The sequence below is a fragment of the Phymastichus coffea genome, unplaced genomic scaffold (assembly GCF_024137745.1).
Source record: "Phymastichus coffea isolate CEN01 unplaced genomic scaffold, Cenicafe_Pcof_1.1 PCOF00132, whole genome shotgun sequence".
Classification (NCBI taxonomy): Eukaryota; Metazoa; Arthropoda; class Insecta; order Hymenoptera; family Eulophidae; genus Phymastichus; species Phymastichus coffea.
In genome coordinates this window covers 175,520-298,584 of record NW_026706943.1, presented here as the reverse complement: position 1 = coordinate 298,584, position 123,065 = coordinate 175,520, and the positions used below count along the sequence as shown (strand labels likewise).

The 123,065-nt window shown below is 43.4% G+C and overlaps 5 protein-coding genes across 13 annotated transcripts; 2 read left to right on the top strand and 3 right to left on the bottom strand.

Annotated features, from left to right (window-relative positions):
* Positions 1-1,541: 1,541 nt before the first annotated feature.
* LOC131671656 (collagen alpha-1(XVIII) chain) lies at positions 1,542-82,666 on the top strand. 7 transcript variants are annotated; one of them, XM_058948256.1, is made up of 26 exons: positions 1,542-2,475; positions 8,758-8,855; positions 31,742-32,013; positions 32,299-32,574; positions 66,124-66,195; positions 67,321-67,383; positions 69,798-69,867; positions 69,954-70,057; positions 70,184-70,360; positions 70,535-70,732; positions 74,859-74,888; positions 75,125-75,200; positions 75,278-75,550; positions 75,879-76,037; positions 76,223-76,455; positions 76,814-76,825; positions 77,057-77,152; positions 77,260-77,497; positions 77,635-77,712; positions 77,953-78,047; positions 78,130-78,222; positions 78,456-78,578; positions 78,912-78,926; positions 80,191-80,385; positions 81,032-81,147; positions 81,236-82,666. In XM_058948256.1, exons 1-26 carry the CDS (start codon positions 2,465-2,467, stop codon positions 81,582-81,584), a joined length of 3,522 nt encoding a protein of 1,173 aa, XP_058804239.1. In that variant the 5' UTR covers positions 1,542-2,464; the 3' UTR covers positions 81,585-82,666. The 7 variants fall into 7 exon arrangements, with proteins under 7 accessions (XP_058804239.1, XP_058804243.1, XP_058804242.1 ...); XM_058948260.1 differs by lacking the exon at positions 67,321-67,383; XM_058948259.1 differs by lacking the exon at positions 74,859-74,888.
* A 4,635-nt stretch (positions 82,667-87,301) lies between these two features.
* Positions 87,302-90,398, bottom strand: LOC131671665 (THO complex subunit 1). Of its 3 annotated transcripts, none has more exons than XM_058948275.1 (8): positions 90,216-90,398; positions 89,397-90,089; positions 89,065-89,312; positions 88,680-88,979; positions 88,448-88,597; positions 88,195-88,357; positions 87,825-88,046; positions 87,302-87,750 (listed from the first exon to the last, which is right to left on the bottom strand). In XM_058948275.1, exons 1-8 carry the CDS (start codon positions 90,249-90,251, stop codon positions 87,586-87,588), a joined length of 1,977 nt encoding a protein of 658 aa, XP_058804258.1. In that variant the 5' UTR covers positions 90,252-90,398; the 3' UTR covers positions 87,302-87,585. The 3 variants fall into 3 exon arrangements, with proteins under 3 accessions (XP_058804258.1, XP_058804259.1, XP_058804257.1); XM_058948276.1 differs by having other exon boundaries at positions 87,305-87,732; positions 88,210-88,357; XM_058948274.1 differs by having other exon boundaries at positions 87,307-87,750; positions 88,210-88,357.
* A 194-nt stretch (positions 90,399-90,592) lies between these two features.
* On the top strand, positions 90,593-93,506 carry LOC131671664 (uncharacterized). Its single transcript, XM_058948273.1, has 6 exons — positions 90,593-90,685; positions 91,041-91,288; positions 91,352-91,536; positions 91,653-92,061; positions 92,124-92,308; positions 92,398-93,506. Exons 2-6 carry the CDS (start codon positions 91,041-91,043, stop codon positions 92,661-92,663), a joined length of 1,293 nt encoding a protein of 430 aa, XP_058804256.1. The 5' UTR covers positions 90,593-90,685; the 3' UTR covers positions 92,664-93,506.
* A 6,769-nt stretch (positions 93,507-100,275) lies between these two features.
* LOC131671661 (serine/threonine-protein kinase meng-po-like) lies at positions 100,276-105,432 on the bottom strand. Its single transcript, XM_058948270.1, has 2 exons — positions 104,983-105,432; positions 100,276-103,167 (listed from the first exon to the last, which is right to left on the bottom strand). Exons 1-2 carry the CDS (start codon positions 105,049-105,051, stop codon positions 101,956-101,958), a joined length of 1,281 nt encoding a protein of 426 aa, XP_058804253.1. The 5' UTR covers positions 105,052-105,432; the 3' UTR covers positions 100,276-101,955.
* A 1,658-nt stretch (positions 105,433-107,090) lies between these two features.
* On the bottom strand, positions 107,091-109,043 carry LOC131671667 (osteocalcin 2-like). The gene is made up of 2 exons (XM_058948277.1): positions 108,425-109,043; positions 107,091-108,168 (listed from the first exon to the last, which is right to left on the bottom strand). Exons 1-2 carry the CDS (start codon positions 108,576-108,578, stop codon positions 107,927-107,929), a joined length of 396 nt encoding a protein of 131 aa, XP_058804260.1. The 5' UTR covers positions 108,579-109,043; the 3' UTR covers positions 107,091-107,926.
* Between the last annotated feature and the right edge of the window lie 14,022 nt (positions 109,044-123,065).

Sequence of the window (123,065 nt, the reverse complement as noted above, 5' to 3'; positions counted from 1 at the left end):
CGCGCGCCCGCTTTTTTTCAATAAAAGCGCCACAACGTTGCAGCCACCGTCCAGTTATTTATATTTGTTGAGATTCCAATTAATTTGGTAATATGGGAGCGCGCCGGGCTGCATTTTTTCCCGTTCTCGTTTTGGCGCATTTTATGGACTTTCGATAAACGCGTGTCGCTGCGCCAAGATGAAATTCGTTAATTATATTCCGTTGGAATGCCTTTGAAAAATGGAAATTTGATTGCGTGCGCGCGGTCGATATTAATGGCCTTCGGTTAGCCTAGAAACGGTTGGGCGCTGTGTGTGAAAAATTGCATTTCATTATTGCCCGACCCAATTGAGCACTATTTATTGTGCAACAGTGCCATTTCGAAATATCGGATAATCTATACACGGCGCTCGCACTCGCCAATTTCCGCGCGTAACCCAATCAATCTTCGTTCTTTCCAACGGAATTTTGCGCTCTCCGCTCCCTTTATTTTTTCGGCCGCTCGTCGTTAAAAATAAATGCCGCGAGCCGTAATGATGTCTCTTTGGCGAAGCCGACGCCAGCAAGTCGGCGATCGACAAACAACTGTAATTTGGAGGGCTTAATTGGAAGGGTGGGGTGGGGGCGAACGGGAGGCGCGGCAGCGAGCAGCGTAAGAGTATCGAGCGTAAAATGCCGAAGGGCCTTCTCGCTATCTGCGCGGAATAGTCGAGCGCTCGCGGGGAGGCGAGAGGGCCGATAAGGAGCCGCTAGCGGCGCAGTTCCGAGCGACGCGCCCTGGGAAGAGCGATCGCTGCCGCGAAGCCGATAGCGCCGCCGGCGGCGATTATTACGCGCGCGTCCTCTCTCGCGCCCGATAAAGGAAGCGCCCTCCTCTTATCCCTGATCGTCGCGCGGGACGATCGCTCTCCCGCGAGCTCGCGCGCGACGCGATTGCCCGAACGGCTGCCGGATCGAGTCGCGCCCACGAGTCGACTCGTCGGCTTTATCCGGGCGAATTATCCCGAGAAACGCGCGCCTCGAGGACCCGGTCGGCCCCGCTCCCGGGCAAACTTATCGTCGCTCGAGGATCTGCTATCGGCGCGAGGAGAAAAGTTGCGGGCATCGGGAAGTAAGTTTCGCCCAGGGGTCGGAGCATATCGCGAACGCGTAACTCGCCGGCGCCCCGGCGCCCCGGCGCCCCGGCGCTCGATCTCGGTTGGCTGATCGTTCGGACGACGCGCGGCTGTGTGTGCGCGCGCGCGCGTGCGTGTCCTTGCGGCGCGCGTGACTCGCGATTGATTGGGAAAGGCGGAAGGACGAGGCGGCCGGGCAAAGTTGGCCGAGTCCCGCGCGAAGGGAGCAGGGCTGAGGCGCGGCCCGCGGCAGGCGAGCAGCGGCAGCGATGCCGCGGCCTCCGCCTCGTGCTCCAGCGCGAGAGCGCGCGAGCGTGAGCGGGAGCGCGCGAGAGCGAGCGTTGGTGGGACTGGGAGAGCTGGAGAATAGCAGCGCGGCGGCGTTGGCGTTGGCGGGGTATACGAGCGAATAGCCGGCAGTCGCTAGCGCGACACGGTGTCGCCGCCACGTGCTTTCACCATCACACACGACGACCTGCCTCGTACGCCGTCCCGGCCAGCCAGCGCCCACGCACGCGCAGCCACCTCCGAATTCGAATCCAGCGGCCGCTCCGGCGTCCCATTGGCCGACGGAGCCAGCCGGCGCTCTCCCGGCCGACGTCGAACCTCTTCGCGCACCGCCACGCCGGCCGCGACCGAGCTTGCGGCGCCCGCTCTCCCACCCTTGTTTACTCTCTCTCGCCGCCCGATCGCGTTATCGCCTGATATCGCCCGCTGCCCTTCGCCCACATTCGTCACGCACTCTTTCCCAATTTCCCGGCTGCCGTTTGCCAGTGCCGGCAGGTCCAGCGAACCTCGTTGTGATTGTGCTCAGTGTTCTCGAGTAGCTTCCGTTCGTTTATGCAAACGACCTGTTTCGCAAGGACTAGGCCCGAAGCGTCGCGAGCGCAGGTTCGACTTGTATGCTTCCCGTCTCTGTCTCTCTCTCGCTCTTTCTCTGTACGCGTACGCGTAGGCGTGTTGCAGCTGGTATCCCGTCGGCGTTCGTGGCCAGAGATAATTGGGAGCGTCCAGGGCGCCGGACACAGTGTGAAGTGTTGACAGTTTACCGGCAGCAGTGACAAAAAGCCTCCTAAGTGTCGGCAGCAAACGATTGACGATTGGGTTGGCGAGGCGCCACCTATGTGCCCGCCGTGATTCCATCGATTTCGAATCGAAACTCTTTCTCGCTCGCTCGGCCGAAACGCGCTTCCCCGCCGCCCTCGATCGTCCCGCCGAGTTTTCGCGCGTTTATCGCTCCTCGGCCTCGGCGCAGCCACGATTTCGCAGTCAATAAGGATCACCTCGAGTTTGCCAAGCTACAGCGACCTCAACGACCGGAGCAATTTGCAGTTCGCCAGCGGCCCGAGTCCTCATGGAATGACTCAATATGTCAGCTAAGTAAGTCAATTCGCGGGGACAATAGTAGCGTATAGACAACGTATAAACTCCGCGAGACGGCCGTCCGCGTTTCTATTTCGATGCTCGATTGTTGCGCGTCGGACGGACTCGTCGCAAATGAATTCGGCTTAGCCGCGCCGCCGACTCCGCTTGGGCGGACCCGCTATCAAAATAAATCTGCGCTTCGGCTGCTCTAGCGGCGCAGTCTGCGCCGTCGAGTGTGCACGCGCCGTTTGCCGTTCTTCCTTTGCGCCGAGGAACGTTACTGCCGGCGCTCTCGCGCGCCTTGGAATGCTTTCTGAATAAATCGCTCGTTTTTATCTAGATTCATACGACTTTTTCATTGGTTTTTTTCTTTTCGAGCCACCCGCGCGACGTATTATTAATGTCGCCTGCGCGAAGGAACTAGTTTGTTGTTTGTCTTCGCGCTCGTTCAGCGGCAAACGTCAAAACGACCCAATTTCACGTCGGCACGAGCGGCAGTTTCACATGATCATCGGGAAAAAAAACTACGAGCACTCTTTCTCGTTGAACGCTGGCACACATACTGCGCCGAGAGATTAAAATTTATTAGACCTCGGGAGCGAACGAGTGAGGTCGCGCGGAGGCTCTCCTCTTCTCTCAATGGTTTCGTGCGAAGCGAAATAGTGGTCGGCGGATAGAAGGCAGCGCGCGTGGAGCGAGCATCGACTGAGCCAGCGCAAACGGTTCGGGTTCACTGGAGCCGGAGATGATTTGTACGTCGGCGGCGCTCAATGAAAGGCGATACGGCGGCCGCGCGGTGGTCGGCTGAATATATGCATTCGCGAGGCTCGCGCGTTATTTTGGGAGTCGATGGGTCGTGGCTGGCGGCGCTAGCCCAGAGGTCCGAGTCGACGGGGGTCGACGGTTCGGAACCGCTGGCGTCGCCGCGGCATCTCGGGGCCCAAAGCCGACAGGTCGATTATCGGCGAGCGGAGAGGACGTCAGCGCGTTGCGAAGGCTTCTTTTCGCGTGGAATAATTACATTGTCGGGCCGCGGCTGCCGACTGCATCGATTTGCGTGGCGCGCTCTAGCAGCATTGACGAGCAATTAATGAAAGTTGATCTCGAGTCAATTGCGCCGGGCGTAAACGACTTTATTAGAAATTTCATTAACGGCCCCTCGTTACGAGCTGTTTGCGAGATTCATTTTTGTTTCGCTTTTTTTCGCGCGCGTTTTCCTGCGGCGCCTCATTATCGTTGCGTTAATTAACGCCTTTTCCTTCGATTCGCGTGGCGCCCAGCGCCCGGCTCGGCGCCATCCGCACGAGCGAGCTAATTTTCCTCGGCGAGAGAGAGAGAGAGAGAGAGAGAGGGCGGCCAGGCGTTACGTTCTCAGGCAAATGAATTTATACAATCAATAACGAGGCAAACACTCGTTAGCGCGCGCGCGCGATAGCCCCCTGCGCTCGCTGCGGGCTCACGGTTATCGAGGCTGCGTTGGTCGCGCGCCCCCGACGACGGCTCGCTTTTTCACGGCCGCGCGCCTATTCGCGATGCGCGCCCAGGCGCAGCGGAGCTTTATTCGGCGCGGACGGCACGTGGCGCTGGACGCGCGTTCGCGCGCGTTAATCCGCGTCTGGCGCTTTATTTACGAGGCTCGGCGTCCGCGGCGACACGTGCGGCTCTTCTCATTGGTCGGCCTCGTCCGCTCGTCCGCCTCGGTCTCGCTCCCGGCCCTTTATTTATCGGACAGCTCTAACGAGCCACTTCTCAAGATTTCTCGGCGTCCGGCGCACACTGCATCTGCTCGGTCGCCAGTCGTAAATAAGAGTCCGCGAAAATCGCTTTACTGTTGGTTTTCAAAGCCACTCGCAGTTGCGAGCGAGCGCGGCCCGACAGGTCCGGGAAGCCATAAAGCTCGCCGGCGCGAATGAGCTAAGACTTGGCAGTCGCGCTAAAAGCTCCGCGGCCGTTTTGGCCTCGCTATCGGCGGATCGTTGCATTGCCGGCGGGCCGTTCGGAAGGAAGCTATCGCGGAGCCGTCCGCACGGAAGTGCAGCCGTCGAGGGCCGCTGATTTCGCTCGTTATAGCTGTCTCTCGGGAGACTATATTTATGCCGATGCTCCCTCGTCGCGGACATCGACAGCTCATTAGTCTCGGCGACGCGCTTGCGCGGCTATTATTGTGCATACGTGCGCTGGAGCTTGCACTCCGTCGCAGATATTCTATACGTGCAGCTCTTCCTCTTCGGGCTTTTCATTAGACAGCTGGCTTTGTTGTTCGACGTACTCGCAACGAAAAACACTTTTCTCATTTCCAAAACTTTGATTCGCGCGCGCTGGCTTTTTGCACTTTCCAACAAAGTGCGGGTCGAAGTTTGCTCTCTCTCTCTCTCTCGCTCTCGAGTCTGAGACGAGTTTCTCTGATGAAAATAACATGGCTTTTACGGCGCAGCGATTAGAAAATAGAGCTGTTTGAACTTTCTTTTCCGCTTCTACGATTGTTGTGAATTGCTCTTCCGAGAATTTCCATTTTTCTGCAGCCAGCCATATAACTTGGGCCGGCGCCGATCAGCTCTCTCAACTAGGTCAAACGTGCTGATTTTACAAGTTGATCAAGTTCGTTGCGATGTACTCTGCCGGTTATCGATCATTTAATCAGGCTCGCGTCAATATAAAGAAAGGCAATCCGGACAATGCGAAAAAAAGAACGCTTTAACAGGCTTTTTTGGTACATCTCTTTGACTCGGTAAGCCAGACGAAGATGTTTCTCTATCCAATCGTCCGGCGGTACTGTCGATCGCAGACACGCGAATTCCGTGGATCGGATACGTTACGCGAACGTAAAACTGATTTTACAGAACAATAAGCTCTCCTCGAGCGAGTCAGCGGCTAATGAATATTAATCGGAAACCCGTTAGCGAGCGAAAAAATTGGTCGGCGGTGTACGGACAGGTGCTAACGCGTGCTTACGCTGCAGTTATCGCGGCCAGTTGGTTTAATCAATTAATTCAGCGGTACGCGCGGCGCGCCCGGCCTTTCTATTCGATTGCCGCCGATATAAATGAATATGTAAATCGAAAGCTCGGGCAGGCGCCGTGGCAGGGTCGAGCGAGCGAAGAGGCCACAAACAATTTACGCCGGAGCGAGCCAGTTGGCCGGATCCGACGAAGATTTTGAATGCGAATCGATGCGAAACCAAGTCCCCGATCCTCCTGCGCGCCGCGGTTCCCTCCCTGTCCGGGCCAACTCCGACGCGGACAAGTTCCTTGCTTGTTCACCGCATTCGCGACCAGGCAGCCGGCCGAGTTGACCTGTCGAACCCACCTTTCGTTCATTCCGGCATTGGCTCGCTCCCTTACTGCATTATGTCCGAAACTGCGAGCCAAACTTTTACCGCTGAAAATTACCAGCGGAAATCCGACGAATTCCAAGCCGCGCGGGGGCCCAGCTCGTCGGCGCTTTCCACGTTCGACGTTCTACGTAAAAATAATAACGCACAGCAGTTGCTTCCTTCGCTTCACTTACGTGCGCGGCTACTTCTTCGTATTCCGAAAACGAGTCGAGTTACGTCAGCTTTAAGCAAATCAGCTTGCGCTACGAGTTTTTGGCGTTTCGGACGCAGTGGTCAGAGTCGGAGGAACGAGGCCGATTCTACAGACGGACGCGGAAAGGAGCGCGAACCGCTGTGGAAGAGGCAGCGCGGAGAAAGTCAATGATTAGCGAGGCGTCGACACTGTGCGGTCGCAATTGTGCGCGACGGAGGCCGCGTTTGAAGCCTCGCCCTTTCACGCTGTCGAGACACGTCTTACGTTTCGTTCTTCGCCGCGCTACGGCTCGAAGATGAATCCGCGCGCGCGCTTTCTCTACGACTCGCGCTTTTCCTCGTTATTATGCCTCCGACGCGCGACTATCACCGCGCGTGCGTGATTTTCTCTGCTCGTTGCGCCTGCTATCTGTGGATTCCGCTTCGCGCGCGAGATACTCCCGTGCACCCGAGTCGCTCTTACTTACGACTCCATTGTTCCGCAATCAGTCACGGATGCTGTGTGTATTGCTAGTGATATTTATAGGCCGACTAACTTTACTTTTCTACTCGATCGCGAAAGTTTCGCTTTAACTGCATTATTTTTGATGGATATTTGATTGCCAACGTCTGGGTAGATTCCGCCAATGTAAACTGGATAGTACCGTTATCGGAGCGTAAACCGAGTATCATAATTCGTTTCTTAATTGATGACTACTTTCTTGAAATATGTCCACAAATATAACCAACGTGCATCTTTAAATATACCTGTCGACATGCTGATCCATGGCTCAGCATAATTCAGCCATTTATACGATTTACCGCGTACAACTTCAACTCAGAAGTTTGTCTTTTTCCCAGAATTTGAAGTTCATTGAATCAAGAGAATAAAGCGAGTGACCGGGCATGCTTTACGAATACATTCAGAACTGGTTGCTCCCAGGAGGAAGTAATTTTATTACCCAGTTTACTCTCACACCACATCGGATATGCCCTTGCAAGCTTACGGGTGTCGGCATGATTATGTAGACTATTCGAAAAGGCTGAGCAGGTGCCGCTTATCGTTTGGAAAGACCTATCGCTACCGGGACAAGACTACACACGGCAATTTCGTACGATAACAAATTTAGAGATCGATATATCTTAAATAATTAGCTGATTACGGAATATCGAGATTCTAGCTGAAAGCTGTGGCCCCTAAATTATTCCGAAATAGCGCCACTTTTCAGCTGCCCGACAAACCAGTGGAAACCGGTCTTTCTCACGTTATTTCTATATAATTTTCCTATCTAGAGAGCATTCCATTTCCTCCGTGGTAATGGTTGATCTTTCTAACGATTTTTCTTTACTCGCACGCGAGTAGACGGTAGAGGCAGAAAAACGCATGTAAGTCTGAAACGTAGATTTGCGAATCCTGAAATAACGCATAATAGGAAGTTTGTAGAAGAGGAAAAGTGCGGAAGGAGACCCTCGAGTATCATTCTTCAAGTGTACGCGGGAGCGTGAAGACGAGAGAAAACGGCAGTCGGGATCGCGGCTGCTGTATGCATACGTAAATACGTGCCCGCTGCTGCCGCTCTCATCTTTGCGCATTGTCGTCTTTTGGGAGTCGCGCATCGCACCGCATTATCTCGCTGCACCCTCTCGCATCACTCTTCTCTCGTTCTTTTTTGTTTTTTCGAAAAAGAGCGGAGCACACCCCGAAAGACTCTTTGTCGTCGCCAAATTTGGCATCGATTGGACGTTGGACTGTCTCAAGTGGCGCGGTACACGATTCATTCCAACTTTTTGCTAAAATTAATCGCCCTAATGATTCACAATTTTTCCTGCTCATTACTTGACCCTTTGCTCTAACAGCAGTTTGCTAAATGAAAATCCGGTTCAGTGTTTTCAGCTCAAATGCTTGCAAGTGCTTTGGGCATTGATTGGATCCTTTTGTCTCTAACGAGATGCTTAAACATCGCAAAAAAACTTTTATAGCGGCACTATGGAATTTCAATAAAAAAATAATACTCGATCATGTTAGCGCAAAATAAACTATGATTGCAAGTTCTAAACAAATTCGTATCTATTTCGTACCGAGAAGCTTGTCATTATTCAAAATTATTGATTGTTTGAAAAGTACACGCATGTGAATCGAGTCGGAAAGCAGATCGACAGAAGCGTGCAGCGTAAGAGGACTGGACAGCCGTGCACGGTTATTCACGGCCAACCGGCGACCCTCGACTCTCCTTTAATTGTGTCGCAACGGCATTAAGCAGCTCCGTATATGCATACGTGTACATGTATTTATATATAGATATACATAAATCTTTGTTCGTGCGGCGATTGTCTCGTGTACGCGTGTCTGCGCCACGCTGCGACGCGGCGGGTCAACGATCTGGTTATCGATCGGCACCACACGCGACCACGTGCGACTCGCTTTATCAGCCTCGCCGATTTTTCGCACAGCCTAGGCCACATATTTAATCGGGATACGGTTGCTCGACAAGCAGTTGCCGAGGGCAGTCTACATAGCGGAGCTTATCTCGCCGCGCGTTCCGATTTTTATCGCAGACCCACGGCGAATTGCAAATCATTATGCCAATTGATAATCTAACGTAGGTAATTACCGAACACTCGGAAAGATACGCTGCCGGTATTTCGAGTCTAAGTTAATTCTCAATTACGATTCCGCGTCTAGCGGAGCTTATTTGCTTAGACGGGGTCTGGGTGAAAACTCAATGAGATTCGACGACTGATTGCGAGCAAAGAATCGTATAACGCGGTGAATCATTGAACAACTGTTACAGTTTCAGAGCTTCGTCGAGGAGAATGCTGGGCTGGCTGTACTGGTGCGCCGTGCTCGTCGGCGCGACCGCATCCCAGGATTTCTTTGGAGATAAGAGGGGTAAGTATAACCGAGCTCGTCTCGGAATAGCAGCCAATTGTTGATCGTAGCACCGCCAGACCGGAATGATCGCTTATCCGCGATCGTCGGGGCCGCGCGTAAACGCAATTTGCGTTTCTTATTTCGGAGCTTAGCTTTGGCCGTAAATCGAATCGACGGGCGCGCTTCGGTCGGGCTGGCCGAGCTGATCGTCGCGAGCGCGGCGGTCGTTGGCGGGGCGGCGGCGGCGGCGGCGGAGGCGGGGGCCAAGACTCGCCCCGGAGCCCTTTTCCAACTGCGATGCGCGCCGGGCCGCGCTCCAGCGCCGTTAGCGCGCTTATCAAGCAGTAGCAGAGAGCTCTCGGCTGTAGGATTAATGGGCCCCGCGGGATGCCCGCGCGATAACTGCACTCCGCACACGCGACCTACCTCTTTGCAGTTATGATTTGTGAGCGATTATTGCTTCGGATACGGTGGTTTTTGCGCCGCTGGAGTGCCGCTGCCGGTTTTCTCTCGCTTAACGAGCGAGAACCAATTGCGATCCTCGAATTCGCATGGCTAATTAAATCGTCGCTGAGAGCTGGAATATTTCCCATGGCTGCCGTTGCCGGCTATGCTTCGAGCCGAGGGAGTCGGCGCGACACTGTCCTCCTCCGAGGGCCCTGTCCGTTGCTGCTTCTGCATTACATAGGGTAGTTCTATTGCATTTGTTCGATTGCTCTGGGGCGTCGTTGCTCGCCGCTCGGTATCTCTCTTTTGCTGCTTTTAATTATCAAAACTCGAGCGCCGCCCTCGAAAGTCGAGTGGGCCGACGCGCGTCTGTCCGGGCGGGAAGCCATAAATGTAAGTCTGAGCGAAGAATTATGGCTCGCGTGCCCTCTTCCGCGCCTTCTCGCGCTCAGCCATACGAGCCCTGACGTGATCGGGCTTTGACTCTTGCGAGTATATGGGCGAAGTTTCGTCGAGGCGAGCCGAGGCAGGTTTTCTCGTCCGTCGCGCGGAAAGTCTCGGGCAAACTTGGCCGCGACGCTACACGTCCTCGAGGCATCCGCCTGTACAAACTGCGAGAGCTGCGCGCACGTGTGTACGCGTACGCTGGCGAGAGGCAGCGACAGCGGCAGCAGTAGCGGCGCGGAACAAGGTAAATAATGGAGCATTTCCTTTGTTTGCTCAGGAGATGACGCCCGGCACTCCTAATTGCGATCCACTACGCGAGCTGCTACTGTCAACACTCGTCAGCCGCCCATTTCTTGTTTTTCTTTCGTACTCCCCGTCCCGACCTTCCCGTGGTCTTCTTCTTCTCCGGCTTCTCGCGAAAGCGCTCGACGGCCGACGGCAGTCAGTCAGATTTTTCGCCATGACCGCGCGCGTCGCGTCGCCCGTGTGCCCGCTGGCCGCAAGCCGAACGAACCAACAAATCGGAGCAAGACGACGCGCTGCCCGCCTCGCTCTGCCCCCTCTGCGCCAACGCGGATTGCGTGCGCGCCGCGTTGCGTAAACTCCACGCGGAGACGTAGAGCGTTTTGGGGCTTTGGTGAATGCGCCGAGATAACAAATTCGACCCGCGGGGGACCGGTTCGACGCGCGCGTATGCGCACGCTCGGCGTGGACTATTTAATATTTAGAGCTGGCGAGATATTAAAAACAAATCGTCCGCTGTCTGCGGACGATCGTTAGATTTAACGAGTATAGCGCTGACGCGGAGCTTGGCACTTGCGTCACCTGAGAGTCGAAACGAAGCCAAGGTGGATGCGTAATGCCGATCATACTCGGGCGACTTTGAATAATCTATCGCTTTGTCGTCGCTCCGGCTCTGCGTCCTCGTAGCTCCAATTATTACGAGTGCTCGTAAATCACGAGCTCCTCCATATCAATGCTGGACTGGGCACGCGAGTGCGTCTGGTAAGTCGGCTCTTGATCATCGATAATCCAACGTCGAAGATGATATTGCGACGCAACAGCGACATCCTACTCGGCGATGCGCGTCGGGGGGGAAAAACAACGACCGCCAGTGAGAATTCTCACGCTGAGCCAGACGATCGGGTCGTTCGGAAATCAATGACCGAAGCTCATCGTCGATTCCAGTTGCGCAAAACGCAAGACACAACGGCACCGCGCGCCAGCTCGCGAGAGGCCAGGGTGTCGAGCGGCGAAAACGCGAAGAGCGTAAGCGGCTTACGTATACGAGCGCCAGGCCGCGCCGCGCGGTGAATCACGCGATAAATGCGCCCGTAGCCGCCGCGGCGGAGGCAACGTCAGCGGGCGTGCATCTATGCGGCGGCCCCCTGCTCCGTTCCCCGGATCGCGAATGCGAAAAACATACGAAATCGCGAGCACGCGATAACGAGTGGTTCGCCGGCGGCGCGGGCTCGCGACTTATTGGGCGCCGAGCGCGCGTGCCCCGAAACTTTAACCAGGCACTCGACGCGCTCGCGTCCCGAACGACATCTTGAGCCGTCGGGCCGCGATTGCTTCGCCTGCGTTGTGCTCGGTTCTAATTGATATTCTCGTGGGGGCCGATCAGCCGCTCGTCTTGCGGACGCCCGGGCGACTTCGCCGGAGGAGCGAGGGCGCGTGCCGAGGCGCCGAGGGGGAAGCGAAAGGAGCAGCGAGCGCGGGATCGAGACGGAGGCGCGCCGACGATAGAAGCCGAGTTCGTTTTGTCTTCCTCTTCTCCTTGACACTGCTCTCGTGCGATCGCCGTGAAAGCTACGCAGTCCGCGACTTCGGCGTCGGCTTACCCGCGTGCGCATGCAGCTGCTGTTATTCAGCCTCGCGCGAATGGAAATCGATTTTCGAAGGAAACAAGCGGAGCACGCGAGGAGCTTCTCGGAAACGCGATCCGCCGAAAGTATTTCGACCTGGCGGGGAGGCGGGAAAAAATTGGGCCGCCGAGGTAATTCTCCGAGGTCTGCCGGATCGCAGCGACGGCGGCCGTACCGAAATTCCCGAGCTTGCGAGCGCCTGGCAGGTATAAGTTCCGCGGTTGCAGTTGATGCGATCTACAGGTATACGCGCAGGTAGCCGACGGCGGGCCGCTTAAAAAACCGCGCGCGCTATTCCCGCAGGACGTCGACGCCCCGAGCAGCTCCGGTGAGTTAACTTTATTAGCGCTTGCACGCCGGCGAAAAACAAAACGGCACCACCTCGAAATTGCGTATGTATGGCGGAGCGGCTGTAGGAGGGAAGAGCGCGAGAACGGCGATGGGCGGGAGGGGGTGGGGCGCAGGGACCGGGGAACAAAAAGGAAAGGAAAAAAATCACGGCGCGCAAGTGCGCGCGGCGGCGGCGGCGGCGGCGGCGGCGGCGGCGGTCATGAATAATGCACGCGCACGTCGAGAGGATTTGATTTTAGTGCGCTGCTGCTCTTTTTGCAGGCTGCTTGCCGCGCGAGCAGCAAGCCCTCTTTGCCATCTCCTTCCCCTTCCCGGCGGAATTGCACTCGACTAATGGAGTGCACCGCGTAAGCTTTGATCAAGCCTGTATTAGAGTTTAAGCGGCCGCAGCTACGACGTCCCTCTCACGTAGCACAACAGCCGATCGCCTAAACCTGACTTACGTGGAGCGCTCTAATCGAACGATCAGCCTCGACAGCTTTGATTTTCATCCGGCAAACATCGACTTTCCTTTCGAACCCGGGATCGAATAAGAGTTTGATTGGGACGTCCTTAGGACAATGCAAGAATATCAAGGGAAACAAAGCTCTCATCAAGTCGCCTGCGGGGACAAAAGCCCGTTAAACGATCGTACAGCCTCGCACTATTGTGCGAGCCGGGCGCGCCAATGTCGAGCTCTCGATTGGTTTTACGCGGAAGAGCCAGCTCTGCAGGCCCCGCCGAGTGGCCGCGGAGGGGACGAGAAAAGACCGTGGATACGAGAGAGAAAGAGGCGCACGACAATGCAGTCCGAGTATTAGTCGCGGGATCTCGACGCGCCTCGGTCGTCGTGCCGCTGGCGTCTCTCATCGCGCGCTCGCCCCGGTATATTTCGCGCCGCCACGTACGACTCGACGCTCGCTCTCTCCTTTATCACGTCTGCCCTCTACACGTCTCCCTCGCTTCTGGTTGTCGCTGCAAGTGCTCCCACTGCCCCGGCTAATTTTCTGCCCGCCGCAATTATGCTCGCGAGTCGTGCGCTTCCGCGCGCGGCACGAGTGAGCCATTGTTTCCTTTTTCCCGCGGCTCTCGCGGAGCTTTTTACTCGGGCTCTCCGCCGACGCGCGCCGACGCGCGCCAACGCGGGACCGATGCCGATTCGCACCGTGCGGCCGACTCCCGTGCCATCGATCGATTTTTAATCGCGGCTAATTGACGCTCGCAGCGATCGCGCTAATTCGGCTGTCCGATTACGCGCATCTAGCGTCGCATAAATCATGGAGGCGCGCTCACGCGCACGTCGAGCTGCGTTTACGATCGGCGCGCGCAATACGCGGACGACGCATTAACGGCCGAGGGCGTGAATAATTACGCGCGCTCGCCGTTATTTTCGAACTCCGGGGCGCCGCTTTTCCTCGCTCTCCTGCGGCGAGCTCCAACTTTCCGTTTCTCAAGATTCGCCAGCCGCGAGTGTTCGGCAAAGGCGCGATTGCTCGCTTTCCTCGTAGCTCTCTCGCGGTAAACGAGTGGCGAAACTACTCTTCGCTCGCTCGCGCGACACTTTACGCTGAATGCACTTTTCGCCGGGCGCTCTTCAATTTAAATATTTGCCGGAGGTTGCGCTCTTTGGACGTTTACGATGATGGCCTCGCTCGCTCGCCGCCTCGCCAAATACACGCCCACGGCAAACTCTCGCCGGGTGGCCACCCGCTTCGCCGAGAGAACTTTTGCCGCGCGCGCGCTCCTCTGCCCCTCGACCGCGCGCCTTCTTTTTGTCGCCTTCTCGTGACTCTCGCCGCGCGCCACCGACCGCCGTTTATTTCGGTCCTTTTCGAGCGCACGCTTACGGCTTTTCGCTCGCGAGGGGGGAGGGCGCCGCCGCGGTCATAACTCGGCGCTCGCGCGCGCACCCGATCGACCGTTAGTTTCCAAGCGGCCGCGGTGGAAATGAGGATTTCCACGGCGCCTGGCCATCGGGCGTCTGTTGCTCGCGCGCCGCCGTCCACTAAAAGTTTTGGCCCAATGTAAGAAAAAGAGCAGAGGTCAGCCCGCGCGACCCGGGCGCGTTTACGATGCTGACCGTGCAGACACGCTCACGGCGAAATGAAGCAAAACCCGCGATCTCGCTGGAATTTTTACCTCGATCTCGCTCGCGGCGCAGCTCGACTTAACGTTATGGAAACTTTTTAATATTCCCCGAGATTCTTTTTCGGCGGTATAGTGCCCGAATCCCAGTCAAATATCACGCCATTTAACGAATTCGATTATTGCCGGCCTTTCCGATTCGCAACGCCAGGCTCGCTCGGGGAAAGGCTCTCTCGTTTGTATCGCGGCCCAATAATATAATCCGCCATCGCCAGCGAGCTTTCGACCGGAGTCTTCGCGCGACTGCGGAACGGAAAGGATGCGGACCGAGGCAGCGGCGGCGAAGATCGCAAGCCAGTCGATAACGAGATAACGTCTCGTCGGTTTAACATCAATTTGCATGAGCCGGCAGCTGATGCCGGCGCTGCTGAGTCAAGGACGACTCGAGAAGCTCGATGCGATTTAACGGTGGCTCGGCAGCGTCGAAAATGATACGCGCACTGCCGCATATAGCTCGCGGCGTCTGTGCGTCAGGCTCGATTATGAATATTAATGGGCCGCGTGTATACTTTGTGCCGGCGAAGATTCGCGCCAATCGTTAGCACTCGAGCCTTGCAAGGCGCCACTACTTCTCGATGCGATTTATTCGCAAGCGCGCACTTTGCAATGTCATCCGCTAGCCAAGGCACATTACTATTATTGTTCGAGGAGAAGTGATGTAAGTGGATCGCGCTCAGCGTTGACGCACTGCCGTCAAAGTGTCGGCAAGTGTATTTGCGACGCGCAACCAAATGAATTCTGAAGGCTTGGTAAAACAGCTCAGGGCGCGTTGGATGATAGAACAAATTTAATAATCGCACGAGGAGAGAGGCGCTGGCAACGGTGAATAGGAGCGAACGCAAAGACAAACATTCTCAAACTAATTACGGCATTAAATGTGCGCGAGCGCACGTCGTCGTCGAACTCGGAACAGTACGGGCGCGTAAGAGGGCGGGACGGACGGGGTCGGGGGGGGGGCTGTCTCGTCGCAATGAACTGCCGACAATCTTTGTGTGTGTGCATTTCTCACGCTAACAGACGGAATGAAGCTGAAAGTCCCGCGCCAGTCGGGCGAAACGCCGGCAGTCTTACTTTGCGCGATGTTATACGTCCTCGCGACAACTTTTGTTGGAAAATCGTGCTTGTGTTTGTCTCCCCCGTAAACTTATATCAAAGTAATTAACGCTGAGCTTCACTGATCCGTAAGCACTCGCAAAAATGTCCTCTCGCCCCGTGAAGAAAGTCCTCTCATAATCTTGTCGCAAGAGGCTTTTCTCTTGTTATCTAAAGTGAACTTTTTCATTTCCAATTGACATGCTTCACAAGACACATTCTGCTAGCGTATGATAAAGTAATTTTGCGCATAAACTCGTAAGTCTAAGCCTCTTCTATCTGATATTTCTATATTCTATTCTGCCTTGTTAAGTTCCGAAATTAATTAAAAGCTAGTTGTAAAATCCAGTTTGTTCTGCTGAGAGCAGAACAGCTTTGCGACAAGAGGACACCTCTTGTGGCGAGAGAATTCGCTCCATGGAATAATCCTCTAACAGCAGTAGAACTTGTTTTATGAGTGCATCTATTACCCATGCTATATTTCTATTTTGAATCTTGGTCGCGTCTTTAATGGATCTTGATAGAATGATGATTTGATTAGCATAAAATACAGATGTGCGAGATATGCAATATGGTTAATCCAATGAAATTTTCACCGCCCGGTATTTTTCCCTTTGTATAAGGGATTTGAATAGATCGGTTTCGAGACTGCTATAGAGGACGAATTAAAGAATTGAATTGATCGATAGCGAAGCAGAGCAAAACTAATATTAAACGAGCACTTGTCGAGTACTTTAGTTTGCTTCGTGTACAAACACCCGGTAGGTTTTTGTAGTAAGTGCACAGGTACTCTTCCCGTCTATATCAGTGAAATTTCGATTTTAAATGTCAGCAAATTGCGAAAAGCTCCTTTCTATCTATCTATCTATCTATCTCTCTACCTTTCTCTCTCTCTCTCTCTCTCTCTCTCTCTCTCTCTCTCTCTCTCTCTCTCTCTCTCTCTCTCTCTCTCTCTACGTACTTTGACTTTCAACGTCGAGCTTCTCTTATCGAGTCAATTTTTCAAAATCATATCGACTTGAAAATTCTATGAATATGTAGAGCAGCTCACAAGTGATCTAGCTGCTCGTTCTCGTTGCATGTCCTTTGCGCCAAATCTCCGATAAAGGCTATCAACTGGCAAGGCCGGGGGACAATATAGTATCGCGCATGTAGCGGCGGCGATTCCTTGAGTTTCTTATTTGTGCGTCTCCTCGCAGGCAGCGCTCGGGCGGGCACTTAGCTCTCCTTATTTGCTTTCTGCAGCGATATACAACCATCGCCACGTGCACCCGCGCCTAATATCGCCGGCTTAACGCTACGGAGGCAGGCGCGCGCTGTTGCCGCTGCTGCTAACGCGCACCTGCAACTTCATGCTGATAAAAGCGCGTAAATTATGATCTGCTTTAATAGCCGGTCGTCCGCTGAGCTGTTCCGGCTTTGTACTTGCCAACTGTGCTGCGCGTCGATACGCCATTCGAGAATGCGGATCTCTCTCGAGCCAGTCTTTAAACCTACTATACGTACATCTGACGCGACACCGTATTGTTTCGCAAGCGAGGGTGCGTCGGCAAGATTTGAGCTTCGGCGCATTACAACCGCTACGACGATAATGCGCCGATCGATCGTCGCGCGACTTGTCCTTGGAGAGAGATTTGCACGCCTCGGACACTACTGGAAAAATGGAAAAAGAGCGAGTGCGGTTGCGTACCGAGCGTGTCACTTTGTTGGTACGCAGCGTAAATGACGGGGAACGAAACGCGCCTGTCGGCTCGGAATATAGCGCGCACGTCGGGTGTTGACCGTTCCGCTGGCTCGAGTCGTCCGATAAATCCAGATCACTTCTCGAGAGGTGAATTGAGCCTGTCGCATGGCAAGATATTTCTTTCTTACGAGATTTGCAATTATATCTCATCGATGGCATTAAAATTCGATCGATCTGCAGCAGTCGGATTGCGAACGCTTTTGCCGGCGCTTGCCTGGACATAATAAAGATGGAAATGCCATAATTCCATTGAGCCGCACACTTGCAGGCGAAACACTTGAAAACGGAATATGATTTGCCGGCGAGAGGTAGGCGACACGGCTCGGCTAACGGAATTAAGAAGTTGGAATAAACCGTCGAGCCAAGTTGCGCGTGTGGCAGCCGGTGGCCGCGATCGCGCGGCTCGCTGCGTCCGCTTGGAGGCCGGCCAAGGCGAAAAATTACGAGGGAATTCAGCGATCCGCTGCAAACTGGCGAGCCACGCACTCGCGGAGCAGTCGACAGCGGCGCTCGCAGCGAGGACGGCTGCCCACCAATTTGCGGCTTGGCCGCTGCCGTCTTGCTCTCCTCGGTCGGATTTTTTCTCCCCCTTGTCCGCGAGATGTGACGCTCGAGTTCGACACCAGTCCTCTCCTTCCGCGTACGAGAGCGTTTCGGCCAAATCCCACTCGAAAAGTCGAAGTTGGTCGCTGCTCTGCGCCGCGACCGAGGAATCGAGCTCACTTGGACGGGTCCTCGAGGCCGCGAGTGCAGCACTTTGAGCAGCCGAGCGGACGCGCGGCACCGAAACCCAACGAAATCGAGTTGTTCCGACGGCGATGGCCGGCGCGATTGCCTCGACAAATCGAAGATCCGTGACTCGCCGCGCAAAGCCGAGCGCGATCGAGCTGGCGCGAATGACTGATTGGGTCGTTTTATCGCGCGCCCCAGCGCGACGTCGTAGCAGCCAAACGGCCAGATATAATCGACAAGTTTGAATCGCGCTCGACGCGAATATCCAGCGCCGTGAGATATTTCCGCGTCATTTGTTTTAGGGCTTGACTCTCCGTCCTCCTTTGGCTCGCTTCTTTCTCTCGGCGCGGTCGCGGTGCAGCTGTGTCTCATTCGGTTTTATTAGCATCGTTCGCTTTCACGCCCATCTCTTTTTTCGGGGACCACGGTGATCGCGCGCAATTTAGCTTTATACTTTCGCGGGCCGCAGTCGCCCTCTCTCGCCGCGAAGAGGAGCACAGCTGATATTTTCCGAGCGCGCGGCGTGTGTCCGACCAAAGCCGACACTTTCCACTGAGAACAGCTTTTGTTATCGCGAACGCGGGCACAAGAGACGAGACTCGCGAGAGAGGGGTATTTTTTTCCTCGCGCGCGACAATCACTGGATCTTTAAATCTTTTTCTCATGAGGCATAAACTTAAAAGTGTTTGCCCTCGAGGCATTGGCCGCGGGCTCTCGCTCGCTCTCTCTCTCTCTCTCTCTCTCTATTAGTTTTATCGGCTCTCGTTCTGGCGACGGAGCCGGCTAGAGCGACTTTCTATCGCGACATAAAACATGCGCGCGGAAAGAAGAAGACTTTAAAGAGAGCGAGCGCAAATGCCTGCCTCCGCTCTGCCAGCCATTAATTTAAGATTTAGCGAAAACACGCGCCGAGTGCGAGTGAGAGCTTCTTCGTTACTCACAGTTCACGACTTTACGTCCCCAGCGTAAAATCCCATCTTTTGTCCCGTCCGTCCCTCTCTCTTGCTCTTATCCTTTCTTATTTCTCGCCCGCCTGGCCCCCGAAAAACTTCACCGCGGTCGTTCCCACTGCCTCGCAGTGGCTGCGTTCTTTTTCACGTCGATTCGCTAATTACCCTTTAAACTTTTAAGCGCGGCTCGTAATTCAGTGGGGCTGCGAGCCCGTGCCCAAATCCCACTGTAATCGTGGTTTTTATACTTTGTCCCGGCTCCGACCAGCGCGGATCAAGGGCTTATTTACTTGGCAGCGCGGCTCCAATTTGCCTTGGATCGCGACTCGGACCGCGGGGGAGCGGATAGAAATGACAATTCAATTGTCCTTCGCAGCCGCGTGGCCATGGACGGCCGGAAAGAAATTCAGCAGAGCGCCACATCGCATACGCCGACGCGCGCTACATTCCGAATACGTTTGTTTCGCCGAGGATTCGATTTGTTATCCGCGCCATCCGTCCGAATAGTGCAAAGCGAGAGCGAGATGTGTGCGTTCCGGATAAAGTTGCGCGAATATCCCCCCCCCCCCCCTCCCTCGCTCTTCCTCTCTCCGGCCTTCCTTTTATTGCCTTCCGCATCTGTATCTTTGTTGCGGCCGTCGTCGTTGTTTTACGTCGCGGGCACGCCAGCCTCGGACGTTCTGTAATTTAATCGTATGCCTCTGTCGCGAAAAAGAGAGAGACGACGGGCGCGGAAACGTCATATCGCGGAAATGGAATTAATATGCATGGGCAATAGAGCACGAATGGAGCTCGAGATTTTGTAGTATTCGTATAACTTGGAGAGTAATGCAAATTTAAAAAAATAAAATGATCAATTTACATTTTACATAAACGGCGTGCCGGGACGGCAGCCGCGAGCGAGATGGGCTCGGTAAAATCTGCCACGGCGGCGTACAGGATTTTCGAGATATTTCTGGCAAAGCGAGGACGAAGCGCGTCGATTTTCGTGATAAATGCGCGCGGGCGAGCTATCGTTGGTCCGGTCTCGTGCGAGCCGAGCCGTTGAGCGTACGTAGAGAGAGAGAGAGAGAGAGAGCAGCTGGCGCGACGCGCTTTACCGCGCCCAGACGGACGAACTGCGTGCGCGTGGCTATGCACCGTAAATGTATAATAAAATAGATGCATAGGAAACGGGCGCGTCGGGGCCGTCTCGGGCTCTTAGTATTTGCATATGGATTCGGGGCAACAAATGGATTTGGTTGGCAGGAGGGCTGCGGGAAAGCTTTCTGCAGATCTGCTATCAAATATTAGCCAGCGCGCTACCCCTGAGCCACTCTATGTTTTTCTCGCTCTCTCGAGCTTAGCTCTCGCTTTCGCTTTCTCCGTCTCTTTTCTTTCCTCTTGTTTCGCCACTCTCTCTCTCTCTCTCTCTCTCTCGAGCTATTTTAATGAAATCTTCCTTTCTTTCTTTCCTTCCTTTCTTTCTCTGTTACTGCCTTCTGGGATTGCTCGCCAGTTTATATTGCGCGCCCACGCTCGGAAAATTCGTTTTTAATTTTAAGCTTCTCAATTTTATCTGAGGATATTCATCCGGTGCAATCCCCAGACAGCAACAATACGTTCGATGCAAGATGCACTGCCAAGGATACACCGGAAGCAGGAAATAAATTGAGAGTTCGCAGTCATTCTCTCTCTCCCTCGCAATCGATTATTTATTCATCTCCGTTATACAAAGCGGCGACTTTATTATCCAGGCAGCGGCTCTGGCGGAGGCCCACTCGCTTATATAATAGACTTGGTCTTTGGCTCCGTTCTTCTCATCCACCTCCTCCTCCGTTTTCTCGGATCTCTCAGCGGGGTTTATGAAATGCAGCTTTAATTTTCAACGGATGCTCATCGTCCGTCATCATTGCGCTTGCCCTCCCTTACTCAACTCGCTCCAATCAGTTCGATTTCCCGAGTGCCATTCAACGGCCAAGTGTTTCGAGCGCTCGAGCAGCTGCGAAGCGGTTTTTCGGCCGCCCCGTGCAACCGTTATTTGACGATAATTTTTCAGCGCGAGCGAGCGATTATGAAAACGTAATGTGCATAAGTAAATTTATCATTTGACTGCCGAGATATTCAAATTAATCCTCGCTCGTTCGCGGAAGGCAACCGATTCGACGGCATGCGCCTGGAAAATTTGAATTTCCGTCATTTCCGCTTGCGCTTGAAAGCTCATGCCTGCATTTTATTCATACGCCAGCTTGCGAATATTTCATAATGCATACACGTGTCACTGATTTCGCTTAATTTGCTACCAACTGCGCGCCTTTATCCTGCCCCCCCCCCCCTCCCCCCATCTCTTATGCCGCGATTATTTTGTTCCAACTTTCGACGTTGTTAGCCACATACCGCTAACGTTAATTCGCAATTTGGATTATTTCGCTGCCGAAAGTGCGTCGTAATCGTTAGCTCTAGTGCCGATTGTTTTTTCTTCTCGAGTTTCAAGCAGATTGCGCGGCATATCGGTTCACAAAGATATTCGATTGTTTCCAATTCTACTTAAGACTTGCGCCGCGACTTAGAAGCTAAAGAGACTTTCCGCGGGATAGAAGAAACCGTAGAGTTTCGGGCAAGCTTGCAAGCGCACGAACTCTCCTTTGTAGTTGGAGAGCGAGGAAGAAACATAAAAAAAAAAATAGAAAAACTAGGTGTGCGAGAAACGAGATAGCGCTCCGATATTTCGCGACGTGAAAGCGCGCGGTATCAAAGGGAAACGCGTAGTGCGAGCTATTCGCAGCTGCCCATAGACGCATGCTCGCGCGTCGCGTCTTGCGCGCTCGCGAGCGCGGAATTTCTACGCGTAATGAACGTTATAGACGAATCCTTTGTCGTGACGGCTCCTTTGAGCCCTTCCGCGCGAACCGAAAAAATAATCGCGGCGAGAAACCCTCCAGCGTGCTGTTTTTTCAGCGTTTAACGAAGCTTTGTTCGTATTTAAATTAAATGCACGTTATGCTACATGAGGTACCTCGCAATGAATGCGCAGTTTCAAAGTCCCTTTTATACTTTGGCCAGCTCCTTTTATGAGTCGTACAATATGTTACTATTCAAAATTAGTCAAAGCCAAATCGCAGAAAAGTGGAACAAAACAGCCATGGCTTATCCCTTGCAGCGCTCTAACGAATACAATTTCCCGGGATGTTGATCTCTGTAAAACGAATATTGCTCGAGTTTGCCCGCTTACCAAATGCTCTACTCCTCGGAATTCTGCGAAAGGTATTTCGAATTTTGAGCATTGTATTTGACGTGGGTCGATGTCATTCAGCGAGCTCGAGAAGCGTCACTTAAAAGGGAAAAATTATAGCCTGACTTTTCCAGACAAATATGCCAGCGACTTGCAACTTTTGAAACGCTCGAAAGGATTCTCGATTCAAGTGTCGGTCGGGAGCTCGGTGCATTTGTTTAATGAGCTTTGAGGAGCTCGCGAAAAAGTAAGAGCTAGCGCGCGTCACTTTTTCTTTCCCGCAATTCAATTATCAAGGTTTGCTCCAGGCGCCGAGCCCGACTCGGCAAGGATGAAAGAGGGCTCGAGCCAAGTGTATGAGCGTTAAGTTCTAATGAACGACCGAGAGGTTTGTCGGCTTTACGGCAAATGCAGCCGTGTATGCGCGTGTCATAACAATGAAAGAGGAGGCAAATAAAGCTCGCGCATGGAAACAATGCGTTATCGCCCGGAACGATTGTAATTTTCCGGCGCTTCAGCAATTTCACCGGCAACGCCAGCAACAGCGCGAGTGGCCGACGAGCAAAAGGATTTGCAGGCGGCTTTAGCTCGCTCCGGCCGTGTATCTCTCTCTCTCACTCTCTCGGGGGTAATGCGGCTTTTAGTCGCACTTTTATCTCGTGACTCGAGCGCGCGATCCTTATTTCGGATAATTTGGGCGGCCCGCCTTTACCATTGCTCCTCGGGCCGCGAAATCTTGATGGCCGTCGCGGACACCCGCGCAAGTTGCTCGCGCTGCCGCGAATAGCGAGAGACGCACGACGCTTCTCACGGGCCACGAGCCTTCCATTTTTTCGTCTCTGTCTCTCTCTCTCTCTCTCTCTCTCTCTCTCTCTCTTCGTTTCCGCCGAGAGCAGGAGAGAAAGCTTGCGACTCTCCAAATTGAGTTTGGAGGGGGAGGGCTTGCAGCAGTGCACGCGGTGTCGGGCCATTTGCCGCGCGCCGGAAAGAAACAAAGAGCGAGATCGTGCCCCGGCAAGTTGGCGCGAGTTGCCCGCGCCGGGTAATACGTCGCGCGCCGGAAAGGAAAATTTAAGAGGGCTCGGAAAAATGGCTCTCTCTTTCTCGCTTACTCGAGTCGCACAAAGGACAACTCGATTTAATAGCGCTCCTCAGCGGCTTTTCCCGGAAATGAAAACTAGCTCACAAAGCCAACGACGTATTACGTCTCGCTTCTCCCCGCGATCTTTGCGCGCGCTCGCCGCTCCGCTCGAAAGCTCCCTCGCAAAACATAATATCGTCATTTGTCGTCGTCGTCGTCGTCGTCGCCGCCATCGTCGTCGCCAAATTTACGAAAATTCGCAGCGGCACAAGGAAGATATTGCAAAGGATAAACAACGGCGCGCGCTGCCGCGGAATATCGGGATTCGGCAAAACGCGAGTCACGTCGAAAATGGAACGCGGTGACCTGACAATCCCGTCCCGCTGCTCGCTGCGCCCGAGGCTATTTTGTTGCGGCGTCTCGGTCTACGTGTTATCGCTTAATCGCCCCATTGAAGTCGCTTCCGCGCGCGATCCCGCGGCGCAGATTTCACTTTGTATTTAAATCGCGCGCGTGCGCACGCGGCCCGCTCGCCTCGATTAATATGGCCGTTCGACCGGACAGCGCCGGCAGCCCGAGCGCGCCGAGGGACGATCGCTGCCTCTCGCGCCGACGAAAGGCTCGCCGATCTGCTCTCGAGTGTCTCGTGCGGCGTGGCATTAAGACGTAAGACGCTTGCAAACAGGAGCTTTGTCGATGCACCGATGCGGCTTTATGCTGGCGCTGCGGGATCGGGTTACGATCGCTGGCGCGCGAGAGAGAGGCAACCCTTGTTAACAAGCGACGAGTCTCTCTATCTCTCGGTTGGCAGTCGCGGCGGGCGTTAAGCTTTTGCACGCGCCAGCCGAGCAGATGCGATCAACTCCGGCGCGCGCTCCAGATCCGAGCCCCGGGAGTCACTCGGCGCTAAGCCGAGCCGAGCCCCGCGCCCGTCGCTCGGCGCACCAATTATTCTTTGCGATATTCGCAGCCTTCGCGCCCGAACGGACGTGCGTGCTCGCGAGAAATCCTCGGCGTAATCCGGACACTCGGCGGCAGGGCTGAGAGCTCGATTCTTCAGCTGGGAGCGCCATTCAGCGCCGGTTATTAGCGGATCTCGGTAATCTCCATTGCGTAATCTCCCGAGACAAAGGCAGCCGCGCCGATCGCTCGACGCAGTCGACGAATTTGCCCGGGGCTATTCGCGAGTCGGCGCTACGAGTCCTTCTCGCCCCCCGCCTCCTCTCTCCTCGTCGTAAAGCGCTGCGTCGCGCGCGGCTGACGTTCTTTGAAGGATTGCATTTTCGTCGGGAGCGCGCCGCAGCCATCAAGGCCTCGAGCTCGTAATTAGAGGCGCGCGTGCGTCGTCAAATCGAAGCGACGCTCCGGTCGGCGCGCCGACGACCGAAGAAGGCAGTTTGATAAGCAATCGGTGCCGAGGGAATTCCCGTCGTGGCGCTTCTCCACGGAGCAGCCACGAACAGTCGCGCGGCAATATTGCGTACAAAGTGTAGCAGACGCTCGCGAGTGGAGCCCCAGTTCGCCCCAGCGAATTCCTGCTTTTAGGGCGCGCCGCGCGAGCTCCGACGGAAGCGCTGCCTTTTCGCACGTACACCTCTCCGATCCGCTATTTTGTATACAGCCACGCGTGTCCGATATTGCTTTTTGCAAGAGCTCCTTGGCTGGCGCTCGCGCACATTTTCCTCATTAAAAACCAAACGACGATCCGTATCTCGCATATATTTGCCCGATAGGATCTTTGCTCGTGGCAGGGCCACTGGCTATTTCAAGACTAGCGCTATCATTTTAATGCCTCTTCTGCCGTCTCACAGTCTCGTACTCTCCAACGAACCGTTCGGCTTCTTTTATTCGCCAACTCGCGATACCGCATCTACGGCAATTCTAGCCGTTCCATCCACAAACATAATTACTTTCGCGTCCAGCGGCCCGAAAGTAGCATTTCCCGGCCGCGGCTCGCTCGACGAGTCATCGAGGCAAAGTCTCGGTTGCCAATTGTCACGTGCCACGGATTTGATAACCCAATACATTCCCGGTCTAGCTACGTAATCTACTATTTAGTAGTAATTTACTTCGACTAACTCTCGATGTCCTTCGATTGCGTACTATTCCCCGGCGACCCGCAATTGTCGACCGTTCAACGATCGATAAGCCGTCGCTCGCTCGATTCTTTATCTCTGAAACAGACCCAACGAGCTCTTCTCTGACGGGCCTATTACACGGGCATTGAAACGCGCGCATCAACGCCGCTCGAGTAAAGTGCGCGCCGAGTGTCTAAAGCCAGATTATGTGCAATGAGTTTCACTCGGCCTAATTAACGCAAGTTTCGCATAACTATGAGCCACTGAATGCGTGCGCCTCGTCTCACATCTCATCTCGGCATTCAACTCTTCTCGACGAGCTTCGCAGCTCACCCTTTCAAAGAATCAACCCGACAATGTGTATCTTGCTAATGCCGCGGAATCCTTCGAGTTAAACGTGTGCTTCGCACCTTCAACTTTTCTATTTCTCTTCGCTTGTCGTATCACACAGTTCGTTAAAAACAAGTTTTCCTCTTTGCTTTATATTTATAAGCAGGATAAACTCGTCGGTAAAGCTCTATCAACTATTTATTACTATTATTTCACCAAATTTTTACTGAACAGTACAACTTTCATCAGCGCTTTTTTTTAAGGATAAACATGAAGAAGCATACAGTATTGAGTATTTTATATCTAATGCCTGACTAAGATGAATGGTAAATAAAGTTTATTCTGAGTAAATGCTTATCCGTTAATTAATAAAACGAAAGTGTAAATTACGGAGGGGAGTATAATCTACTCACACTCTCACGTTATCGATGGTAAGTTATAATATTTGACAAACGTCGTAGAAGAACTGAATTAAGTAATATTATGTCTTATTGAAGTCGTCTCAACCGATAGCTCGGGTTAAAAAATGATAATCACGTATATATATATACATATTAGAGAATTATGCCTGTTAATAATATTTTTTATAGGCAAAACATGAGTTAAATTATAATCTTTTCGAGCCAAATTTTTCGCGCTCAATCAAATCTCCTATTATTTCGTAATTAAATCGAGTCGAGATGCTGTATACTAGTGAAAATTACGTTAAAGCAGATATTAATTCATGTTATCGCAATTGGAACTGCGCTACTGAATAATTGAAAACCAAAGACATAACAAAAATCAACCAATTAATATTCGTTGATAATGACTATGCAAACTTAAACATTCGAGTGACAGCTTGAAATCTAAAGCGTGTTATCAATTTACAAATATAATGATAATCTTCATTTGGCAGTTATATGATAAATTTAACCAGATTAAAGTTGTCATAAAACTTCTTACTCGAACCGCGGAAGCTACACTAGGATTTCGAAGAGTTATAGCAAGAAGTTGAATCAAAAGCGTATATTATCTGATCAAATAGCATAAATATTCGTTTTACTGTATGTAAAACAATGATTTTAAATTAGATAGAATTCTTAAATATCAAGATTGAGCTTTTATCTTGAAATCACAAGTACAGAAAATGATCAAAACTCAGGATTATTTATTGACATACAAATTATTTCATGATTTCAAATAAATTTACAAGAGTGAAATGATTCCATAATATTACCTATTTTTATTAAATGTAGAAAAAATATGAATAAAGTATTCCATCTTTTTACTCTAAGAAAATTTCTATACTCAGAAATACTTTATCATGTAACTGCATGATATTGAAGGCGTAAGAAAATTTATTGGAAATACTCAATTATTTTACTCTACTTTTATTAAATCTAGGGAAAATTCTAATCGAAATATTCCATCACAGAATAAGAGAAATCCAAATGAGAATATGCTACGAGTATAATTTCATTCTACTGATTTGCGTGATAATCAAAGGACAATATTTTATCGTTTCATTAAGTAAAAAACTTAGAATCTACAGTGAAATTGCGATTTCTTTCCAAGAAATTGAATTTCACTCAATTTGATTTCAAGATAATCAACCAAAATAGGACTAAATCAGATAAGGTGGAAGTCTTAGGTACACTTTTTGCCCAGGAAAGACTTAATCCTCAAGTGTTGAGACTTTAAGATTTCTTAGGGACAGGAGTTTACGGAGTAAAGGTCACTCAATCAAAACATAATCGCAGGAATGAAGCTGAGTTTATTAATTTTTCGGTGCTTTGCCGAGCGGCAGAAAGGCTCTTCAGTGATAGATGTATACTAAAATTACAACTTCGTTTTCTGCAGCCGGTGAGGCGTATTTACACATGATTTCTTGGCTACACTACGCTTAACCGCCCTTGTCATGTTATTTTCGAAGCGATCGCGAACTTAAACATAATTTTTACTACTTATTTTCGATGTATAAATAAATAATTTATAGTATTTTTCACGTTGATACATTTTGTACATCTCGCTATAGGTCCAAAAATAATTATTTATTAGTATACAACAAATTATTTGATAATTAATATTCGTTTTCAAAACCAGAGTACACAAATAGTTGGTTGATTAAATAAAAAGCTAAATTCTTACCCGATGTTAACATATTAAGTATATAATAAAGTTGGTATACCATAAAAACAAATACAATCAATAAATAAAGCATTTTTACATACGATATATCAAAATTTAACGATATTTGTGACGTTAAGTTCGATATGTGATAATAGATTTAATCACCAACAATAATATATGTAGATATATTAATCTATTGGCACCTGATCTTTGATTACTCTAATCTAAAATGATCATGTGTGCGACGGGTTGCCGCATGCAGGTGCTTCAAAAATACTATTGACCATTACACGCTTGATTGCATGAAACATTGTGTGAAAGTTTGAAATCCGGGTATTGTACGAATAGATGAAACTGATACAAAAACAAAAGCAGACAACTCGAATGAATGAATAAGAAAAAGCTGTGGACTTTGGTACTCGAGACTGACACTCAGACTTGGCTCGAGGCACGAGAGAGTGCTAATAAACAATATAACTTTATCTTACATTCTGTGCACGCACTGCGTCTTCTTTAAATGTAAGCATTACGAATGCTGAGTATGTATTTTGCGTTCGAATTACGCAATAATTGCAAGTTTTTTCTTGTACAAAGACTAGAATTACGTATCGTTGAATCAATTAATGAGCTACAATGCTCAAATATCTTATTTTTTTTGACACAATATTTAGCATTTAAAATATCGAAACTATTTACGTTTTGGTGCACTGTAGTTATTTACTGTTTTTAAACAATTTCCTTCATAACAAATAATTACAGTTTAAAATTCACAAGTCATTCAATCATAATTTAAATCAACATTAATAATTAAATACTACACGTAACACATTGTTGTTACACTATATTTGTGAAAGTAATTATAAAGCTTAAAATACATACACATACACGTATATGGAATTAGCCTGATTACGTTGTACTTTATATAGAACAAACCTTTTATCGCTCTAACGATTTACGACACGAAATCGCTTTTATCCGTGATTGACTGATTTACAGGCGAATTTGGCGAAAAGCCAATTTCTTCACGTTGAAACAGTAGAAAAGTAACAAGCAGACAATTCATGCATTTACTCAGAGATATTTGGTTTTTAAAATGAAGCCAGAATAAATACGTTGCTTCCTATATATATAAGAAAAATAAAATACTCAAATTACAACATATTGAAATACATGGAAGTTTTACATAGTACTTGTATAACATTTTTTTTAATATATACACCGAAGTTTACTTATCGATCTCTCAAAATCCCTACATTGGATGATTTCAACTTTATAAATATCCCAAATCCAAAATAAAAAAAGTTATGAATTGTAAACTTTATAAAAAGTACAATGGAGCCAATTGGAATTTTTGTTAGAAACTTCAACTTCTTAGGAGCTTTCCTTTTTTTCATCAGATTTTTTTAAAATGAAACGTATTTTTTACAATATCATTATAAATTATCAATTAACAAGTTAGCTGGCTGCAAAGAAAAAACACGACTATAATTATAGTAACAATTGAATAAATAAATTAAGTTGTTCATAATATTTTTAAAAGTTCTTTTGTGTTTCGAATATTTGTTTTCAATGGTATTGAAGTGATCAGTGCTCGAAAAAGATATAATTTCGAATTATTCGAGTCAATAATAAATAATGTATTTACATGTATTTTACTTGTACGCAATATACAATTGGTGTTATTAAACAAAGTTGTCTGGTGAGAGGAAAACAGATAAGCCATGAAAAGAATTGCTTGAAGTGAGCAGGTCGTGGAGATTGATAATGCATACACGAGCCTCCTAGTAATAGGTATCTATGCATGCAAATGAATGCAAATGGGCAACGCACAAATTGATTCTCGAATATTGGGCGCAGTGGAAAATTTACGCGGACGGTCAACTGGTACGACGATTATTGGGGAGGCATGCTGAGATTTACATACATATGTGTAATTTTATTATGGTAACGACTTGTGGCGAGGGCTCGAGCTGTTATCTGATGATTGTGTGGCTCACTTTTCAAACGTGCATCCGCAGTGTTGTTACCAGATTTATGATTCCGATTTGTCTCGCTACTATTTGTACGAATCCGCGGAACAATATTAGAAATAAATTTAAGCTTCGCAGAATAAAGGGTACCTAATGAACAGTGAGTATTGCTGATTATCCAAAGTACGACAAATCAGCGGAATTCGCATTGGCAAATTGAAAAATGCCAAAGTTGTAATTGGACGGAGGAATGGAGGCTGGAACAATTAAGGGGTATATTGCGCCCGCATGGGCTTTGATTTGGAAGGCGTTAAATTAGTGGCAGTACAATCAGTTCAGGGGGTTCACACACCGAAGGGGAAGGGCGGGGATACGGGGTGGAGATGAGCAGTGGCGGCTGCACAAGCTGCAACCGTAGCGTCAACCAAGTTGAACGGCACTTAGTAGTTTGGACTGAAGTTTCTCGGTAAATAAAACTGGCAGCGTTCCTTGAAACTGTCTGCGGGCGCTTCGGCGCTCAAATAGACCGAATTACTTTTTTGCCATCTTTACTCTTTCTAGGCTGGGAGTTTAATGAAACCGATTATACCAGTCGCAAAACGACCAATTAAACTTTGCTCGCGCTAAGCAGACATTAAAAGGCTTTTATCAAATGTGAACGTTCACTTCGCGCTCGTATTCAGCCGAAAAAGAATGCGCCTTCGACTTGCTCTTTACAGTTCTGACAGAGCGGAACAAACAAATAGTTGCTCAATTTTAAGTTTCGCGAGCATGCTCTCCCTTTCTCCCTCCCTCTCTCGCTCTTTTTCTCTCTCTCTACCTCTTCCTCTGTCCCGAATTAAAGTTTACGATTGAAAAACTACTTGCGGGGGCAGAAAAGCGAAAAAAAAAGTCTATTGAAACATCGTAGAAGGGTGCGATCGTGGCGGCTAAGTGACGAACCACTTAACGCAAACGCGCGCTAGGCAGGTGAGAACTTGTGTGACAAATGCGCGTTCTCAACTTTTTCAATTTGCCTTCGCGCTCGCGCCGAGCGGCGTTGTGGCTGCTTTGGCTGTAAAGTAGGCAGTGACTGTAACGAGCTGTTGCACCGACCCGCGCCGCCTCTACAGCTGGCGCCATCCGTTTAACGAGTTATGAACTAAACAGGCCATACAATGCGCGATTAAATTTTCACCGCGTAAATATCACTCCGCGCTCCCTTTATCCTTCGTCCCAAATATAAAACACGCGTCTCTAAAATATTTGATTCCGGCCCCCCCTCGACTAACTTCACTTTAAATCATAATCGATTGTGTCCGATATGTTTTTCATGATACAACAGCCATTTGCGACGATGACGTTCAATATTAAGTGCGAAAGTGACTTCACGCTCAATAATAAAGTTGGTCAAATATGTAAATGGCAGCTCGTACTTCACAGTATACTTTCGCAAGACGTCAGCAGGAATAAACTGCACGTGAATGTAAGCCAATTTAGTCGATGCATCGATAAATGACGAGAGTAGCTATGCCAATAGAGATTCAGCGTAGCAGGGACTAGCCAAGTCAATGTAACAGGTGGAGCGCGTTTAACTACTTGAATTCGTACATCGGCTTTCAATCGATTCAATAGTCTTTCATTTGAGACTGTACGCTTCGTGCAGTCGAGCGATTAATCATTTGATTGAGAGGCCGGCGTATATAGACGGATGAAAGCATTTTAGATAAAACGAGCTACTCGGTCTGATCGAATCCGTAACTTTGTTGAAATTGGCGCACTCGCGATGATGTATACGAGTGGGCGCTGCTTTGCGAACTTGTGCTTGTTTTATATTTGAAGCCCGCGAACAAACTGTACGAGCGGCTTGCAATGGAATTACCGGACGTGTAAACTATTTATCCCGAGCGCGGGCAGATTTGGTAAGTTCGGCGCTGCAGCAGTTTTCGCCGAGGCGGCACGGGAGCGGCACGCTGCTGACAGTATCGATGCCGGCCCAGCGAATTATATCGGAGCTTGGGTCTCTGAAAAATGGCAAGCTTTAAATGCGATTGGCAGCTGACGGCATTTCTCAGCAATAAATATTGATTAGAAGAGGCGGCTTTTCCAGAGAGTGAGGAGAGGAGAGGAGAGAGAGAGAGAGGGCGAGCTCGAGGGCTCTTGTCGCGAGTAATGTGCGTCGATTTATGAGGCATAGCTGCAGCGCGACGAGCTGCTGCTGCTGCTGCTGCCGTTAATGTGTACTATATTACAGGTCGCTCGGCACCGCGGTTGCACGGTAAGAGTGATGGATAACGTCGCGGACGAGAGTAATGGGTTTTCTGTGTCGCTAAAACGCCAAAATATTTGATGTCACGTTGACTCTCGATTGGTTGGCTTTTGTCGCAGAGACCCAGTACGACTTGTTGGAGGCGGTGGTGTCGCAGATCGACGACAACGACAAGACCCTCTACATCGCCGACGGCCTGGACAACTTCCCGTCGTTCGGCTTTCGACTGGGCTCGGAGATCAAACAGCCTTATCGGATGTACCTGCCTGAGAAACTGCCGGCCGAATTCACCCTCGTCGCCACCTTCAAGCCGCTCGCCATCAAGAACACCTACCTATTCGCCGTGCTCAATCCCTTCGAGACCGTGGTCCAGCTTGGCATCCGCATATCCGTAAGTCGCACGCGCAGCTAGTTATTCCTTTGGAAGCCTGCCCTCGGCGCCTCTCGCCTGATACATAGCATTTCCTTCGAGATATCAACTGCAAACCCATTTTGTTTTATCTTTCGCGCTACGTGCCGTCCATTCCCGAGGAGCCGCCGCCGTTGCCTTCGCGCCTGCCCCAGTGCTCCTCCTGCCGCACCCCCCCCCCCGTTCATCCACGCCCGATACGAATCTCTCGGTGCTCTTTTGGCCCGTACACGCTGAATTCCATCCAGCAAATGAAATTTCAAACAGGACGGACCATCGTCCAACCAAAACATCTCGCTGGTCTACACCAACTCGGACATGCACTCTTTCTCGGACGAGGTGGCCAAGTTCACGGTACCCAAGCTGACCAAGCGCTGGTCGAAGGTCGTCATACGGGTGACCGGCAACGACGTAATCCTCTACTTGAATTGCCACGAAATGGCGAGGCAGCGGGTCACGCGGATTCCGCCCGAGCTCGTCTTTGACACCGCCAGCACGCTCTACATCGCACAGGCTGGACCGCACATACAGGAGAAATACGAGGTCAGTCGTTGCTACCTTATCGATATGCACTACGAGCCCTTTCAAGCCTCCTCCGTGATATTCCACATTGAATACGTATCGATAATCTGTCGATAGCATCTTATTCTGCGTAATCTGCGCCCTTATTTGTTCGTCACTCGCGGCCGGCGGACACACGTACGTATTCAATATGAGATATCGAGCGCGCGAGTGCACTTTTCTCGATGGACACGCCGGCACGACAGTTGCGACCAAGCAAAGATACTGCACTCGCGCGTCTGCCCTCCGAAGCCCAAGTTCGGTGTCTCGTGAAACGATGATGCGCCAGTCAATGAATTATGAATCGACTGGACTGAGGTCCATTCTAAGCTCCTAGTGGCGAATCTCGCTGGGGGCGACACAACAGATTGCGCCCGGTCAGTCGGACAAGCCGATGTCTGCGCGAATAAAGGCTGACCCCCATTCGCCTTCTTTTGCGAGAGCAAACTTGCTCCAAACTCGGATCGCGCGCTATCGGCTTTTGTTGGTATTCTTCCCCCGGCGGACTGCATTCTAATCTAATTTCTGTCTCGCAAGCCATACATCGCCCTTGTCCCGACGGAACATCGCCGTAGGCTTCTACCGGTGAAAAATTGTCCTACTTTCAGTTTCACGCGACAGATCTTGCCCGAGTCCAAGATCCGCAAATCTACCTACGTATATCTACACTCGCAGTCGAGCACGCGTAAGCATGTTTTGCCATCCAGGAGTCGCTCGTGCGCGCTAATGGATTAGTTAATGGAGTTAGCTCAGTGCAAAAAAAACATGCCTCGTCAAATGTAACTTGTAAGAATGGAAGAGAGTAAATAAAAAAAACGAGAGGAGGTCATTTTTTCGTTTGGTTTCGTTGCCGTATAAAGTCCAAAAAACGTGTGACGCATTTAAAATTTATGGGCGGACATATTTTGGTCTGGTTGTCAGCTGCTTTGATTTCGGTGGTATGCGACCGCTGCTAACGCCACTGCTGTTTCAGCAAAAATACGCGATGTCCGCAATTTTCTGATTGTTCATCATGTCCTACGTCACTCTTATTTAATTTCTTCATTTTTTCAAAGTGACAGTCTTGATTTTTGCTTTTTTTTAGATACTGCATGTTCAATAGCTTGTATATGATGGATATGTCCGAAAAAGACCTATTTTTTTCTTCAGACGCATCCGTCCTATGATTGCAGTATTCTAATAGCGAATAAAGTCATCAAAGCAGCCTCATTCCCTCAACCACCTGCAAATACATAATGAAAAATACATATTAAATGTTATTCGTTGTCTATTACAAGGTATTATTATGGATATTGCGATGTCCGTTAAAATAGTACACTACAATAAACTTCCAATGTTCCGGATAATACTCGTTAGCAGTGATAGTACTTAGAGAAATCAAATAATGATGACAAATCAAATATCGACATATCAGCGTAAAACTTTTTCTTTTTTATTTTACGGCGTAATTATGTGGGAAAGCCGGTACTTCGCAATTATTCTAATGGTAAAATAAATAAATCTGTTGTCATACTGCGTTTTAAACTTTTTAAATTGACGTAACAGTTTCATATTTGGCCTCATGAATGAATGTGAGGCTAACAAATAATGAAGGCGCTGCGGCTAACGTTAAAACTGTCTACCGAATTGTTGGCACGTGTAAGTTTTCGAAAAAACAAAAATAAGCCGAGTGAGAGAAGCAGGAATCTCGAGTAAAGGATCGAATTTGAAAAATAGCACTTGCTAGAGAGCTAAGAGGAATGACCTACGATTTGTCGCGCCCTCCGCGTACTTATTCGCTCCTCTTCGAGATCTCGTTTTCACCAAGAGACGTTGAGCCCGGAGAAACGTCTTACTCCAGGGAGCTTGCTTGGCCTCCTTTTTACCTTTCCCTGATCGTATTTTTGTGCAACGCCCGAATCGGCCTCGCTTCGTTTCCAATCGCTTTATCCCGATGGGCTGTAACATTAACTTTTTTTTTTGAATGCCGGCTCGCAGTTCCTTTTTGTGTATTGTATGTCACTCGTAACTAGACATTAGCGAATATTCACTCAAGAGCGATATAGCGTACTTCTGTTGTCGGTTCAACCTGACATGCAACGGCCTCGTATAATATTGAATGTGCTCTTAAAATTTAACGAGCTAATAAAGTATTGAGGGATTTGAATTTGGTGATAACACTTCGAAACAATATTGATTTATGATTAAATTACCTTAAATCAGACATCTTATTTTGATTCTAATGGAAAATGTATTCAGAACAATCTATATATATATATATATATATATATATATATATATATATATATATATATATATTAATATCTAAATAACTAGTAAAAGGCAGAACGTTGTTTTTGTTAGTTTTTGATGATTTGAATTTACAGTGGCGTATTTGATTTAACAAATTTAAAAGGAAATAATACAAGTATTGTATGACATAATTAAATTTGTCATAAATTGACAGTTGAATTGTAGTTACAATTTAGAGTTTCTTCTTTCTGTTATATGGAAATGATGTCAACAGAATGTTTCGATTTGAAGAAAAATGAGCGCTTCAAATGATTGACGTTTGTTCGCTCATTCATCACGGCAAGGTATCTCATTTTCTTGCCAGAAGAGCTGCAAACCAATTCTTCGTTTGACTTTAAGAAAAAGTAGTAGTCGCTTTAACGTCTTAGTCGACCGAGAAGATATTGAAATAGCAGAAAACGTTTTGGTAGTCGGATGAAGAGGAAGAACAAGAAAGCAATAATACGATCTCGGAATACGACGGGAAGAAGTAGGCAAGAAGGAGGTATAGCGCAGGGCCTGAGGCCGCAGATAAAATAAGCCCGCGCGTCCATTAACAAGCTCGCTGAATGAATAAGAAGAAAGAAGCACTGTGGAACTCTCTCTCTCTCTCTCTCTTTCTGCCTTCTCTTTGGCGAATATTGGCTTCCCCGAGCGAGCAAACTCTTTGGCCTGGTATTATAACTCGGCAAACTGTGCGCCCGGGAAATCGCAAGAAGCCACGGCACGGCGCGGCGCGCTATTGTTCCTGCCTCCTCAAACGAAATCGTTTTAGCCGCGAGTCGTGCACAATAAACTCGCTAGATTTTCTGCCGTTGGCCGCCACCGCCGTGAAGCCCCTCCATTCAGCGAATTCGTTTTTCCCGAAGCTTTCAAACTTTTCAATTGATGCTCGAACGGCTAACCAAAATATCCGCGGATGCTCGACATTTCCTATGTTTTAATGAAATCTGCCGGCTGCGGTCGATTTCGTCAAATTGAACGCACGAGCGATCGGAGTGACGAGCGTTTCTTATCGTTTCTGCTCCTTCGACGCTCACGCGTTATTTGCCAGCTTCGTTATTTTCATCGACTGTTGCTACATCGTTAGGTCGTTCCGTGCTTTCGGCGCGAGGCTTCTTTCGATGCAGCGAGCGGAATTTTCCAGGGAATTTTCAGGGCGTAGCATTTATTCCGACTATTCCGACGGATGGGCTGGCCAGACTCCATCACGCTGTAATACGGAAAATTAATTACCGAAGAGCTACAAGCCCGCACGCTACGCATAATTATGCGCGAGACGAGCGAGCTTCTGCCCTCCAATTCGCAGAAGCATTCCACCGGTATTATTCTTCGCGTAATTGCACTTCTCTATGATCCTCGCATTCCTATACTGCCTTTCGCATTGCTTTGGCTCTTGATGGAATCGCCTTATCGATTGATGTTTGCTCGGCAAATTTTCTCTTACGGTGATTTCGAAAGCACGTTTGGCGCTTATATTTGAAAAGTAAAATAATTGTTCTATTCGCAACGCAGTAGATCGAGTTGACGTGGACGATTATCCAAGAAATCGTTCACTCTATCGAATATTAAATTAATCATGACTGTATCTGGGTTTTAAACGAGTCAAGGAAATGAAAGTTGTAGTAATAACGCTCTGAGATAACGATTATACGATGTTGCATGTCAGTTAAGTATGGCAAATTACATTGCTTGAGCGGTAGTATTTATAGCTAATAATTAAGTTTTTTTTTTTTTATTTTAACGTCGCTCTATTTATGCTCCATCAGTGCTAATTAGCGACGGAGGCTTGCAATGTGTTTGAGAACAAAGCACATGAAACTTTTTTCAGAGGTGCTTGTATCAGCAGGAACTGGGAATCGAACCCGGGCCTACCGGGTACGAGTCCGTCGCCCTACCGACCGAGCCATTGCAGGCCTCAATTATAATTAAGTTAATAATTATATAATTCTCTAGCCAAGTAGAATAACCAGCGTATAGTCAGACAGTGTTTTCGTTATCTTGATCACATGAGAGACGGCTTGTATTTTTGAATTGATATATAATTTAGGCCAAATAGTCAATTATAAAATTGTAACAGTGCCAAGTGACAATTTAATCCAGTTTGCAATGAAAATTCCCTTGATATTTCTCTGTATTTGGACAGTATGCAAATGCGTATAATCGTAAATTGCGCCCTTTGGATAGTTGCTTCGAGAGAAGCAAGCTGAACAATAAAAGGTTCGCTTCTATTTAAAACGAAGAGTCGCGTACGTGCTGGAGCAAGTTGATGTCGTCGGCACGTAGCTACGATCAATGTATTCACTTCGATTAAGCGAACGACCATCTCTCGATTTGTGTATATTCGCGCACAGCGTTCGTCGGCCTCATCGAATAATTTAACTTTATTTACAAGTCCACGTGAATTTTCAACCAATATGTGCTTGACAAATGCTCGCCGGAATTATCGCTTTTTTTTGCCACGCCTTCCACGGCGCTTCGTCCTTCAGAATTATCAATTCGATTTCAGTTGCAAATCAAATTTTGCTCAATCATTAATGGAGCGCTCTCTGTGGACGCCACTCGTTATCGTCGCGCACTTTTCTGGCCGGCACGCGCGCCTCGTACACTTTCAATGAGCACGCGCTAGCGATCAATTTGTCAGTTTTCCCGATGGAACCTGCATACATTAGAATGCATGCCCTTTTGACTACAATGCACCTCAAATTTTCAATATGTAGATCACTAGGGGTTTGTATGTCAGGACGCGGGGAACACTAATAGAATGGTTTTAACGTATGCTTTCATTTGCGAACGTTATATTTGTGGCAGTATGGGATTTTCTCTTTTCTTCGGTAAATAATTTCTAATGAATGTATTTTCAATGTGGATCGTATAGAATGAAATACAAATATGTTCTTTACAACATTCGAGTCACTTTAATAGAACCAGATGACAAAAGATTATCTAAAAAGGTTTTCCAATACGCCCAACTAACTAATAAGCAAAAATTAGTAATTTTATCTATCGCGTGAACGATATGAAAACAAAACAATTATAGACCTCATTAGGAACGTCTCATAGGGAAAAGTGCTCTGTGGGCTGGAGTCAGTTCTTTGCAGAGTGAGAATGCTTAGTCATCAGGACAGGCAGCTCGGCAAACTTTCAGAATACAGTCGAATGGGCTGTCAACAACTGAAATTGAAAAAAATTTGAGCAGTGTAAAATAGAGCTTCGTGCAAGCGCACTATTATCCTCATTATTAGAAGTTACAAATTTGCGACGCGTAATTGATAACTACAGACTCGCGATAGCCCCGCAAATTACTGATGAACTTTCAGCCGTTAGCACGGTAAAGAAATGGAGGTTCGCGAAAAGCACGGGAAAGGTTTCTGGCAGTGGGTGTTTCGCCGTCGGTTTCTTTCTGCAAGGGTCGACTTTCGCTGAGCTCGAGTGTAGCCGACGCCATCGCAGCGATTGCATGTGGGTATGAGAGGACGAAACGGCCTGTTCGCCGTTGCTTTGGCAAGTAGACGGAGAGTGGGGCTTAGCGGGCCACTCGTTCGAGCAGGAGTCACGTGCGACTATCTGCGACGAGGCACAAAGCTCGTACACATGTTCGTCCATAAAGCCGTCGTGCGCGCGTGCGACGATACATCGTTCCGACTCGCTTCCTAGCACCGTCTCCTGCGAGTCGCGCGATATACGACTGACGCTCTAAAGGAGTAGCCAGCGCACTGCCAGCCCCGTGCGTATCCTTAATAACCGAGGAGCTCGCCGACGTTTATTATCAAGCGGTGGCCGAGTTAACGGCGAAAGAGTGAGCGCCAGCACCGCACCTAGCAAGATATTGCATTTTATCAACGGGTCCTAGTGCTCGACGTGACTCGCTCTCCCGGCTCTGCCTTGAATGTCTTTACGCAATTCAATTAGTCCGATTGCGCGGCCAGCCAGTCTCGTATATTTCGCTTGCCGATCGATCCGCAGACAGCTGATTAAGTGGCTGAACGTGCAAGCTCCGATGCTGCTGTAGTTGCAAAAGAAGAAAAAATCGCACCAAGGGAAGAAGAGTCTCAGCCCCGGGCAACGCAGCATAAATTGGAACGAAAGCCTTCGAACGCGTACACCGAGACACAAACAGTAAAGTAAAAAGAAGTTTGTTTCCGCGTAGTAGAGGAGCTATAGTAGTGGGTGTGTACATAAGCAGTGTATACACATACCTACACATGCATGTACAGTCGTGGAAGCGCAGCCAGCCGCGGGCTGATAAATTCAACAGCGTCTTTCTAGCAGCAGCACCACCAGCAGCAGCCATCGTGTTTCCCGAAATTTTAAGCGAACGCGAAGCGCTTGTTCAATTAGACAATATACAAAACGTCTGTCATAGACTCTGGCCAAGAATAACACGCTACCGAGGTCAAAGTTTTATCGGGATATGGAAATGACAGTCAACGCGCAGAATGTTAAAAAGAGGAGCAGCGGCGACCGCGGAGAGGCAAATATCGGAATGAACGACGGAAGGGCGGAGGGGAAAAATGGATAGCGAACGGCGAATTGACCGCAAATCGAGCTCTCTCGCGCTCTCTCTCTCTCTCTCTCTCTCTCTCTCTCTCTCTCTCTCTCTCTTCCGTCGTGCACGGAGGTAGGGGTTTAATTGTCCAAAAAGCTGGATTTGCGGTGCATGGCGGCCGAGGGCGAGAGAAAGAGGTGGGTGCCGATTTATCGTCGGCGGAGTAGGAGAGAGGCCAGGAAAAAAAAGCTCCCACTATTCGCTACTCGAAGCGATAAAGTCCATCGGCTCTTCTCCATCTTTGTACATTCGCGCATTCTCCCTTTGTTCGCTCGTCAGTATAAATATCTGCGGCCGCGCTCGCGCGCGCAACCTCTTTTTTCTCGTTTATCTTTCTAGATTCGATCCTCCGCTCGAGCCACTCTAATCTTACGAAAATATGCGTGCGATCCGTTGCTTTCTCTCGTAGGCTCATTACGTAATGTATATCTAGATTCAGCCGCGGTATTGAATCCAAGCTACTTTTCCGCTTCGAACTGCCTCAATTGTAACAAGTCGCTCAGCCGCCGGCGTCTGTGTAAGGCACTTTATAGGCCGCGCAATCGAAGGAAAAGAGAAGGCAAAGAGTCGCTATTTCAGCACTTGATTATCGGACTTTTGTCTCGAGTTCTCCTCTTGCGCCTTTTTCTTCGCGAACAGTTGATTAAATTCCTGATAAAGCAGAGCGCTCGGAAGGAAGAATTTGATTGGAAAAATCGAACAATCGTCAAATTATCGAGCTCAATTATTGCGTTGGAGCGGCTAGGACGAGCGCTCTGCGCCACTAAACGTACGTTTTATCTCGCGCCGTACGACGCTCGGGGCTGAGTTCGAGAAAAACAGGCGAGTCGATTCCCACCCGCGGAGATGCGTGTGCGCGCTTCCCGTGCAGCCGACAGACGCTGCGAACAGAACGAGCCTGAATAATCCTTGATGCGCTCGTAAAGCCGCGTAACGTGGTATCGCGATCGGCTGCGTTTTCCTCTTTTTCTTACTGCGGCGAATCGAAGAGTGGAGAAAGATGAGGGCGAGAGCTGCGAGTCGGGCAAAGGGAGAATTGGTTTTGGGATTTGGCGAGATCGGGGCGGCGCCGGCGACTCACCAGCTATCTGATGCTCGGCCAAATAAATCCCCGCAATCAAAAGATGACCATCTGAACAGTCGGTCGCTCGTCCTCTCTCTCTCTCTCTCTCTCTTTCTCTTGCCTCGAGCTGCAACTGCACTCGCTGCGAACTTTTAGCTTGGGCGTTCAAGATGTAAGCTCGCACAGGCCGGCTCTCCGATTTCGCGCAACACTTTGAGGATTTGCTTTGGAAATTGCTTCGCTCGTCTCGTCTTCGATTCTCTCGCGCGATTTAATGGGCGCGCTTTCGCTTTATATGGAGTTTACGGAGAAGAGCGCGAGATACTGCCCCGACAATGGCTGGCTGTACTCTGCCGAGATGAGAAACACGGGGTGGCTGCTCGCGGAGAGAGCCGTCCAAAATTGTATCATTTCCGGCGATAAAGCTTTTGGCTCTAGTATCGCGGAGTCGAACGGCAGGGCTGTACGTGTGCAGCCGGTGCAGCCGCTGCTCCGTCAGACGTTCTAGCAGACTCGATTACCGCGGGAAACGAGAATTGCGTGCTGCAGCCGACTGATCGGCACGCGATGACGCGGATCTTTTCCCACGCCCCAATCGATGCCCCGTCTCCCCCAAGGCTCCTTTTCTTGCCAGAGTCGCCAACTAATTTCACGGAGCGGCTCCCGTTCAGCGGAATTCCGTACGCGCCTCGGTCGATTGAAGGTACCGCGGCCAGCTGGGATATCCAGCTGCGCTTAGCGGGCGCGCGGCCGAAAATGCAGAGAAGACGGGACAAGCACGGGCGCCGTATTTGTTTTGCGCGCGAGTCTCGCGGATCGTATGGTTGTCTCGCTCCGCGGAGCCGGCGCGCGTGCAGCTTGGCCGCACCGCACGTGCGCACCGCTGAGTAAATACGGCTTGGCGTTCATGCGATATCGTAAGTAAAACATCGCCGCAATTTCCACGACGTAAGCAAACCGTCCTCCTCGGCTTTGCTCCGTTTAGTCTCTTTGCTTGTCGCTTCATATTCTTGGAATTTTATATTAAATTTATTCAGATTCCACTGCTTTGATTTGATATTGCGCTCGCGCTGTTATTTTCTTTTTTTTTCTCGTTCGCATCGGCAAACGGAATATTGATGCAGTTTACAGTATGAAAGTTTGTGATTGGACGCTCGTTCGTTGTTGTTTTACTTTGAGTTAGTCCGCTCTGACTTGCAGAATCAATATGTAATCTCGACGCTCTCTCCCTCTCTTCCTCTGTCGATCTCAAGTCGAATAAAAGTTTTGAAAAATGCTCTTTAATGACGAATGTATGACGCTCAAGTAATGTTTCGTCTTTTATAAAAGAGAGTGTCCGTAATTACCTGTACATAAGAAAGTTCAACGTCCCGTATTGATAAGGGCTGACATTTCTTTATGTATGTCTGTTGCCGAAACAGTACTTCGCTACATTTATTGACAGAATTTGCAAGAAATAATAAATAAGTAAACAGCGATATCGGCTGTACACACGTCACTTCCTTCCACATTTGCAGTGAGCGAGGAATGAAAATCGATATTCTAACAACTTCTGACAGCTTGTTTTTGTTGTTATTTTTATTAGTTTCACCTAAAAATTCTTCGACCGTTATGACTCATTTAAGTAGGTATCTTTCAATAGAAGGATAAAAAATTGTAATTTTTTAAATTTTACAAATCAAATGTATAGCACTGAGAGAATATGCTATTAAAATTTTGGGCCGAAATTCAGGGAGGTTCAGCCGTTATGGCTATTTTCGGTATCGTCCTCGATCGCATATTATGTACTCAAGCACATCTATCAAGCCTCGAGAATTGGTTATCAGAAAATTCGTGAAAATGCTATCGCAGCAAAAAGAACTTAATTGACGCCAATAATCCCAGTTATACGAGGAATAGGGTCTTCTTTACGGCGTTGGCATTGCTGATTAGAAAAAAATTAGTATCTGTAAGAGCTAAAAAATTGCAATGTAAACTTCATTCGCGTTTACCTTGAAATGAGCATTTTTCGATTTCCCGAGTTTGTGTGCACGATAACTCAACGAATTGCCAACTTATAAAAAAAGGAAAAATGCCTTTTTATAGATAATTTAATTGATTAGCCAATGTACGGATAGGTTTTTGTGCAAAGTTATTATTTAACCATTTATTTGCACGAATAATAAAAATGTTTAAAAAAAATTTGTATAGAGACTCTAGTTTTATTAAATAATTTATCGATGCTTTGCAATGTTGCACTAAATAATCTTTTTTTTCTGTTTTGTCAAACTTGTATAAATTACGGTAAAGTAAATTTCAGATACAAATATTGTGTTGTTGTGTTAAGAAAAACTTTCAAAGTTATCATGAATGTTTTGGGCATTTACGTATTGAAAAATAGCCCCTTAATCTTTGTTTCGATCGTATAAAATTTGTAATATCTTTCCGCGAGAGCAACTGTGCCATCTAACTTTTCTTCCTTTTTGTAATAAAGTCTCAAACAGATGATAATCCTGGAAGGGTCGCTTGAATAACGTTAATGCGGCTTTCGCATTAAAATTGCTTGAAAATTTGCAATGTAAAATAAATGCGTGGAGAGTGAAAGAAGAAGAAGAAGCCGACAGTAAGGGCACTTCTAATTAAGTGTTTTGTGATTGTTATTCTTGATTTTAATCCGGGCGTTTACATTGGAGACTGGAGCTAATTAAATTCATGCAAAGCTATAACGAAAGATTAATTAAGGCAACGGTCTTATGCAATCAGAGTTACCCAATTACGTATCTCGAGCGACGACTTCACGCAAGCAAGCTACTATGGCACAGAGCGCCGCTATATATCGCGTATACGTCTCGCGCGCAACTAACAATCGAATTATGCCTGGCGTGCAGCAACTTCCCCGATCATTCAGATGATCATTTTGACAAACTAAACTTTCTCAGATTCCTTCGCGGGATAGAATACCTTCGCATGCATATTTGTCCTAATTTACTGGCAAGTGCTAAAGTTCATTTAGCTTGCTATGCAGAGTAGTTCATTGTTGTTATTTAGTCGTCGATCTTGCTGCCCGCAACATTGAAGAGCCCCGAAACTTATAAATATCTCCGTGTTTCCTCGTGTCTTCGTATTAAGTTGCTCGCGTCTATAAAGATCGATTGATGATTGCACGCAAACTAGGTCTGTTTCCAATTACAATTGAAATACCCAACTTATACGGAATGCCAACGCAACGAGAGAAACCGAGCAGACGTGTTAATTGTCCATTTTACGGTAGCTAGAGGGTATCCCTGTGAACTCAAATGCCTGTACATGTTCCTTCCTGCCTGCGCGTATCTGAGTGTAAGTGGGGATCGAGCATAAAGTTGCGCGCTATGCATACGTCTCTTTGTTCGAAGGAAATTGAGAACGTAAATATGTCGTAAGTGGATGCGTTTCAGTGGGCGAATTGATACACAACGCTCCCAGTCATTTATATTATTTGTTTTACTAAATCCTTGGCTCCTTTGCCGTAATCAATAAAGTTTTCGTTCAAGGATCCTCTTAGTGGCCATACAGGTGTATTAACGCTGCGTGATCAAAGGTATTATTTTTGAGTTTTGCACGACGTGCCATTGAGGAATTTCAGATTAAAACATAAAACTGCGAGAAAGAAAAACGAGAATGCCGGAGGAGCGTTTGATATTTTGGCAGCAGCACGGTCGATCTTTTTTGCAACACAATCCCCAAAAGCGAGCCCTGAGGCCCCGCAGCTTGTTATGTCATCCGATGCATTCCGCGAAACGATTTTACGCGGGTGCGAATGGAGCTGTTGTTCCTCTGTATCTCTCTCTCTCTCTCTCCCTCTTTCTGTCCTCGTGGAAATTGGAAATTCGCTTCCCAAGCGCAGAGCCCGAATGGAAACTTTCCTCTGACTTGTCGCAGTTTCTCTTTTTCTCTGTCTCTCTATTTCTCCCTGCAGCAGCCCTATATCCGCGTTTTTTTTTTAACCTGCGCGAACTGCGGAAGAGAAACCGGAGCAAAAGCTTTTTTATCTTCCGCTTCGCCAAGGGAGTCGAACTTTTCGCCAAACGAAGTGCCAGAACACCACTGGAGAAGCTGCCGCTACGGTTAGACTTATTATTCTCGTACTTGAAAATTATCATTCCGACTTGCAAGTTTGCTCTCTGTGGATAAAGCAACGGACCGTGGTCAACTTGCCATAGCTACCTTCAAACGGCCGTACTGTTGTTTTACCCTGACCCAATGTCGTATTGTTGGTCGATAGACTGTTTATTAAGTGATTTTTCTAAGACTCCGAGCGAAATTCATTGCTAAACAATTATTGTTCCTGCACGGGACAGATAGTTCAGCATTGTGTAGTGGACATCGGAAAAAGAACCCGAAGATTTCCATTTGCCCAATTACCGTTTCCATTTATACGGCAGAAATGACGAAATTGATTTATCAAATTCACTGTTTTCGCATTAAGATTTAGAATTCCAATCGTTCGCGAACTCGAGAAACGAGATAGTTTTTAAATAGCAAACTAAATTGTCCAAGTAAAAATTCGTTTTCCTCTTTAAAATAGCAAAAACAATCGATTGCTTCATTGAAAATGTTAGCTATCGTGTGCACGATTAGTTGTCGCGAAGCTCATCGGTCACCGCACGCTATTTCGATATTTCTCCAACTTGGCTGTATGCATCGTCGAGATGGAGAGCACAACGAAGAAAATTTGGTAGGGATGAGCGCGCGAAAGAAAAAAAAAAGTTTAGCGGCCGTAGCTCCGATTCGAAGCTGGCAAAGGGAAATAGGCGAGTGAGCGAGCGGCCAGATAGAGGCCGCAAAAGAAGTCGTCCGGGGTAGGCTCTCTATTTATCGCTATTTATTCGGCAGTGCAGACGCTCATAGGGAGGACGCACGGGGGAGGGGGGAGGGAAGTCCCCTCCAGCGTAGCCGAGGCTAGTTCGCGAGGCGGCCGCACGTCGAGGCGACGGCAGCTCGAGCGGCTGAGAGAGCCGCCGCGGCAGCTTGTTTATACGCGCCGAGGCGGCCGTGGCGAAAAGACCGCGAGATTACAAAGCTTCCGTAGGTTGCGCGAGCTCGTGCGTCGTCTGCTAGCGCGACTCGCCCTATGTGCGCGGTCCTCTCAAGCAGCCACTGCCGCCAGTCGCCGTCGCAGGCTGCTTCGCCGAGTGTCGCGTCGAGTTTCGGTAGCGATTGTTCGCCGCGTGGAATAGCGGCACGCTGGTGGACGAGTGTCAGTTCGAGGTCGACTTGATCGCCAAGTGGAGCGAGCCGAGGGACTGACTGCCTGTGGTCCCGCGGGGCTGAGCGTCAGACCGAAATAGCCGCTGGTGGCGCGGCAGCAAAGATGCCGCCGAGGTGATCGAGCGAGGAAGAGAGAGAATCAGCAGGTAGAGATCGAGTCACGGGGAGAAAAGGAGAGGCGCGCACTCGCGCTCGCTTCTCAGTGTCCTATGTGGCAATCGAGAGATGCGCCCGGCTGCAGCGATCCACCGCCGAGGATGCAACAGCGCCGGAGGCGGCACGTGCACCCAAGGCGCGTCGCCCGTCCATCGTTCGCCGATGTATCACGCGCAACTGTAAGTCTAACGACATCCATGATAGTCCCTATCAATCTGTAACGTTCTCTTGATAGTTTCCTACACGAGTGAGCTCTCTCGGCAACTCCCTGCTGTCTAGTGTAGTTTCCAGATTACTCAAGGATAGTCCGATAAAGCGTAGCTGCAAGCACGTGCTCGCTAAAAAGTGCTTGTAATTAGATGCCCCCTGCGCGCGCGTGAACCGTCGACTCGGTAGCTGAGATTCACTTAGTCAAAGTTTGTTTTCATTAACTCGCTGAGCGGACCTACCTTCTAGAATTTTTCAGGGGCTTTGCCTTATTGCTGTATTTCCATCATCAAACTTTTTCCTTCCAACTTCAGCAGCTGCTTTTTTAATTTTCAAGACACACCATAATATTTATTAATGAACAAATCTGTCCTGTACGCGAGGCTCCTTTGTTTCCTAAACTATTTTCATAAATAAATTAGGTTGACTAATCACATTAGTTAAAGAAAATCATGTTGCAAGAATCTGTTGATTCAAACAAGGAGTAGAACTTGAAGAATATCGTAGATGAGTAAGAGAGGAAAAAGGAACGCGAGAAATGAGATGAAATTGGTATGGGAAGAAAGTGTTGGAACGTCAAAAACAGATGCGTAGCTCGTCAATTCGCAAGCAGACGAGAAGGATAGAGAGAGAGAGAGACGCAGTCAGGCTGTGCACAATGAGATGAGAGAAATCTTGGCGTGCGCTTCAGTGAATGGCGTTGCGCCTCTTGCGACCTCGATTCTGACGCTTTGATTTCCAAGTTGCTCGCGAGCGCGAGGCTTTTGCGCGCAATGTCAAAAGCTATTTCTCGAGCGTTGCCCGGATTGACAGTCAGCCGAGCTATACGTCGGCTCGCCTAACGCCAAGCAGCTTTTCCCTCTGCCACCCCCACTCGCATTCCTTTCCCGCTTTTTCTTTTAGCCTATGCTGCCTCGATATTATCCTCCGACTTTCAAGAGCTTTCGTTAAAAGCTCGTTTCGTTAGTTACCGATTAGCATCAGATAATATTTCAACTACAGATGCTTGCATAGACACCAATTGTCTACGTGCGCTTACTTTATGTTTGAACTTTTGTTCTGCAACCTTTAAAAGGATATCAAAATACTATTATTTAAGGGTTGATCTTTCCCTTCGCTAAGTTTTCCTTTTTGCAGTAAACAAAGTAAATTTCAGCTGTAATTATTAAAAGTTTATGTTAATTTTGAATTTACAATAATTCGTAATATTAGGTAACTGCAATATCTCTAGTATGTCACTATTTATATTTACATTCGAATGGAAAACCAAAGTTTTATCACAGTTGGTGGCAGTCAACGCTCTCGTAACAATTAAACATAATGACTCTATGCACAGCACTCGAAGGGCTTCGTGAACTCATTGAATCGCTGAAGTACCACTGCGAATGTTTACGCAATTTTCGAGTTTGTACGTATTTACTTTGGCACTTGTCCTAAGTATGGGCAGACGATTGTTCAAAATGTGCTCGTGACATTGTGAAAAAGGCGAGCGTGCTCTAGTAAACAGCAAACAAAGTGCTACGTTATTTCAGTAGTCCACTGATTTTCGTAAGGAAATCGCGCTGACAAGAGCAGTAAAATATTCGGGCGTGAAAAGTCGCTCCGACTTGAGAGCTTTCGATGCGCAGCGCCGAAAGTAGCGGCTGGGCGTTGGTCCTTGTTTTAAACCGCAGCCTTTACCTCGAGCCGAACACATCAAGGTGGTAGAGCTAACAGAGGCGCGAGAAAGAGAGAGAGAGAGAGAGAGAGAGAGAGAGAGAGACAGCGAGTGGCGAGCATAACGGGGCGATGAGCGCGCGGTGTAAGGGGCGGCAGACGTGCGGGGAATTGCTTCGGGGCGTCGTGGACCGTCATAATTTTGAATCTTCGCATCCCTCCCAGGGCGCGAAACGCCATTTAAAAGTCAAGCGTCCTGGCACTAGCTTTTTCTTAAGTAGTGCACTGTGCACCTCGGGGGCCGCGCGTCGGCGCGACGCTCAAATTTTCGCCACTCCCATTTTACCCACATCATTTCTCCTCGGCAGCGCGCGCGATGCCACCTCCTTTTCGCTCGCTTTTTTAACATGAATTCGCGGCGCCGGCTCGCGCAGACGATGAGCGTCGCTAAGTGCTTGCTCTTCGAAATATTAATATGAAATCAATTGTATTTCTCGGAGTGTCAGACGAAGAAGCGAGCGAGAGAAAACGGAAAACAGCGAAAGAGAAACCGCAGCTGCGCGCCTGGTGAAACAAAAATTGAAAAAGCCTTGTCCTCGAATCGTCGATTATTTATGAAAAATCTTGCATGCCATTATTCGTCCGCGTGTTTCCACTCGGGCTTTTCTCGTTCTCTCGTGATGGTAGGGCGAGAAAAAACGAATTTGCGAGGCGCTTAATACAAAAGTAATGATTGCGATGCTCGAAGGCCAGGAGTTCTGGTAAGAGTTGTTTGTCGTTCGGCTTGACACATACGTGCTCTTCGTTCGTTCGCTGCTCCGCCAGATCGGCCTGCAACTCCCTTTTTCTCCTTCCCCCTACTACACCTCCTCCTCCAGCTCTTCTTCTTCTTCTATGGGTTTCGCTTTAGTCCCCCTGTCTCGAGCGCGCATTTCCGTTAATGCAATGTTAGCTGTGTAACCACTTACTGGAGCTACGATTAATTAAGTTTTTGCGCTCGCCCAACGCTACTCATTATTCATTTGCTGCAGCACTGCCGCCGTATTAAGTGCTCCAATATTTTTTCTCTCGCCAAATGCTTCAAGTACTTATCGAGATTGGAAGAAAATTTAGCGCGCGTGCCTACTATTGAAAAGTCCCACGATCAAAGTTGGTTTAGAAAAGCGTTTATCACCGAATCTTTTTCCATGATAATTTTCGCGTCCCATAACGAGCGCGCAAATAAACGAATATTCCTCTGTAAAAAGCGAACTGATACGAATATCGCTTTTACACCGTTATTTTTAGTTATTTAAAGCGACTATAGCCTGCACTTTTAATTGCGTGCGCGTAGGGAGCCAAGAGAGAGAGAGAGAGAGAGAGAGAGAGAGAGAGAGAGAGAGAGAGAGAAGAGAGTACCAAAAGAAAAAAGGAAAAACCGAGAGAACGTTGCAATGTCAAAAAATGAATAAAACTAAAGAGAGCCGTTGGTGTTGCTGTTGCCTACAGGAAAATCCAGTAATGTGCTCCGTGCCACGCAGCGGCAACGATTATTAACGTTAGCCAATGTAGCGAGCGTCCTCTAGTCTCGATTTTCGGGATAATGTTATACTCAAGAATAATAATCTTGTAATAATAGATATTCGCAGAAGCCAAGCTCACCAAGGAAACTTTTATTGGGATTCATAACAAAGAAGATATTAAAATGTTAGCAAGCTAGAGTAAATATTAGTATTCATAAATGTATTTACGGAAGGTACAACATTGTTGAAAGTTTGAACGAAAATTTTATGAACAAGTTATAGTAGTGCATTTCATGTTGGGAAGTTAACGTCATATGCAGATTCCGAAAATGCGTTATTAAATGTAGATCGGTGAGACAGAGATGAACAGTGATTAAATGAGAATTGCATCGGCCGAAATAAGGAAGCAAAAGGATGTTGCATCGAACGTAAAGGTTTCCATGTGTAGACAAAAGCTGTCAACGGAGGAACCGACTGGCACAGATGAACGCTGGCAAGATCAGCAGCCAGATCGTACTTGATTGCATCGCGATCGCAGAAAGCTGGACAAAACTTGGTGCGCAAAAGAGGAGCGTTGAAGCAGAAAAGCCGCGGCAAGATGGCGATGGTGATATCGCCGAAGGGCAAAATCGTAACGCTGGCGTTGCTAATCGGCATAATATTGCTAGTCGCGCTCCTGGTCGTCGGCGTGATGAGTCTCGCGAACAGCAAGACTGCGAACCACGCTCACGTACTGCCACAGCCACCGCAGCCGCCCGACAACAATGCCAAGATGCTCAGCAGCCGAATCCAGCAGTACACCGCTTACCCGCAACCTAAGGAGGTAAGTGCTCCAGCTTGAAAGTCACTCACACTTGCGCGCACAACCGCCACGGCATATGAAACAAATCGATGCGTGATCATGGTTTGTAATATTAGCCTATCGAACAGCTCCACAATGTAAATCAACTTCCACGCCGATCGCTCGATCGGATTGCACCGAAGTGAGTTTACGTGTGCGCGCTGCTCGCACGCCAGTGATTCTTTTCGTGCTCGCCTGTTTACGCGCGCTGCCGAACCGCATCGCGTCAATAAAACTGGCAAACGCACAAGCCGATAATTGTAGGCAGCGCGCGATCAGGATATGTCGTGCCAAATAAGGGCTCGAATATACGCGAGCGTGCATTTCACGCGCCGCAGCGCACACCGAATTTCGGGGCCGAACCCTATGAAAATTTTACGGTCGAGCCAATAAAAGCACACGCTTGGCCGACCTAAACGCGCGAAAGATATTCCGTATCACCTCTGCACTGCCCCTGTTGCCCATCTCTCGATGCGCGAAATCGGAGCCTCATTTTTATTTTTCACTTGTCGTTTTTTTTCCTTTCTCCTTCTTCTCTCCCCTTCCCCCCTCGCCGCCATTTTTTCTTATTCGATTGCTCGTTCGTTCATTCGTCTACTTGATGAAGAGGGATTGGCGAAAAAGCCGTGGGGTGTAGGATCCGCAAATCCAAAGTGCGAGGCGAGCTGACACCGTCAGTGCTAAAACCTCGGAAGTTTAGCTCGATGAATAGATCCACGCACACGCACGCACACACACACACACACACACACTGGCTACGTAGCAACTCTCCAGCTAGTGTGAGCTGGCTTCACTTGGCATTCGCATTCCAATAGTTTTGCCCGCGGACGCAGCCCCGTGACCCTCCCTGATCCCGCATTCCCAAAAGGATAGATGTACACGAGCGCGTCAGCCTGCTGCAGTTAGTTACTACTTACTGATCCAAATATACAAATGCCGTAACCGACGATTCCACCACACTAAATCTATCTCGTTTCAGGCTTTTTGCCAGTTTCACCCAATTGTTGTTCCCTGACTGACAAAGCTTTTTGCTCGATCGACATTTTGAAGCCATTGATATTTTGCGAAAAGCTCGCGACGTCATCGGACAATATTTCATCTTTTATTTCGATTATTCCATAATTCATAAGATTGGAATTGAACGTCATCCTTGTTAACGTGCGGATGGGACTTTTCAATTCTTTAAATATTCATTGAATTTAAATCCATCAGAAGTATTTTTTTACACAATGTCGACGCACGTTTGTTGGAAGCACGATATCGCGTTGCTCTTATGAAAGGAAAAAGGAAGGTTGCTGGTAGAAATGCTATTGACAGTAGAGACATGCAAGAAAACGCAACGAGACATAGTAATGGCATATGATTATTGCAATGCGACGATAAATCGAGGACAGCTCTGGAATGCCGAGGGCAAAGAGGCAGAAGTTTGAACAATAGTTTGACCAGCGATGAGCGGGGAGTGGTTGTTGGTGTTCCGCAGAATAGATGTTATCAAACGGGTAGTTTCTGGTCGTTTTTGTTGGACAAGTGAATGATTCAACTAGCGACTGATACGGAGTTGCAGTAAATCCTTGATCAGGCTGGGCCAAAGTTGCGGATGAAGTACAGAAAGTTGAGGGGGAGAGGTAGTTGCTGAAGCCAACAAGTTTGAAGAGGCTTTGTACGCGTCGAAGCTGATTGGCGGCTTCTCTCTCTCTCTCTCTCTCTCTCTCTCTCTCTCTCTCTCTCTCTCGCTCTCGATCAGTTTTCCAGGGCTGGCGGCATTCTTATTAGGCTCGCGCGCGCTCTCCCTATCTCTCTCTGTCTCTATAAACCTCTTTGCCCGCACGCTGCTTGCTTTCATTAAACTTTAGTCTGCTCATTCATCTGATCTGCTCTCGTGCTACTCTGTTGTTCTCTGCCCCTTGTAATTTCGTCGCTCTTCGTTTTATGCGCTTGTTTACCTCGTGCATCTTCTGTCCCATCCTTTTCCCTTGCAGGACTACTGCACGTAAACCTACATACTGCATTCCGTATTCAAACAATTATTTATCAAGTTTTCGCGGTGAAGTATTTAGCACCAAGGTGCAGTAGTCAGCAATAGTGTAGAAATTTTTGCTTTTTTTATTTGGCTTCTCAAATGAATGTCAAGCGCGTAGAAAATCAATATTATTCGTGGTCCAAGGTATCAAATGAAAGCTCATCGTTTCTACTCATCGTATCACGTTTCAGAGCTAGCACAGAAAAAATGTTGATTATTTTAGGCCTCAGAAAATTGCGTTTTTTGTTCAATGCCTGATAATCTTTGAATTTTCACTAATTTCTTACGACTGACACGATTTCCGAAATCTATCCGATCAATTCCAGGTTTCCCTTCTTCGAATTGTACAATCGATTTTGTATTAATCTACATGTGAATTAATACTTATTCATTAATATGACACGGAAATTGGGATATTCCTTGAAAAACGATTAATTTATATTCATCTGGCTCGTTTACTTGAACTATAGATGCTATGTGCGCACTTCTCGCTCGATTAATATAAATGCCTGAGTTTAATTATGCATGCACGATTTGCATTTAATAAAAACCTAGGAGCAAATTTTAAAGTAGCTCTATCATGATATGTTTCGCAAAGGATATTGGCTTTTAATTTAATTGAAGCTCATTTCATTGTATATTTATAGCGGAATAGTTGATCGAGTTGTACGCTTTCATGTAATACAGTGTCTAGTTATCACTTCTTTTAAATTAGAACGTCTCTCGAGATCAATAAAACGTTTAATCGATAAAGCACAGCGCGATGCAAAGACTATTCCACAAGATCCAGGTATAAATCAGACTTGCAGTCTGAATTTGAACGTAGCCCCAAATTAGCAACGCTGCCACGCGTTGCTCTGCCTTCAAACATTTTCTATGATGTAATTTAGTTGTACGGCACTCGCAACGCGTCGGCGCAAGTTGGCTGGCGACGTAAACGATAATACGTCCGCGATAATATTATTGGAGGTAAAAGCATATTGGCCGACCTCGCATAGCGGCAACGAATTTCCAGCCGGCTTGGTCTACGTAAGCTAATAAAAGTTTTTTGCGACGACAAAATGTTCCAGCGAACCGCGGAGCTGCGCGCGATGGAATTCCGATAGTAGCTCAAGTTTCGCTTTAATTGGAAATTTTGTTTCCTTAATGCCGCCAATCAGAAATATCTGCTCGGAAAATCTAGGTGTATAACCGGCTTTAGCCGAGGGATTTGGTCTTGTGCTAGGTCAACAACAACGCGCCGGACAAAAACGCTGCAGAGAAAAGAGGCGGAGAGAAACAGGAAAAAATATTAGATTCGTCTGCGCATAGCTAAGGGCCGGGCCAGTATGAAAAAGGCGAAGCATTGCGCTGGATGCCTGGTCGCAAAAATGCTCGGGCAAAAAGAACAGCGAGGCTGGCGCACGTAAGTCACAAGAGCCGCGTCGAGAAAGCTCCGTTCGCAGCTTCGCTTCCCTCGCAGATCTTTCCAAGCTTTTCCGAAACGGACTGATGCTACTCTCCAGCAAGAGAACAGTCAGACAAGCGAAAGACGGCTATAGAATTTCAAACGGATCCGTTATTCGATCTTTGATGCAATCGACTTCTTGCCTCCAGTGTTTTTTTTTAATTCCTGTCCTTTTGCTTTTTACCTTTATTATTTATTCCTGTTTTACTACCATTAACGTCCATCTATTCTATTGTGAATTAAGCTGTTCTAATAACAAGTACTCCGAGTTATGCCGGAGTTCATCGCATGTTTGCAATCTTGATATGAAACAGCTTTAAATATTTAGTTTTGATAGGAATTTTCAGAATACCAGTAAAAATAGCTACAATGGAATTGCTAAAGGCGAATATATATTTTTTAAATTATTTCTTATTAAATTGCAAGCAACCCGCGTGAAAACTTATCGACAGGAGCGTACTGATGAAAAGAGAAAGTGAAAGCTAGTTTTGTTGAACTATTTTAATTGACATTTGTACGCTGTGGGTGTCGGTAGCGCAGGGCAAATTGGGCCGGAAGGAGTGCAAAATGTGCGTAACAGTATATGGAGAAATCAGTTTCATTCGGGGCTCATTTTAACTAGCGGTCGTAGAAAGTCGGCTCCACGAGTGAGCCGAAGCTCGCTCGGCTAGGACTTGGATTTCATTTAGTTCTAAAGGCCTCGCAAGCGCGCAACGTTGCAAACGGATACCGACTTAATTAGTCGTGACTTTGAAACGTGATTCTCCTCTTTCCAATAGCTGCTATATTATCAAGCTGCAGCTCAAATGAGTTGAATTGCACTAAATGCATTTTTGCATGTCGCTGTTGCAAACAAGCGCCATTTATATGACGAATAATGCTCTTCTCATTTGCATTATCATCATATTCTGCAATGCATCATCGTTGTGATTAATGCGTAGAAATTAAAAATCGACCACTGTATAGCAGAGCGAGTTGCTGCTGGCCGGGCATTAATAAAAAAGGCTAATGGGCATGGAATAAAAGCGGTGCGCGATCGTGTAATATTTACGCGAGCGGCCGGCCGAAGCGTCATTTCTGGCGGCGTGTAAGAGCGTTAATCGTTAATAAAAGTCAGGCGAACGGAAACGAAAACTCGGAGCTGCCGCGGCGTTAAGTCGAGCGTCACGCGGCCGGTTACAGAGCCGGCGATCTCTCGCCACAAAACACGGATTTCCGGATAAAGCGTTGGCGCGTGCATCTATTATGCGGCCTTTGTTCCGCGGCGGCGCGCCACCAGAATTTTCTACGAGAAAACTAGCAAAGTCTTTTGTTCGATTTCGCACGCACCGCGTGCCTGCGAGCGACCGACCGACCGAGCGCTTCCATCGCCTCTCATTTCGCTTCTCATTATTAATTCCATTTGCAGCCTTGGCGTCTCAAAAAGGGAACAATAGTAATCAGATTATTTTTGCAATTCAAACGTTATATTGTTGTTTTTGGAAAATCGAGAACAAAGGTTTGCAGATCAACAGCTGAAGAGGATTACTGTTGAAACTAGAGCCCAGCGCTTTTACTTCAAAGATAAAAAGACATTCTACCGTCGAGTCTGTAATTCATAACAATTCATGCCTTTGTTGCGTCGCAAAAATAACAATCATCTTTCTAGATAATTATATCTCACCCGATCTCTTATATTATTTCATGGGTCCACTTGCACGCTCGAGTGACATAGAATTCATAAAACTCGGCAAAAAGTTGGCAAAAAGAAATTCGTATTATAATGGCGGTTAAATAGACGAGCAGAGTAGAGCGTGCGAATTGGAAATGGTGTTGCGCGAAGAGAATGGAAAAAGTAATAAGCGCGCGAAAGGACAAAGGGAGATAGGGAGAGAGCGAGGGACAGCTTAAGCTATCGCACGCGCGGAGAGCGACGTCAACGTGGAAACGTGGACGTGCAGTGTAGAAGTCGACGAGCGACCGTGGTAGCCGCGGAACCTTTTCATTTTGCCGAGCGTGAAGCAGGCGGTTCGAGCATGTCCGGCGGAACATCAACTGCAAATGACCGCGAGAGCCTCGTCTGATCTGACCGCGGGGACGCACCGGCAATCAAATCCAAGGGCGTGCCAGTTCCGCGCAATCGGCAGCAAGAGGCGAACCTTAGGTGAGCGCGACGTGTATCTCTCGGGGAATCGAATTCGCTCGTTTCTCACTTTCTCGATCTCGAGATTCACGCTCCGCTCTCCTCGCGCTCTCTTCGCTATTATATTAACTGTTCTCGCGACCGCTCCTTCGGCATTCCGATGAACATTTTTTTCAGTTGCAAAATGCAATCTTCGCTAGAATCGCGCTTGTCAATTTTTCACTGGTCACTTTCACATTTCTGGTTTGAAATTGGCACTGAAACATTGACGAAGAACTGGAGTTATTCGCTATCAACAGTGCCCGAAAGTATAGCCGGATATATTTGATAACCATCATAAATTGATAATAAAACTCACCTGCAAGAGATCGAGTAGAAAGGAGCGAGTATGGTCAGCCAGCAGAAGCGCTTGCGCCCGTTGGCTTGCAAGGCAAGTCGAATTGAAAATCCGTACTGTTTGATGCTGCAAGGTATTTTGACGTATGAAAAAGAGCCGAAGAGGAGGAAGGGAGGGCGTAATCGCAAGAGCACGAGTATGCGTCATGCAGTCAGCGTCGGTCTTTTTCACTTAGCAGACTTTGTATCTTATCCGCGCGTTTCATTTCTTTCTTGAGGATATCTGGCGCGCGCTCGGCTGCCAGATGCGCAGACTAGAGAAACATCCCGAGCCAGCGAGCGAGAGCTAAAAATCTCAAGTCGGGCGCGAGTTATATACGCTTTGTCATTTTTCAAAATGATATTCCCTTGGATTACGCCACTGTTTATTTCCTTCTCTCGCTGGATGTTGCTCGCTGCCTCTCTTTTTCTACGAGCTTGCGTGTATGTAAAATATGTACAAAGGATTGCGTTTTAATTTTTTTCACCGAGGGGGTCGAGCTCCGAGTGCGGCTATCTTTTTATCGCGGTCATTTGTATTGGCAGTATTTCTGACAGTAGCCTCTTGGACGAGCCAGATGGAGGTAGATAAGTGAAATATAACGTTGGTTAATCTTGCGCGTATCGTTTCCCCCGAGTTTCCTCTATCAGATCGGTACAGTGTATATTCGCTAAATAATGGCTTTTGATCGAGCTTTTTTATTCCCTTTGAACTATTGAAATGCTCTTTTCCACAGGAAGTACTGCAAACTTGTTATGCACTTTTTCCTTGATATGCGCAGCAGCTAGCGCTTATTAACTGTGTATTTTTAATGACTTTACTTGAGGGGGAGGGAGTCCGAGAAGTATAAATTATATCGGGTGCGGGTGCTAGATAGCTAAAGTTACGAGATGCATTTGTGATTCCTTACTCGGCATACTCTCAAGTGGCAGGCGGGCGGGCAGACAGGGGACGAATCGCTGCGCGCACGCGGCTGTTTTGCTCTTGGTCCGGGATTCGCGCGCGACAGAACTAGTTGTGCCTTGCCCGTAATAACAATTTATTGGCAAAGTTGCCGTAGCTCGCCCCCCCCCCTCCATATGTGCATGTACACGTCCGCGCGTCCCGGCATTTCCACTCGGAAGTGCACGCGCACTTTAAGCGCCAAATGGAAAGGGGCAAGAGGGGCCTACAACCCAAACTTGCCACCTCCAACTTCGACGCAAGCATAATCGAGCATATACACGCTGATGGCCACTTCCGTGCATTGCCGTGCTCGCGACAAGTTATTAGCACCCGACCCGCATCGGAATTCTGCATGCACCTTTTACTCTGCTGTACGTAGCATTTTTTTTTCCACTTTTATTTTGGGTTTCCATGGAAATAGGCGCTCCGCTATATAATCGATTTCCGTACTTGCAATAAACGTGAACAAATAGCAAAATAAAAAACCACGCTAATTCTTCGATATTTGGGTATATAGGCAGATGTTATATTGGCTTATTTTCGACGATTCCCGAGCGAAAGAGTGGAAAAAAGCAAAGCGACTACGTAGACAGAAAATGGAAGAAAGAAGTGCGGACCGATATCGCTTTCGTATCGGCAATATTATTCTAATAAATTTGCGCACGCCGCAACGCTGAAAGCTATAGTACAACTTTTCCTTTAGCAGCGAGCTTTCGTTGCCGACTCAGCAGTCACGATTGGATATTTATCGATATAGCATACGGCAGTAGACCAGTTAAAAAAAAAAAAAAGAAAAATGCAGCTTTTTGTCCGAGGAGTATTTTTGGTCCGCGTAGTGCCCTTCGTCTATTTCTCGCGGTTGCCTGTTGATTGGCCAACTTTCAATTCAGTCACGTTACAGCAACAATTGGCTTTAGTTTTGTCGAAAGTAACGTAGAACAAAGCTACTACGAGCGTTTTTTATTTTTTTTTGTAATTCCGTTGGAGGCTGGCTCGCAGCAGTCGGTACAGTTCGTAGCGCTGAATGCAAAGGAAACAATGCGGTTGCATAACAGTATCCGCTGCATTTTTTTGTATGTCTTATCACGCTCATCTCGCTGTATTGTAATATAGATTTGTAAGAAATTGAATATCGAACGTGCAAAATGGAACATTGTGGGGTAGATGGCGCGAAGAGGGGGGGTGGGTGGAAATAGCTAGCGGCCGTGGAGTGTGTTTGCTCAAGCGAGTTGGTAAATATTGGTAGTGAGTTTGACTCGAGAGTAGCTTGTTTGAAAAAGCAGTAGCGGTGTGGCGAGGAGTCTGCGCGCGGTCGCTGCCACGCTCGGGCGTTTGAAGTAAAAATAAATCAGAGCATCTCTCGGTGCGAGCACGCCGTGGCCCGTGAAATTCGTTCTGCGCGACGTACGGCAATGAAAATTCCATCGCGCGATATATGCGTACGTATACCGTACTGCATCTTGGATTCATGTAGCGTGCGCCTCGGCGACATTTAGTCGGCGCGCGATTGTGCATTCAAAAAATGTAGGCTCGTCTCTAGCTCTAGCCGTCAGTGTTTTTTCCGTTTGGGCTTTGCGCCGCGGCTGCTATTAATGGCCCAACCATACTCATATCTCGCGGGCACGAACTTTTTCTATTCCCTTTTTTCTTTTCCCTCCTTTTTCTTTTTTTTTTTTTTTTTTTAATTTTTTTTGTTTTTGTTAATACCGCCACGAGAAAGCTCGTTACGAGCGGGGGTATGCTCTGTAATTTAGACGCTTTCGAAATTAAGAGGTGCGCGCCGACGCGCCCCTCGACTGCTTCGTGGGATCCGCAGGAAACTGTTGCTGCTGCGCTGTTTGGCCTTGATTAAGTATTGTTTGTCTCTCTGCCTACGTGTGCAGCGTTATTTATTCGCAGCTAAGTAGATTAATGAGTCGCAGTGCATTGTTCGTTCTGGCGCGCGGCTATGAGCGTTTGATTTTTTGCGGGTACCGCTAGGCCACCGAGCAGCAGTCGTCTTTGTTTGGGCTTCAGCGCCAAAGTGAATTATAATAGTCGGGGGATGAGTGTTTTTTATTGGACAAATTTTCAAATGCACACACTTGGTATAAGTTTTGAGCGTACTTCCCGAGCACGACCTTACGCGCGGTTGGTATTCTTATGAAAAACTACCTCAACAGCACTCGGCGGCTTATTGTGCGTGCCGCGCGCGCTCCGACAGCAACTGAGCAAGGGAATAAAACGAGCAAAATAGCAAGAGAAACACATTCCGCGCGATGTTGATGAAAGAGAACAGTTTTCTCAGCTACAATTTAGAAGAGAAAGAGTAAGAGAGAGAGAGAGAGAGAGGAGAGAAAAAGAGAAGTAGGGACTGAAGAAGTTGAACTTACCTGCACGGAAACGGGCAGAGTAAACTAGGAAGAAAAGTCAAAGAAAAGTCACGTGGCTTGGCCGTGAATTAACGCATCATTATTTATTATACGCGCAACGAGGATGCAAGTTTTGTCAAGTTTCTCGCGCGCGCGGGGATGACATACTGCATTCCCCGTTGAAGCCGAAAAATGGCCGGCGATTTAACGCCAGCTGCGACCGCGGCTATACGCGCGCTCGCGGAGATGGAATGACGGCGCGAGTCTTGACGCGCGACGCTAAAGAACACGACGATGAGCGGGATTTTTCACGGTGGCGACGCGCTTCTCAATTATGCGCTACCCTGGCAAGCCCGACGCGAATTTTTCTCCGCGGGCCATTGCGTTTTTGTGCTCCGCTTTCGTCGGTCGTTGCCGTCGCGCTCGCGAGCTCTCGTTATCGGCGTATCAGTTGATCGCGCCGTGCGCTTTTCGCCCCGGTATTTATCGCGGTAGCGGCAGGAAGTAACGAAAAAGCGCCACACGTCAGAGGCATCGTCGGGCTCGCGCGCATTTTCATCCCGTGCTCGCCGATTTTTCACTCCCGATTGCGCGTTATACAAGTGGACGCGAATATCTTTATATACGGCGAGCCTCGAATGATTTATCGGGCTTGAAAAGCGAGAGGGGTCGGGACGGGACTGGCGCAGAGCAGCGCGCGGCTAAATACCTCGTGAAATAATTTGATCGAGTGCAAGGTTTACAATCCGGTGCAGTTTGTTGGAAGGTTTGCGCGTGGGCGCACATGCGAAATCGAGGTAGGTAGCACCTGTGCAGATTCATCTTGGGCGTGGCCTGCGTGCAGAGTAGTTGGCGTTCTCTCTCTCGAGCTCGTTTGCATAATTTATTCGACTTTGATGCATGATGGAGCTGCAGCCCCTGTACACGGTGGCAGTAGCCGACGCTACAGGCAAGCACGCACGATATTTAATTGAACTTCTTCGCCAGCAGATCAAATAATCAGCTTTGCCTGTGAGAGGGGCAGATGCTTATGACAGAACGCAGTTGATCTTTCGAGTAAGAAGCTTACTCAGCCAGAGGTAGTTAGCTACGTATTGCGATTGCATATTTATGACTAGTTGGCCGATCAAACGGCGAGATAGCAAGGATTTCAATAGGCGGTCGCATAATTGCACGCGTTTCGCTCGTAGATACGCGACCTCGAGCGACAGACTTGCCAATCATTGCCGACGCCCATATCTCGAGCATTCACCGAAACGTTTAGGGTCGTTTATCATTGCTTGCCTCCTTCTGTGTTTTTAAAGGGTACAGCGCGCAACCCTATCAAGTTGAGTGCTTCCCGCCGGCTGATTGTTACTCGCTTTTAAAACGTTTTCATAAAAATTTCAGCGCTTGCCACGTTGCTGCAGCCTCGATTTATCGCCCAATGTGGCCAGTGCTCGCGATGCATCTTTAAAGCTTATCGCGCCGCGTTTGCCGCACTTTTTTTTTGCAGAGCATTCGCCAGCTGAATTATTAAAGCGGAAATGCGATGTTATTTCAGCGTCACGTGGTTCCTTGCGGCCGACAACTGGAGGTTATTGAACATCCGCGCAAAGAGATTTTCCGTTTCCGCTTGATCGCGGCGTTGTCAGCGCGCGGCCCGCGGCCCGCGGCCCGCGGAAACGCGTGCATTCGCTTATCAGCGGGCAATCGGAGCGCGCTGCCTCGGAATAGTAAATATCTCGTCAGCTGTCGTGCAACGTGAAGCGCACTTGGCTGGAAGCGGCGTACACGAATGCGCTGGTTCGGCGCTCGCTCGCGATATTTCTTGCCGCCCAACGCGAGCCCAGAGCGTTCGCCCGTGCAAACATCGCGGAGCCCGCACGAGTGGCGTGCGCGGTGTGCAGCTCGCTCGCGTGCGCGCCGAGTTTCGGCGCCTCGTCAAGGTATCAAAAACCGACGAGGATACGGCTAACTAGGCTTGCGGCCCGCTGCTGTTACGCCTATGACTGACGACTGACGTCAGTCCCGGCAATTCGTTCTTCACATTTGCCATCGCTCGTCGACGAGGTACAATGACAACGACGGAAGCGCCGCTCAACTCTAGCCTCGCCTCTATAGAAATAATAAGCTCGGGCATCGCAGCTAACTGACAATGCGTTCCCTTACGAGTAGAGAGGCATCGCGGAGGAAGTTTCGTTTGATTATTGGATATAGTGCTGACGTTCTCGGGAGAAACGAGATCAAGTTGGAGTTTTGCCTGAATAAATTAGTTGCGTCGTGGCCGACGGGCAAAGTTTCGGTCTACGTATATCTTGGCGAGTATATTCACCGAGCAAGCGAGCGAGTAGCAGCAGCTAATTAACATCAGAATGACGAGGGCCAATCGATACAGCGGAGGGTCGCGGCGCGATGCTGTCCAGCGGGACGCAGCGTTGCGCCGCAGGTGTAATAGGGTATACGGGGCCTGTATGCGCTCGGTAGCTGCAAACTTTAGACTCGCGTACCATTGGAAATTCCGAGCGAGCTTTTCGCCGACGTACAGTCCGAAAGGAATCCGTGCCGACGCTGTTCGTCAATTGCCAATGCAGGGAGCTACTTACGAACAACTGGCGTGCAAGCTGTGAAATTCGGTTCTCTCTCTCTCTCTCTCTCTCTCTCTCTCTCTCTCTCTCTCTCTCTCTCTCTCTCTCTCTCTAGGCGAAAGGCTCGCCAATGGCTCTATCAACTTTTGGCAGCTGATGGATTACGGATTTCGCTCGTTAAGTTGAGCAATCGAAGTCTCGTATCAGCGATCAAGCTTTAAAAAAAAGCATCGGTGAGGTTGGCAAACTCGCGGATCGATCGCTCGCTCGTTCTCAATTTCACGCTCGTCACTTGCTATACGTGTCGCGCCCGTTGGCTTTCGAGCTGCGGCGCGCGCGATCTGCCGTTTGAACTGATCCGCTCGCGAATTCAATCAGCGGGATTCTTGCGAACAACTTCCGTCTCGTATTATCTTACTTGCCTTGGACGTAATTTCCAACAGCTCCACTCCTTCGCGATTGATGTCCTTGTCGGTCGTACCTTCAACTAGACGTCGGGCGCTACAAAATGCATCCTCTATCCATTGACCCTCTTGCACCTTCGTGTCGCAATTCCGCTACTAATTCGGTCTAAAGTGCTGGTTAAACCGTAACCTCTCAACTATTGATCTAAATCATTTTCCCTTTGCATCTAAAGGAGTTGCGATGCTACATACATACAAGGCAGCTTATGGCGAAAGCGCGTGCGGAAAATGTGTAGCACTCCCATTAAATTTACCGACGTCTTTATCTTTAGTGGCCGTACTGAGCGTGGAACCCACACGAGATAAACGGAAATAAAAAGATCGAGTTGAAGCTTCATCTGGTTGTTCTGCTTCAGTGATAAAACGCTCTATTTCGGGTCTTCTCGATTTATCTCGTGTAAGCGAATTAAATAATTGAAAAACCGAGCGCTTCAAAGTGAAAGCATAATTTGCTGCGAACGCGTATCATGGAGCGCTGAACGTAATCCAAACTAAGGCTTTGCGCCGCCGCTTTATGCTGCAGCCGTGCGTGCGATAGCCGTAAACGAGCGCTGTGCATCTGACGTAACGTTCTGTCTTTTTATTTTCAAATACGACTTTTACAAAGCCAACCATTTGAAACAAGTACAATCTCTCGTACGATTGTCATCCATAGCAAGTGCTATTTTTAAATATAATATAATCAACGAAGCAGACGATGCACGTTTGGTGGAGCATACAAATATCGACTTGGCTTGTCGATTAAGTTATCTGATTCAACAGCTTAACTGATTATTTTTTTAGCGACCTATATTGAATCGCATTTATTGTATTGATTTAAAGTTACATGTCATTAGTTCGGCTTTTCAATAATTTAATTTGGACCAGCAAAACCTGCGATTTCCGCTCTCTCTCACTTTCAGCGATTGAATATTTTTAACAATACTTGACGCCTCGGATAACGACCCCGCGGAGGAAAAAATGCAAAGGTGCAAAACGAATGAACGAACAAACAAACAAATGAAATGAACAAAAAAAAAGGCAAAATAAAATCAAACGAATTTAAAGCTCGAGCGGTAGAAAACGAAAAGTGAGACAGAGACAATAGAAGGAGCGAACAGGAGAGAGAAAATGCATAGCCACATTTTCAATAGAGGACCTCGGCGATTGGAGCTGCGGCTGTGGCTCTGGACTCTTTCTGATGGCGCGGCGCGGGGCTGCGACGGTTCTAATTAACGATCCCACGACGAATGGGCCACGGTATGAGAGAAAAGAGCCCCGATAAAATGGAATAAAGACGCAGTGCCGCCAAGCCTGATTTATCTATCTTCCTCCCGCATACGTGAAACAAAGTTTTTCACAGCCGCGCGCGATTTTATTTTTGCACCGCAAAACAGAAAAAAAAAACCGAAAAAAAGACGAGCGAGAAAGTGGCAAGACCTGCGCACGCAAAGAAAAAAACAATCCCTCGACCACAGTGTCACGTTTAATTGAACAAACTTTTATTCCGCGTGTTCTCAGATCGAGTTGTTTTTTTCACGCCCAACTCGTCCTTTCGAGGAAAACTTATCCGGACCGTTCGGCGGTAAACATTCATTGTCTTCGCGCGTTAGCCCGCCGAGGCAATTCCGGCTACATTTTAAATTTTCGATTTCCACGTGCAGCATATGGATCGCTGAAGCCGCGTACACGTGGATATGGGTATTGCGCTAATACTTGCGCTCGCGAACGGAACTTGCTACAGTTTTCGCTCGTGCTTCGCGCTGCTCCGTCATAAATTCCCGACACGTTTGATACGCACTCAGACTCATACGAATATTAAAATTCCTCCGAGCGTACCATGGAATACCGTCTGTCTATCTGCTTTACGCGTTTTTCCTTCTTCTATTTTTATGTTGCCTTGTAAACTTGAACTCAGCGGGAAACTTGGAATAAAGTAAGAAATAGCTTTGCAGTTGCCTTTGACCAAGGCAGACGCATACTTTGAATGCTAAGGCCACACATACAAGTCCTGATTCGGAATTTCACATTTACTACCGGAGCTGGCCTGGACGATATAGAATGTCTAGGTATTCCGGGTCTTTTCCAAAGATTTCTTCACATGGTTCAGTCCTACGAATCGCTATGATGGAAATAGTTGAATGTCAGTCTGCTACGAAATACAGTCGCCTGTCTCCGCTACGCTGTGGCTTCTACTTCAGTATTCAATCGTCTCTCCGACATTCGAATTTGGTCATTTCGCGCGCACTGCATTTTACATTGCCGCTTGTTGTTTCGCTTTTCACTGTCAGATACGCGTGAGCGAGCTCTTTCTTTTACAAAAATAGACTATACCGGATATTGACTTTGATCAAAGCTGCGCTAGGGGAGGAGTCTTTTATGTTCAAATATGCGCGAACTTTATAAATAAACGAGATTCAAGATTTACGTTTATATTTTATTTGGTGTGTTTATACGCTACACACGAGTACTTTCAAGTGCCTATCTCCATTCACATGCACGTACCTATTCAAATATTGGACAGGTCAAATTATCGTGCGGGAACCTCTTCTGTGCGCGGATGTGCACGTGGGCTCAAATAGAATGCAGGATCGATTAAAATATTGACGAAAGATTTTTGGAGATTACCAGACTTTAAAATTATGAGGTTGAATGTAAATTATTGCGAGGGAAAGTTCCACTTTGCATGTAGCGAAATTGCTGTCCAACGAGTGCGCGCGAAACTCAATATTTTAAAATGCTGCTGCTCCCGACTCTCGATGGAGGATGCTAATAGCCATTAATTATGCGGTGGGTTGCGCTCCCCCGCAGCATCAACTGCTCTGTCTATTAAGGCACTCTATGACCCAAAACGATGTTCAGCTTGCTACTAATAACTTTGAGTGATGTTTAATGCATTACCTATTTTGTTTTTCTACATCACGGACAATCTATGTGCGTTTTAAACTTTTTTAAAGACGATAATATTCATTTTGTTACGCCATAAAAGCGTTGTTCCCGAAAAACATTTTGGGCATTGATCTATTCGAACAAAAGCAAACATCACGCTTTTCACTCGTTTTTTCAACTGTACACTCGATGATTTATGGACTTAAATTTTTCGCGCGAAACTGGGGTTGAAAATAAGCATATTAGTTTGACGGGGATAGTTTAAAAATAAAAATAAAAAGTTATTTGAAATACAGGATTTCGAGTAATCAGTCTCGGTATCGCCGTTTTTGCGTTCGAGCTTAGAGCGATCGCCGAGGCTGATGATTACTAGGTACTCGTAGGTCAACAAGTGTTCGAGTTGATTAGAGTAGCGTTTACTGGAATGTACTGCCAACTTGCAAATGTAAATTGCGTTATAGAGTTTAAAAGTCGTTGCTTTGTCGTATCTGTTTAAGTTGGAACAAGAGCAAATTGATCTTGTGACCGCTGGATCCTAACGGGAGAGTCTGATAATGGGAGGCACAAGTGGCAATCACCATGCCAAATAATAGCACTTCTAGCAATGGACTTACAGTCACATAATCGTGCCGACTGGACGCCGGATTATTAAAAATTCGCCACGTTTTTAACATTCCCTACGTATGTGCATACTGATACGCGACTGCTGTGAGATACGAAACAGTCATATCTCACGGGCGAAGATTGTAAAATCTTACTGCTACATGAAAACCATTGTTATACCTTGTTCAACATTCCAAGGGCGTTTCAATCGTTTCACGAGGCTCAACTTATCGGGACAAATATAATGTGCCTACTAATTGTGTATTATTTACTATGTTTTAATATCTGATTTTTAAGGGCCTGATGCAAACTCTGAAATTGTACAACGGGTATCCGGCAGATCTCGAAAAGTGTGATGAAAACTTTGACGTAAGTATTCTATGATAATTTCTGTAATAAAATAAAAATTTTGGCGATTAAAAATGGTATTGAATTCAACTGTTTAACGTAACGAGCATTATTTACAGTGTTGGCGATGACGCGTGTTATACGACGAACCTCGAAAATAGATTGCTCGAGGTTATACTGCCAGGAAAAATTTGAATGTTGACTTGCAGCCTTAAGTAGGTCCGAGTGAGTTATGAATGGGCGATAAAATCGCGTAGGGTGAGGTATATATTTATTTAGCCTCGCGGCTCGATTGAAGGGAAAGAGCAGCGCGCGAAATTCGGCAGGGCGCCGCGAGGGGGAGTCGACGCTGTTTGCCAAAGTGTCAAGCAGCTGCGGTGGCGGCGGAAGACGACAATTTGGCTGCGGTGAGCGATCGCGGCGAGTCAGCCTCGATAAATCGGGCGATTTGCAACGCGGCCGGCTATGCCACTGTCGAATATGCAAATTCGCTCGAGTGCCGGGGCCGCAAATAAAGAACGCTCGCCCGCGGCTGATTTAATATAAGCCCGCGGCCCGGCGAGCGCAATTTTTCCCCGTAATGGCGAGCCTGATGGGAAAACAAATTGGAGGGAAAATGAGCTGCGAAACTTCTTGGAAAAAGCTTCGCTGTCGGGGAGGGTGAAAAGTGGTGCGCGCGCGTACGTAGGGAGGCGAGCTCGAGCGCATGCAGCGGGGCAAGCGGAGCGCGCGAGTGGCCGCGGCACGGCCCCGCAGCCTATTGATATTCCAACGGCGAACGGGCCAAACGTTCAATGCGCAAACAGGGACCGAGCCATGGACAGGTGCGCGTCTATGCATCTCTCCAAATGAGAATAGCTTTGGTCGCAGGGGGGCGGCTCGCGCGCGATTCCGTCCGCGAACTCGCGGGGTCCCGTTCCGATATGAGTCTCGTCGCACCCAATACCTCTAGCAATATCCCCGGCAATCTTCTCGTCGCTCTGCCTGCGTGATTCTCGGCCGTTCGTACGTCGAGATTGCGCCGGGCCTTCGTGCGATTTCCATTTTTGCCTTTCCACGCTGAAAGTGCAGACGCCTCGCGAGACGCTGGCAGAGCTCGCCGGTGAAGCTGCATTAATTCATCATTTTTGCTCTGGCTGATTGTAGTTCCTTTCGGATGTCGGCTCGGGAGATGACGAGATCACTGGCTCGGGGGATATCGAATCTACCGTGAGTTATGTGCCATTAGCCCCTCCCCATTGCTCCTCTTCATGTTACGCGTACTCAATCAAATATTTCCACTCAATCAAACAACTCTACTTCTATCTCACTCTCTCTCTCTCTCTCTTTCTTTCTCTCTTATGATGCGGCGCCTCTTGAGCCCATTCTACGTAACACGCACCTTGTAATTAAATACGCCATGCTATTGACTTTTGTACACTTAACACCTGTACTGTATTACAGTCTACTTGAATGATCGCTACGCAAACGTTTTCCGAAAATCGGCGCGTGTTTACTATGCGACATTGCTCATTCTCTTGACTCGATTGTCGTATATTTTGCATTTGTTACGAGCTGCATAGCCGGTCATTCGATATATCAGAGCATTTCGTTACTCTACAAATTGGAAACAGCATTAACATTAACTAGATCTAACCTGCCTTGCAATCTTCAAAATAATTCTATAATCATTCGCTTGAATACTCGGTCATTTGAAGCTGCGCGAGTAGAGTGAGAGAGAAAGAAGTGGATACTTCTTGGGGATTGTTAATACGGTGACGATGAAATTACTTTGAACGTCCGCTGTCTAAACACAACACACGCGCGCGCACGAGTCGTCAAATTGATTTGGCGCGCGGAGCAGATGGTCAAACGTGCAAACAAAGCGCGCCAGGCCGCTATGACTGGTGGCAATTTGCCACCAATCAAGCTTTGGCCGCGACGTGTCATGTCCACGTGGCCAAATAATTGACTGATTCCGTAAGGAAAGAACGCAAACGGAACTCGCTAATTCCGACAGGGACTGCGATATGAGCGCGGGAAGCTCGGAGCAGACGTTGCAATTTTTAACGTGCACCGTTCGATTTCGCAGCAAAGGAGGCCAAAGGTAAAGTGGACTGAAAAAAAGACGGCCGAACCCTGATAGCCACGCGAGTTTGTGTGTGTGTGTGTGCGCGCGCGCGCATCAGAGCGTGTATCACGATGGGCTCGGTGGGAGCGGTGGGTTATTGGAAATTACTTAGTAGTGCCGGCGTAATCGCGTCTATGAAAAGGCTCAATTTAGCCCGTTTGCCTCTTCCATTCTCTCTCTCTCTCTCTCTCTCGCTCTATCCGCGCTGGCGTATATTAATTACGGCGGCGGCGCTCGCAGCGCGAAGTAACGGAAGTCACGCGGCCGCAGCAGCAGCAGCTCCAGCTCGTTTATCATTTGCTGCGGGGGTGGAAAGCGGCTCGCGTGACCCGCCAGCAGCGGGGCTCTTCTACTACGGGTCCGCCCGATATGTGCTGCCAGGGCTGCAACACTTTTGACAACTACCCGAGAAATGATGGAAGACGAGGTGCGGCGCAGTATGCTGTGCTGCCCCGTGGCGACCTCGATAAACCGGCCTCGATCAGATGCTACATCTACTGCTACCACCGCCTCCCCACTCCCGTTTCCCCTTTCAATTTTCAACCGCAAATCTCATTCCGCCTCGACAGCTACTTTACTTTGAATTTCTCTATTCCAACGACGCGGCTTCGCGCAACTCCAGCTGCGAGGTGTACTCGGTAGCTAATGCTTCACGCCTTTAATGACAAAATTATATTGCCGGATGAGTTCGGTCAATATTCTAAATAAACGAGACAACATTCATTTATTTTTGACTTTACATATTACGAGAAGTCGTATAAGAAGTTGATTTAACTTGACGTCAGAAATTCACTTCAGTTGTTTGATATTTAGACTTCCGTTTAAATAATTGAAATCCAATGTCTTCCCTTTGTATTGTTAATGACTGTTTCAATAAGGAATGGCATAAAATGTTGATATTGAACGACATAGGAGATGGCCGGTTAAAGGAAGGAGCCCGTAAAAAGGCGAGGCAGACGAGGAAAAGCAGCTTTATTCAGACGTAAGGGAGTCCAGTCGTCGGGCCGCCCCAAGCCCGAGTGGCAGTAGCGCGACAAAGAGGGAAAGTCCGAGTACGCGCGGGTGACTACGCGTTGTCAGCACTCGCTCGCGTTGTGTACACTGCTCTATACTAAGCTCTTGTCTCTCAAACTCTCATGCTTACATATTCCTGGCTGTTGCACGGCTCTCGGGCGGAGTGCGCGCAGCGCCCCGCCCGCCCACTCATTTCGCCAATTATCACATTAACTAATTTCGCGCCTGAACCATAATCTTTTATCTCGGAGACTTTGACTTCGTGCTCGCACGATTCTATCGTAGATTTGGTTTCTCTACCTGGCGGACTTTACGTCATGTTAACGAAAAATTCAACGAAAAATATCCGATCGCCATTAAGTGTGTAACCAATTAACATGCCTAAACGCGTCGTATGACTTGTAAAGAAAGAGTAGCGCGCTATCGTCCGTGCTGTCGCTACTCCGTTGAGCTGCAAGATTAATTGCTATTTATACAGAGAGCTGGTTTAAAATTTCAGAGCGAATTCGTAGACGAGGATACCGTGACTCTTCCACCTGCGATAACACCACCGCCTCCAGATCTAAGTAGTGAGTGAAGCGCTGTTGTTGAATTATATGTTGCGTCCCGTAGTTGAGTTGACACGTTGAAAAATTAACACTGCCGGGAGTTGCAGCGAAAGGAGGAATGAAAGGAGAAAAAGGCGACAAAGGCGAGAAGGGGGAAGGCGTGAGAGGTCCGCCGGGACCTCCCGGCAAGGGTTACGATCTCAATGACGAGGTAAATACAAGCGAGAAACTATCGTGAGGACTCGAGCTTGAGAAGTCGCTGCCATCGAATGACGTAACGTGAAGCCAAGGAGCATCGGGTTTTCCCGTTGTGATCGTTACTGCCCCAAATTTGCAGGAGTGGACGTCGCGACTGCCGCAAGGGCCGCCCGGGCCTAAAGGTGATCCAGGCGAGTGCAGCTGCAACGCGACCTCGATATTCTCAGCGTTGACAATGCCCGAAATCACTCGTGGCCAGAAAGGCGAACCTGGCCCTCCAGGCAAAGAGGGCAAGCAGGGCCTCATCGGGCTCACGGTATCGTTATAACGGAACCAGATTAAGTTCGCCGATGATGTATCGCGCGCAATTTACGTACAAACCATGATCGACAACAATTGCATGCACACAAACACACGCAAAGGCGCACACGGCAATGCGCAAGCTGTAAGACGGTTTACTGATTCGAGCACGCCTCTGCGTTGTTTACAGGGAGTTGCTGGGCCGCCAGGCGAGCGTGGCCAAGAGGGACCGCAGGGCCCGAAGGGCGACAAAGGCGACGTAGGTGGTATCGGGCCGGAAGGACCGCAGGGTCAGAAAGGCGAACCCGGCAAGGACGGCCTCGCTGGCGAAAAGGGCGCCCCCGGCCCACCTGGACCACCCGGCAAGGGAGATTTTGCCGGCTTCGACGTGAGTATCGCGACGTACGCTACGACGAGACAAAACGAGAACACACACGGCGAAAGGGAGAGCGAGAGAGAGAGAGAGAGAGAGAGAGAGAGGAAGAGAGGGAACACGCCAAAGTAGGTTATTCCGATATAAGTGGCTCGCTTGGCATCTCCGCGACAATGAGCTCGCGATGTCCTTTGGAAATGGCGTCTCGCGCGCGCGTCGCTGCATATATAGCCCCGGTGGGAGCGCGTCGCGTCCGTCGGGACGCCCGCGCGCGCGCGGCTCGATATTACTCGCGGCAGACATGTCCGGTAGCTGATATCCACTTCCACCCGGCTTTGTTACACTCTGCCATCCCGCTCGCGTGCGCCGCTTCTTTTTCCCATGGGCCATCCTCGTTTCTTTCTTTCTTTCATTCTTTCTTTCCGACGCCAAGCTTCGCCCTTCCATTTCCCAACTCTTCCTTATTTACTTTCCCTTTGACAGTCGAGCTATCGAGCTACATAATACAACGTTCGCGTATTTTTTAATCAGTGCTTTCTAACGACGCCGTTCTTGCTCGATGATTTGCATTATCGAAGATTTCTCTCGAAGGACGTCGAATTTTGTTACTCAATTACTAACTGTCGATACTCGTTCAGTGAGATCTCTAGTTTTTTTTTTTTAATTTACTTCATACATTTCGGATAAGGTCTGACGTGTTGGCTCATCTGCGAGAAAATGCGCTAGAGGCAGAAAGAGGGAGAGAAAAAAGCATTTGTTCGTTCAGCTGGTTGGCGGTTGCGTAGCCGAGGTGCGTTGTGCGTCGCGACGAAGCGCCGATGAACGTTGACATAACGAACTCTCCTCTCTCCTCGTGCAGTCGAAAAAGGTAGCGACGCCGTAGGCTTCTGCTCTTCGTTCAGGCAGACGCACTTGCAGCTAACGAGCCTAGCCGCGCTATTTGTCTCTCTTTTCACTTCGTCCTTCAGCTCACTCTTGTCTGTCTTAATGTATATATACGTACGATCTTCTTGTTTCGTCGGGAGAACAAAACAATGGTGCGGCGAAACCTTAAAAATGCACGCCAACAGTGTGGCTGCTTAAAAAAAAATACTATATCTGGTTTGAACTGTTACTTTCCTGCATTTAACTTAAAGTTGCGTACAAAATAAAATTAGATTGCATTACTTTATTTTTTGGAATGTTATTTGAAGATGCAAAGTATGTACACAATTTTACAGTCTATTTCTCATATTACATAGATGTTATAGTCATTCAATTCTACTTATCTCGTAACTTTAAAAAATGCACAATTTCATTATTTTTTATTTTACGATAATATCTGCTCCGTACTTTTTATCTACACAAAAGTGTACATTGCAGTCGACGTCGGTATGTCAGGACAAGGACAACGTAAATGGAAATCCGTAGTGATTCCCCGTAAATCCTTTCGCGTGCAGTCGAAAATTCCAATAATGACTTTGTATGTGACTCGCTGTCGAAGTTTCCTGGCTCAAGAAATAAGGTTCAGCCGCAAATGCAATAGGCAGTTCTAGAAATTGATTCCCGCATTCCGCAGGGAAATTGACCTGACTGTCTTTTCTTTTCAGTATCCCTACTTTTTCTTTATGCTTTTAAGTTCGGTTTTTCCGGCGTACAGATTAATTAAGATACGAAGCAATTGATTTGATATTTTGTTCGTTTTCCATTACATTCTACTGTTTCTATCAATTATACTGAATGCATGTACATATTCTCATCATTTACAATATTCAATTCTATAATTTTTACTCCGTACAGTATAAAAATTCGTTGCAATACTTCCATGCAGTTTACAAATGGAGTTGGAAAATATCCTATAGAAATAACTATCATATCGTTTGATTTGAATGATTTAATAAAAACCTGTCAGAGTTTGGCCAACTATATTATTCTGCCTAGAAATTTCTGGGAAGAGAAGTTTCTTTTTGTTCAGTTATGAAAAATACCGAACTAATAAGCAATTATTAAAATAGCGCCAAAGACGGTAAGTATTTTTTCAAGCTGCTGGGTGGGCAACTTATTGAAAAGTAAATCTCGAGAGTGGATTGAAACGAGCGGACTGTTCGGCGGATGGAACAACTTCATAACTTGAACGAAGTTCGCTTCGTTAAACCGGATGACGGATTTGCGGGCCTTCGAGCTTGACAGCTGAATAGACCAGGCGTAAGCGCGACGCATCAAGTTCTGGTCGTTCAGCATGAAACACTATAGCACTTTGGCAACAGTTATCTTTCCTTCGTCCTTTTTTTCTTATCGTTAACTTGAAAAAAATATACGCAGGGCAAATTTCGAAGCCACTTTTTCACGGGAGACGTGTGCGTAACGAAAATATCTTACTAACATAGAGAATCGCGAGAAGTAAATTATTGCTCTATTTGACGTATATTTGGAAAATGTAATGCGATAAAAGAAAGGAAAGATTACAGGAAAAATTGGAATATGTGAGATTTTCAATGGGAAATGTAGCGAATGCTGCGCCTCAGATGGAAAAAGAAATATGCGGTGGTGTCGTCCTTAAATATTTACTGAAAGAAAGAGAGAAGCCGGAGAGCGCGAATAAAAGCGGTCTGTCGTGTGCTCAAGCAGTACTTTTTGAAAGGAACTCGCAGCAACCTGGTTTCGCAGAAAACACAGCTCTTGTCTTTTACTTCACTCGCAAATCCTTGAGTTCTCTATTTGGACAGCTCGCGGCATCGTGCATACGCGTTAGTGTGAAAAAAAGTACGGAAATAAAAATTAGAATAATTCAAAGCTTGGAAAAGCAGCATTAAAGTCGGATCCGTCATGCAAGCTCATTTGAAAAAAGGAAACAGCCTCTTTCCGCATGGCTGAAGAGCTGTAGGCCAAAGAAAATGCTCGACGACCGAATGTATTTACGGAGATAAACGAGCTTACCGTATTTAGCTATGGCTGTACGAGTTTTCACCTTTTTTGTGCAGCTGTCTGCGTTAAGGTGACATTACATGGTTCGAGGAATCTTATTGAAACTTAATCAATTCGGCAATCATATTAAGCAAATTAAATTTCAGCGAGTGCTTCCAGTCAAATTAAATGTATTCCAAACAACTCGATCACCGAGCTGCAAAGCTAAGAAGTAATTTAAGTCATTTTCGTTTATTCCTTTATCGTCTTTTCATTCGATATCCAGTAATTGACAAGACGTTTTTTTTTTCAAATCTGAATGAGTTCAATGTGGGTCTAACGGGAAATCAAATATTTATAGCGCTGCTAGGTTTCAATCAGCTTTTCTGAATAAAGCCTATCGGTGACATACTTATCGCTACATACTAGTGCTGAATTACTGACTTTACAATATGCGCGGGTAATAATTGAAAAGAAAATGGATGTACTCTACATGTATCAGGTCTATGTTAAGCGTGCGTTGTCGCCTGATCAAAGAGCTTCTATCTTATTCGTGACTGCATATACAGCCGCTGGGTATAGCGCTGCAGCAAATTATTAAACAAACATCGGAAAGGTAGGCGTGCTGAGCCAAAAAACGAGTATCTTCAGTCGGTTCATTTGCAGCAGGTAACAAGCTTGCGAACAAGTCCATTCAAACGTTGGAGTGGCGCTTCGCCTTCTCTTTGCTGTCAACAATTAGCTATGACATTGAGGCGTACTCTTGTATTGACCGCAGGATATCTGCAAGTCAAAGCGTCGGATAATTAGCACCACTTGCATCTCTCGACCTGTAAACTTCCTCTTTCGTGCTCCTCCCGATCGCCCCCCCCCCCTCCTCAATCCTCTTTCACTCAGCCGGTTGCAATCGACTCTTGGCAGTAGAACAATCTTTGACAAGTAAATGCCAAGCTGCCTGATGGAATATGAAATTTGGCTGCCATTGCTATCGTCCCGTCAACTCTATGGTAATCTAACTCACACGGCACCAATCGCAATTTTATTTTTCATTAATGCAATAATTCTCCACGTCTACTGACATACCTGAGAATCATACGCTTGACGGTACGGTCGCGTAAAAAACAATTGATACGAAATGTTTCGTTGCTAACAAACTTGTCAAGGGTAGAAAATTGATACACTAAACTCAACAATATTTCTTAATCCACTTATGCTTGCAATTAACACCTGCTATTGTTTCAAACTTATGCGCATGCAGCCTAGCTGGAAACCCAGAAGTGGCTACAGGGTGAGTTGAGCTGTCATAATCTACGCGCTCGAAAAGTTTTTGCTTGCTGGAGAAATGTTGTAAAAGTATAAGACTGCAGATGCAAATTGTGAAATTTATTCTTCAATGTCTTGTTGCGAGATAAAAATCTTTTTTTCGTAAAAAATGTTATACAAGTTTTAATTACGAAAGAACGTTTTCAAGTAGGAAATCGAAAACAATGTATATATGAAGCGATCTTGTATGTTGAACTACAGGAAGGATATGCAATGCGTCCTGGATTACCTGGGCAAAAAGGAGACGAAGGAAAACCGGGTCACACTGGTCCAAAAGGTAAAGTTTTGTTGAAAAAGTTGGTAATGATGGTATGCGTGAAAAGCTTCGTACTGCCAATTTATGTGATGATACAGGTGAGCCTGGAGTACACGGAGTCAAAGGTGTGAAAGGTGAAGCAGGGCACAAAGGTCACAAAGGTGATCATGGGAAAGAGGGGCCGCGAGGTCATCAAGGCCAAAAGGGTGAACCAGGAGCACCAGGGATTGCCGGATTACCTGGAGCTGTCGGGGAAACCGGACGAACTGGCGATAAGGGTGCCAAAGGAGATGTTGGTCCCGAGGGCAAAAGGGGACCTGCCGGGCCACCTGGACCGCCTGGAATCGGCGGTGCCAGTTCCAGCGATGCTAGTAAGTTCTATTTATGCCTTTTATAAAATTTCACCAATATGCATGATGAATAGGTCGTAAGGATGTTCTTATATCAATTTTCGCACACTTTGTTCGAAAGACTTTGTTTCAAAGATCAAATAAGACAACATCAACTATGAGCACTGCAATCGCTGTCCAAACATTGATAAAATTACAAAAATTCTGTTTTCTTTTACGATTACACTATTGCATTTATTACATAATATATTATCTTATACCTTTATTACGTACTCTATTAAAGAAGAATTATGTCTCCAAAGTGCGATATGAAAAAATGTAGCTGATCAACTTAATTTTGTTTGAACAGCTTTTGGAGGAAGGGGTGCAAAAGGCGAGCCTGGCGAGCGAGGTTTCAAAGGTGAGCTCGGCCTGAAAGGCGAAAAGGGAGACAAAGGAGACGCTGGACCTGCCGGTATTCCTGGAATCAATGGAATTCAAGGACCGCAAGGCAACAAGGGTGAACCAGGTGAATGAAACGACTGTTTATTTTGTTACTCGTCGTTAAAATACTAATTTTATATCTCGCTTTTTCTGCAATGTGCATAAGTAAATACCCGAAGACATCGTAGATACGGCACAAAATCGTTACCTTTGCAATTTATTTCTCATGACGATTGTTTTTTTCATTTAAAAAACTATAATGCTTTTCAGGTAAAGATGGCACTCCAGGATTTCCGGGTACTCAAGGTTCAAAGGGTGACCGAGGTGAGAGAGGGCCACCTGGCCCAACGACAATTGCGGGAGCCGGTGATTATATTACGATCAAGGGCGAAAAGGGCTCCGAAGGTAGACGTGGTCGTCGTGGTAGACCTGGCCCACCCGGTCCTGAAGGACCACCTGGAAAACCAGGGACTAACGGTGATATGGGCCTTCCCGGCTGGATGGTTAGTTTGTTTTCATAAACTATACATTTACGATAGTCTACGTGTAAAACTTTTGATGCTTTTCATTATTTAAAACTGAATCAATAACTCATTCCTACATACAGTTAAAGTTAATTTCACAGAATAATTACATGTACGTTGATTAAGTAATACCTATTCGCTGAATAGAATTTTGATATTGATATAGTTATAGTTTATTCACCTTGATGAACTTGATTTCTATGAAGAACGATTTTTTATATTTAGAAGAATCAATGTAAATTATGAAAATTATCAAAAGTCATCGACCAGAGTTATTTAAATATAAATTTTATTGTTTTGTAAATCATGATAATTTTTTATTTCATGCTAACTACAGAACAACTTGAAGGTAAGATTATCGATAAAAAACGGATTGTGTTTTATGAACGTATTACTGTGTACACTCTTGTAAATGTACTGCTAGTTATTTATTATTTGAGCTTCCAAGGATTTAATCTGTCATCTATGGCATATGATGTCAATTGCAAAAAAATATATACGCTGCGTAGTACAATGCTGAGTTTGTGACTAAAATCGAAACTATATTTATCTATTAATATTTTTCCATAAAATACTGCAGGGTCGAACCGGTAATCCAGGAATACCTGGAAATCCCGGACTAAAAGGAGAAAAAGGAGAACCAGGAGGTTCGAATTCTTATGGATCTACGTACGCCGTACGTAATTCAGTCTTTTTCTAATACAGAGAAATTATATGAATGTGATTGGATAAAGTGGTTTGATTTATTGTTAATTGGATATTACAATTTGAATTATATATTAGACAAAAGGAGATAAAGGAGAAAAAGGCGAAGAAGGACCTCCGGGACTGCCAGGTATAGCTGGTCGCGATGGTCATCGAGGATCTCCCGGCCCGGCAGGACCACCTGGTCCACCTATTCAAGGAACGTACATCCCAGTTCCTGGGCCACCTGGTCCACCAGGACCACCAGGACCTCCGGGTTCCGGAACGGGCAAGAGTCATATTTATGGAGAACGTGAATATTACGGCTCCAGACAGGGTTCGTATAATAATATCATAGACATAAATGATATATCTATAATGGTAACGGTAAAATTTTGATCTTAAAATATGAAATGACATTATCGAAAGGTATCTTTTTGCAATTGTTTGGTAAAACTTCTTTCCGCTAAGCAGGGCTTAGAAGCAGTCTAGATGAGCTGAAAGCTCTGCGCGAACTCAAAGAGCTAAAGGAGCTGCGAAAGGAGCATTTGGGTATGCCAGCCCCGACTTCATGCACTTTCGAAATTCAATTTGTTTCTTTTTTTCCATTTTACATGCACGGATGAGAAAGCTTTGTATTAAATTCAACTTGGGAGACTATGTGTGCACGTTCAGTATTTAAGTTTCAGCAAAAAATTTCATATTTCAGTTCCACTCGATAAATTTGTTTTGAATGGCATATTGTATTGGTTATTCGATTAATAGTATATTAGTGCATGCATAAAATTTTAGGCTCCAATGCTGCAGCTACGAGGAGGCCCGTTGAGACTGTTACAAAAATAGTTCCAGGAGCAGTAACGTTTCAAAATACCGATGCAATGACAAAGGTACGAATAGAATTATTTAACGGCAGTTGAATAATAATACTCCATAAATTAACGTATATTTAAATCTATTAATTTTATATAGATGTCTGGCGTAAGTCCTGTAGGAACACTCGCATATATTATCGATGAACAGGCACTGTTAGTTAGAGTCAATAATGGTTGGCAGTACATCCCGGTAAGCTCTTCACTATGAAATTCGATTATGAACAATTCATTATTTATATTTTCGATAAAATAGATGAAATTAACTACATGACAGTCCGCAGATTTTAATACTTTCATGTAATTTTAATATTGAAATGTATCTTAAAAATATATTTTTGTAACGCTCAACTTCATTGTATGAAGTCATGCTACTTATATAGAGCTTGTAGTTTTATCGCCAGTATTTGTTTTTAACCATTGCAGTTAGGATCACTACTGCCAATTATGACGCCTACTCCACCGTCAACAGCATCCCCATCAGTCAATCCATTATTTGAAGCTTCTAATTTGATAAATCAGGTCCCGATCAAAGCTCCGAATGCAAACGTAAGAAATATTATTTTCATTTCAATGGTATATTATATTTTAAACGATTGTTTTGAAAATAGAAAATATTTCGGAATCATAAGATAGAATGGCAATATTCATTTTTATCAATTTCAAAATATTCTAGTGCAAATAATGTTTTATTATAATAAAAGCTAATACTTTCGAATCTCTCTTCAAATTGAAAAATACATTATCAACTTTTGATAAACTATGCACTGTACATATGTATGATATAATATATTTTACAATATGTATGGTCTCTTGTATGTTTTGATTAATTTGTTAGATATTATACATGACTAACGTGTTTTGTTTTTTAATGCTTGCCAGCGACATCCTAACTTGGTACAGTATATTTATACAAATAATTATATCTATGTGTTTTATAGTTATCTTTTGATCATATTTTATAGCTTTGAATGTGATTACATCCTGATCATAACAATATGTACTAATTTATGTTAGTACTTATAAAAAAACGAAGTTGAATTAGAACAAAATATTTCAATGTAGATTTGAAATCTCGATCGAGAGTCACATTTATTTAATAAATTAATTATTTTTACCTTTTATTTTTTTTATGGAACAAATAATTTTATGGAATAGTGTCAATACAAATTTATTAGTCAATGTAATATATTCATTTGCGAATATTCTGATTTTTATACTTACGTAATAACCAGTTACTTACTTATAGTTATATTAACAAATGTGAAATTCACAAGGAAACCCTCTCTAATCAATATTTTTTTAATATGTTGTAGGTCATAGAAAAATAAGTAACATATTTTTTTTTTATCAGTTAAAAACACTTTAAGGGGATAAAATCAGCTTTCAAAGTCCACCCTCATAAATAAATTTTGCAATTTATCTCAAGTTCTACTTGATATTTTACTATAAAATAAATTTTATTTTATTTATCATGTAAATGTAGCACTAGTGCATGCAATTATCCGACCATAAGGGATGCAACTCTTATTTTTTTTATTGACAATTCTACCATTTTTGTGACCATTTTTATGAGAAAAATGTTTAATAAGCCAAAAAAACACCCTTAAAATGAAAAAATCACTTCCAAAAAATCTTTTTCAATATTTTACAGGTTATAATTGATAATTTATTGTACATTGCATATTACTTACAAAAATAATAGAATTTTTAATAAAAAAATGAGGGTTCGGGTTGCATTCCACATGGTCGAAACTGTATGCACTAGTTTCCTATTTACATGAGAAGTAAGATGTAATATATTTCATTGTAAAATATCAATTAGAACTCGAGATAAATTGCAAAATTTATTTTTAAGGGTGGACTTTGAGGGCGAATTTCATCTCCTCAAAGTGTTTTCGCTGATAAAAAAAACACGTGTTACTTATTTTTCTATGATCTATAACATATCAAAAGAATATTGAAATCGGTGAGGTCGGGTTGGAAAGGTTTTCTTGTCAGTTAAATTATAAAATCTCATAAATAATCAAATATATCTTTTCGAATCCATAATAAAAAATAGCTGAGAATAATATACAAAAAGAGCTCGTATAAACGTAAAGCTCTAAAAATGCATACGAGCTTTTTGATGAGAGAGCTGACATTAAAATTCTTGAGGCAGTTACGCATGGCGGCGCTGAATGAGCCATACACCGGCGACATGCACGGGATACGAGGCGCTGATTACGCGTGCTATCGCCAAGCAAGACGAGCTGGATTGAGAGGCACTTTCCGTGCCTTTCTTAGTTCGCGCGTCCAGAACGTCGATAGCATCGTCCGACTAAGCGACCGCGATTTACCAATCGTCAATCTTAAGGTGAGTCAAACCCCGTAATTTTTTATACGATCATCATGAATATCTTCGATAGCACATAGCTTCCATATTTCCACTTACAATACCGCTGTTATTATTATTATATTGGCAATATGTCAATAAAAGAAATAAAAATTATACCGACAATATGGTGAGTAATGAAAATAATTTTATTTTCTATAATATTGCAAGCGTGATATTTGTTTTGCCAAATTTGTTTCTTGAGTATATGCAAACGAATATCCACAATACTGCGCAACAATTTCACTATATTTTATCGTCAATTGTATTACGAATAATATGGCAGCTTCCGATTAAATTGAAATAGTAATTTAAAGCAAGCAACCCGTGTAAATTTCGAAGCTTACTCGTAATTCGTCGACATTAATTGAACCGAAGAAATTATACTATTATATTATGTTATATTTTTCTTTTAGTCGAAATTACCATTGAATTTCAGATAGTTTAAATTGCAAAATTACCGGATTTAAACAGATTATCGTAGTCTGTGGCGAATTGGGCTTTGGATTATTGCCAAACGTTCGATCATGTATGCTATAACGAGTTTTTTCACCGGCGAATTCGTACAATACAATACTCTCATTTAAAAGGACACTAGGGAAACAGAAATATTAATGTCTGATTTTAGAATGATGTTCTTTTCAATTCATGGAAAGAAATGTTCAACGGTAACGGAGCCTACTTCTCGCAAAATCCGCGTATATATAGTTTCGATGGAAAAAACATCCTCAACGACTTAACATGGTATGGAATATTGAAGTTTTGTTTTGTATTGTGACGGTTATAATTGTAATGCTAAAATGAATTACAATGGGTATAACTGTGATGGCAGGCCGGAAAAGGTGGTTTGGCACGGCTCGCACAAACTAGGTGACCGAGCAATGGACACTTACTGCGACGCCTGGCACTCGGGCAGTTCGGACCGCTACGGACTTGGATCACCACTGACGGGCAGTCGACTACTCGAGCAAGTTCGCTACTCGTGCGACAATAAGTTCGCCCTGCTCTGCATCGAGGTCACAAGTGAGAAAAACGTAAGACGCAGGCGGCGATCAAGCGACGTTGACGACGACGATGACGATGAGAACGACAACCAGCTCGAACACGACGATAATAACGATGACATTGTCCTCAACGAAGCTGAATACTCCGAGTATTTGAGCCAGCTTATCCTTGAATGAATAGTTTATACCTACCTGAAACCCAAAACTTAGGTGTGATGTAAGTTAATGCGCGCGCGCTCGTGTGTATTGATTACTTTGTACATAACATTGAGAGAATGATACGTTTCTTGCAACGAAATCTGCAACCTTTCGCTATCATAGTTCGTCAATATACGTTAATTTTTCTCGCTGACGCGGATCATTAGTCGATTAAAATCTACTGTTAATGAAAATCAGTTGACTCACTGCCAAATTTTAAAATATTTTCATATGAAATTAATAAAAATTTTATTGAAAAATGATCAGTTGATCTATTGAAACATATAACAAAAAGTCAACGACAGCACGAACATAAATAATTATAAGTCTGAAAATACTTTGCTATGGCTTCATATTTTCAACGAATTCAGCAATAATATTTGCATTGATCATCGATTCTTTCTCGTAATATTTTGGAGCTATAAGCTTGTCAGAGTTTAAGTATGAATATTTGCAACACTTCGTACAGTCAGCCTTAAACAATTAGTTTTTAGATTTATATGTACTTTACTTTTCCATGAGAATGTTTTTTAGGATTTTTTTTAATTCGTGTTCTGTTTATCAATTGAATCTCATTTTTTGGTTATTGTCAGAGCAATTATATCAATTATTTTAAACTGTAAGTAAGCAGGATCATAAATATTTATGTCTAAAAATTAACTTAAATATTTTTGTGTTTTTCTCTGTTATTGTCTTTGAATTGCCATGTAACTAATACTGAATGAACATATGTTTTTAGATATTTTACTTAAAGAATGTAAGGCTGATGAAATTTTTGTAAAAAATAACAGTATTAATGTAATAGTAGATGTATTTGTATATCTCAAACAAATATTCGTATTTCCACATTTCTTATATTACAATGTTTGTGATGATCGATCATATCTCATTTTTATACTAATGCATTTTGCATTTAACTGAATATTTTTGTTTGTTTTACTCAACTACGAGATATGGATGTTTTTTTTGTATCCGATTGTAAATAAATAATGACGACTTGACGTGGGATGAAAATTTAAAGTAATATTGTGCCGATTGTGATTATTTAAATACATATCCATTTGACATCAACTGGTTTAATTTTCATTTATTTCCTGGCCTTCAATGTCTGTACTATATTTTCTTAATATTATAGTGCTTAATATTGAATTCAATTTGAATTCATTAGATTATTTAACAATCTTCTTTTAAAGCTATTTTCATAGGTCGCACTCAAGTGAGACAGCATCACTAAGGTTTCGGTTGGGTAACGATTGGCATAACAGCAGCTAGTCTGTTTGTTAACGAGCAATGATCCCCTCTCCATAATTTCAGCGCACAGAGCACGTTTCATTGTGCAAAGATCTGAATAGCTTCATTAGAACGATGCGGAAAAACTAACAAAAACTTGTTACAGGCTTGTAACTCGGAGCTAGTAGAACAATGATGATCAATATGTTTGATGTAAGTTTGGAGTTTAAATGAAACATTAATGCAGCACGACGTGATGTAACTCATTCACATTATTATGTATAAGACGTTATTTGCTAGGTGAAATACGTGCAATCTTTCACAAATGAAAAAGTCAGCTGCAGGGAACAGTTCGGTGTAAAGAAGTCAAGTACTTGTGATTCAGTGCAGTTGCTTCATTTATTGCATACTAAACTCAGCACATATTTGTGCATTGCATTTTATGGAACTTATTAAAAAGGAAAAAGAATCAATCTTGGAAATCGCTGATATGGTATTATTAAAGTAAACGGACATTTTAATAGATAAAAGCACAGCATTATATATACTTAAATCGATCGAATTTCGAAATCACAATACATGTACTTCGATTTTTATCATATTCGTTCGTTTGTTCTTAATGTCTAACAGCTATTGCTGCGAGAGCCTCCTGCATACTCATGTATGCAGCGTCGTTTCTCCGCGTAATAGCTGTCTTGAAGTTAGGGCGCTGAAGCATATGTTACGCAAGCAACTGCTGTGACTGCACACGTGCAACTAAATACACTGGTCTGCGACCCTTTTTACAAAAATTTATTATCGAAGCTTTATCAAACAAATGGCAACAGTTACTTTCTTAAATTCGATTTAGTTCACTTGATATGTAGAATTTTATTTTGGTTCTCTTTGGCGTACGTTACGTCAAAATCATTAAAAACAGACTTTATTCTGGTTTGTGCAAAAGTACAAATAACTTTCCACTGTCGGTTCGTATTTCATTTTTTTTATTACTTTTATTTTGACGCGCATTCCATAAGTTTATTTGCGCGTGATCACAGCATCGTACTTGATACTATGTGTGTGCATCTGCCTGCTGCACGTGCTTTTACAGCCAGGCTGCAATATCGTTTGTTGAAAAATCTCGCGATCGATCATGCACATAATTTCTAACAAAGGTAATTTATTTTAATATTCATATTTCGATATCCACTTTTACCCATTGAAATTGATTGGCGGTGGCAATCTTTCCGCAAGTTTTCGGAAAAATCCATGAAGCTGTACGAATTTCATTCAATTTACAATTATAATATTAAACGAGAAGAAATGTGATTGTGTTAGAGATAGAAGTTGCAAAAAGTATGCAATATTCAAGAGGTTCGATTTAGCAAGAGGTGTCGGTAGGATTTATTCGACGGTCGGGAGTAAGAGGTGTGCACGCTAAATGCATTGTTCCGTCGGGTCGTATACATTCAGCTGTAATGCTTAGAGTGCCGTGCCGCGCGCTGATTCGATTTGCAATGTCTCATCCGGGTGAAGCGCTTCTAATCAAAGAAGGCAGTAGCAATCTGTCCTCTGATTTTCAGTGGGACGTCTAGGGCTCGTTATTTGCATTATATTATGCCACAGCGCGTTAGACCGCAATAACGGAAATGTCTGACTTGAAAACGTGGACAAATAAAAGCGAGAAAGAAACACAGAGTGAAAATTGCAGTCGATGCGCTGTTAAAAGCGCAATAAAAAAATTTGCAGTTCGAACACGCTTCGAGGCACACATGCAGACTGTTAGCGATTTATTAGCAAGTGTCGTTAGTCATTTATGCCAACGGGCGGAAAGAGAGCACTCGGCCAAAGGGGATGCACATATCCGTAACTAGTAACGAGTTTATTAAATATTCCACTGGAGCGAGGAGAGTGAGAGAGTATGAGAGAAAGAGAGAGAGAGAGAGAGAACGCGAGAGGCCAGTGTCGAATATGTATGAGGGTGCGAGAGGCTACGTGCACGTGCACAGAAAGCTCCTCGCCACTCAATCTCCCTATTCTATCTCCCTTTCGCCAACTCGTTAATGAATTTCTCAATGCATTCGGGTTTATGAAAAATGTCAAATATCCAGCTTAAACCGTTTAGCCGGCTTCATTGCCTTCTACCTTCCCTCAAAAGTCATTATCTAACTTGAATTACGACGCAAATCCAAATAAGCGTGCTCTGCGAAAATAGAGATAAGGGTAGGCGGCACATCGCAAGGTATTAAGCTAAGGCTATTCTGTACCGAAGACCGAAAATCTGTGAAAAAAAAATATACATCGTCGTCCTGATCGGTCGCCACGAATTTTCGGAGAAGAGAGAATGCTAACTATTTGGTAACTTTTAATATTAAATTTTAGCTACAGTGTCCCATCGAGGAAATAATATTTCACAAATTATATATTATACCAGGAAAAGCCCGCAACATTTTGATGCTAATGAATTAGAGTTTATTTGCAAGCTGATTGCAGTTCAAAAATATTTCGATTCGCGCTAACATTTGCTACAGTTATTTTTTTTTTGCGCGGCCTTTCGGCACTTCACAGTCAGGTCGACAGCACGTACAGCGCAACGCCATCCATTTCGACGAATTTCCGCGTTTTCCAACCCTCAAATTATCCATTTTCAATTTAATGTTTCGTTTTAACTTTCATTCGTGGATCCTTTATTGAATTCACTGCAACTCTGTCAATTGTAAAGTTCTACTCTAGAAAATTGATCTAACTTCAACGCTCACATACTGGCTAATATCATTTGCTAAGATTACGTGATGGAGGTAAAAAATGTCTTGTTTAGTTGGAAGAATATTAAATTTCGATCAGTTAGTAAAAGTAAAGATTATAGCGAGGTCGTTCAAGGTATATTAATAATAATATTTTTATTGGTATAGACTTTTTACATTATGGAACTACTTTACAATGATTTACGGTATGCACATGTATCACGTAGGTGCTGTCCTCTATTTAATATCTCATGAACTCGACACGTTCGGATTGCAAGTATTGTCATGTAACTCTTACATAATTAACATATTATTTAAGTCTGTTTCAATAATCTACCAAAAAAGGCTAATTCTAATTGACAATTAAATTATATATTACTTAATTTTATGAAAAAAAATTAATCAAAAATTTGTCAGCAATCTGTACAGCTTGATAGTAACAGAAATCAGTTTATCTAAAAGGACAAATTTTTATAAAAAGATAAGCCAATTGATAACAACGCTCTCTGTCAAGCTCGTTTTCCATATATGTTGAATTGTATTGTTAAAAATAAAGTAAAGGGACTCAAAAACAAGGCAAGTCCCTGAAAAAAAAAGTTATGAAGAAAGTTTTAGCTGCATGCGTAAGTGGATCTTTGAAGCAGCCAAGTGGGAACAGCTGCGAAAGGCGGAAATGCTACAAGTGACTCTTGACATCAAACAGCTCACTATTACTCTTCGCTATTTTCGCTTTAAGGAGTCACAAGTATACGTAAGGCTTCAGCTGATCCGTTTGTCCATTCCTCAATATTACGCCGGAATAATTATTCGAGTCTTATTATGCTGATGACACATAATTGAATAAATTTTATAATTTTTTACGATTGGTTTTGGTGATTTTCTTCATTTTTCTATCTATACTATTCCAATCAATCAAGTCGTCTTTTTAAATTTTTCATCCGTGAATTACTTTTAAATTTCTGAAGATAATTTAATATATTATTCTCTTCATTGACAAATTCAAAAAAAATTAAAAACTAATATTATATTTTAGTAGAATTATAATAGTGGAGTACTACTGGCTACATTTTCAATAAATAAGAGCTCTTCAGACAATAAAAAATTTACTGAAAATCACGTTGTAAATATAGTTAATGTTATTTGTCACGTCACCCATTCATCTATTTCGAGCTTGACCAATGAGTATGTATTTAAGTAAGTTCTTTTAATTATCCACAGACTCACAGATCTGAAATTATTCATCAATTCGTTCAATAATATTTTATATCATTTAATGTTAGTGAAAAAATAACTACTAAAATAGCTTTCTTTTGGCTAAAAAAATTCGATACTTAAGCTAATGACATTGAGACGTACAATAATTTTTTAATTTCGGTTTGAATGGAAATGTAGCAATGAAATAGACTGACCAAAATATATTCCTAAAGGGAATATAATAGTTGAGTCCTTAATTCTTTTATCTGAATATAAGTACTTATATTTTATTTATAATACCATAAAAATAAAGTAACTGTAGATTTATTTCCACCATTCGTATTCAATTAAAAAACAAGAATGATTTTAATGATAACAATTCTTTGACTGTTCTATTCTCTTACAGTCATCAATTAGTCAATGTTTATGTAATTTGATTGTGAAGAATTTTTCTGACATCGTCTTGACTTGTACTACTAAGTATTAGACGTACGTCTAAAAGCAGTAAGAAAGAAAAAAGATTTGACTTTGATTCTAAAAATTGTTATTTGGAATATTTGCTGTAACAAAACGAACGTTAAAATAGTTTAATATCAATTTTTTTCTATTGTTTCTTTTATTCTTAACAGAATTTCGGATGTTTTCTTTGAAATAAACTGGAACTATTTTAAACCAATCAATAATATCCCATCATTATTTATTACATGGTAGCAAGTAAAAAAACTGAGATTTTTAAGGATATGAAAATGTATCAAAGTTTATTCAGTTATTAATGGTCATTTCAATTTTTTTACACGTTAATGCCTATGTTACGTTTACACGTAAGAAATAATCTAAGATTTGTTAGTGTTGAGAATTTCTACAGCTTCAATTAAATTTAAACCCTCTAAAATCGATTTCAAATTTTCTAATGATGCATCGGGATCTTCTTCAGTCCAAATCACCAACATTTCTCGGCACTGTTCCAAAGACGTTTGTTTCTTACCAAAAAAATTAATCTGAATAAAACACATGTTATACAGTACACATTTATAAGGATTTTTTAATCTAGATTATCAAATTTCAAACTCACTTCGTCATTTCTGTATCCTAATTTGGTAGCGAGCTTTTGCCAATCATTTTTTAAAACTTCAGCTAACTTGTCAACTAATTCATGACTTATTCTATTAGCTATCTTAGATTTAGCTTCTGTTGTATCAGCATCTTGTTTAAGTGTTTCTTCGTTAAAATCTTGTTCTATTCGTTCAGATGGTGGTGTATCTCCAGTCTCTTGTTTAGAATCAACTTGAGTTTGCTAAGATTTAATATCATTTAAAAACATTTTTAGCAAAAAGATAGCGATCATTATATAATAATGAAACACTAAACATAAAACGTAAAAGAAACACTATACAATTAATGAAAATACTAAATGTAAAATAATACAGTGCTAGAAAAGTTGCATGTAGTACACTTACTGGTCTATCTTTGGCAATTTTCTTGATCATTATCTCAAGATACTCTGGCAATCTTGTAATAGGATAGTTCCCATGAACAAAAAAGTGTGGGCTTCTTTTTGCTAATAATCGAAGTGCTCTCCAACCAAAGTTTCCATCATTAACTTTTCTATAAAAATAGCATAGATCATAGATTTATCATATCTATTTGATAAGAAACTAAATTGTCAGATTTTAAAAGTAGAATTCGGAAACTAACTTATATTCATCTTCTATTCCAGCAGCTGGATCTAATTGATCTATAGCTTCTTCAAAGTAGGTTTCTAATGATGGTAAGAAATCCCTATCTTTGGACTTACAAGCTTCAAGATTATTTGGACATAAGTTCCAAAGTTTTGTCAATTCTGGGCTGAAAAATGTTTGAAAATATTTTAATTATATCTGAAACTATTATTGATTGATATCGAAGTTATTAATTGACAATCTCTTACTTTCCCATGTAATACTTTCCCATAGCTTGAGCATCGCGAATCATGTCTCCAATTCGTCGTTTTTGTCTTTTTGGTTTTCGTGTTTCGTCTGCTTCTGTGCTAGGTTCAGGAGCTGGCCTTTTAAAAGCTGGACAACCATCATTTTTCCAAATGTTCCAAAATTCTTCTCGTTTTAAAATGTGTTTGACTGATTCAGCAAAAGCAGCCCCGTCAGGAGGAGTTTCAGCAAGTAATGTATATACTTGTGCTGTTATTGTATTGACCCATTCTATCTGGTCAGATTTCAATTCATGTACATCTCTAATAAATAAACAAAATATGAACTAATATTGTTGTATAATGTTTTAATGTCGTTTTTGTATATTGTTATTTTTACGGCACTTACGATTTGAACTTCACAGTACTATTTAAATATTGAAACAGAATTAAAAATTGCAATAAAACATATCTACGGAAATTAGAATCAGACAATTGCAATTCTAATAGTTTTTCATTAGTTAAATATTTTGCAAAGTAATGTGTTTCTTTGAATGTTCCTTCCAATAGAGCTTCAAATTTAGAATGATCTATCAAACAATCTTTCTGGTCTTCTAGTTTGAAAGAAGCAAATGCTGATAAAACATTAGAAGCATGCTGAAGATATTAATGAGTTTATAATTAAATTATTTAGATTATATGAAAATTAGTTTTTAATTTGCTGCATATAAAAATACTCACAGATGAAAAAACTTTCCATTGTACTTTGATGTAACACTGATTAGGATTTCGAAAGAAATCTTGTAGAGCCCAAAATTTTCTATATAAATTGTAGTCAATTGAAATTTTCGTATCAGTTTTCTCTCCATCAACTTCCATTTGCTGTATTACATCTTCTTCTGATTTTTCAGATCCAAATTCAGTTACATTTTCCAAATTGAACTCACTCACAATATTGAGTCCAGATCTCTCAGAGAATGGAAAGAATTTAGCAAGGAAAAGAAGAATCCTTCCACAAAACACAGTTTGTTGAGACCTAGAGAGACGTCTTAGAAGATCATTGCACATTCTGAGTAAATTGTTTTTACAGGCCCCAAAAAATAGATCTTCTTTCCAATTAGTCACATTATTTTCAACATATGTAAATAGCTCTTCGCAACGATCTAGAGTCATTCCATCAAATATATCACTTAATAGTGTAACAGGTATATTTGTACTTGCCAAATCTTTGCGGCAAAGCTCAATACAAAATGAAATGTAAGATTCCTGTATTTTTGTGTTATTAGTTGCATTACTAGATAAAAGATTAATGAGTGCATCTCGCAAAGCTAAATCTATCGCAAATTTTCTGTCTTTATCATTAGAACATTGTTCAACACATTTTTTTTGGAATGTCGTTACATCTGAGTTCTTGAAACATTGTTGTACATATTTCTGAAAATTGAATTTCATAGCATTTATTTTAGATTTGAGATACTGTATTTTTATTTTAATGTAAAATGTTATGACACATATTCAAACAATATAACCTAAAATATTCTTAATTAAAACATTACTCACACAGTAGTCTTTCCTTAGTGTTTCAAACGAAGTCATGGTAACTATTTCTTCGTTAGTAAATTAATTTACTAATATTGTTACAACATTAAGTAAATATTTAAATATGAAAGAATTTCTAAGTGGCTTATTGACGTTTATTCCAGACAATGCGCGTCACTGCCTGCTCAGGAGTCAGGATTATATGCAAACTTATGCGATCAACATCAGCTCCATCTGATCTCTGTTGGTATTTACTAACAGTCGAATAAATAGGTAACTTGCTTATCTCTTAAATAATCTATAGCGTATATAGATATATACTGACACTATATGTTGCATACAGAAGTTTATCAGTGTGAGCTGGTGTGAGTCAGGTGTCAGTGGAGGGAGTATATAGTGTTTCTTAGTAGCAGTTGTGTTTTGTATGTCAATTGATTGTTGCTGCAGCCGGCTTTTTTATGCGGTGAAGATTTACATGAACATATATTAATGTAAGAAACAATTTTTTCATAACATACGTTCAACATTCTTAAAATATATACATTTTGATATGACGGAATTATTTAATCTCATTAACTGTTGAACGTAGCAGTCAACTGTATTTTTTCACTTCTAACCTTCATTTATTTTTCAAACAAAGAATTCTTTTGTGAAAATTCTGTATATACATTCAATATACTATAATAATTTCTGTATTTATTCAATTAATTTTTAATTCATAATTTCACTGAAGTATTTAATTAATACAACTTTTACTCAATATTTAAAATTATTAATAAATAAAACAGCAGCTAATTCAAATTTGCTGATTTGTAAGTCCATTTAATTTATGATATATATTTTTAGATGGTTTTTCCTCACTGGATACATTCAACAACAAAATATATTTTGATTGGAGTAGGACTTCTGTGTGCTTCTGAATGTACTTGGTGCTTATATAAAAAATTCTTTCAAAGAAAGATACAATGCAGAGGTGGTGCCAGTAAATCCATAGCAGAAGTGTTATTTTTTTCAGAAGAGTGTGAAAGGTGTCGAAATCATGCAAATACTAATAAGCCATGTAGTTTAGCTTCTTGCCCGTTAAGAAATCTCAAGTAAGATTATTATAAAATGTTATCACTGGTTTGCAAACATACTTAGATTTATTTAATTTTCAGTAAAGTAATTGAATATCTTGGAACAGCAACAACGAGTGTAGATGTCTGTGTTTATTTCTTAACCTGTAATGTAATAATCAAAGCTATTATTGATTTACGAAGAAGGAACATACTTGTAAGAGTCATTACAGATGATGAATCTACTGGAAATGATATAAGTCAAGTTTTGATCATGCGGAAAGCAGGTGTGTTTATTTTCAAGATACTTATTCTAATTGTATAATTGGCTTATGTAAATTGGTTTACATCTGCTATAATGCAAAGCTGACTTAAATTATTGAAAACTTATGAAATTCTCTAGGTATTAAAGTAAGATGCAGAAGATCAGAATCGTTCTACCTCATGCACCATAAGTTTGTAATCGTAGATAAAAAGCTTTTGATCAGTGGAAGTGCTAATTGGACAATGCAGGCTTTTTATGGGAATTCTGAAAATATTCTTATAACTAATCATAATGATATTGTTGTACAATACATGAAAGAATTTGAAAATCTATGGCTAGAATTTAGTGGTGAAGTGGATGCTAACTCTTCAAGTAATATTGAAGTTAATTTATCTTCAATGTCTCAAAAAGAAAAACAGTGCACAGATGGTACAAGTGAACCCATAGCAGAAGTTTTGTTCTTTTCAAAAAAGTGTGCCAGCTGTCGAAATCATGCAAATTCTAACATACCATGCAGTTTAGCGTCTTGTCCATTAACAAATCTCAAGTAAGATAATTATAAAATTTAATCAGTAACTTGCAAATCTTGTTTGATTAATTTATTTTTAGTAAAGTAATCGGGTATATCGAGACTGCAACAAAGACTGTAGATGTCTGTGTTTATATGTTAACCTGTAATGCTATAGTTAAAGCAATCATTGATTTGCAAAGGAAGAATGTATTTATTAGAGTTATTTCAGACAATGATTCCTGTGGTAATGATGCAAGTCAAGCTTTGAACATGCAAAAATCAGGTGTGTTTAGTTTAGTCATATTCTTTTAATACTAAAATTGTTATAAAATTAGTGTAAATCGTTAAAAATACTTTTGTAAAACTTTTTAGGTATTAAAGTCAGATGTAGGAAGTCGACCTGTCTTATGCATCATAAGTTTGTTATAGTAGATAAAAAACTTTTGATTAGTGGAAGTGCCAATTGGACAATGCAGGCTTTTTATGGGAATTATGAAAATATTCTCTTAACTAATCACAGTGACATTGTTGTACAATATTTGGCAGAATTTGACAAGCTTTGGGTAAAACTTGGTGATGAAGTCAATATTAATTTTCCAAATAATATTACAAGAAGACCATTTCAAAATGGTAACTAACAAAATGAAACAGGATATTTCTCTTTTTACTTTTGAATGATTATAGTGAGACAAGTTATAGTTCTATCATCAATATTTCTAATTAGTTTAATTAATTCATGTAATCTCTTTTTTCTATTTATACAGATGTATCTTTTTAATGAGAGACTATATTTAATACTTTAGTCTCTAACTATGAACAGTTCATTAGAGTATTGTAATAGTTACTTAATAAGCTTACAGAATAACATTAAGAATTTTAAATACAAAGTACAAATTGGTGAAGTTTTAAAAAGTTTTAGATGTTGAATATTTTTATATTAAAAAATATGATATAAGTCTTAATATATTATAAATAATGAAAATACAAGGCGATATATCCAGTAGTGAAAGATGTTTGCTAAACGTGTGATATTTAATATCTGGTCTCAAATTAGGGAAACATTTCCAATATGTACGTAATTCAACATTATTTACTTTTTCAATTGCATTATTTGATAAGTAAATATAAAGGTAATATCAATTTGTATATTTGTATGGTGAATTGATATCAGTATCTACATCGAACGTTAATGGGTTAAAAAATTAGAATAGTTCGAAAAAATAAAAAATAAAAAACGTATTTTTTCGCATGCAGTCATAAAAGTGAATGAAGACTTTTTAATCTTTTCTAAAACGTTTTATTAACTCAGTTATTTTACCGACACCGTTATTCTAATTCTTTTTTTTTTGTTAAAATACTGCGATGAATATTGTAAAATGGATGCTAATGCATTTTTAAATACTTTTTCTATACCGATATTGTTTACATTTTATAATAGTTTTCTTGATCATAATACCTATTAGTTTTATTTATTTTGAAAATTAACAAACGATTCAGTATGATCATTTAGGTTAAGAATGTAAATTTTTGTTATGAAAATTATAAAATATACGAAATAATTTTAATTTTGATTAGAAGAATTGATATTTTATATTTCTCATGTAATACGTTATTTAATAAAAACAATGAAAGGGATTTTATGCACTTTCAAGAAGCCTTTATTTATTAAAACTTCCGTCATAATACTTCATAAGACTTTGTTATTTACTAGCTAAGTAACATTTCTTAAATTTTTTTTTCTTGTTATATTAGTGTAATTTTTCAGAAGTATAAACTCAATTTGTTCGTGAAAATGAGAAAATGTTTGGGAAAAAAGTTTAATTTCTTGCACGACTTAATCTGAGCTTTTAAAAATATCGTTAATAATAAAGCTATTTTTTGCCCACGTTAACAAATCAAAATGACAGGGATATGTCCTTTTTAAAAATTGTGTTTTGACGCATAATTTTTTCTTCGGTATCTTGTGTAGAATTTCACTTGAATAATATGTTTTAGCAATTATTTATTACATGTAAACAAAAATTCGTATACAAAACGTAAAGAAATTGTAGAGCTTAGGTGAATTACAAATATCTTTTTATTACGTGATGGACTCATCGGTGACGCACAGTGGTTCTTGTCCCATTATGAGGAAATTTGCGTCATTAACGACTAAAAGGCTTACTCAATCGTGCTGACATCGAAATGTAGTATGAACGGACACTAATTACAGGTTTTACTGTAAAGCGACGTATATATTCAATATCATAATACAATAGCCCTTACGCATGAGTCTTATACTGTTCAAGAATTTTACGTAATCTCGTCTATTGACTTAGTGCTGGATTTTTTATTCTTGAAAAAAAAAATCTGCGAAAGAAGTGTTTTGAATATGATGAGTATGTAATAGAAAGTATTTGAGCGAAACAATTTTTGATACAATACTAGCGTGAAATATGGTTGTACGCACGAGTAGTGATCGAATCGGACGGGTGAGCTGTTGACAAAACGATCTTCACTCTACTAAAGTAACAAGTCTTTTATCTTTCTTACTGTAGCTTTCTAATCCAATTTTTTTGTAAAGTACCTAAACTATTTTATAGTCAACGATACTAAAAATAATAATATTCGAATGTTGGATGACGTAGAAAAGCTTACAATTTAAATTTAAATAATCTTGTGATTAATATGATTCAATTAATTGTTTTATTTTAATTCATTAAATAAGAGGGAGTCATCCTTCGTATGCCGCAAGAGTTAATGGCACATTGATTAAGAAAGATTCGTCGAATGTCAGCGCACATTACGTAAATTTATATCAAATAAAGACATACAAGTAGCTTTTGACAAATATCATTTGTAAACAAATAAGTCAAATAAAATATAAATTTATAGCGTACTAAACAAAATTTTTGTTTTCAAACGATAACAGTACCATAGCATAAGTTGTGAGCTTACGAATACACTGTAAATTAACTGAGAGTTAAAATTTCAATCTGAAAATGTGTGCAAAAGTCAATGTGTACAGTGCTTTAGAAATGAAAGTGGGAAAGGAGGACTGGGATTTATCATTGACACACTTAACGTGGCAACGAACGTGAGCTCGTGACATAGGGATATACTGAATTGGGTGAAAATATATAAAAGTCTAGGCAGGGTATGACGCATCGCTTCGCCTTGAAAATTCGAGGCGAGCGGCGCGATGGTTGTACGCGCGCGTACGCATAGTTTTCCTGAGGGATATCGGCCTACACCACAATCAACCGCATGTGTGTGACGTCAGCCGTCGTCGTCGACGACGAAGCAGCGCTTTTTGTAGCGCAGCCCTATAACGCATCTACGTGAGCATTTTCATGAACCGTCACCTTTTTTATTTTCTTATTTTTGTTTTTCTTGATCAAGACTTCATGGTCAAGACTTTTCTAGATCCGTTATGAGTCTACCCTGCTAGATTTCAATGAAATCTTGATTTTCCGATTCTTCTGAGCAGTTGCTTAGTGATCTACTTGTGGATGTTTCTATATCCACGAAACTTTATGCATTTGACAATGTCAGATTACTGAGTGAAACTAACTTGCATTAAATTTTAATACTAAAATTATTATTTGTAATTTTTTGTTTCCAATAGAGATTAACTATCTGAGATTCAAGTATCTAATTGAACCGGCATATTTCTTCTGAAAAATGTTCGAAAAGTCTAGAAAAAACATGTGTATACATAACATTGGTAAACTTGTAAATTGTTATGAAAGTTTGACATTCTACAAAAAGTACATGGCCATTACTCGCACACGCTTGTTCGTCAAGAGCTTTCTATTTAATTATCTCTCGTGTTCAGCGATGGTCGTCAGTGCGTGCACAAATCCTCCATAATTCAGTTATATTTTTACAACGAATTTTCAAAGTTTCCTGATAATTCTATTACCGATTTCAATCTATTTTTGCTATGAACAACCGACCACTTTAGCGGTTCGAATTTAAAAATATCTTGTAAATTTTAGAAAAATTGAGTGGCGGTCTAGGAGATTCGGAAATGAATGAAACTGACCTTGCGACGGTAAAAGGCCTCTTTCGCGTGAAAACCAAAGAAAAGAGTGAAAGAGGCAGCTAAAACAAAAGTGGAGCTCTGCAAAAAGTACGCTCAAGTAGGCGCGCGCTTGACAGCCCGCGGAACTGTTATAGGCGTTTGCAGGTAGTAGCGTTAATCGTGATATATTCTTTATTTTTGGCACGCTCTTATTTTCGGTTAGTCTGTCGTTTCGCGAGAACCTCTGCACTAATTCCAAGTCGGCTGCTGAATACGCGGAAAGTTCCACTCATTTACAAAATAAGAATTACAAGACCAAAGTGGATGTGCGTACGAGAGATAATATATATACGCTTATATGTTGGCTGCTACGAATATACGATTCTTTTTTTCTGCGACTAAAATATTGTCAATGGAACACACTATCTGTGTAGTAATATTCGTACATCTCCGATTCGTATTTCGTCCTTTCGTCGACCATTATCGATCGTCCTTTTTTTAGCCAGTCGTAGCCGTTCTATTTTTAGACAAAACCGCCTCAATTCTCTGGGAAAAGCTCCAAATGTGTTGAAGCCGGGCTCGTCCTTTGCTAAGTTTTTCTTTACTCAGACCTCGTCTGATTTTTTATTATATATTAGGGTTCGAGTGTAATATATCACGCGACAAACATTTTTCTTCGCGCCACAACATTGGAAATTATACTTAATGCTTGATTTCTGGATTTTATTTTGCCCGAGCTTTTTGAAATATACGAGAACGCCATATAAATAAATCTACATATAATCAGCAATAAATTTGAGTCTATCGGTTGTATATGTTCGACTGTATACTTCTATGATTATTTGAAAGTTGTGGCTTATAATTCATTTGGATTACCTGAAACCAAAAAAACGATTAGGTAAGTAAAAAAATGTTTTTTAGGACAATCATAATTGCAAACAAATGTTTAATAGATACAACTACAGTGAATAATTAACAATTATTATTAAAGTACTACCGCGAATTTGCGTTTATACATGGCACGATACAAAATATTATTTATCGAAGATTTTATTGAATTTTGAGCAATAATATTTACCATATAATGTACCAAAAACGCATTATCAAACCGATGCATTGTTTTTATTGGAAACAGACGAAAATACTTTCTCCACGTCACTAAACATACTCACTAACTACTTAGTCATCAGTGTTTTTTATTTTCTTAAGACTTAAATACGAGTAGTCTGGAAAGAAGGGAAATTAAACCGAGACAGATTGTCTACGTCTTCGGAGGAGGAACCCAGTGGAATAAATATTGAGCTTACAGTCTTATCGCTACATTCTTTTTATAACGTCTCATCGCGAGAGCGGTTTTGGCATCATCGCTTGTTTCCAGCTTGAATCTGATTCTTCAATCGTGCCAAATGGGCGAAATCGAAATTAACACTTTTTGAAAAATTTAGATACGTCCGTAAGAGAGTCGAATTACAAAATATACGCAATAATAATCAAGAATAATCATATTCCTGACAAGAATAATCGAATCCAATGATTCAATTGGGAGTTCTCGCGGCGCGGTACACTTAGGTAAACTTGAGGCGTAGTTTGATGTTTTCGTGGGCAAACAATAAAATATATTTAAAAAAAAAAAACAATACACTAAAGAGAACGCGGCTGAAAATAATCATTGGCACGTTCGAGCGTTTCTCGAAGGAGTGTAAAAATTCGTGGTTATTGGACTAAAAATAAAGACTGGAAAAAAATACGTCTCGAGACTCGCGAATACGAACGCGTATAAATTTTGGTGTCATCTTCATTGCGCACGTAGCATACTAGCAGAGGCGCAGTTGGGAGCCCATAAAACCGTTGAAAAGCCGTAATAAGCGAGCGATATGTGAACGGCCTTTAACTTTTCGGTCGCCTTGCCTCGTTGCGCGCCTGACATAATATACACATCGGGGGCGGACGCGCGTTTGACGTCAGAGCGAAAACACGAGAGGCAGAGCACACTTGATTCGCTGGCCAAGCGCAATTAACAGGTCGCCGCAGTTTGACACCCCGAGTTGTATATTGTCGTCGCTCTCTATATGTCCCGTGCAATATTTCAACTCGTCAACTATATAGAACGTTGTCCGTATATGAGGCTGGCTATAAATAGCTAGACTCACCACGGAAATAGTCTATTCGCGGAGGGCGTTGGACCGTGCAAGATCGATCGCAACGTGACTCGCTCCCCCGAGGCGCCTGGATGCTCCTTACGATTAACGGAATTTTACAGGCTCGGCCGACAAACGAACAACCGATCGTCGCGCTCGGCCCTTCGCAAACAGTTTTCACGGCAGAGACACGTATCCAGCCGATGGTGCGTTCACTTTTAGCACAGTTCCGTAACACTTGTTTGTCACGCTGACACCGGTATACATATCGAGGGTGCGACTTTGACAGATATTTTTAAACAAGCTTTCAAGTTTATGCATTTATTGCCGAAATGTAGTTATAAATTGTATAATTACTCGTTCCACAATCAAATCAAATATCCATTTCTCGTTTCACGTCCCCTTCGATCAAACATTGCTTCTACTTCCGTCTAATTGACATTGATTTTGTTACGTTGGAATCGCAAAATTCGTTGCATGCTCGCGGTCTATGTAGGTGAGCTAAATTTTCGCGTTCATAAAATAATTGTAACTCGTGGAATTACGATGTTTGAAAAATCACGACTTGGCATTATTCGAAATACTTTGGCTTTATTTATATTCAAAAACTAGATGACCTACTTTTGAAAACTCCATTAATATATGTAGGAAGTGGAAGTCGACTATTAAAAAGTTTGATGAATTTCGAGGAATCACAGATACGGCGAAAAGAATATTTTTGAAATAGCTCAATAACCTATATAATGTCAAACTCCCACGTACACGTTCGCAGCCGAATTGCGATGTAAGATCGCGACTTGTTTAACTTGGCTTGAGTTTGCTGCGAAAGATGAAAAAAAAATTCAAAAATACGTTAGTCGACATTAGAAAAGCCCCGAGGAGATTTTCAACTTTTTGATGTATCGTGAGGATGTGCGAAGGGAGCCAATCGGCGCGACACTACTTGGGCGACACGCGCGATTCTCGCTAACAATATCGCGGCCCCTCCCGAAATAACTGACCGCCGACTGAAAATACGAAGAACGTATGCACGCGCACAATTATAACGTATTTGGCAACTGATATGAGGCTGTAGTCGACATGCAAAATGGAGAAAGAGACAGAAGGTCTAATCTCGGAGGTCGTTGCTTTGTCTTGTTTACGACCTGTATTCCACACTGGCGACATGCTGGCTAAGCGTATTCAATTCGTATATTTATAAGTTGCAATCAATCTTATACTATGCCTGTCATTATTTTAAGCATTTTCATCTTTTATTAGTATACGCAAATGTACACTTATTTTTGCAGTGCGTTTATGTGAACTCTCTGTAACATTATCATGATAACAAGTAGTTACATGCTAAGATCCCTTACGCTATATCATTTACGGTTTTTTTAATCTGTAAATTTATGATGGACTAGGTCAATGCATTTTTTATAATCTGTTCAATATTGTTTTGAATTATGATTGTCGAAGAAAGAATTTTATTGTTACGTTGTTGAAAAATAGATACAAAAAAAGCAGATTTCCAGGAGAAAGTTATTTTTGTCAAAATATTTTTAATTATAATTATTTTATAAACATAATAATAAATATCATTTTTTGTCTGGAAAAAGAAAGTCAAATAAAATAGAAGTGATTAGTTAACATCTATCTTTACTGAACCAACCACTGACAATTCATTCTGGTCTTCAAAAGAATAGCAATACAATCCATACATTAGTTCGCAGTATCACGTCAATAATTCAATTAATTTCTTTCTGAAAATTGTTTTTCAGCATGAGTTCGGAGAAGACTCTTAAAATTTATAGTTTCTCGATTTCAGGAAAACTGTTTTTAATGTTGATTTTATCCGAAAGCCATTAGTTTAGTGAAAACGTATACATGTAAAATGATAGTTGTATTAAAAACTGTTGGCATAATACATGAATAATTGTACTAAATTTATTATTCCATTTAAAAAATATTGCTGCTTCTAATCTGTTGAAGCCGCCGAAATGTTCATTTCTTTTGATGACTTCTATAATTCTATTTCAAACCATCAATTAAATGGGAGAAAGGTTTTGACAGAGGATAGTTTTAAAGAAAATATTTCATAACTCAATATTTTAAATATTACCAACATTTATTTTCTATATATACAAAAGGCTTATTCATTTTTTTAATGACAACTCCTAAGTTCTCTTATCATTTATTCTTCACTTGCATATTTCTATATGTACACAAAATTTATTACTATTTATTACTATTTACATTGGCATACGGCATTACAAAGTAGAAATAAAATGACTAGTTTCGAGGTAAAAAAAATTTTTTTTTTTCAAAATCACATGAGTGGTTGACTAAAGTTCCTTTTCATCAACATTTAGTTGTATAAACGTAAATGTACGTACGTAGGCTTTATAACAATTTTAGTACAACACGTATACAGTTAATATTCATACACACGAAAATGTGAAGTGGCAATTTTGAATATAGGTGGTGTTCCTTTCATTTACATTTGAGTCAAAGTTAAATTGCCTGAGTTGGATTAGCCTCTACATTTATATTGAGGTAACACGTATATTAATTAACCGCTTGAGTGGCGTTCCAAAAAGTTTTCTCATATTGCGTTTGTAGATTTTGTTTTTTGTTAAAAAATGTTTTATTACAATTAGATGAAATATAAATATGAAATTGTCTTTAATTTTGTTTCTCTTGTGAAATTTCTTACATAAAAAAGGATAAAATTCACTCTATATTGCATAAAATGTATGAAACCGCCTTTGCTTTATTAATTAGTGATATTAAATATGACAATATTTCATTACAAACGATCACGTTCATCAAATATCTTGTGCATCCAATCTTTTTTAATAAATATTAAAACTTGGACCCAAAGTCAATGTTCCACAGTTATTTATTCTATTTTAATGGTATTTCCACAAAATATCAATTTTAGGGAGTTTATTTGGTATAGAAATCAATCGTTATTCAAAGTCATAGTACTATATCTCAATGTTTTCAGTAATACTCAGTGATTCCTATTTAATAGTTTTGTTATTCTTAATCATAAGGTAAAAACAACATTCTTAATATCATATTACTGTCACATTTTTACATGTGATTCACAATCTTACAAAATTGAATGCAGTCCTCGAGATGTGTGATTTATTATTGTTTCCCTGTATTTTTAGCAGTCTTAGTACTGCCATATTCATGCTTGTTTGGTACGCATGTTTTACAAGTTTATAGGAACGAAGTGTTTGGTTGAAAACGAGCATCTAATGTTAACAAGGTTGCTTTTGTCAGCCACAGCTTTCATGAACGCGACGTTGTGCGCCTCTTTCCCAAGCGTTATTACTTTATTAACAAATGAAAATGTGCCAGCAAATAATTTTAACGTAGATTTGGTTCGACTTACTATAACCTTGCCGCATTGAAAAGTTTATTGTCTTTGATTGTTAGTAAATCGATAGTACCGACACGACTACTATATAATATACGCTGTAATAATTCCAATGCGCAGGCACTTGTCAACTAAGCAATAACTCACCCTTTTTCCTTTGATCAAGGAAAACTAAAGTAATATACCTGTTAATCTCACTATCAAATATCTGGTTGCCAGATGGAACTAAATGGGTGAAGAGCTTGAGTGGATCTGTGCGCGGACTGAAGTTGCTAGTATCTATTTGGCACGCGCTTGTCTGGCAGTCAGTCCGTAAAGTCGGCGCAGTCGGAAGGTAGGCCAAATTCGATGCAGCTGTATCGACGATCACTGCGAGGAATTTTGAGACAAGGCTCGCTGGACCACCTGGCCAAATCTCAGATGGAGCCGCTGCTGAAGCTGCTGGAGAGCAGGCTGGAGTCGGCCAGGCTGGAGTCGCACTGCATGACCCAGTCCCAGACCCTCTTGGTCATGTCCTTCTGGTTGAGGGTGGTCTCCAGGCCGTAGCTGTTGAGCAGTTTCTTCAGCTTGTTCTTGTTCTCGTCGAGATTGCGGTCGTCGATGATGGTGTCGAGGTAGAGCAGACTGTCCGGCCTCTTGGTGAAGCTCTCGGCGGCTGCGGCGGCGGCTGCGGCTGCGGCGGCCGCGGCGGCTGTGGTAGCCGCGTCGACAGACGTGGAGGTGGCGCTGTGGCTGATCTTGCCGACGAACCAGCCGTCCTTGAGGTACTTGTTTATCTCGGTGACGAGGGGCCGCTTGTCGGGCTTGTGCTCGAACACCCGCCTGAAGTAGCGCAGCAGCCTCGGGGTGAAGCGCCGGAAGTTGGGGGGAATCTTGGCGGTGCGCCGCTTGGACCAGCGCTGGAACACCGAGTAGTCCGGGTCCTGGATGAGGTCGGCGCTTTGCCAGGGTGGATTGCCCGTCAAGCAGACGAACAGCAGGATGCCGAACTGCCAGCAGTCGGCGCTCTTCTTGCAGGTGTACTTCTCGTTCTTGATGATCTCATAGATTTCCGGCGGCAGGAACTGCATCCAGCTGCAGCGGATCTTGCTAACGAGGCTGCCCTCGCGCTTGGTGCTGCCGAAGTCGCAGAGCTTCACCTTCGACATGTCCTGGGCGAATACCAGCACGTTCTCGAGCTTGACGTCGCGGTGGGTGAGCTGCTTCGAGTGTACGAAGTCCAAGGCCGAAGCAAGCTGCGAGGCGATCTTCTTACAGACCTCCTCGCCGAGGCCACCGGCCCTGACGTTGCCAGCTAGGTCCCCGAACGGCGCGTACTCCTGGGCGAACACGTAGCAACTCTCGGCCTTGAAGGCCACCGCGTACGAGCAGAGGATGTTTGGGTGGGGGCTCAGGTGATAAGAGTAGTGGAACTCCCGGAAGAAGTCCCTTTCGCTGGTTAGCTCCTCGTGAACGGCCTTCAGCACTACCTGTGTCTCGGTCTTCCGGTGGCTCGTCAAGTACACCTTCGCGAAGCTGCCCTCGCCTAGGATCTTGTCAATGTGGTACTCCTTGGCCAAATCGAGCTCCTCCAGAGGCATCTCCTGTACCTTGTGGATGCTCGACTCCTTTTTCTCGTGCAGCTTCATCTGTAAACAGACGAGCGTTCGTCTACATCATTAACTGCGTATCCTCGTCGCGGCATCGATCCGAGCGCGAACTCGATCAACGACAATCATCCCTTGACCCAATGACCTTAGTGCCGAGGTAACGCAAGCACGCATACGCGACGTAGTTTTTTCCTTCTGCATGTGTGCGTGCGATCGTTAATGCAGGCGAGAGGGGCACGCGCGCGACAGGGCAATATACGTCACTGGCTACGTCAGTGTGGCGCAGGGCTGTGTATATAGACCTCAGCTCGATCAAGGCACCGTAGAGCCAAGATACGCCAATCGACTGTATATAATGCATCTCGACGGAATCAATGTTCACACGCTTCATTTACATTTTCATCCGGCCGAGAACAATTCCAATCACAACTCCTCGCTCAACCACAATCACATCTCTTCCGACTCATTCAACCTCTTTTTCTGTCTGCTGAATATCGATCGCCTATTTCAACATTGCATGCATCCGTTGATATTCAATTTTGGCGCTTAACCTAGCATTCATAATTTATTTACTGAAAATGACGTTAGCCCTACGAAGTGACTAACCGTTATATTATTTAGACACAATTTTAAATGAACGAGTAAATCTTCGGAAATAAAACTGTAGCCGTCATATTTTAACTTATGCTATAGTAAACTTTACAATGTGGGCTGATATGACTGAACGAACCATAAAACCGGGTTTGAAAACTCATTTAGACTTCAACTTTTTTCAATAACATCCTTTGAAAATTAGCAATCTAATGGCAGTGTTGGTTGGAAATCTTTGATATCGTTTTAATCTAGCTCAACATAACTGATAATTTAACAAAAAACAAAATTAGATTATTATTATACTAACAAATATAGGACAAATTTATCGAAATAGTCTATATCATCATTTTGTCGTTAACTCAATCAACAAAAGCTTTCAGATTACGTTGTAACCGTAGTTACAAAAAAACAAACATTTCGCTTGAAGACGATTATACGTAACGAGTTTTATCTCGTTAAATTGTAATGTTTTATCAGTACTCGACAAGTAGATAATGAAGGTTACTTTGCACGTAAAGACTTTAATTTAATTTATTTTACTTAACAGCATTATTAATTAATTATTTAATCAATATCATGGTAGTACTTGGTGTTCAATGATTTTACGAATAATCCTTCATATTATTTCATTACCTTTGCAAATCAGAATCCATTAGCAACTTTAGTTAATATTACAAAAATACAATGTCAGTTATTAACATCGTCTTTTAATTGACTGAAAATTTCAATGAATTGAACTCATTAGAACTTGTTTATTATTTCTACAGACACGATTCCGGTTACTCTTCAAATATGCAGAGTTAAAATCGAAGTATCTATTAGCTTCATCAATAATAAAAATATTAATAGTCAATAATTAATCGAAAACGATGTAAAATAACGGGCCGTATGATAAAATAGCTCGATGAAAAATGGAACAATAAAGAATAAAATGAAAGAATAATAAAAGTAAGAGAACAAGAGGGAAGTGTCTAATCTCGAAAAAAAAATAATCTCAGCGAAATGTTGACTTTATGTTTTAAAGCTTGGAACTTTTGTCCAGTTAACACCAGTTCTTGGCGTCTGTCATGAGTTAGTAGACAATAAGTATATATAACTTTTGTTTGTCAGGTCTATTTTAACATGAGCGAGCGCGTCCGGCGAAAAGCTTTCAACAACCAGTTTGCCATTGTTTTCCGCAATTTATTAGTTTGAACGGACGACAGTGAAGGTAGGAAGTACTGGCTTGCCCGCAAGTAAAGTGGCGTCTGTGGCACTCACCTTGTGCGAAGATCCTTCGCAGGCTCGTCCGCGGAAAGAAGAGTCCTTGGATAGCGTTAGGATAACCATGGGCTAAACTTGCTAATAACTGAAAACTCGGTAATAGTAGGAAATATGGCACACTCGTAAATACAGAAGCGCCCGATTGGCCGACAGGTGTGTTTACTCGTTATCTCTCGCTCGAATGACTGCGCGATAGATCACGCTCTCGACACTGTTCGACACACTGTGCTTACATTTTCGTGGCGGCGCGGCAACTCACTCGCGTCTGGAGGCGTCGCGACGCCCGGCCGCCTTTATATACCTCAGCCGGCTTGACGGCGCAAGCGCCTGCGCCCGTACGGAGCTTTCTCTTTGTGCACTTCGACCAGTTGAATGCAGCATTGCCAGCTATACGTCACGCGCGCATGCACGCGCCATGGCGGCAAGAGCTTTTTCTTTTTTATGATACCTCTCCCGCGCTTGTGACCATAATACACCCGACGGCTACACCTGAGTGCGATATGTTTCAAATGCGCGGCCAAAGTCAATATTGTCATGGATGTTTATCAAACCCGTTCAATTTTACTTGGAATCCGATCTCGTAAACTTGTCAATCAATGTTTTTCTTAACGATGTTCAAATATTCCACGTTCGCTCAGAAATTCGAAACAATAAACACACACCTAATGAATTGACCGACCGGAGATGGGTAATTTTCCACTTGGAACAATTGTAACTCTCCAGTGATATTTCACGATCGTTGTTATTTAAATAAAAGCTCGTCCCGCTAAATGGACGGGCAGAGACAAAATAAGATACGTTACTTCTTATATATAATTGCGCAATTTCAATAAAGTTTTCTCGCAAGCCCATAATGCAGTGCTTCCTTGAATGCAATTCTAGTTGAAATTGCGTAGGTGGCTTTGTCTGCGCTGAGAGCGTCAGCGAGCGCTGATTTTGTTATTCGCTAGTTCTGAGCCTAAAATCCTCGCACTCTTTCGAACTAAAAGTGGATTACCGTGTGTTTGCACGAGAGAACGTTTATTTACATTTGCCATCAAGTTTTGCGATCGATGCGAATTTCCCATTTGCTATACGACTCTTATTATCCGTTTGATCTTACGTGATTCATTTAATATTCTCAATTTATTAGATGTAACAAATTATAGGTACTATTAATAGTCACCACTAGGAAAGTTAGGCGAAGCCAGTATTTAACCATCGTAAAGTGGTTTATCAAATTTTTGCTTGGCTCTAAAATCGTGCTTCGATTTAAATTTTCATCAAAGCATTTTCATAGGAGCGACTAACGCGGAAAGGCGCTTATTGATGCGAATCCGAATTTGCCATTTGCGACGCTTTTTCGGTGACGCCCACGTAGAAATAGATCGAGTCGCGAGGGGAAAAAAGGACGCGAAAAGGAATTTCTCCAGGTGTCGCAAATGAGAGCAAGAATAAAAAAGGAGCCGATGAGAAAGAAGTAGGAAAAAGCTCGAGGCACAAGATTGGCGACGAGTCCCGAGCGAGAGGGAAAGAGACGTAGGCGTGTCCTCGTATCTCACGACTACACTGGTCTATAGTCGCAAACTATACATAGCAGAAGAAATAGATAATGGCACTCGCTGTGGGCAAGGGCAAGTGGGCACACATACTGAGGACAAAAAAAAAGGGAATACTATTCGCACAGCTCGAATGCGGACTCCTATTTTTTCCCTTCCGTCGCCGCGGACTTACGATGTAGACTACGTATGACCATTGTCTATATACTATGACGTAAATTTCTTTTTCATGCCTCAGTTACATGTCATGCATACTTTTTACGTAATATATGTTTATTTTTATAACACTACTATCCCCATTCACCGCTGTTTGTATAGCTACCATAATAGTGCCACATAATCGCGTAAGGAATCCTTTCAAATTCCTACATTTTCACAGTATGCTTCATCAACTTTTTATGCACTTACTTTGTTTTCATCAGACATACGCGACGGATATTTTTAAGCCCAACAAGTAATACGATGCTTGTTAAGTTTTAACTCGCTCGTTACTTATTTGCGTTCTTGTATTCCAGTTTTCGAAGTTAAAGTTAATCTAGCCATTACGTAAAAGAGTCAGATAAATAAAAATAAGACGCCAAAGTTTTCGTGCTTCAAAATAAGTTTTAGTGTACCATAAAAAAAAATCTACATATAAAAAGTATAAAATGGCTCACGCTAAGACGCGAGTCGAATGCTGTTTTATAATAATAAAATTAATCTAACGATTATTCGCTTTATAAATAAACTAGTCTTGACAAATAAAATTATTAAAGTTAGAACGATTCGCGAAAAATCATGTGGCCGAATAAAAGAAATGGGTAAAACTCGCGTGGGACATTAACGAAGCAAAGTGATAAGCTCGACGGCGTTAAAAATAGGAAGCTTATTAGATGACGGGCGAGCCGGGAATGCACTTGAAAAAGTTTAGGAACGCAGAACAGATTAGGGAGGCTATAATCATTAAATGTGTCAACATTTATCGATCGCCAACTTGGCAGAGCGCGCGCAAGCCCGTTCGCCGTGGCAGCGTTGTTAAAGCGCCACCGGCTGGAATTTTCTGGAACAATGGACCACGAGACCGAAGGCTGTAATCCATACAGGTTGCCAACGGTAGCTGTCAATAGCCCGATGAAATTTCCATCCCGCTTAAATGAACAAGTTATTCTTGCGACTCGAGTTGAAAATTTTAAGGAATGCCTGCAATTACGAGCGAATGTTTGGCGATCGACTTAAAAATTCATTGAACTATCGATCGGGCGAGCAATACGAACAATCGAGTATCAGAGTCGCATATACAAGTGAGTCGGGCAACGAGTTTGGATAATAGCTGAGCTGGTCTGGCTTGAAGTGTGGCAGGGACAAGGCCGTTCTAGAAGCAAACGACAGCCTGGCAGCAGGTCTAACAAAAAGCGCACTTGTTGCTATTCGTCCGAATCGAGACTCGTTGAGTCGGAATCGCGACTAGCGGGGGTCCATGAGCTGTCCGTAGAGCAGTCGGATTCCGAGCACGACTTGCTGGTCGTAAAGAAGCTGTCGCTCGAGTCCTCGCTGTTGTAGGAACAGCTGTCCGACGAGTCCGACGAGTCCGTTGACGAGCTGCTCGTGATGTTGCCGGTAGTCGCACTGCTGCTGCTGGTGCTGCTGCTGCTACTGCTGTTCAATACTGCAAAGCGACACGCGATTATTGGCAGACTCATTGTTTTCGTTGCCCCGCGCTCAAGCAGCGCTCTATTTATTCTTGACGTTGCATTTACGCGTATTTATGGAATGTTCAAACGGTCAATGTCAAGCTCATTGAGCGAACTTTCCACGCTTCCCGTAATATTTACATAACGTTATCGCTTGCAACCTCATAAAGCCGATTGACGCTGGTGCGACATCGTGAAAGCTCGCAAAGCCAGCCGAAGAGAAGGACTTACGAGCCAACAAGGCGTTGCGTTTGCATTTTTTGCACATATGCTCCCGATTCCTGCGAATTCGTCTCCGATTAGGCTCGTCAATCTCACTGTTGTTGCTGTAGGAATTTCGCTCGGAATCACTCGAACGTTCCGAGTCAGCGTCCGAACGTGACATGATTCTCTTTAAGAACAACAACTACGCTGCTCAGCTTCCTCTTCTTCTGTCCACTTTCTGTCTCCTCTTCTTCTCCTCGATCTCCGTATACTCTTTTCCACGCAAGTACACTCACTGCTTATTCTTTCTCTCGATCACTGGCATTAACTGAGATATATTTTCACGGGCCGAATGCCTCTCAACCGATTCTGCGAAATCCTCTAGCCCGATTTGAATTCGACGAATCACCAAACCGTCTGTAAGCGTCATGCCATTGTCTGCGCGCGCAACCTACATAATAACTATTCGTTAAATTCCTCTCATTAGCGTAGTTCATCAAGTACAACTTCAGTTTACTTTTCGAAATTAACGTCAGCTTATTTATTTTACTATTTTTTTACGCGAGTATTTCACTGAATGAATAAGGCGCTACCTTCAGCATCCTGCAAACGTTACGTAAATAAACTATCGAATATTGACGTACTCGCGACTGACGTCATAATCGTGTAAGCTTTAGCGTAATATCCAATGGATTACTGTTGTAATCAGACGATCTGCATATTAATAGTGCGTTCATTTGCAACTTCACTCATCAATTCCAACTCAAATATTCATTGTAAATACAATTGTATCCTTTTCTAATATTTAACGGCGAATCCAATCACTACAATTTTTCAATTTTTAGGTAAAGAAAAGTTAAGCATCACTTGATAGATGATGATTATTTTTCTATCAACGTACACTCCGTTGTTCAATTTCGTAATCGTTCAAATTAAAAATAATTTTTCTACTTAATCTCGTTCTCTTAGAATAATTAAAAACAATAAAGTTCAAGTAATATAATGAAATAATTCAAAGGACTCGAATAATAAAATGCTATATTCCTTTTCCACTTTTTTCACTTTAACAGTATATTTGCTTACTAATTTAGATACCGACGATTATACATTTTTCCATGAAATTGCACATGTTCTGTTGTGTGTTGGCATGTATTTGATTATTCTGAAACCTAAATTGCAGTGACTAAATCAGCAGTTTCTATTTTGTATTCATTACCGCAAAAAAAAGTTATTTCTTATCAAATTTTGAAATTAATTTAAGCTAAAACTAACACATTCTATTTCGAATGTAATTTGTAGTTTCAAAATGACGCTGTGTAGCTTGCAGATGAATTTAACGTCAATAAGCTGATGCAGGAATATTCAACAGAGATGTCTTAACAGCTACAGCACTCGAGGACAGATAGGGTAATAATAATCACATCCTTTGTAACTGTTGCTACAAATACGTCTAACATTCACTTCTCAAATTTTCTGCTCTAACTTATCAAAAGTTATTTGACAACTGAGTTGTAAAACGGCGGTGCTCAAAGCATTCACTAGTGTTATTAAAGTTTGGCAGAAATAAAATGAAAAAAGAACCACTTGAGCACTTCAAGTTTGTAAAATATTAATAGAAGCATAAAAATGTTTTTTATATCTGAAGAAAGCATTAAATGTTGAAATCAGTGACATTTATGTTTGAGAAGGTTTGATGAACTCATCTGAACACCTACGATTACTCGTTAGTTTATCGTCTTCACTCTGACAAACATAATTTTAAAATAGGTATACTAGACGAATTTATATTTTTACCGGAAGAAATAAACTAGCGAAAAAAATTTTCGTGATTTTTCTGACGGAGCTTTAAAATTTAAATTTAAGTAAAACGAAAACTTTGAAAAGATAAGAGAAAACGAAGGGAGGTGAGTCCGCATCATCGATGACTGCCCACACCAGAGTGCGAAGGCATGAACGAGAGAGAGCCTTCTCGAGTTGAATTCCGCCCACAGCCGTGTGTGTATACTATTCACGGGCAGTTGACTCTGCGATCCGGCGAAAAGAAAAAGTAAAGTCGATGAGCAAGAGACCGTAGGAGCTGACTGCGCTCAGCTCTTTATTGCTGCTGGAACATATATAACAGTCTCATCGTTGAGATTCTGTGTATAGTGGTAGGCTATCCACCGTCAAGCTAACATGACCAAGGTGAGCGTTCTGCGACAAATACTTTGCTTTTGGTTTCGAATTTTTGCCTGCTGAAAGTGTAATATATTTTTTATAGATATAGTGCTATTATATTTTAGTGCAAGTTTTATAATTTTTTTCATTTTTGAATGTCTTCGACATTGACGTTTTAAAAATATGTTATATAATAATTATAATAATTAATAATAATAATTATTAGTGTGTGTCAATAAAGTTTCAGTTACTTGTTGTATACCTATGTGTCTACGGAGCCGCTAGCACACCATTACAGAGGTACGAAATTTTTGACGACGTTGAAAATGAAGCAGAGATTATTGAGGCGGCAGAGATCCTAAAAGGCTCAAATAATTTACACGAGAAGAGTGTACCAGTCATCCGACTTACTATTCCTGCTGCCTTTTTCAACTTGTATGGCAACAAAAACCTTGCCGAGCGTGCTCAAGTCCCATATAACTCGGCACAATTGTACTTACCTGGTCTCCGAAATTTAGATGAAAAAGCCATTCCAGAGCAAGTTATCGCTAGAATGTCACCTAGACACCCCAAGTCCGAAGTTGAGTCTATCTTCGTTTGAGCAGCATTTTATTCTCATTCGATAAACGATTTCTAAGATTAATATTCAATTTCTCTATAAAGTAACATCCACGCGAGGGAGTTTCTCCTTTTCTCTACAAATTTTTTTCTATGCATCGTACTAATTTATGTAAACATTAAGCCTGATCAGAATTAAACGCATAATTTTGTTATCAAAGTAAGTGTACGATTTACCTGCCCCTCTTTAGAAAAAATTCATTCATAGTAAAAACTTGTCTTAAAAATATTTGATAATTGTTCTTCATAATTTACGCATATTTGGACTTGAACAAGTTGGCGAAATGAACTAAGGTCTACAATTGCAACATTTAAGGATATTGAATTATTAGATCTTTAAAAATCCAAGGTCTAGTGCTTTTAGAATACTTAACACATAATATAGGACGACTCGCTACACGGAATTCATCTTAATAAAATCGATTGTAATATCTTAATTTTAAATGATGGTTGCAATGGAACGCTATGTCATTAATATATTAATAAAAATTATAAATATTATCATATTTTTTAGAATAAAAACAAATGCCACCAAGTGCCAAATAAACAATATAAAAATATTAAACTCTACGTTAACCACTTGGGGTAACCTGACTCGTATCTTCAGAGAAGCTTCACTTTATCACCGCAAGAGTAAATATTATCTAGCTTTTGCGTCGGTAGATGGCTGTAGTATCTACTGTTCAAAGCTTTCTCATGCTAATAATTTTATTTCGATTACAATTATTCTTTATAAGTGGTGATGTAGTTGTTATTTAAATTAAAGACGCATTGATTATTTAAGTAAGTAATTGTAAGTATAATCAAGTAATTCAATATAATTAATGAAATTTAACAAAAATTTATTTTATATCATGTTGGTATTTAATATTATAAACTGCTAATTTAGAAACATTTAGTTAGCAATAAAATTCAACGGCATTGATGATAAATTAAGAGTTTCGAATTTTGAAGCTGTACAAAGCCACTTAAAGCAGTGTACGTAATACTTAATGCTATCACGTTTGTATGAGTAGCTTTGAGCCCCACAAAACTTTTTTTCCTTGAACGAAAATACTGATTTGAAACTGCAATCATGTTGCACATATATTTTCAATCTTACATACACTGCTTGTCGGTGGAGCGAAATCTAAAAAAATTCTTTTCGGACATATTACGTCAATAAATATTATTCAATATCACTTTTTCTGAGTATTTCAAATAATAATTTCATAACGCTACAATGAAAATAAAATAAAAATCACCAGAATTTAATACGAAAAAACGAATAAAACTATTTATATATTTATACTTTCTATAAAGTTTATTTATACCTAAGATTTGAACACATCGTAATATTGAAAAATATGTTCAGATGAAAACGATAACTTTTTAAATAACTTTTTTTTTTGATCAATAGCAGATAAACAGTTTTAGCTGTTTCTACGTCAAATTTCATGTACGGAAATAATCATTAATTGCTGTCCCCAAACTTTAGGCGACAAATTATTATTGCTATTATAAATAGCTATTATAAATAAAAAATATACGCTATCCTTTATTAAAAGATCTTCAAATCATTAAATAATTAAAAATATTTAAACAATTACAGTTTTCTTACTATAAATCTTTCATTTTATTTAGAAAGTTCCGCCGTATAAGTTACAATCGTTGTATTTTGCAAAATTATCAAATGTGTGAAAGTCTATTCGTGCTAATTTAATAAAGATTCAAAATTATTTTTTAAGTTTTAAATAATAAATTAAAGGAATACTAACTTAAAACTATGATGAAAAATTTTAAAAACTTCACAGTATTAGCAAACTTTTAAGAATTTTAACAAGTCGCAAGTGTTGCTTTAGAATTCTCGATAATCTGGCTTCTTTGACAGATTTTTGCAAAACCGAGAATTTTTTATAACTTTCGAGAAACTTTCGTAAACTTTAGTACTTTATGAGATCTTATAGACCATAAAGATATTTACTTATTCAGTGTAATTTCAAAATTGAATTTTGATTATTTTCAGCATTTAAGTTTCTTTTTCAATTGAGTTCCAGTCTGTTGACTTCATTTTTATCATAATATATTTAAGATATCTTCAACTCTGTGATGTAACTTATACGATAAAAAAATAGCTGTGTTGAAAGTTTTTATTACATATTTTAATATCAATGAACTATATTAAAACTTTTATAAATTGTAATATTCTAAGTTTTCATAATATTGAAATTTCGCTGGTTTTTATTCTTTATGAAATTTATCAGTTTTTATGCGCTTACATATTAAAAAATATTTGATAAAAATAAAGCCAGCTATCTGGAATATTTAAATATTTATTACTTTTTACCATAGGTGTACATCATTTTTGATAAAAATATTATAATTCAATAAAATCGTAACATTACTGACAATTTTTATGAAACTTTTAATCAAATAAGTAGTCAAAGAAAATAAGTTTAAAGCCAGAAAATGACCACTGTGAGTTTTCAACATTCTCAAATATTCAGTAAGCTTACATTTTGAAATATTCTCATGAAGTTTGTAAGTCGGTAGCCCTTTGATTTTCACTTAAATATATGTATACTGAAAATTTATGAAAATGCTCAAATGATTCGATTTGAAATTCACTAAAAAATCATTTATTTCTATATATATATTTAGAAAATGGCTTTAGTTGATTAAGAATTCCTTTAATCATAAAGTAATGAAGACAAAGTAATGAATCTGTAAAATGATGAATAAGTATAACGATTGACAATTATATTAATTTATTATAATTCACAATTATAATAATTCACTATTGATATACTACATAGTTGTGTATATACTTTACACTACCTGATCGAATAGAAATATATAATATATTATCATTATGATTGAAAACCAGTGGAATATGCTTTTACAAAGCTGCATGCATGTACAGAAAAATGTGCACAACTTCGGCGGCAATGACATACCATAGGGCATGTGTGGGTTAGCGTGACAGTATAAGAAGGTTATAGCAAGATAGTAGGTAGAGCAGTATGGGTATTAGTCAGAGTTAACCTAGAATAGTGACTAAAGAAAAGTTTGCTGAAAGCTCGAGTAAGGCTTAATTGAAGCAAGAGCTCGCCGCGGAAAATTAATCATCAGCTCGTTCAGTATTCCCACGTTGGAGCCAAATTGCTCCCAGTCGTAGCATTGCAAGCTTGCTCACCACCTCAATGGCCTCCGCGGATGAGTCGCTGTGTATCGGTAGCACTCTTGACTACGGCCAATTGCATTTTACCGATTGATAAGCGCTCAAACTATTATATTTTTATTCGGTTATCAGAAGACAGTTGGCGTTCGGAACGCTTCCGCTATACGATTATTAGCACGGCGCTGCAGTTGACACATCATTTCGAAAGCTGGCCCGTTGTCTTGATATTAGGTGGATGTTTGTTTTTGGAATGCGTCTACATGACGCGTCGAGAACACGGGTAGCGCAGTAGGTTATGAAAATAAAGCGCAAAATGGATTGAAACGGGAACGGGGTGATTAGCTGTAAATAATAAATAGCGCGCGCGGTTGGGATAGGTGAAAGGTAGCTAAACAAATTGCAGATAGCTTGAATCGCTGCATGCGTGAATTCGGATATAACGAGCGTGAGCGAACGAGAGATAAAGAGAGCCGGTTGCCGCGCGCTTAATTAAAGGTATGCGTCATTAGGAGGTCGTTTTATACACCGAGCCTAGCTTTGCAAGTCTTTTCACGGCCGAGCACGCTCATCATTATCCTGCCTTCACTGCGCGTGCGAGCCCGTGTGGATATTTTGCATGCAGTGTCTGTTAATTAAGCGTTTTGCAACTGTCGCGAAGGAGAAATAGCGAGAGAGAGAGACCATTGGCGTGATTATGCATTCATCGCTCTCTCTCTCTCTTCCTCTCTAGCGCCCCCACTGCATTATGCAATGGGTGATATACTTCATCAACTTTTGTCGAGACAAAGCACACATGTTGAGCCACGCGAGCGACCGTAAACGGTTGAGGCTTTCAAATAAAAAACAAAACTGCACTCTGTAGGTGCTCGAAACGTTGATCAATTGAGTGCACAAGAGTGCGGCGACCGAAAGATTAAGTCCAGAAAAAAAGCAGCGGTGAGCAGGTTCGGCGCGCAGCCAGATTGCTTGCGGCCGACCATATTGCGACACGTGAAATTTGACGTGGCAAATGAAAGTGCGCGTTCGTGCAATTGATGCGTGCACTTACGCCATCGAAAATGATTCACCCCTTCGCTCGACTGTGTTATGTGTGTGTGCGTTTACGTCGGCTAATAAATTGTCGTGTCACGCTAACAACGCGCGCCCTTATCATCATTATTGTTACCGTCGTTCGTCGTATTACGAGTGCCTGGCGAAATTTGGATTCCGTGTAATACACCCGTCGCACCTGTATCAGCCATTTTTCAGCGCGTTCAAGCGACTCAGTCGTACGTACGCCTAATTGATTTATCATTGGACAGCGGTAATAGTTGCGCGAGCGTTCGCGGCTAACGCTAATAGCACGTAGCGTTCGGGAGCTAGCCAACGATAAATCTGGGCGGGTAAGTAGCCATTAGGCTAAAAAACAAAAAGTAACGTGTAGCCGACATTAATTCGCCCGATACTCGTAGAGGCTACGGCTGCGCGGCAAGCAGAGAGGGGCAGGCCGGTTCGATATAGCAACAGCAGCATTAGCAGCAGCAACAGCAGCAGCAGCAGCAGCAGCAGCAGAACAACAATAGCAACAAAAAGAGCGATGGTATAAAAGCGCGCATACAGTTATGCACTCGAAAGCTGATGTGCGTGTATGTGCGTGAGAGAGTGCTAGTGGCGAAGGAGAGTAAGTAGGCCAAGCTGTATAGTCACGGCCAAGCAGGCAACGTATTGAAATTTGTGAGATATGAGCACGGGTGCACTGTAAATTTGGGCTTTCGCTTTCACTTGCTCGAGCTTGCGATCCTATAGCGATAACGAAGAATTTAGGGGCACTCAGACGATTGTAAAATATTTACGTGACCCTCGCCCGTCGACTTTCCGAACCACTGTCCAATGTGTCACGTGCACTTATAAATGCCTTATGCACTCGTCTTTTTGTATCCGCCTTGCGCGCCAACTGTAGTCCGATTCGGTAGATCACTCGATTATTAAGTCGCCTTTTTTCCCTTGCAAAGCACTAGCGATCCTCCTCGATTGTTAATCTAACGAAGCTTATTCGATTGCCCGAGTATCATTAGCGGTCGATCCTCCAGACGAACCACTGGCTTGTAAACAAATCAAATCTCGCTTGCTTGTTAAGACGGCGAATAAAAAACGTCGCCTTGAGAGAAAGAAGAAAAAAAAGAGGTGAGACAAAGTTGCAGTCGCGAAGACGAGCAAGACGAACAAGAACGAGAAGAAGAAAAGTGGGAAGACATTTGTCATATTTGCTGTTGGAGTTGCTGCAGAAAAATCTCTGGAAATAACAAGGCGAGCGAACGAGCGAGGGGTAAGGATGGGACGGAGGGCGAGGGGTAGAAAATCGAGTAAAGACGAGGGAAGACGTGGGCCCGAAAGAATAAACGAGACAACTGAATTTATCGGCTTCGCCATCTCGGTTTCTCGCGCAGGTATGTTGGCGGGTGAGAGGAGCAGCCGATCGACTGGGCTACACACTATCGCTAAATTTCACGCGTCAGTCTGCGGAGCAGGCGTAACGGGGCAAAATAAAACGCAGACTCGCCAACTTGCGAACTTGTCCTCGTAAAGTCGGCTCGGGCCAAACGCCCGCCCAAACTTTCTACATCCAATGATTTCTTCCTCCGTGCTTCTTTTCTGCTTCCTTTTTTCCCCCCTTTTTTTCCTTTTCTTTTGAACATGCCGTGCGGTTTGCACTACATTGACAAGCTGCACCGCCTCGAGCTCACTCGGTTCCACTAAGTCCATTATAAGTTGAAGTGGTGGTACTAGGTGAGTGTAAATAAAATTAGCAGCAGGGGACAGTGAATGCAGGGAAGTCGTCAGGGCGAATAATTGAAAGGCGAGACCGGAGGAAATTAAAATCTTGAATGGAGTTAGAATGATAAAAGTATCTCCGCGCGTCTTTGGCGCTGGGCGTACTCGTCGCGCAATTAGCCCGGCATAATTGCATTTTTGCGCTTCTCGAGCTCCATTACACCGAGAATCGGATCTGCTCCTTGTCGCCGTTGCCGCGCCGTCGTCGTCTGCCAAAGCAGCGCACGCGGGGTCGCCGACTTTTTCGCCGACTTGGCTCTTGCTATCTGCCTGTCTGTCTGTCTGTCTGTCTGTCTGTCTGCCTGCCTGCCTATCTGCTTGTACACGAAGCGCGCTCTTTACACAGTGTCATAAATATTCAAGATGGGGCTACATCAAATCGTCACTAATGATTGTACGTCTGTACAGTCGTATGTGAGTGACAAAAAAGAACGGAGGGAACGAGAACTCATCCGCCCACTCGGAATTAACGTCCCGGAGACGAATCAAATTAGCAGGCAAAATATCGCGAGCAAGAGCGAGACCCAGTGCTTCAGAGGAAATGCCGCGAGCAATAGCCAAGCAACTACGTCGATTGACCAAATTCTCAACTCAAAGTGTTGTTTGCCTTCTCTCTGTTGTATGTAGATTAAGCGCGCGCAAAAAAAAATCTGATGCGCCCTGAGTATACGTACGCTTGCGGGTAAACTTTTGTCCTTGAGCTCGTCACTAGTTCAGCCTTGACGTAACCGTGATAGTGTTACGGCCAACGTTTAATTGAAAATCCGACGATTTTGTCATTTTCCTTGCTGAATTGACGACTTGCATTGCCTTAATTTTTTTTTTCAGCAGCCGAGGACATTGAAAGCGTGCGGAGCTCGCAACGTACGTGGCGTCGTGTATAAACGACATTTTATCCGGGAAAATTGCTTTTTGAAACTGAGCAGATTTGGTTGAAATACGTGTTCGACAATTGGATTTTACGCTTTAATATCGCTTGAGGAGAAATTCAAAGTCGGCTTTTTAAAGTCGATAACGCAAAGAGGAGCAGCAATATTTGACAGCGCGAATTTCCTGAACTGTTGTGCGCTTATCGCAATGCTCTGGCGTCCCGTGCTGTTTTCTCTCTTTTTTAGTCACGTACTCCCCTTGCCTACCTCGCTCCATTGCTAAGTAAAAAGTTGCAGAAAACTCATTCGATAGTTCAAACGCTCACTTGTCTGTTTTCCAATTAGATTGCTCTCTCTCTCTCTCTCTCACTTGCTGTCGTTTTTCCCAGTGAAAGATTTTTTTTTGCTTCTTTTTTGCTTTCTTCATTTTTTAAAAATCATCGAAACTATGATTTGGCTGTATTTTTATCGATTTTATGATTATTTGTTTATTTCTACTTTCTGTTACTTTATTTAAATGCACTGTATCTAATTTTAATAATTATTTCATTTGAATTAATGAGAAGTCTCCAAAGTTATTTTTCTTGCTTTTTTTCTTTTTTGTTATTTTTCTGCGTGTGCGTAAAAACTGGTTTTTTATGATCCCAAATTTATCTTGCACACAATTAGTGTGTATATTTTTAGTCTACCAGAATACACATGGTATTTTATTTGTATAAATGTGACATACATAGTTGAATTTTTGGAGCTCTAGTAAAAAAATTATCGTGATTTGATTTTCTACTTGTAGTTATTCATAATTAACTATGTCGCAAATGTACGTATTATGATTTTGAAAGTGATGAGAAAAATAATATGCTGTTTCATTATTGCTTTCTTTCTGATTCAGCCCACTTTATTTCGTTTTATTTTCTGAATCACAGCTCTGTTTATGCTTGGTAACTGCACGATTGATAAATAAATAAATAATATGATCTGGCTGTTTGATAAGCTAATTCAGATGTATTTCAAAAATGATTTGAATTAATTGCATTAATTATTTAAATCCGAAATAAGCTCTATTTGTTAAAAATTTGTTGCGACTGGTTTTTCGCAATAAATATTTGCTGATTGGCAATCAGTATTAATAGCTGGAAAAAGCTTTTTATTACGGTTCGGGAGTGTATGGCGTGATGGAGAAAACGAGCGCGCGATGGCCGGTGATTTATTGGCGGTACGCTCGGACACGTGCAGATACAATTTCATAATCGAACAACATCGGAACATTAATATTTTGTGAAGTCTATCGCGTATTAATTATCAAAAAAGGGAGAGAAAGGAGAAGGATGATATTGGTTGCTTACTCTTCCATTGAACTTATCGTTAAGTAAGCGTGCCGGCAATGGTGGTAAGATTTGCTTGTCTGCCCAGAAGAAATATCGTTTGGTATTGAAAAAAAGAAATGCGGGCGTCGGAATAAAGTATGAAAGGTCACGCCAACCGAGCAGCTCTGCAAGACGCGTGCAAGCGAGCAAGAAAGGAACTGAATTCAGCCAAGCAACATCAAACGCCAGGCTAAAACATTCGTTTGCGCGCTGCCCACCGAGCTATTATCTTAATATGCTTTTACCTTAATTCACTCTCTGTCCTCTATGAATATGGCCATTTCATAAAGAATCAAGATAAATATTTACCGAGCTCGATATACCTACTCACTGATTCTGTTGATATTTCAAATTCACGTTCAGTTGACCAAGGCAGCTATTTATATATTTTTCCATTTCAAAAAACAAAAAAAATTTCGACGCTTGACGGCGATGCTCCATTTATTTTTACTAATTGAATTCATGCGAAAAAACCATCGAGCAAGGGTCGGAACGGAGAAAGGGGCGAAAGTGCGAAATGGCGAGCCATGAATAATGAAGTTGGTTACTCGAGTAGTCATTATCGAATGGGATCATGCGGGTATCGAAAGCTCTTTGGCTTACGGGGCTTGCGAGGCAATCACTCGTTGAACTCTCTGCACGCGTCAACTTATTTCTCTGGGCCGAAGTGTCGGCACGCGAGCTCCCCACACATGCCACATAGTCGCTCGCTCGCTGGCAATAAATATAGGCAGCCGATCATTGTTCACTGTAGCATCAATCATTGCTTTGCGCCTAGCGGACTAAATGAGCCCCTCGACGCTGTTCTTCTCGACGATTGCTGCTGTTGCTGCTGCTGCCGCCGCTGCTTCTCGCTTGGCGTGTGTGCCGCAGCGCACGGCAAGCCGTCTTAAGGCGCGAGTATCGATTCTCGCGCTCGCGTTCTCATGCACGATCGCCAGCCACCTATACTTGCACTTTGGCCCTTGCGCCGTGGCTATTAGCATTTTTCCAGTTGCCATCTCACCAATCAATTATAACGTCGTATTTTTCGACGGATTATCTTTTTACAAGCGAGTATTATACATTCGCGGCACGAAGCCGGCAAATCAAATAAATTTAAGCTATCGTATCTCGAAATATAGGAGAGAAACGGAGGATGGCAAAAATAGGCGACGTGGCATATCGATGCTACCTCGAATGTCTTATATGTTGTTCAATTGCTCTCGTGTTATTAGTATTTTGACGTGGAAATTAGGTGGAAACTTTGGCCGAATCTGCGCGAGCTCGCGAGCTCGCGCGCCTGTGCGTGAGCTTTCTTCGCCTGCTCGAGCCAATTATTTCGGCGCGTTCAGCGCTTGTGCACGTGTAACACCGAGGCAGGATGCAGAAGAAGGTAGAGGGGCATTGCGCAAAGTCACGAATGCTTCCCCGCTCTCTCTCTCTCACACACACTTTCGCAATTGAAAATCAATATTTGCACTGGTTTTCCCGCTGTTGCTGCTCGACCGAGCGTTCACCGATGCTCTCTCTCTCTCTCTCTCTCTCTCTCTCTCTCTCTCAACAAACTGCAACAACTTGACGATTTGCTGCGAAACACAACGCAACGCTGCGCACTTCCTTCCTAGCTATGACTTTCAACATTTCCGCTTGGAAATCCGTACTTGTGAAAATTTGTGCTGGTAGCTCTACCATTCGAATAAATGATTAGTTACCGTGAGGCTCTTGGAATCATTCAAGAAGTCAGGTCTGAATGTATTTCAGAAATTTTTCGAATGTCAGACTCTGTAAATAATCATTATTAAGACTATGACTCTTGGTTAAATATACATTTCAGAGATATCAATTATTTATCCGTACAAAAATTTACAGAAATAAAAGGTCGGTACGTAAAGAACGTCTCAGTTGGCTTCACATTTCATGACGCCGTGCAACATTCCAGGTAAATATTTTTTATAAGGACAAAAGATTTGCACATAGCTGTTGTGGCAGATTATTTCGTAGTTTGATAAAAATATGTATCTTTGACACGCTTTTGACGAGTTGATTTACAAGGGATGATTGACACAAGAGACGATGAGGAACAGGAGCTTACGGAGTTGCTGCTGTAAAGGAAAATTAAGTAAAATTTGGTTTGGCAGCTGTAATTTAGAAAAGAAGAGGCTTTGATAAAAGACGAAGGCTGAAGCAGTAGCAGCAGCAGCAGCAGTAACAGCAGCAGTAGCAGCAGCAGTAGCAGCAGTAGCAGCAGCAGCTGCTGCTGCTGTTTGGAGGATAGGTGGTAAAAGCGAGAATAAGCTTGTGAAAAGAGCTGAGAACTGAATAGCTGGGGTTGTACAGAACGGAAGACAAAGAGCACACTCAACGGAGAGACAGAGAGAGAGAGAGAGAAAGAACTGGGCAAGAAAAGAACGAGGGTTAAGGCTCGAAGTTGCGAGGCGTCTGCAGCAAGGAAAATAACGGAAGCCAGCGCAGCGCTGGCAGATTGCCATTGTCGCTTGACAATTCAATCGCCAAGTTAGCAACTCGCTCCCTGTAGAAATCACGTAATGTGCGCTACGCACTCGCATGCTTATAGCGCAAACACTGCTCGCGGCCCTCGCTTGTTCTGCTTCGCTTTTTACTTGGCTTTCTGTTCTTCCCGTCCTAGCTCAGGCTCCCTCAGGGTCGCCGCTTGCTCGGGCCAAATCAAGGACCGTCTGCACCAACCTACCTTCCTTCCTATCCTATCCCGCCCTCGCGCCAACTCGATGTTATCAACATTCGAGCTATCTGCCTTCATTTTGCAGAATGTAGGACGCGCGAGTTTGAAACGTGTTTCTTTCAAGTATTCCGGTCAAAAATATTGAGAGCTGAAGTAGAGCAATATATCGGTAAACCGTCAGACTAAATAATCGATGGAAGCGCCTTCTCTGCCGGTCGCTTCTTAATTTTTCACAATCGAATGCACCTCCGCAGTGAAATAGCGAGCAGCCAACAGCGGCAAAGCGATCATTAATAAGGTATGTCCGCTGATCGAAATTATGTTACTTGCGCACGAGCACACTTTAATTTTGCAACGAAGAAAGCGCCAGGAACATTTACGATTGACAACCTATCGCTGTTGAAGATTTTTTATACCTCCTACATCTTCTTTCGAAACAGTCTCTCTCTCTCTCTCTCTCTCTCTCTCTCTCTCTCTCTCTCTCTCTCTCTCTCTCTCTATCGCTGTCCCTTTTGACTGATTACCGACTATTCTTTACTCGACTGTACACCAGACTTACCCGCTACTAAGTCTGTAAGATCTTTATTTTCTAAATAGTGATCTTGTATTTTATTCTTTCTCTTTTGCATCTACCTTTTTGATGCAAAAGATGCACGCTGCTTTTACGCCGAAATTTTCGTGGTGTTACATTGCTTTTACAAACTATTTTGTTTCTATACTTTTATTTGAATAGCGAGTACATTTACAGAAAGGAATTTAAAAAATGTAAAGCTTTCATGGAAATTCCTCGCTTATTCTGCAGGCAAGAGCAATTAGTTGCACGAGATTGCTGTCGCAGTATACTAAGTGAATCAATGTCAAAGGCATTGTTCGCGTTCTAATTTCTATCATTACACCTGCATATCTCGAGGAAATTTAATAATGAATAAGAGATGTTATTGAGATATAGACTTTTTCGAAGAAACGTTTTGACTCTGTGCGTAATGGATGTCAATCTTTTACAAAA

What these genes read in the sequence shown, in the direction of transcription:
- LOC131671656 (XM_058948256.1), top strand. An exon ending in AGGGCCTCATCGGGCTCACG is followed by an intron (nt 70,361 to 70,534) that starts GTATCGTTATAA and finishes CGTTGTTTACAG; the next exon opens with GGAGTTGCTGGGCCGCCAGG. An exon ending in ATGGTTGGCAGTACATCCCG is followed by an intron (nt 78,223 to 78,455) that starts GTAAGCTCTTCA and finishes TAACCATTGCAG; the next exon opens with TTAGGATCACTACTGCCAAT.
- LOC131671665 (XM_058948275.1), bottom strand. Translation starts at nt 90,251, where the DNA reads ATGACTTCGTTTGAAACACTAAGGAAAGACTACTGT. An exon ending in AGTACTGTGAAGTTCAAATC is followed by an intron (nt 88,980 to 89,064) that starts GTAAGTGCCGTA and finishes TTTATTTATTAG; the next exon opens with AGATGTACATGAATTGAAAT. An exon ending in TAGGATACAGAAATGACGAA is followed by an intron (nt 87,751 to 87,824) that starts GTGAGTTTGAAA and finishes TGTTTTATTCAG; the next exon opens with ATTAATTTTTTTGGTAAGAA.
- LOC131671664 (XM_058948273.1), top strand. Translation starts at nt 91,041, where the DNA reads ATGGTTTTTCCTCACTGGATACATTCAACAACAAAATATATTTTGATT. An exon ending in TGCCCGTTAAGAAATCTCAA is followed by an intron (nt 91,289 to 91,351) that starts GTAAGATTATTA and finishes TTTAATTTTCAG; the next exon opens with TAAAGTAATTGAATATCTTG. An exon ending in TGTCCATTAACAAATCTCAA is followed by an intron (nt 92,062 to 92,123) that starts GTAAGATAATTA and finishes ATTTATTTTTAG; the next exon opens with TAAAGTAATCGGGTATATCG.
- LOC131671661 (XM_058948270.1), bottom strand. Translation starts at nt 105,051, where the DNA reads ATGGTTATCCTAACGCTATCCAAGGACTCTTCTTTCCGCGGACGAGCC. An exon ending in GCGAAGGATCTTCGCACAAG is followed by an intron (nt 103,168 to 104,982) that starts GTGAGTGCCACA and finishes GTCTGTTTACAG; the next exon opens with ATGAAGCTGCACGAGAAAAA.
- LOC131671667 (XM_058948277.1), bottom strand. Translation starts at nt 108,578, where the DNA reads ATGTCACGTTCGGACGCTGACTCGGAACGTTCGAGTGATTCCGAGCGA. An exon ending in ACGCAACGCCTTGTTGGCTC is followed by an intron (nt 108,169 to 108,424) that starts GTAAGTCCTTCT and finishes GTCGCTTTGCAG; the next exon opens with TATTGAACAGCAGTAGCAGC.